The sequence below is a fragment of the Pristis pectinata genome, chromosome 7 (genome assembly GCF_009764475.1).
Source record: "Pristis pectinata isolate sPriPec2 chromosome 7, sPriPec2.1.pri, whole genome shotgun sequence".
Classification (NCBI taxonomy): Eukaryota; Metazoa; Chordata; class Chondrichthyes; order Rhinopristiformes; family Pristidae; genus Pristis; species Pristis pectinata.
Window position 1 is genome coordinate 57,319,913 of NC_067411.1, and position 144,179 is coordinate 57,464,091.

Here is a 144,179-nt window from a genome sequence, read left to right on the forward strand (position 1 = left end):
TTACCAGGCATGTAAAAATTGCCCTGTGGATTGTTGACCTCTCTCATGATGGTGAAAGTTAACTCCCCCCCCCCCCCCCCCGTGTCACCCCTCCTGCCCTTGCTGTTGCCTGTCAGCCCTGCAGCTCAGACTGTAGCTTCTCATGTCAAGAAAGTGCTTTCTGGAGTCCGGCACTGAAGGCGAAGAATGTAACGCCCTGCACTATATATCAGCAGCCTTCTAGTCATTGCACTGTATTCACTGGGATAGCATTGCTTTGGAGCACTAGAGCAGGCAAAGACGGGCACCAAGAATATACATAGATGATTGCAGTATTTTTCAATTTCGTATACATTGACCCACAAGTTTGCTGTTGATTCTTTTTATAGTATATATTGGCTCCATATTTACGTTGTAGGATAATAGACATAATGATGGAATGTAAGCCGATGAATGGGGAATTGGGGTTGTGTATATTGCTATAACAGCTGTTTGAGTGGGTTGTAGACTTCCCAGCCAGAAACAGCTCTCCAGATGCCCACTCATTTCCTCCTCCTTGTCCTGCCACTCCTCAGTTTTGTTCCAAAGCTGCATGTTGTGTAACTGTTGCAAGCACTGTGCCTCATGACAATGTGGTTGGAGAGCACATGGCAGACGACCACGCCCACTCTGTCAAGTTCTGCAAGACTTCACCAGGGCTGTGCAGACAGCAGAAGCACTCTTTCCAAATGCCAGTGGTCTGCTGCGTCACATTTTCTGTGACTGTGTGTTCATATGCAGTGGGTGTTCATCAAAGGTGGCTTATTGTGCTCAGGAATCATGAAACACATCTTCATGATTCCGGGACCGGATGAGGTGTACCCCAGGCTGCTGTGGGAGGCAAGGGAGGAGATTGTGGAGCCTCTGACAATGATCTTTGCATCATCAATGGAGACAGGAGAGGTTCCAGAATATTGGAGGGTTGCGGATGTTGTTCTCTTATTCAAGAAAGGGAGTAGAGATAGCCCAGGAAATTATAGACCAGTGAGTCTTACCTCAGTGGTTGGTAAGCTGATGGAGAAGATCCTGAGAGGCAGGATCTATGAACACCTCTCCATAATATGATTAGGAATAGTCAGCATGGCTTTGTCAAGGGCAGGTCCTGCCTTACGAGCCTGATTGAACACCTTGAGGATGTGACTAAGCACATCGATGAAGGGAGAGTAGTAGATGTAGTGTATATGGATTTCAGCAAGGTGTTTGATAAGGTACCCCATGCAAGGCTTATGGAGAAGGTGAGGAGACATGGGATCCAAAGGGACATTGCAGTGTGGATCCAGAACTGGCTGGCCCACAGAAGGAAAAGAGTGGTTGTTGAAGGGTCATATTCCGCATGGAGGTCGGTGACCAGTGGTGTACCTCGGGTCTGTACTGGGACCCTTACTCTGTGATTTTTATAAACGGCCTGGATGAGGAAGTGGAGGGGTGGGTTAGTAAGTTTGAGGATGACACAAAGGTTGAAGGTGTTGTGGATAGTATAGAGGGCTGTCAGAGGTTACAGAGGGACATAGATAGGATGCAAAGTTGGGCTGAGAAGTGGCAGATGCAGTTCAACCCAGATAAGCGTGAAGTGGTTCATTTTGGTAGGTCAAATATGATGGCAGAGTATAGTATTGATGGTAGGACTCTTGGCAGTGTGGAGGATCAGAGGGATCTTGGTGTCCGAGTCCATAGGACACTCAAAGCAGCTGCACAGGTTGACACTGTGGTTAAGAAGGCATATGGTGTATTGTCCTTCATCAAATGGGGAATTGAATTTAGGAGCCAAGAGGTATTGTTGCAGCTATATAGCACCCTGGTCAGACCCCACTTGGAGTACTGTGCTCATTTCTGGTCACCTCACTACAGGAAGGATGTGGAAGCCATAGAAGGGGTGCAGAGGAGATTTACAAGGATGCTGCCTGGACTGTGGAGCATGCCTTATGAAAGCACGTTGAGGGGACTCGGTCTTTTTCTCCTTGGAGCAACGGAGGATGAGGGGGGACCTGATAGAGGTATATAAGATGATGAGAGGCATTGATCGGGTAGATAGTCAGAAGTTTTTTCCCAGGGCTGAAATGGTGGCCACAAGAGGGCATAGGTTTAAGGTGCTGGCGAGTAGGTATAGAGGAGATGTCAGGGGTAAGTTTTTTACTCAGAGAGTGGTGAGTGCGTGGAATGGGCTGCCGGCAACAGTGGTGGAAGCGGATACGATAGGGTCTTTTAAGAGACTTTTGGATAGGTACATGGAGCTGAGAAAAATAGAGGGCTATGGGTAAGCCTAGTAATCCCTAAGGTAGGGACATGTTCGGCACAGCTGTGTGGGCCAAAGGGCCTGAATTGTGCTGCAGGTTTTCTATGTTTCTATCACTATGGAATACGATGGCACAATAGATTGCCACAGAATGAAGGTACCGTGACTGTTACCAGGACACTGGGAATTGTCCTGCATTATTTGTTTTGTGCTCAGCAGCTGCAAATCGAGAGAATGGAATCAGTTTTGGTTGCATTAATCTTGACATGTCATCCCTATAAATGATGTGGGTAAAGTCGATAGCATTCAGCTACAAAGTACTCCTAACAAAATATTTTATTCTCTGGCAAGTGACGAAGAAACTTTGTTAGCTTTGGATAGAGAGCTTCAAAGACTTCCTCTCTATATGGCAAATTGCAAGATGTTGCTATTATTTCCAGCTGCACCTGAGGGAGATCTCAACACATGTAACAGGTGGCAAAATTCAAAAATGGCTGTTTCCCATTTGCTTTTTGATAGAAGAATCCACCCAGAGCATTCAGTGTCAATTATGGGCTCATATAAGAGCACTTTACCCATTGTCATCCTTCAGCCCACTCTCCCCACCTTCTCAGTCAAGCTCCACCCCAGGAGGCACGCCCATTAATGCACCCATACCTAGGAGGAACCGGCTTGTGGAAAAGGCCTGAAGTCAGGCCAAAACCCTTTGGCATTTACCACCCCCCCCCCCCCCCCCCCCCCCCCCCCATTTTTAATCAGCAACTCTCAGCAAACCAGAACCCAACCTCCTCAATCCCATATGTAAGGAGAAGGGACTGGGTGGGAGCTTGTGACTGAACTGCTCACAGGAAGCTTCAAAGCAGGCCAGCCAAAAAACAAAATCAAAAACTTGCCAGTGCTGGAAATCTAAAATAGAAACCTGAAGTGCTGGGAGCACTCAGCAAGTCTGGTAGCATCTGTGGAAGGAGAAACAGAATTAACGTTTTAGGTTGTAGCAGGGAGCAAGACCGTCCACTTCCCTTTAGTGAGCAGTAATCTCAATGGATCCATTCTCTTCCTTCATAGATTCTCCCATTCAGCCTGCTTGATCTTCATTGACCTGCTTCACATCCCACACTTTGTGCTCATCTATACCCTTGGACTCTAGGAACAGATCAGTAAACCCTGCCCAGTACCCACTATCTTCCAGAACCTCTTAAATCATTGGGATGGGTGATAAATACCAGCCTCATCAGTGATTACCATAATAAATGTTTTTAAAGCCCCATGATTTTCTAACTTGGTCTTTCTTGTGTTGTTGACATCAGGTGCAGCAACTTGTTAGCACAGTAGGTTGTGAGTCTGTGGAATGTATTACAAGGGGTAATCCAGGAAGGAACCTCATTTAGAATGGTAGAGCAACAGGAGAAACAAACACACAGCTTTGGAAGAACTGATCATGGAGATCCCAGAGTGGCCTTAAGAAAAAAAAACATTTTGATTTGTATGCCACCTTTAACATTCACAGGTTGGCTTGGACTGCTTCCTAGCCAGTGAAATTTGTAGTGTAGTCACAGCATGAAATGTGGCAGTGAAGTTACAGCAGACGGTCCCACACAGAAAGCAATAAGATCTGACAAAACTGCTTTTAGGAAATGAAGAGCAAAAACCTGCAGATGCTGGGAATTTGAAATGAAAGCAGAAAATCCTGGAAACACTCAGCAGGTCAGGAAGCATCTGTGGAACAAAAAACAGAGTTAATGTTTCAGGTCAAAGGTCTTCCATCAGTACCAACTTTAGGTGTTGATTGAAGGATGAATATTGCCATAACTCCACTGAGAGTTCCCTGAGCATGGATTTTACATTCACTGGCAGGATAGACAGGGCCTTGCTGTGATATTTCTTTAGAAAGTAGGTGCTCTGAGAATGATGCACTCCCATCAGTATGGCACTGGGACTGATCTTGTGCTTGAGTCCCTGCACGAAGAGGTTGAACATGAACCTACTGATATAGCCAAATGTTCCAAAGGTAATGGCTTCAACAGCTGAATTTGTGGAAAATGGAGAACGCTAGTTCAATTAGAAGGAAACCTGTTTGCACACCATCTAGCTTATATGTGACTCCAACCCCACATCAAGAAGCATCAAGATGGGAGTGCATCACTCTCAGAGTACCTACTTTCTGAAGAAATATCACAGCAAGGCCCTGTCTATCCTGCCAGTGAATGTAAAATCCATGCTCAGGGAACTCTCAGTGGAGTCATGGCAATATTCATCCTTCAATCAACACCTAAAGTTGGTACCGATGAAAGATCTTTGACCTGAAACATTAACTCTGTTGTTCCACAGATGCTTCCTGACCTGCTGAGTGTTTCCAGCATTTTCTGCTTCTTTCTTTTTAGCTTCTTTCTGCAGTAGCTAGCAAGTTTATTGGATTATATTAAAGCACATTGAATACCGGCTTTGTCTCCACCTTCCTATCATATTCCATCATGCACATTCCTTTGTTGCCTCCACCTATTGCCTCCCAGCCTGTTGCTATTTCCACTCTTCCCTCCTCCATCTGCCTATCACCCCTCACCTGGATCCACCTATTCTTGTCAGCTCTTGCTCCATCCCTTCCCCTCATCTCCTTATTACTGGCTAACTCCCTTCTATCTTTCAGTCCTGATGAAGGGTCTCAACACAAAACGTCAACTGTCCATTTCCCTCTACAGATGCTGCCTGACCTGCTGAGTTCCTCCAGTGTATCCCAACATCCCAACAACAACTCTCCCCTCTCCTCCACAGTCTCCTGCAGCCCAGGATCTTTGATCTACTTGAATTCAGTTGCTATAGAGTGGATGGAGGCAAGGCCTTTATGAGCTTTAAATGTGCCTGCTCTGTTAAACATGATACACAATAGGAACTTGCAGTGGTGAGCCCTTGGTGTCATCTCAGAAAGGAAGTATTTATGGGTCATGATGTTTACAGAAATGGAAGATCATTGCAATTATTAAAAACATGTGATAACAGTAACAGCTTAAATATGTAGACACAGGAATTTTCAACCTAGTATAAAATATGCCAGCACATAAAACTATTACATGTCTTCACAGAGAGTGTGATGAACATAAAGAATGCAGCCTTCAAGGTAGTCCAGTCGGAGAATTCAATGAACTTCAAGAAGGCAATGAGAAAAGTTTCAGCAACTGAAGAATGTTGAGGTAAAAAGGAACAGGAGGCCTATAACCTTTGGGACTAGTCTGATAAGTGAAGCTGATGTGCTTATCATTGGGCCATAGAGAGGAGAGAGAATCATTATTTGATGGAGCATATATATATACTCCATCATATGACAATATGACTAATATATATGTGTGTGTGTGTGTGTGTGTATGTATATATATATATATATATATATATATATATATATATGTATGTGTGTGTGTGTACTTTAAAAAAAAATTGTAACACAATTATATAAAGAATATCTACCATGTAACTTGGTAATCTACCCAATCAGACTGTGTCAGTTTTATACCTGATGAGGGCAAATAGTTCCAATCCTGTTTTTCTCACCCAGTTCAAACATTTCTCCTTCTCTCTGCCCAGTCTAATCCTGTACACTGCAATGATTTCTGCCACCATCACAAACAGTGAAAATCTAGGAAGGGATGCAGCCATGATTTGCAAACAGATTCAAATGCCACAGGGGCGCATTAAATTGAACTGAAAGGATGAACAAGTTAAGAGCTAGTATCAAAATCAAGCAGGAGACAAAATTAGATTGACTTTTTATAAAAGTTAAGTCTACTTTTCTCTCTTTTGTATTGTCTTCCTTCCTTGAAGATGTCACATTGAACCTTTTTCTCTGAATTTATTGCTCATGCTTCCTCAAATACAAGGGCATTTATTCAGGAGAAAAAGTAGCCTGGGGAAAATTAACAAGCTCATCAATTGGAGGGAAAGGTGTGTGTTGTTCCTTTACTTACCAGTGTCCTCACAAGGGCATTTCCAAGAACAAGTCACTGGCTTGGAAGCAGCAGTGGAGACCCTGATTTCTGGCTGGCTGTAGTATCTCATTGTCTTCAGCCCTACCCCTCCCTTCCAAACTTTTGCTTTCCCAGTCACCTGGTCTTTATGGCATTAGTTATATAACTGTTAGCTCTTAGGATTCTCAGTCCAACTAGGTTAGATGCTGATGGTTGCTCCTGTTGAAGAGTCTCAGCAGCCAGAAGCACGCAACAAGAAAAGAGAAGGAGAGGTGAGTGGTCAGCACCAAAAATTCCTGAAGCATGATCGCAGCAGTCAAGCATCTACAGTGGGAGTGAGAGGCACTCGGAAATGTGGCCTTGGGTATGCACCTACAACAGTATCTTCTCAGTGACCAAAGTGGAGAAATAATGAGTGGGAACTTCAGAAATTATTCTGAAGATATAATTCTTCTATGGACCTTTTAATTCCCCTGGAAAGTGTGTCTTGCATTTTTGCTAGAAATTTTCTTGTCCCAGTTCACAAGAATCTATTATGAAAGCGAGCAGAAAAACACACTGCTGGAGGAACTCTGTGGGTCAAGCAGCATCTGTAGAAGCAAAAGGATGGTCAATGTTTCAGTTTGAGGCCCTGCATCAGGACTCAGTGTCTTATTTGCTCCAGATCCTAGTACCTGCAGTCTCTCATGTCTCTGTTATGAAAGGCAGCAAGGCATGATAGGTCACATGTGTGTTTAACTTGACTTCTTGAATGTTGCATCAAATTCATACAGTGTAATCTTCTTTGATAACTTTAGATTGGGATTTAATTTTCATTTTATAACCAGCACAAGGTTGATAAAAGTATTTTTCCATGAATGCTATTTAAAAATAGGGACTGATCCATTTAAAAATAGGAATGTACTGTTTATTCTAATCAAGCTGTGGTGACTTTGCCCACGCACATTTTTTTAAAAACTCACAAGATAAAGCAGTAACCCTCAAAAGATCTGTCCAAATAATGGTAGCAGCTGACTGCTTGCCCATTATGGCCAGTTCAAATGGAAATTGTTATCTAAAATCTATATATTTATCAGCAACTTGTTTTTTAAAAAATTCTTTCTGATAAGGTTGTAAAAATATTAAAGGAAAGACCTGGCTATTACCTTTTACTTATAAAGTGAACATAAGAAGAGCACTAATTCATGGTTCTTTGCTGCCTTCTGTATTCCTGTTTCATATTCTTCAGCTACAGGCTGAGGCAGCCATTTTTACTGAAGGCCCACCACTTTGACATGGTGCAGTGCCCATTTATTGACATAGAATTTGACCACAATCCACTGTCCTATTCATGACATCACTGGGTGAAAGCTGAAACATTACAGATTGCTGGCACGGTGCCTCTACCCAATAACTTACTGCATGATAGGCAATGATAGCAGAGCACAAAGCAGAACTGGTATGGCTACCGAGATCTATCCACTGTTATGGTTGACTCTGTGGACTCCATTGTTGAGGCAAGGGGGAAATGATTGCTGCTCTTTACTAGTTATACTGGAAGCAGCACCTTCCGTGCATTATTCAAAATGTAATTAATAATCTGTAACCAATGTATCAACCCAGACTCTCTCACCTCACTTATTTTAGAAAACCTTTTTTTTATTCCAAAATAAACTGTATTCATCATAAAAACAAACTATATACAACAATAAAACAGTGCAAACCTTTACATTCATGTACAGATCAATCATTAGTGTTACTGTTTTATATAAGAAAACACAGCACTGATGCTACTCGTGTGGGTCCTTGGGATGCTACCCCAATCCCACATTTACAATATTTAAGGGGCTTCCTCGCCTGACCCCACCCCTCCCTCTCCAGTGGCAGAAGAACTCTAAACTGTAGTCCTTCCCCACTGAGCCCCTGCGTTGGCTGCACCCAGCTTCAGTGCGTCCCTCAGCACGTACTCCTGCAGCCTGGAATGTGCCAGTCGGCAGCATTCCCCTACGGATGTCTCACAGTTCTGGGAGACCAACAAGTTTCGGGCAGACCAAAGGGTGTCTTTCACCGCGTTGATGACCTTCCAGCGGCAGTTGATGTCTGTTCCTGTGTGTGGCCTGGGAACAGCCGTTAGATCAGAGAATCCTGTGTTACACAGCTGCTGGGGTTGAAACGTGACAAGGACCCTTGCATCTTTCGCCACACCCTCCTCGCAAACCTACAGTCCACAAAAAGGTGGATGACCACCTCGTCCCCAGAGCAGCCCTCCCGGGGCCAGTGCATACTGGGAGTGATGTTTCGACCATACAGGAAGGATCTGACAGGGAGGGCCCCTCTCACTGCCAGCGAAGCGAGGTTTTGGTGCTTGTTGGTGAGTTCTGGCGATGAGGTATTCTGTCAGATGGTTTGGACAGTCTGCACCAGGAACCACCCCACAGGATCCATCAAGTCCTTCTCCTGCAGTGTCTGCAGGATGTTCCATGCTGACCACTGTCTGATGGACTTGTGGTCAAAGGTGTTGGTCTGGAGGAACTTTTCCACAAAGGACAGGTAGTGCGGCAACGTCCAGCTGACTGGGGCGTTGCGCGGCAACGGGGCCAGGCCCATCCTTCGCAACACCAGGGACAGGTAGAACCTCAGCACGTAGTGACACTTGGTGCCCACGTACTTTGGTTCCACACACAGCCTGATGCAGCCACAGACAAAGGTGGTCATCAGGATGAGGGCAACAATGGGGACACTTTTGCCCCCCTTGTCCAGAGACTTGTGCATGGCGATCCATCAGACCCGCTCCATCTTGGATCCCCAGATGAACCTGAAGACAGCATGAGTGATTCCCAAGCCAGAGGAGCAAGGAACAGGCCACACCTGCGCCAAGTACAGCAGCCCTGAGAGCACCTCACACCTGATGACCAAGTTCTACCCAGTTATTGAGAGGGAGCGCCGTTCCCACAATCCCAGTTTCTGCTTCACCTTCCCAATCCGCTCCCACCAATTTTTTGTTGCACACCCCGGCCCCTCCGAACCAGATCCCCAGCACCTTCAGGTAGTCAGGCCTGACGGTGAAGGGGACATTGGATCAGTCAGGCCAGTTGCCAAAGAGCATGGCCTCACTCTTTGTGCAGTTAACTCTGGCTCCTGATGCCAACTCAAACTGGTCGTAGATGCTGGTCAATCTGCGAACTGACCTTGGGTCCGAGCAGAAGACAGCGACATCGTCCATGTATGGGGAGAACAAAACGGGAGAGGGGGCAGCCCTGCCTGACTCCAGACTTAATAGGGAAGCTGTCTGTTTCCCACCCATTGATTTGGACTGCACTACTAATGTCTGTATAGAGCAGTTGGATTCAATTTCTGATTCCCTCCCCAAAGCCCATTTTGGAGAGCATGTCCAACATGTACGTGTGGCATATCCTGTCGAATGCCTTCTCCGGTCCAAGCTGACCAGGCAAGTGTCCACCCCTCTGTCCTGCACGAAGGCGATGGTATCCCTAAGCAGCACAAGGCTGTCAAAGATCTTCCTGCCAGGTACAGCACAGGTTTGGTCTGGGTGGATCACCTGTCCCAGAGCAGACTTGACCCTGTTGGCGATGGCCTTGGACAGGATCTTATAATCCACATTCAACAGTAAGGTGGGTCTCCAATTTCTGATGTCCCCCCTCTCACCCTTCTGCTTGTAGATGAGGGTAATGGTGCCCTTTCTCATGGATTCTGACATGCTGCCAGACAGAAGCATAGCGTTGTACACTTCCATCAGGTCCAGGCCCATCCAGTCCCACAGAGCGGAGTACAACTCTGCCGGTAAACCGTTGCTTCTGGGAGTTTTATTCGAATCAAGGGAACGGATGGAGCCAGTCAGCTTCATCAGGGTCAGTGGCTGGTCCAGACCCTCCCGCTTGCTGTCATCTAAAACCTCTGTGATAGAGGACAGGAAGTTCTGGGAGGCTGTGCTGTCTGTGGCCTTTTTGTCATACAGACTGGCATAGAAGGATCTGCAGATCCTTAATATGTCCGTCTGCGAGGATGTTACTGAGCTGTCCTCTTCCTTAAGGCTGTGGATCACAGAGCTCCCCCTGTGCACCTTTTGGAAGAAGAAATGTGAGCATGTCTCATCCTGCTCCACAGAGCGGATCCTGGATCAGAAGATAATCTTGGAGGATTCGGAGGTGTGGAGCTGGGCTTGCCAGCTCTTCGCCTCTCTGAGTTCCTCCCTCACATCCACCCCCCTCAACTGCAGAAGGAGAATTTGCTGGAGGTCTGTCTGGAGTTGGCACAGTTCCCTCTGACTCTGTCTTGCGTTCTGGACCCAACTGCGGATGAAGAACCTCTTGATGTTCTCCTTTGTCGCTTCCCACCAGTGCATAGGGGAGTCAAAGAGGGGTATCATGGTTCTCCAACCCGCATAATCCCTCTTTAGTTCCTCAATGCTACAGAACAACCGGCCAGGATGTTGCCAGCCCTCCATACCCAATTTATCTCTGCTTTTCTCCTTAGTAATGTATGCTGTAACTAACTTCCAGCAAATGCACATTTAACTCATGGTAGGCCAACAATGACAAAAAGTTGTATGCTAACAGGCCAAAGGAACCAAGGGGCTCTGTAATTAACCTTTAAAGTAGATGGTGAACTGAAAGGAAAAGCCAAAGGAACATTTTGTACAATGCAAACAGTATGTAGGCGATCTGAGGGGTTAGTTTTTCATGCAGAGGGGAAATCTGGAGAGTAGGTTTTTTCATACAGAGGGTGGTGAATATCTGGAATGAGATGCCAGAGGAGGTAGCGGTGGTAGATACAATTACAATTTTTAAAAGGCATTTGGACAGATACTTGAAAGTCATTTGGAGATGCAGGCCTAATGCAGGCAAATGGAATTAGTTTAAATAGGCATCACAGTCAGCATGGATAAGGTGGTGCAAAAGGACCTGTTTCTGTGCAGTACGTTTCTAAGATGCAGTTGGAATTTATCTATTTGTGTCCTTCCCTGTGGTGTGGCTGTCAATACACAAAGTCAAAGTGACAACCATAGTTCTGCCGTTGAAATGATAAACATCACAATAGTCATTAGACTGAAACCCATTTACCAACTTCTCAGAACAGTATTTCCCCATCAAAACAGCATTTGCAGTCTCTTGTGTCTCCCTTTGCTTTGATGTTTGACTACCAAAGAGAATGACATTTCTAAATCTATCAATTCATTGATTTATGACAAATAGTCATGATGAAGACAGCACATTCAAAAAAGGAGGTTGTATCAATTACATTTTCATGTGTGTGATTTTTGTATTTTCACATAAGGAGTATTTGGGGCAAACTCAGGACTTTCAAGAACTGCAGAGTGTTTTGATCTGCTGTACCCATTGCAATAAACTCCTGAATGATTGATAGGATGAGCTGTGTTTGAAATTATGTAAAGAAAACTATATATATGAGTGATATTTAAAATTAAGGGTAATTTGAAAGGGATCTGTAGGTATAGAGAAAGGGATAGATGGCTTCAAGTGATTGCTGGAGTGAATTGCTTTCAGAATCAGAGTTAGAGGTGCACATGTGTGAGTGAAGTTATAGTATAGTTAAAGGTTAAAGCTGTGTAAGGTTGTTAGAGTACAAAGTCCGTATTGGTGGACAATATTTTGTAATATTTTTGCAGCATATCATTTTGGTAGTTTCTTGTCATGAGTTGTTACATTTTTTTTGTCCTGCTTGTATTAAATTTTGTGGCATTTGATTGGAATTAACAAACTTTTATGAGAGTTCTGAATTGTGATTCTCTGTGAATCTTGACTAGTTTTACCCCTGTCAGACAGGTTCAAGCTGGGATGGGTGTAATAGACAGCTATCTATAAAGGTGATGAAGTCACCTTTTTCCTACTTTTTCCCATCCTTCCTTAGTGTGTGCAGGGAATTCATTTGCGATTTCACTGAAATCAACAAACAGCAGTAGGTATACTCTCCCCTGTGTCCTATAAATCAATAACCAAAAAGATGAAACTTTACTCTAGTTACCCGAGTGCTTTACACATTCAAGAAATCATTTGTGTTATTTAACTTCCTTAATCATAATACTGTACTTTTGTTTGTTACGTGCACAGTGAACACACTTTCTCCATGAAAGGGACACACATTTGCATGGTATCTTCAGTTTAAAAAAATAAGCTCCTAAGATGCATCAGTCATAGTAAAACAAAAATCAATAATGTGCCAAAAAAGATGTAAGTGGTGGTGCACTCCAAGCAAGCATTTAGTTGCATTCTCCAGATACAAGGACAACTGTAAATCTATCGGACTATTAAAAAGAATATTAAATTTAGTGACAGAAGATAATAGGTACAAGTTTTAGTTGGTTCAGACCAATGAACACATGGAAAATTGCTGGAAGCAAAACTTTCTTTATTACATGTGCAGAGTTAAGATAAGAAAAAGGTGGCTGGTTAGACGATGCACGTGATGTTGCTGTAGTATGCTTTAATGTGTTTGAGCAATTTATCATGTAAACATTTGCTCCTCTGTGGTGGATGTAAACCCTGCCCAACCCTAGATAAAGTTCTGAATACTACTTCAGTGAATCTGGAAAGATCGGCGTGTCATTATTTTTTTTACTGTGTTAAAGACAAAAGCAAGGGAGCAGATGTTCTATTGAATAGGTTCAATTTAATTTAACATACTCTGCAGGAATCTGATGGAGAGGGTTGTCCATTGATTTGCACATTTTAATCTTTCTTTGATTTTTTTTTTCTCTCTCTCATCCATCCTCTCCCTTCCATTCCTGAGTTTTGTTGGTGAGCAATTTCAGATTGGTATTGGTTTATTATTGTCACTTGTACCGAGGTACAGTGAAAAGCTTGTCTTGCATACTGATCGTACAGGTCAACTCAGATGGTGGTTAAATGGGAGTCAAACCACGTCCCTTTTGGTTTTCCATTTGTAATCCTGACCCCTAATGAGTTGAATTCCATCCTTCATTATTTATAAGCTGTCATGTAAATTATCTTCATGGTGTTTTGGGAATCAATTTTCACAATTCTTATTAGAGTTCTATAACTTCTATTTCTATATCTTCCATTTCTCTTTTGCTGTGCACTAATGTATGCTAGAACTGTGTTTATAGGTATTTCTTTATTTGTTAATTTTTGGGTGTGAGCATCACTGATAAGGCCAGCATTTATTGCCCATCCTCAAATGTCCTTGACAGTAATGGTGAATCACCTTCTGGAACCACAGCAGTCCTTCTGGTGAAAATACTTGCACAGTGCTGTTGTATAGGGAATTCTAGGATTTAGTTTGGTGACGATAAAGAACCAGTGATATATTTTCATGGCAGAGGCACGTGCAACCTAGAGAGGAAGCATAGGCAATGGTGTTTTCATGTGCCTGCTTACCTTGTCCTTTTTGTTACTGGAGGCTGCAGGTTTGAGAAGTTGCAGGATGGGTAACCCTGCTGCCATCATTCTCTGTGGTGGATGGAATGAATGTTTTAGGATGGTAAATTGGGTGCCAGTCAGTTGGGCTGCTTTATCCTGGGCTGTTATAAGGGGTGGCACTGTGCCATAGCTGGTAAAGCCACCGCCTCACTGTTCCTGTGACCCAGGTTCAATCCTAACCTTGGATGCTGGCTGTGTGGAATTTGCTTGTTCTTTCTGTGACCACATGGTTTTCCTTCAGGTGCTCCACTTTCCTCCAATATCCCAAAGACATGCTGGTTAGTAAATTGATTGGCTTTAATAAATTATCATAAATGTGTAGGTGAGTGGTAGAATGATGTGGTGTGGGGGCAGGGAATGTGGGTATAATTTTTTTATATATGGTATTAATGTAGTATTATAATAGGTGGCTGATGTCATTGTGGACGTAGTGGGCCAAAGGGCCTGTTTCTGTGCTGCTTCCCTCTATGATTTTATTCGAGTTTCTTTAGAGTTGTTGGAACTGTACCCATCCAGGCAATAGAAATGATTCTGACTTGTGCCTTTTTAGATGGTGGAAAGGCTTTGTGGTGCCAAGAGGTGAGTCTCTGCTGTAGGATACCCAGTTTCTGATTTGCTCCTGTTGCCATCATATTTGTATGGCTGGGACAGTTGAGCTTTAGGTTAATGGTGACATCCATGTTGATGGTGGGATTCTCGGCAATGGTAATATAACTGAGTGTCAAGGGTGGGTGATTACATTTTCTCTTGTCAGAGATTATCATTATACAACACCTTTTTCACACAAATGCTATTTGCCACCTATCAACCCATGCCTGAACTTTGTCTAGGTTTTATTCAAGTCAAGTCGAGTTTATTGTCACATGCACAGGTACATGTATGCACAGATGCAATTCAAGGCTTACTTGCAGCAGCATCACAGGCACATTGCATCATATAAGGAGTATTTACAAGAAAAAACATAAATTAAACATAAATTGTACACAATTTTTACAAGAAAGAACACAATTAGAACAAAAGAAGTCAATTTTAGTGCAAAGTAATCAAAGTGATCATAGTGTTGCTAAACTGTAGTAATTAAGGTTTTGCTGATTAGTTCAAGATCTGAATGGTTAAAGGGAAGTAACTGTTCTTGAACCTGGTGATGTGGGACTTCAGGCTTCTGTACCTCCTGCCCAATGGTAGCTGTGAAAGGATGGCATGGCCCGTATGGTGGAGATCTTTGATGATAGATGTTGCCTTCTTGAGGCAGTGCTTCCTGTAGATACCACCGATGGCAGGGAGCGATGTGCCCGTGATGTATTGCACAGAGTCCACTGTTCTCTGCTGCTTCTTGCGTTCCTGTGCATTTGAATTGCTGTACCAGATCATGATGCAACCAGTCAGGAGACTTCCAACAGTACATCTGTAGAGAAACAATGTTGGAATCTAGATGAAAAAAAACTATGATGCTGGAGGAACTCAGCAGGCCAGGCAGCATCTGTGGAGAAAAGCAGGCGGTCAACGTTTCAGGTCAGGACCCTGCTTCAGGACTGAATATAGGAAAAGGGGAAACCCAATATATAGGAGGGAAAAGCAGAGCAGTGATAGGTGGACAAAAGAGGGGAGGCGGGGTGGGCACAAGGTGGTGATAGGTAAATGCAGGTAAGAGATAGTGATAGGCAGGTGCAGGGGAGGAGAGCAGATCCACTGGGGGATGGGTCAAAGGTAAGGAGAGAGGGGGAAAAAAGGGGTAGAAAAAAGAGAGGGAGGCTAGGAAAGGGAAGAAGAGAAAAGGCATGGTGGGGAGGGGGAGGGTGTGGGGAAGTGGGGTGGGGATTACTTAGTGGGAGAATTCAATATTCATGCCGTTAGGCTGCAAGGTTCCAAGACGGAAAATGAGGTGCTGTTCCTCCAGTTTGCGTTTGGAATTCTCCTGGCAGTGGAGGAGGCTGAGGACTGACATATCAGTGATAGGTTGGAAGGGGAGTTGAAGTGACTGGCAACGGGGAGATGCAGGTTACAGGTGGAGCGCAGGTGTTCTGTGAAACAGTCGCCTAGTCTGTGTTTGGTCTCACCAATGTAGTGGAGGCCACACTTGGAGCACCGAATGCAGTAGATGATATTAAGGGAGGTGCAGGTGAATCTCTGTCTCACCTGAAAGGACTGTTTGGGTCCCTGGATGGAGGTGGTGTAGGGGCAGGTGTTACACCTATGGTGGGGGCAGTGGAAAGTTCCCGGGGTGGGAACAGGATGGGTGGAGAGAGGGGAGTGAACTTGGGAGTCACAGAGAGCACGGTCCCTGCGAAAGGCAGAAAGGGGTGGGGAGGGGAAGATATGCTTGGTAGTGGGGTCCTGTTGGAGATGGTGGAAGTGGAGGGGAATGATGTGTTGGATATGTAGGCTGGTGGGGTGAAATGTGAGGACAAGGGGGACCCTATCCCTATTGGGTCTGGGAGGGGTGGAGGTGAGAGCAGAGGTGCGAGAAATGGCAGAAATGCGGGTGCGAGCTCTCTCGACCACAGTCGAGGTGAAGCTCTGGTCAGAAAAGAAGATGGACATCTCGGATGTCCTGGAGTGGAAAGTCTCACCACGGGAGCAGATGTGGCAGAGGCAGGGAAACTGAGAAAAAGGGATAGCGTCCCTGCAAGAGACAGGGTGGGAGGAGCAGTAATCGAGGCAGTTCTGGGTGTCAGCGGGCCTGTAGAAAATGTTGGTGGATAAGGAACCTCCTGAGATGGAGATGGAAAGATTGAGGAAAGAGAGAGGTGTCAGAGATAGTCCAAGTGAATTGGAGAGCAGGGTGAAAATTTGTGGCGAAATTTAATAAACTGTCAAACTCTGCATGGGTATAAGAAGTGGCACTAATGCAGTAATCAATATAGTGGAGAAACAGTTGAGGAATGGGGCCAGAGTAGGCTTGGAACAGAGACTGTTCAATGTAGCCAGCGAAGAGGCAGGCATAGCTGGGGCCCATGCGAGTGCCCATAGCTGCACCCTTGGTCTGTAGAAATGAGAGGAATCGAAAGTGAAACTGTCTATCACTATCTCTTACCTGTATCTACCTTCACCACCTTGTGTCCACCCTGCCTTCCCTCTTTTGTCCACCTATCACTGCTCTGCTTTTCCCTCCTATATATTGGGCTTCTCCTTGTCCTATCTTCAGCCCTGAAGAAGGGTCCTGATCCGAAATGTTGACTGCCTGCTTTTCGCCATGGATGCTGCCTGGCCTGCTGAGTACATCTGCAGAAGTTTGTTAGTGTTCAGTGACAAGCTAAACTTCCTTAACCTCCTAAGAAAGTAAAGATGCTGGTCCACTTTCCTTTTGATTCCATCTATGTGCTGGGCCCAGGACAGGTCATCTGATGTATTAATGCCCAGGAATTTAAAGCTACTGATCCTCTCCACCGCCAATCCCCTGATGTAGACTGCCGCATGTTCACCCTCCTTCCCCTTCCTGAAGTCAACAATCAACTCTTTAGTTTTGCTGACGTTGTGGCACCACTCAATCAGGTGTCCTATCTCGCTCTGGTTAGCTGACTCATTGCCAACTGTGATTTGTCCAACAACAGCAGTGTGATTGGCAAATTTGAAGATGGCACAGGAGCTGTGCTTAGCCACACGGTTATTGTAGGCAAGTATTGGGGTGCTGAGGAGTTGTGAACAGAATTGAACTTTGTGCAATCATCACCAAACATTCCCACTTCTGATATTATGCTGGAAGGAAGATCAGTGATGAAGCAGCTGAAGATGGTTGGGCCTAGGACACTGCCCTGAGGAATTCCTGAAGTGATATCCTGGGGCTGGGATGATTGACCCCTGACAATGACTACAATCTTCCTTTGTGAAAGGTATCACTCCAACCATTGAAGTAATTTCCCTTTTGTTACCCATTGACCTCAATTTTAATTGGGTGCCGTGATGGCACACTTGATCAAATGTTGCCTTAATGTCAAGGATAGGCTCTCTCTCCTCACCTCTGGTATTCAGCTCTTTGGTCCATGTTTAGACCAGGACTGGGATGACATCTGGAACAGATTGGTCCTGACAAAACACAATTGAAACAGCTTTACAGACACTGAAAACCCATCCCCAGTTATGATGGGCAGGTTATTGGTGGGTCAGTGCCACCTGATATAAATAGTATGGGATGGAACTGTAGCTGGACTTCTGGTGCAAATGTTGATTTCACCCATACCACATTCTAATGACACTTAGCACTGTTAGTTCATAACATTACAAATGATACAGTGAAGGTGGCCGGCCTGGTTGAAAAGGTCACTTTTGAAAAGAAAATGTATGGGATTGGAAGCCTTGCAAATAAAGGCAGTGAGAACAAAAGCAGAGAAGTCAATAAGATCTCAACTGGAGTATTGCGTCCAATTATGAACCTTACAAAGAACGTTAAGGCCTTGGAGAGGGTGCAGAAGAAGTTTCTTAGTGATAGCAGAAAGGTTCTAAGGTGGTGCTGCTCATCAACATGATGATAGGAAGCAGAGAAGAGCGGAGTTAATTCAGGGCAGGAGCTATTGTGGGATGTTAAGCTTTAAAATGCTTGGGGAGAGTTCTGAGGCAGGTCAAGGAGCTGACTAAGGAATGTAGTTCACACAGGTGAAGGCTTTGTGGCAAGACTGCAAAATGAGAAATCATCAAGAAAGGAATTTAAAGGCTTGCAGGTCAGCAGAAAATATGAACTCAAAGGCAAGATTGGGCATGGCATGGAAAAGGGGTAGAGCATTCCAAATAGGAACGAATCATGATGAAGAAAATAAAATCATAATAAAATTACAACAATAAGAGTTAGAGTTTTAAGAAAAAAAATTAGCTGTGTAAATAGAGAATGGATGGGAGATTTAACCCTCCCCTCCAGCTAGGGACTGCAGCCTTGATCTACAATAGGACAGGCAATGGTTTACATGAGAAAATTGCCATTATGAATATTGGCATATTATAAATGAAGATAAAAGAGTGAACATCATGAAAACAGGGAGTAGGATCCATACACATACTTCATGTTACAAGGGAGATTTTGATATACTTTCTTTAGTCAGCAATGTACATTATGCCTTTGCTGAAGACAAAACTTTGCCATTCTTGGCATCAGGAGCACACACCAGGAAAGCACGAGCACACATTTTAAAAAATTAGAACACAGAACATAGAACAGTACAGTACGGGCCCTTCGGCCCACAATGTTGTGCTGACCTATATAAACCTTATCCCCATTCAATCTATATCCCTCTCTACTTCACCTCCCATAACCCTCTATTTTCCTTTCACCCATGTGCGTGTCTAATGGTCCCTTAAATGGCCTTATTGTATCGGCCCCCACCACCACCCCGGCAGTGCATTCCAGGCACCCACCACTCTTGTGTTTTCAAAAAAAAACCTACCTCTGACATCTCTCCTAAACTTTCCTCCATGCACCTGAAATGGATGACCTCCAGTATTGGGCAATGCCACCTTGGGGAAAAGATGCTGGCTGTCCAGTCTATGCATCTCATAATCTTATACACCTCTATCAAGTCTCCTCTCATCCTCTGTCACCCCAAAGAGAAAAGCCCTAACTCGCTCCACCTCTCCTCATAAGACATGCTCTCCAGCCCAGCCAGCATCTTTGTACATCTCCTCTGCACTCTCTCCAAAGCATCCATGTCCTTCCTATAATGTGGTGTCCAGAACTGAACACAATATTCCAAGTGTGGTCTAACCAGAGCCTTATAGAGCTACAACATTACCTCTCGGTTCTTGAACTCAATCCCCCAGCTAATGAAGGCCAGCACACCATACGCCGCCTTAACCGTCCCATCTACCTGTGCAGTAACTTTGAGGGATCCATGTACTTGGACCCCAAGATCTCTATCTACTACACCACCAACCTTCATGCCATCTGCAAAATTGCCAATCCATCCTTCCACTTCCTCATCCAAATCATTTATAAAAATCACAAAGAGCAGGGGTCCAAGAATAGATCCCTGTGGAACACCACTAGTCACCGACCCTCCAGGTCGAATACTCCCCTTCTACAACCACCTTCTGCCTTCTGTGGGCAAGCCAATTTTGAATCCACACAGCCAATTTTCCATGGATCCCATACCTCATGACTTTCTGAATGAGCCTGCCACGGGGAACCTTGTCAAATGTAAATTCAATAACATCTCCCCAGTTCTCTGCTCCAAAACCCCACATGCCCAGCTAAGCCATTTGAGCTCTCATTCTCTTGGAGAAATTCTGACAGGGACTGTACCATAAACAGTTTCTGAAAAGCACCTTGAAGCAACCATTCACCCTGAAAGTCAGTTGACATTGCACATATTTGTTGCTGTTTTCATTGTAACTCCTGTTGCTCAAGTTACTGTTTAAAAAAATTTCTTGGGATGTGGGATATGGGTGGTGCTGACGAGTATGCTTATCCATAGCTAAGAAAGAAAACTTGAATTTATGTAGGGATTTTCTCATCCTCAAATTGTTTAACACCCCCGGATGTATCTTGTCACTGAATGAAATGCAACCATCAATTTGTACACGACAAGTTCAGCAAAGGTAGTGTGATAACAATTGAATTATAAGATTTGTTCATGCCACTTGAAGGAGAAGTATTGCCTAGGAGACTAAGTAAACAGCCCTGCTCTCTCTACAAGTAGTCTTGTGCAATCTTTTACATTCAACTAGTGGAAGTAAGAGACATGTCTTTGCTTTAAAGATTTCAAAAAAAGATGACAGCCAAGAAGTTGATTAGAAAGACAAATGTTTTTGTTCAAGGATTGCTGCTGGGAAATTCAGTTGCACCTGAGGCTCAAGATGTAGAGGTCTACTGACAGGCACTGGATTCTGATAATGTGGAGCACAGAAAGGAAGTCAGGTATTTACCTGTCCTAAGGAGGAACAACTTGAGTTGGGTTTCTGGTAGCAGTGTGGAACTTGCTCAGACCGGTCACTTTAAGATGTACTGAAGCAGGTATCACAGGTCCTTTGGAAGCCTACTTCCATGCAAGTATTACTGAAGTTAATTGAAGTGGCATCCAGGGGTGCACCACTGCACCTGTGTGGAGTCCTCCATACATTACAGCATCATTCGCACAGAGGACAAGGAACGAAAACTCTGGACATTTTACAACTCAAAGTCCACGTTTTTAATTAAAATTATGTTTTTTTAAAATTGAATTTGGGTAGTGTTAAGTGATCCATTTTCTAGTCCAGATCTCCAACTCTGAAGCTCCCTTTCAGTACTGCACTGAAACATCAACTTACATTTTGCACGAGAGTTGGATTTGAACCCAAGACCCTTTTACTCAGAGATAGGTACCACAGAGTTTGGTTGATATAGATGTTTAATTGTCTTGAGGAGCTAATGATGGCATTTCTACTTTGAGCACTGCAATCCTTATGACTGGTATGCCAATTATGCTTTTGTTGGGAATTCCAAAAGACTTGAGGACAACTTGAAGGTGATAGCGTTCAAGATCAAAATCAATGTTTTTAAGGACACCACAAAGGCAGCTCTATTCAGACAGCACCTTGCAGGCAACCTGTTCACTCCCAAATTATGGGAGCTGCAGAGTGTCCACAATATAAAGGCTGCCCTGAAGTCCACCATGTTTGGCACCTGTGAAGAGACTCTCATCTCCTCTACCAAGAAGAACAAGGACTTGTTTGGTGAGAATGACAAGGACATTGAGGAAATAATCAACCGCATAAATAAAATGTTCCTGGAGTGAAAGCTTCACCTTTATTCAAGGGATGAGAAATGGTTTTACAGACATCTGAAAGCAGAGGCCCAGCAGAAAACAGATGATAGATGGAAAGAGTGCAGGAGGCTCAGTAACTCACTAACACCCATGATATGCATTGGTTCTTTGGTGGTATAAGAGCCATCCATAGTACAAATACTCATGGCCCATCCGGCTGAGAACCAAGAATTGGGTGAAATCATCAGGGACAGAGGTGTGACTACCCACTGTAAGGAATGCTTCTGAAATCTCCTCAACCATGACTCTGTCCTTGATGCAAGGATAATGGACTCCATTCTATAACAAACTACTTGGGCCAGCTTTGTTGCCAACCTCCTGGCTGACAAGAAGTCAAGAAGGCCATAATCTCAATTCAAAAATAACCAGGCATCAGGAGTAGGTGGTATCACCACTGAAGTCCTGAACCTTGGCAGTGAAGATCCTTACACTCAACATGCGCAAGTCCAAGGTCCTCTACCAACCTACCCCCACTGAACAACTTCACCCTCCAATAATAAAGGTCCATGGCAAGACCCTGGAAAACATGGACACCACTTTGCAGGAACTGCTGGCCCACAACTGTTCAAAGTGGAGAAGGAGCTTGCAGAATGGTACGGAGAACCTCGAGTGCATCTCATTTACTATCCACCTGCCTGCCCCATCAGCCACCACCTACTCAATCTATGGGAGAGTTTGCAGTTCCCACATTGGCCTCTTTTTTTTAATATATATACACGTCTAAAAATGCAGGCAGGATCATGGTTCAATCTTTTTAAAATAACTGTTCTGATTGTCAGCCTACAACATGTGCTTAACCCCCCGCAATAAATCTGAATCCCAAGACCTTATGACTGTGAAGGCGGTGTCCAGTGAACCTTAGATGCCAGCTGAACACATGTTGGCAAAGTTACTGAATTCAATACTAATTTGCCACCTTTGCTAGAAGAGTTGGCTGAATGAAGACAAATGCCAATCTACTTTTACCAGGCATAAGTTTGGTATGGGTTCTAAAGCTACTAGTTAAAAAACCTGTTAAATAAAATTAGAAAATTCACATTTTGGACCAAGTTCCTTTGCAGGAAATTGAATTTGAAGGTTTCATTGATTGGAATCACTCCCATCAATATTGGAATTGATGTGATTTATTTGTTTAGAGTGAAGAATAAACTTACCAAAATAAGTGCTATATAAATGTGTGATTCAAAATACTACACTGCACATCATATAAGTCAGTGATAATAAGTCTGATTCTGACTTTACACTCACTGTTATGTATAGAACTTTTTCAAGAAATTTGCAGATGGGAACCTCCACTAACAATGATCTGATACATGACTCCATAATTGTACATTGTGATGTCATTTAAATGATAAAAGTTGGGCAAGAAGCTGGGAGAACTCAATGATCTTTAAAAAGAGTCATGGGCTCTTTTAGCTTCAGCTGAACCTCTAAAAGGGGCTTCAATTTAACAAAAACAAGTGTGGATTCTATCCCAAGGAGTTACATTGCCACTTGTTGGATTGGATAGGTCTGAAAATCCCATTAACTTGCAAATGGCTTCTACACTATATTGAGGTGCACAAAATCACTAAGGCTTAACTGAAAATTGTGAAGAAAGTTGAGTATGATTATCATTGTGGACACATATGGTTACACAGGTGAGAAGCAACATTTTCACACTAAAACATTTTTCACCTTCTCATAAGCTGCTGCTCCATGTAACTTTACTGTGCGTCAAACTAGAATTACAGATACAAGGTAGAAGTCCAAGAAAAAACCTAATTTTCAAAATTATTCTAAACTGAAGAACATCAGCCATAAATCTGTGATCTATGGTTTAATTTATGCAAAGCAATTGGTTTTTGTCCAATTAACTGAATTCACGCCGAAGCATAACCATGCTGTGTTCAAAATTATAGTTGGTAACAATAAATTAACATGTTTATGACTATCTTTTAACTATGTATTAGTCAACTCATTATAACATTCCATTAAAAAAGATAGGAATGCTTTACAGATATTTTGGAAGCAGTCATTTCCAACATTGTATGTATGTGATCATACAAGGAAAAATGTATTTGGCTGAAAATTGTTATTACATGGGATATCTTGCCTCTGACCCAGAAAAGCTGTGAGCTCCATGACTTAAGTAGCTAATCCTGGTTAATGTTTCAGCCCCATATTGAGGGAGTTCTCCACAATATGATGTCATCCTTCAAACAAGTCATTTAATTGAGGCCCATTCTGCCTGGTTGAGTGGACAAAATGGATCCCATAGGGCTTATTTCAGTTCTTTCATGGGGCTTGGGCATCAAAGTTGAGGCTGATATTTATTGCCCATCCTTAATTAATCATGAGGAGGTGCTGATGAACCACCTTCTTGAACTGCTGCCACCAAGGTGTTGAAGATGCTCCTACACTGCTGTTTTGCAGCAAGTTCCAGGATTTTGACCTAGTGATAAGAACAGTGCTATACGTCCAAGTCAGTGTGGTGCATGACTCAGAGAACTTGAAGGTGGTGATGCTCCCATGTGCCTGTTGCTCTTGTAGATGGTAGAAGTCACTAGTTTGTTGAAGAAGCCTTAATGAGTTAACACAGTTCATTTAGTTAATAGTATGCTCTTCATCAAGGATGTGGTGGAAGGTGTGAAAAATTAGGGTGCTAGCTGGGATGCCAATCAAATGTTCTGCTTTGTCCTGGATAATGTTAAGCCTCTTGAAGAGGGGCAGAGGGTTCTCCCACTGATGCAGCCAACATTTATAGAGTCATGAAGTCATAGAGTTATACAGCACGGAAGCAGGCCTAACTCATCCATGCTGACCAAGGTGCCTACCTGAGCAAGTCCCATTTGGCCCATATCCCTCTATCACTTGCCATCATTATCCAACTAGGTTATCTGGTCACCTGTGTCATTTGCTATTTGTAGGATTTTGCTGTGTGAAACTCAGCTGCTACGTCTGCCCATGTGACAATTGTGACTCCATGTGGAAAGTAATCCATTGGCTGTGAACAGCTTTCTGATGACTGGGGAACATGACAAGTTCTGGTATTCCTTTTAGTAGTTTGCTCTCCTGGCCTTAATACTTACATTTCTTCTGCTAGACCACCACCCAGTTACCTCCTTTAAACCAGATATCCATCCCCCTCTTTACCTGGGCCCTTTTACTAAGCTTAGAACAGCACATTTGTTTTTAAAGCACTTATAATGCTATAATTTACTTAGATAGCAACTGCTCTAAGAAGTGCTTGTTCCCACTAAAGAGCTCAGTGAGTAGTGGTTAAGGTGCTGGGAGGTGATGGATGAATGAGTTAATAAGGTATTGTGGCATCTCACGGTTCCTGGCGACCTCTTTGATTTTTGTTCACTTTCTCCTAGTCCTATTTATTGCCACTTTTGTGGTTTATAGAAAGTTTTCTACTTTCGCTGTGATTATTATCAGCTTTATCTCTCAACTTTAATCTGCTCTTTTGTCTATCAGGCACCAATAGCAGCCATAAACGTGACTTCCACTTGTGGTCCAAGCCCAAACCCTCTTCCCAATCTCTGATGCATTGTCTTTGATGCATTATCCCTTACCTTTTGACGCCTCCAACCTTGTCTGGTGCCAACTGACATCCAATGCTTGTTTAATATTTTCACCATCACTATTTCTAAAGTACTTAGGGCTTTGCTTGGAATATCACTGACATGTCCAGCAATTAATGGTCATCCCTTCTTGAACTGTTGCAGACCTGGTGGCAAAGGTGTTCTAACTGGATTGGAAGTTCCAGGATTAAAATTAAGCAAGATGAAGGAATGAGATATTTGTGTCAGGATTTTTAAAAATACTTTTATATTTCCTTTTGACAAACCAGGAAGCTTTTGAATTTGTGGTGGCTCTCAAAGGATTCCCATCAATCTCATTCCCTCACTTATTTCCCTGTAACCTATTCTCTCCCACATACCCACCAACTCCCCACGAATTCTCCTACTAACCACCTACACTCGGGGTAATCTACAGTGGCAAGTTAACCAACCATTCAGTGCACCTTGGGATGTGGGAGGAAACCAGAGTATCTGGAGGAAAGCCCACTGGTCACAGAGAATATTACAAACTCCATACAGGCAGACTAGAGGTCAGGATTGAACCTGGGCTGCTGGAACTGTCTGCTGGGCCAATGAGCCCCAGATTGTGTGTGAACTGGAGAGAAACCTGCAGGTGATGATCTACCTATGTGCTAAACGTCAAAGAGAACTGGTTAGAATCTATTTCCAAGGGATGACCATTGTCTTGCACTTAAGTGGTATAAATGTTATTTGCTACTTAACAACCTATGTTTGAATGTTATCCAGATATTGTTGCGGGGGGATGGACTGTTTCATTACTTGAGGAATTGCTAATTAATTTGAATACTGTGCCATCATCAGTAAATAAGTCCACTCCAGTCTTAGGATGATCACTTGGTGAAGCAGCTGAAGATGGTTGGGTTTACAGCACAATCTTGAGTTCCTAGCGTGATAGAACATAGAACAATTACAGCACAATTCAGGCCCTTTGGCCCACAAAGCTGTGCCGAACATGTCCCTATGCTAGAAATTACTGGGCTTACCCATAACCCTCTATTTTACTCAGCTCCATATACCGATCTAACAGTCTCTTGAAAGACCCTATCATATCAGCCTCCACCACCATTTCCGGCAGCCCATTCCACGCACTCACCACTCTCTGAGTAAAAAACTTGCCCCTGACATCTCTTCTATATCTATTCCCCAGCACCTTAAACCTATATCCTCTTGTGGCCACCAATTCAACCCTGGGGAAAAGCCTCTGGCTATCTACCCTATCAATACCTCTCATCATTTTATACACCTCTATCAGGTTCCCCCCTCATCCTCCGTCTCTCCAAGGAGAAAAGGCCGAGTTCCCTCAACCTGCTTTCATAAGGCATGCTCCGCATCCCAGGCAGCATCCTTTTAAATCTCCTCTGCACCCAATGATATGGATGTCCTGGGGCTAAAAAGATCGGCCTCCAACAACTGCAATTAACCTCTCTTGCAACCATACGTGATGTGTGCTTGGGAGTTTGGTTGAGGTAACTGGAAAAAACACATATGGGAGTAGGCTATTTGGCTCACGATCTTTTAACTTCACCAAAGGAATTTACAAAATATTTGCAACAGTCTCATTCTTTACAAAAAAAAATCCATGAACTTCAAATCCACTATAAATCTTCTATAAATTCCACAGCAAACGACTATACCTTTTCCCACTCTGCTTATAAGAATGCCAGATGGAGACATAAGAGACTGCAGATGATGGAAATCTGGAGCAACACACAAAAAGATGGAGGAACTCACTCACTGTCAGGCAGCATCTATGAAGGGAAATAGACAGTCAACCTTTCGGGTCAAGAACCTTCATCAGAACTGGAAAGAATGAGGGAGATAGCTGGTATAAAAAGGTGGGGGGAAAGGGTGGAGCAAGAGTTGGCAGGTGATCGGTGGATCCATGTGAGGGGAGTGATAGGCAGGTGAGGGAGGGGGAGAGTGGGAATGATATAGGAAGCTGGGAGCTGATAGGTGGAAGTGACTGGGCTGAAGAAGATGGAATTATATAGGAGAGGACAGTGGATCATGGAATAAAGGGAAGGTGGTGGGGAGGAGAACCAGTGGGACGAATGTGTGGGTGATGTGCAGATGGTGGGGGTGGGGAAAGAGAGAGTGATAGGGGCCATAGAGTTAAGGGGAAAAAAAAGAAGGGACAGAGGGGAGTTGTTACCAGAAGTTAGAAAAATCGACATTCATGCCGTCAGGTTGGAGACTGTTTGGCAGCTGTACTAAACAGGATCCCCTGGTGACCAGCCATTTGAATTCCACTTCCCATTCCCACAACGACATGTCTGTCCATGGTCTCCTCTACTGCCAAGTTGAAGCTAGATGCAGATTAGGGAACAGCACCTCATATTCCACCTTTTTCCCTCCCCTCTTTCTTTCCAGTCCTGATGAAGGGTCTTGAACCGAAACGTTGACTGTCCATTTTCCTCTATAGATGCTGCCAGACCCGCTGAGTTCCTCCAGCTTTTTGTGTGTTGTTATAAGAATGTTATTTTTTTCTCAATTTCCCTTCCTCCACCACATTTGTTCTCAAGATGATGTTTTCTGCTCTAAAGCTTCGGAAATGTCCTCCTCCTTCCAACAGCATGACTTCCCTCCTGCCATAGTTAATGGAGCCCTTGCATGTCTTTTCCTCCATTTCCTGCATGTCTGCTCTGACCCTCCCTCTCCCCAGCAGAACAGCAATAGAGTTGTCTTAGTCCTCACCTTTTGCCCCACCAGCCTCCACATCCAACACATCATCCTCTGCCATTTCTGCCACCTCCAACGTGAGCCCACCAGTAGTCTTATCTTTTGCTCATCCCCCACTTCTGCTTTCTGCAGGGATTGCTCTCTTCGGGACTCCATGATTTGCTCATCCCTCCCCATCCTCATTGCCCCATACCATGGCACTTTCCTCTGCAATAGAAGGTGTAACACCTGTCCCTTCACCTCCCCTATCACTACCTTCCAGGTGAGGCAAAGATTCACCCGAACCTCTTTCAACTTGGTCTATTACATTCGGTGCTTGCAATGTGGCTTCTGCTATATTGGTACCAAATGTAGACTAGGCAACCATTTTGTAGAGCACTTGTGCACTGCACACAACAGCCGTCTCAAGCTTCCAGTTACATGTCATTTTAACTCTCCTTCTCACTTCCACACTGACCTGTCTGTCCTTGGCTTTCTCCATTGCTATGCAGAGACCAAGCACAAATTGGAAGAACAACATCTAGTATTCCGTTTGGGAAGCTTACAAACTAATGGTATGAATATTGAATTTTCCAATTTCAGGTAACCCACACTTGCGATGTTCTCCTCCCACACACACTCACCTGTCCACCTAATTTTCTTCTCCCTTTGTTCATCCTTCCCATCTACCCTCCCTCCTCCTGGTTACATCTGCCCATCATCTGCTCCCTATCTGTTTCCACCAATCACCTACAAGCCTCTATCCCACCCCTCTGTGTACTGCTAAAAATTGGCAATCTTTCCTGTTTCCTCTCCAGTCCTGATGGAGGGTCTCGATCCAAAATGCTGACTTACACCTTTTGCCTCCACAGATGCCGCTTGATCCACTGAGTTCTTCCAGCGTTCTGCTTTTCTTTGAGAAATTTCATGGAATTTAGCAACCTTCTGCTCCCTTACCCAAACATTTGTCTTCCATATCTGACACCAGGCATACCCTTAGCCTGACCAGCTGGTTTGGGTTGGTTTGCCCCTTGACTTTAATGGAGTGGTGGATCAGACCAGAGCAAACCAAGTGTCCAACCCGAACCTTCCCAGCACATTTGGTTAAAATCAGGGCTGGAATGCTCATGAGTACAAACACAAATACGTCCTGGTGAAAGGGTCGGGATCAGGAACAATGCCAATTTCCTCTCCTGCCAACTCAGGAGCTAAAAAGCCATTTGCTTGCCTGAGTTAAGTTGACCATAGAAGTTATCAAGGATCAGTCTTTCCTCATCTTCATGACTCAGATTCACATCAAATAGTACACTTAATTACACAGTTTAGCACTGCATTCTCATTACTTTGTCCCTCTCCAAATGCCCTGTTTAGCAATTAGAGGATCATCCTAACTTTTTAAAAATGTTATTTGGTAGAAGAAGTTAACATTTGTCCTCTGGATATAGTTTGATAGGCCCATGGCTTTGTGATACTGCCCAGGTAAATGCAGTGAGGATCGTATAGGATTCCCATAATTAGTTTGTGGGGTGCTCAATGACAAAAAGCACAAATCATTTCTTGGTCAGGTGCTGCTACATCTTGCCTTAAAGCTTAGTGCACGCTTAAAAACTGATGAGGAGCTAATTTTCATATGCCAATCAAAGTGAGGTTGATTTTAAATTAGCTCTGTGAGAAAGACAGTGTGATGTATCAGGAAGCTTTTGACTTCTTCACTGCACCCTCAAAGAAAGTTTAAGAGACTTCTGCCCATGACTTTGCCATCCTTCTCTCTCAACTGCAAAATCAACAGAACCCACTTTCCCACCCTCAGTTGAGTATCAGCAGGCAATCAATGGCATTCCCAATTTTCCAGAGACTGACAGCTACATACCAGTCTATTCCGATCTAGAAGAAGCTTGTCAGTTCAGTTTGATGCACTTTTCATCAAACGTCTATACATTGGTAATTCATAAAGTCAAAACTAACAGCATAGATTAATTTTGAGCTGTTAATGTATGTAAAGTCACAGATGAATGTAAGGGAAAGGGCAGCAACAGTAGGAGTGGAGAGAATAGGAGAGGTTGACTGAAATCTTGGTTGAAAAGGTGGGTTTAAAGAGGATCTCACAAGAGGGGAAATGGAGGAGAATTCAGAGGAGCGATTCCAGAGAATGGGAACTAACCAGCTGAAAGCTGCTCATTACATGAGGTGTTGGTTAATAATCAAAAGCTCGGTATAATTGCTTTGAGGCTCCTGGAACACCAGAGATCAGGGCTTAGAAATTCTACTATGAAGCGCAATGTTTGTGTGCCTTGCAACAGAGTTTATATAGAAAAAAATCTGTTAAAGAATAGCCAGGATTAACAGTATGTATCCTGGGTCCCCTGTGCATCTGACTCATAGACATATCTGGGCATGAATGGTGCTGCTCAACAGTTCATTCCTGGATACTGCTTCAACAATTGTCATTCACAGGTTACTCATGCAGAAACAGGCCTTCATAGCATGTGGCCAGCTTTGATATTTGTTAAAGGGAAATGCAGTTAAGAGAAGCCCAGCTGTTAAAATTGCCATGGTCTTCAGCCACCAGGCAGGTAACCATCACAGCAGAATTCCTTCCTATTAGAAAATTCCTCCTGCTTAAAATCTGCCCCTTTTTATTTGCTGCAACTGTTAATGGCAGGGTTGGAGAGATGGTATGAAAAAGGGATTATCTCCCTAAAATGGTTGCATTATCCCACAAAATACATTACACTGTTGAGCAATAGAATAATACTGTATTAATACCAAAAGGCATTTATATGTTAGCCTTTTAGATGCTTTGCAAGAACTTAAGCAATCAAAGTTGCTGGTCAGTGTGATGTGGTGGTACCTGAAGTTGTTATGCTGTGCATGGATCGATCCTATGCATCGGTTGTGCAAAATACTGTTGGTCTGGCAGCTTGGGAATGGTGCTGGGGCATCCAAGACATGGTCAATGGACGAAATGTACCCTGTTGTGTTTAATATCGATTTTCATTTGTAGCCCTTTCAGCTTCCCAGGTCTACCAGATTACAAAATATGGTTTTAGGCAAATGTGGAAGAAACATTTTTACATCAGTTGACATCAGCCTGCACCAGTTCTCCAGCCCTGAGTGAGTCAGAAAGCTACTAAGTTTCCAAACATTAGTCACAGTGGATATGGGGAAGAGGAGATCATTGCAGGGATCAAAACAGAGAACAACACAGGATGCAGAGAAAGTAACAACAGCAGAGCTACACAGATAATGAGTGGCAATGAAACAAATAAACACAACCAACAGGTGAACACCATAAGTTGAAGAAGGGGAGGGGGGTCTTGGATTCTCTTTATGGAGAATCACACTTTTATGTATGCAATTCTGAGATGAGATTCTGAGACCTCAAAAGTGAATGGAAAAAGATGAAAATCCTGCTGAAGGACAAATAACAAGGTTCTATTTCAGAGGCCACACTAGCCTTCTAAAATGTTTCAAACAAAATGACAGCTCAAAATGCTTTGTCAACAACAACATTTGCATTTTAAAACATTCTATCATTTGTTTTTTTTCCAAAGTAGAGATGATGGCTTAGACTCGTGCAGTAGAATTGTATGAATGAGAAAACAAAGGATGGAAGACAAAAGAAAATGTCTACTGATGCTGAAAAATGAAATAAAATAGAAAATGCTGGTAATATTTGATGGGTCATTCAGTATATCAGGAGAGAGAAACAGAGTCAATGTTGCTGACCTAGGAAAAGTTAGAAATCAAAGATGTTGTAAGGTGCTGAGAAGGGGGAAGAATGGTCTCCAGTCTACAATAGGCTGGAGACCAAGAGAGACTGAATGACACAAAAAGTGATGTTCGTGCTGCCTGGGAGAAACTGGTGAGTGCTTGTTAATTGTAGCTGATCTTTCTGGAAGAGATGTAAATAAAAAGAGATGACTGAGAATAGAGGAAAGAGAGAAAATACAATGCTGGAACCGTGAGATAGAAAATTCTCTTTTATTTCACATCTCTGACAACAATAGAGTGCTGTTGTGCCAGAGTTAAGCAGGATTGTCCAGCACACAACACACTTTATTGCTAAGTTACAACAAGTGGTACTTACCTCGGAAACACGCCTGAGCCCGTTTAACTGCAGCGCCCCGTTCCAATCGGTCCACAGCATCAGTCACGACCTAACCTGTGGTGAGCCCAAATCCAAGAGACCTCACCACCGGTGTGCTCACTCTTTTATACCCTGGTCACTTTTCTCTGCCCCTACCTGGATCGATCCTTTGTCCAGGTTGACCCATCATGTGACCATTGCCTCGGGCACTGCAGGCTCATATCTGCAGAGACAATACCTTGGTTACCTAGCACCCAGGTCACCCTTCCCCCACGCAAACACACATTTGGTCCCTGCGATTGTTCCTTGTGCTCTTTGGCCAATATTTCAGGATTCTTACTGCAAATGCTGAAAATATTCAGTTCAGGTTGCACCTAAGGAGAGAGAAAAATTGAATTAACGTTACAGGCTGATGACGTTTCATCAGAACGAGCTTGCTCTGATACAAACTGGAAAGGCTAATTCTCCAAAGTCGCTGAATTCAATGTTAAATCCTGAGGGCTGTAAAATACCAAGTGCGAAGGTGAGATACTGTTCCTCAAGCTTATGTTGGCCTTCATTGGAATAGCTTGAGAGGACAAAGACAGAGAGGACAGAATAGGATGAAGAATGAATGTGACCAGGCAACTGAAGCTCAGTTCATCCTTGGGGACTGAGTGGAAGTGCTTTGCAAAGCGGTCACCCAATCTGTGTTTGGTCTCTCCACTGTATAGGAGACCACATTTGTGAGTATAGATTGCAATACACCAAATTGGAAAAAAAAACTGCAAATGAATTCTGCCACACCTGAAGAAATATTTGGATTTCTGGATGGTGAGAAGGGAGGAGGTAAAGGGGCAGCTAATGAATTTCCTGAGATTGCATGATGAGAGGAATGAGCGTTGGTAGAATCGGAAGAATGAAAAATGGAATCACAAACCAAAAACGAATGTAGATTGGGTGACCACCTTCGAGAACACTGCAATTCAGTCCACAAGGGTGACTGAGTTTCCAGTTGCCTATCACTTTAATTTTCCATCCACTCCCACTCTCTGTCTTTGGTCTCTTACACCATTCCAACAGAGTTCAACATAAATTTGAGGGACAGTATCTCATCTTCAACTTGGCACTTTACAGAATTTGTCAATTTCAGATCACCAATCTTTCCAGTTTGTGTCAGAACTAGTCATCAATATGCAATGTTAACTATTTTTTTCTCTCTCCATGGATGCTGCCTGGTCTGTTGGGTGCTTCCAGCATTCTGATTTATTTGAGAGAACAAAGTTGCTTTCTGCCCCATCAAAACCACTGAGAGATCTGGCATCTCTCACTGGAAACCTGGTAGCTGGTTCACCCTCAACTCCACTCTTAAAGCCAGGGACCTGGAGCCTCTGACCTACTATCAAATGTCTTGGCACTGTCAGTCCCACCCCCTAGGCCAGTTGCCTGGATCCTGGCTCACCTTTAGCCCCATTTCTAAAGCCAGAACCCTGGAGTCAAACTTGCTATCAACCACAAAACTCAGGGCCCAAAGCACAGTTCGCTATAATCCCTTTCCAAGGGCAAGTCACTTGGTGCTCAATCTGAGTCCCAAGGCCAGAAGCCTGGATTATTATCAGACCCATACACACTTTAAAAGAATTGTATGGTGATGAATTGGGGATTGTTGGTTCCACTTTACATTGCATCAGACTACAGCATTTTGCAAATGTCCTTGAGTCTCTTCTTCACATTTTAGCAAAATTTCCTGCTTGTATAACACGGAGTTCTGTCTGTTGTGGCATCTAGTAGTTAGGGAACTTGTTGCAGGGAAAGATGTGAACAGAGGATTAGAGAGTACCCTCTTGTACTGGGGATAAGTAAAACATTTTGAGAATATAACTATATTCAGGGACTGGCAGAGAGGGCACTTTAGAAGAAATAACGAAAGAATTGTCAACAATGAGGTAAGTTACTAATATACAATCTCCCCTCCCCTACTCGCCACCAGCTCACCCTTTATTTATACAACATTCCTACTTCAACAACATCAATTACTAGCCACCTCAGGAAGACTGAAATTTCTTAGCAGGTCTAAGAAAAGTAAGGTGGTTGGAACAATGAAATAAATTGGCAAAAAAGCCTCAACAATGTGTTTGTCGTAATTCAAAACAAAGATGATGCCTTGAATTAAATTGATAAGCTACTACAGGCAATGACGCTTAATTTATTTCATTCATTTCTGAAATACTTTTCAAAATAGCACAGACTTGAAAACATGCAATCTACTAAATTACCAAATTGTTGTCATAGGACGATGATGTACTTGTTTAGCTTTGAAGTTGTTGGTTAGGAGTACCATGATATTTGAACCCATCGTGTTAGTCATGGCCACAAAGAGACTGACCAGTGCAAGACTGAACAAACAAAAACACCAGCTTTCCATGATTGTACCTCAGTAATCATCATAATTAGAGGCTGTATTTTTTTTAAAGTTTGAACTATTTTGGAAAGGACTGCATAATTAAATAAAGAAACTGTGGAGTTTATGTAGCTTCTCATTTCAAACTTAAATCAGCTGCTTAGTAAAGCACATTTTTAAAAAATAAACATCAGGCAGCAGCTTATAACTTCAGCCTATGAGTATACAAACCAGCGTGGTCACATATGTATTTTAGAAATAGTGAGTAGAATTGAGTCAAGACAGCATTCTTCTCAAGAGAGCCACCGCTTCCTTTTTCTCACAAATCTAACAGTATCACAAACTGTACAGATGATGGGACTTCCAAAAAAAACTTTGCAGTAAATTCTCAGTGCATTGTCTGTCTTTGGAAATGCACATCACATTGACATTAGGATATGTGCATAAAACAAAATTATGAGCAGAGTGTGTCAAATTCTTTACAGTACAAAAACTTGCATTTACCACCTGTTTGGTTTTATGCTAGGAAGTGACTTAGAGTGGTTTGTGCAAGGGTAGACAGAAGTGCAGCATTTGTGTCAAGATATTTCTCATTTATATACAATGTCTTTATATTTGTGAGATATCGTAAATCACTTTATAGGTAATGCAGTATATTTGAAATATATTGTAGGTATACACAGCAACCAATTTGTGCACACAGATCCCACAAACAGAAATGATATAAATGACCTGTTAATTAATTTTGGTAAAGTTGGTTGAGGAATAAATATTGGTAGTAACACCTAGAAGAATCTTCAAATAGTGCTATGAGGCCAAGTACCTTCAAAAAAAATGAACACCCTTTACGTACTGAAGTATCAGCCTACATTACATGCTCAAGTCTATTGGCTTTTAATTCACAATCTCACAAAATGACAATTAAATGAAAATGTCAATGTCACCATATCCTGCAGCTCCTTTACCTAAGTTTCTGCTTAACAAATGGAGCAAACTTGACAGTTAATTGGGCCTTAATATACACAGCTTCCTTGACAGACAGGTGTGAGGCAGTGTAGGCAGCAAATACAGAAATGGAATGAAAAGATAAATTTGTTTTTTTTAAAAGTGCAAAGATTTTGGAGTTAGGGATCAAAACTGGGCTCAGTGTGCCATTTTATGTCCCTGAAAGATGCAAAATATACCTGACACCAGAAGTTAGTGCACACACATGTAATATCTATCAGAGAACTGCAGTGATAGCAGATAATGACATCACTTAGCAAGGACTCTGATTTCATATCAGCACTGTTTTTTGACATTCCATATTCTGGTCAATGCTTTCTGACTTAAAGCACTATTTACCAAATACTGAAAGGCCTGGATAAAGTGGACATGGAGAGTCTAGGATCCGAGGGCACAGCATCAGAATAAAGGGACATCCCTTTAGATGAGGAGGAATTTCCTCAGCCAGAAGGTGGTGAATCTGTGCAACTCGTTGCCACAGAGTGCTGTAGAGGCCAAGTCATTAGGTGCATTTAAGGTGGAGATTGATAGGTCCTTGATTGGTAAGGTGGTTAAGGGTTATGGGGAGAAGGCAGGAGAATGGGGCTGAAAGAAAAACAGCCATGATTGAATGGCAGAGCAGTCTTAATGAGCTGAATGGCCTAATTCTTCTCCTATATCTTATGGCCTTATGGTACAACTGATTTCCTGTTTCTCTACCTCCACCTCCATGTACCCATAATGGTGTTATTTAAATGCATTATCAACCATCTGTAGGTTAGTTGCTGACTTATTTTGTATGTCTGTTGCAGTAATTGTCTATAGGAAGTGGAGTGCCAAATCAAAATATTCCTTGCTAACTTCAAGGTTTCTATACAAACCATTAGCTCCTAGACAAGAGTTCATGAGTCAACATTCCCCTCCTTTCTAAGCAGCTGGTGGCTCGTGGGAGACATAAGCTATGAGCTCAATGAGTAACTTAAGTACAAGCTGCCTGGAATGCAGAGCATGCCTTATGAAAGCAGGTTGAGGGAACTCAGCCTTTTTTCCTTGGAGAGACGGAGGATGAGGGGGGACCTGATTGAGGTGTATAAGATGATGAGAGGTATTGATAGGGTAGATAGTCAAAGGCTTTTCCCCAGGGCTGAATTGGTGGCCACAAGAGGACATAGGTTTAAGGTGCTGGGGAGTAGATATAGAGGAGATGTCAGAGGTAAGTTTTTTACTCAGAGAGTGGTGAGTGCGTGGAATGGGCTGCCGGAAGCGGTGGTGGAGGCTGATACGATAGGGTCTTTCAAGAGACTGTTAGATAGGTACATGGAGCTGAGTAAAATAGAGGGCTATGGGTAAGCCTAGTAATTTCTAGGGTAGGGACATGTTCGGCACAGCTTTGTGGGCCGAAGGGCCTGAATTGTGTTGTAATTGTTCTATGTTCTCTATGTTCTAATTGTACAAGGTGCATACAACGAGAGCAACATTGCCACAAACAAGAATAGTTTGAGGTGTAGTACCCGTACTGATGTACTGAAGAAAGATTGTTTCCTAGACCACTATGTTGGAGCCTGCTGTATTTGGTTGTGTGGTTTCCTATATTTGTGGTAGTATGCTACATGCTTCATAGCCTTGCCATCACTGATCAGGAAAGGAGCCTAGGAGGAGAGAAACAAGAAGGAAAAGGAGAACAGAGGATGCTGAAAAGAATGTGAGGCTACAACTAAGTTTGTTTTGCATATAAAACTAATCACCCATTGTTCATTTGGTGTGTCTATATCCCGTGGGCCTTTGCTTCCCAAGTGCTGATCTATGCTGGCCTCAACTCCTCTACTGTGCCAGTTCCCCATTACTCTAGTTGAATGCTTTGTTAGGTGTGGGTATGGTACTAATTGTGTGCAGGTCAGATGAAGCACGCATGTTAGGTCAGACCCCTAACTAACAAGAGATTGTTGGCAAACGAGTGATTGTGAAGATAAAGTAAACTGAGGGGTTGTTAGTGGCGGTACAGTTGGTACATTCACTGATCTTAATTATTTGTGTGAGATCACTGAACTGTATGCACGTTCTTGGGGCTAAAGTGGCATTGCAAACAAAAAGTGCAAATGTATCCTATAAGAGGGTGAACTTTTTTTCCCGATATGGTCATCTTGAGCTAGGAAGTGGGGATAAACAATTATTTCCAGGAATTTTCTGTATACTTTTAGATGTTAAAGGTATTCAGTTGAGAGTTTTGTTATTTCTGTGATCTAAGTTATGAATGTAAAGATTTGCTCTATTAGTAATAATTTGTTCATTTTTCTTGGCTCTACTAATTGCACTGATAGGGTGAGATGTGGTATTGAGTGCCACTAGAAAATAAAGACTGAGGATATGAGTGAACATTGCAAAGTCATACTGTAAACAATTCTGAATCTTTTAATAAAGGTATTGTCATAGAGTTATACAGCATGGAAACAGGTCCTTCAGCCCATCAAATCCATGCATTCCATCAAACACCCAATTACACCAATCCCCCATTAATCCCACTTTATTCTCCCCACACTCCCATCAACTCCCCTTAAATTCTACCATCCACCTACACACCAAGAGCAATTTACAGTGGCTAATTAACCAACCAACCTGCATTTCTTTGGGATGCAGGAAAAAAACAGAGCTCCCAGAGAAAACCCATGCAGTTACAGGGAAGACATGCAAACTCCACACAGAGAGCGCCAAAAGTCAGGACTGAACCCGGGTCACTGGAGCTGTGAGTCAGCAAAATCTCTTTAAATGATTGAAAATCATAAATCCAAATATGGACAGAATATGAAATATAATAATCCCCATGTTGTTGAGATCATAAAACTGCCATCTGTGAATGCAAACACAGTTGAATAATGCATAATAATAAGAGAGAGGTTTTGTGTAGGATTGAAATTGTGTGTGGCTGTGGAATGCATTAGCAGAGTTGGTGAATGAATAAGCAATGACCAGATCAATGTGTAAGATCTGATAAAAATATAGGATTTAAGGAAATTTGGGATATGAGAACACAGCGGACACATGATTGGACTATGCATGTGCAAGACAAGTACTAACATGGGATGGTTAGTATTTATCTGGCATGAGCTAACATTTTTATAATTCCTATGTAATTTTTGGCAGTCAGAGAGAAATTTCACTGAATATCTTACAGAAACTGCAAACCATATTAATTTGCTTTTTCATGAGATTAAATTAGGTAGAGTCCCTAAGTAGACACATTGATTATAAAATGTGAAAGGGACATAATTCAGTGGCTTTTTCTGAGCCCAAGTGCTTTGTTTGTGATGAAGTCTACACCTGAGAGATTGTCTTGGTGCAAAACTTCAGCAGAGAGTGCATTACAAAACAGAAGTGGGAAGAATAGATAATAATTTCAGATCCTTCATGAAGTATCTTGAACTAGTCCACTCTCTTGAAAGTTGCCGACCGATCTGCATTTGTACTTTTTGCTGTTGTTGGTTATACTGTACATACCGAAGGGCAGTGCTATTGCCAGACTTCCTAACTGTGTCTGTAGGTGACATTCTAAATCAGAGAATACTGCATTTGCCTTATAAAAGTCCACCCCCATCCCTGGTAAATTGGTTTATTATTGTCACATTTACTGAGGTGCAGTGAAATAGTTTGTTTTGCATACCATCCGTACGGATCATTTCATCACATCGGTTGCAGTGCTGGTGTTAATAGATCGCCTGTTACTGTTTAATTTGTGACAGAGATAATGCTAATGTTTGTGGTACAAATTGTAGCCACATTTACGGTGCGGCTGGTGCTGGTATTTATGGCGCAGGTGGCGTCAGTATTCGTGCATTGAAGTGGTACGAGGGAAAACAATAGTAGAATGCAGAATAAAGTGTTACCGTTACAGAGAAAGTGCAGTGCAGGCAGACAATAAGGTGCAATGTGGTAGATTGTGAGGTCAGTCTGAGATTTTCCCAAGTCCATCCACTGATCTGTGCTATCCAGGTAAGCTAGATGAATTTATCATTGCTGGACTAATGGTGGTTTGAGCTGGAGTTGATGCTGCTTAAACGTATGGTGGTTATGGCATGCTTCTGAATGGTTGCTATATTCATGCAGTCGGTCTTAATCCGTGTGGGTGCTGCTGTTTCTGGTATATTTGGAAATGTGTTTATGTTTATAGATGGAGTGGCTGGTAGCTTTTATGGTAATGGTGCTGATGTTTATAGCACTACAGTTGGCTGATGACGGTGTTAATGGATTGCCTGGTGATGACCCTGGGTTGGGGTGATGCCAGTGTTAATGGTTTGACTGGTACTGAAGTTTCTGGAAAGGCCGAGACTTGTGCTGGTGACAAGGGTCCATGCATTGCCGGTTTTCGTGGTGTTAATAGGTCGCCAGTTACTGTTTAATTTGTGACAGAGATAATGTTATAATGTTTATGGTACAAATTGTAGCCACATTTACGGTGCGGCTGGTGGTGGTATTTATGGCGCAGGTGGTGTCAGTATTCGTGGCACGGCACGAATGTTTGGTTCAATACGGCACACATTGCGTGCAGGGGCGGTATCTGGTTTCCCCCTCTCGCAGTAATAAGCAGTGTACTTCGGTGTCTCCCTTGTTTCCACCCACAAGGGACCCTGCGGCCGCTCCGCCTCCTCTCTCCCGCTGGTATAAAGACAGTCAGAGCCGCTCCCTCAGCTCGTACTTGGGTTAACATGGCGGTTTAGATCATTCTGAAGTCTGAATTGGGGGGAAAAGCCCAGCAACAGTCCCGGGACGAGAGTCAGTTTCACAACGGGCCAGGGGACAGGCACGTTTCTGACGGAGAAACCATCTCACGATTGGGCCAGCTTCTGACTTCTAGTGGCCATAGCGGCGCATCCTGGTAAGTGAGCGCGGGCCCAGCGTGTCGTCAGCGTGAAGTTTGTTTAATGAAATTTATTTTTTCTCTCTCTCCCTGTTGCTCTGATTAAATTCGCTCAGATTTAAGTTCTCTTTAAAACGACACCCGGTTACCGGGCCCCACTGTCTCTTTTTTGTTCTTACAGCCCCGCGGCTCAATCGATTCAGCACCCCTTCAGCTCTTTTCTGATTCATTTGTCGCAAAAGTAAAGCTCGGACCCCGTGTCTGGAGGCAGAGGACAAGGGTCGGGTGTCCGAACGCTCCGTTTCCCCCCCACCGAACGTCTCCTTTTAAGGCATGAGGAGAGCGGGACCCCGTATGGCGGGATTCACCCCGCTGTAGCAGCCACATGGGCTGGATAGGAAGCGTTCGCCTCCATGTGAGCGTGAAGCTCCAACCCGGTAGTGACAACTCGGGAGCGCGCGGCACGGCCGTGGAACCCGGCGGGGTGAATGGGGGCGCGCGGCACGGCCGTGGAACGCTCCCGGGAGCCTCGCGGCGCGGTTGGGGCCTCGCGGCGTGGTTGACGAGCCCTCTTGTGCAGCCAGGCGCCAAGAGTACCTGGTATGCCGCTCGGTCCCCTTACCAGACCCGGGGAGCGGGGAATCTTCTGTGGTCAACCCAGTCTCCAGCAGATCGATTATTGAGGAGAGCTATTGAATCGGGGCGCCCTCGAGTTTGAGAGTACCCACCCCCGTGAGTTCGTTCTTGTTCTGGCCATGCTACTCGGTGAATGAGGCGGTCCGGCTAGTGTAGTGCCAGCAGTCGTGGGGGGAGCAGGAGGTCCAAGTAAAATTGGAATTCAATCAAGGGGCTGAAAGGCGAGCACAATGACACCAACCTTCTCCAACTGGTTTTCTCTTTCAATCCTGTGCTTTTCCAGAATGTCGCCATTCATATCCGTAACTGTTTCTAGAAATATGGTTCTCTGGATTAGAACACAGAGGCAGACTGTTAAGCCACGCAGTTGTATGTAGGGGATGTGAGGCACCTGCTATGAATACACGGTGCCGTTGGATACAGCAGAGATGGGTTCAATAAGAACTCAATCCAAACTTGTGTGACTTGTGATTCAGTGAACTGAATATCATGTGACCACTCAGATGTTTTCCATGCTGATGTGTGGTTCAGTAGCCTGAGTTTATATTTTCAACCCCCGGTCTCCCTAGACATTAGATCAGTTGTCAGACTCTAATGCTGAGATGGTGCACTTCTCCTACAAACAGCAGCTTCTACCATTTTAGCCTAGTTTACACTGATGGAAAGAGAACAGAGTATGGGGTTGATGACCTTATGACAGAATATTCTAATGATGTCTTTGCGCTTGAACATTTCTCCATAAATGCTGCTTGACCTGCTAAAATCTTCTAGCTTTATCTCTTCTTTTATTTAAAATACCCAGCACCTGCAGTGCTATGATTTGTATTCATTTGCATTCATTTATCCTTTAAAGTTAGCCATAACTAATTAGAAAGTTTGGTTTGAGATTCTCCATTTATAGTTTTCAAACCAGATGTCAAATTTGTTGATGTTATGATGACTGTCTTCAGGGTACTCTTATCAGATTAACGTTCTGCTTTATCACTCATCACAAAATCTTTTGTCAGTTCTGAGATAGATTCTTCTTTTAAGGTTTTCAAGCTTATTGCCTTACTTACATTCTGCTTCTGTTGTGTGACTATTTATCTATTATGGCTTAATATGTAGCACTTTTAGCTAAACCTAATGGTAACACAGTAGCTAATTAATGCTGCTCTCTCCTAGCTCCAGGGAGCAGAGTTCAATCCTGATTTCAGATACTCTACAGTTCAGTCCTGATGTAGGGTTTCAACCCGAAACATTGACAATTCCTTTCACCCCACCTATGCTGCTCGACCCGCTGAGTTCATCCACCAGATTTTGTTGCTGCAGTTTCTGCTCTTGTTATTGTGCAGATGTGCCCCCAGTGTTCTGGTGCCCTCCCACATTACAGGTTAAATGGCTATTGTAATTGCACTTTACTGTAGGCAAAAGAATCAGAGTTGATGTGCATATGTGAGAGAATAAACTAGAAGGGCTACAGGGAAATGAGAGGGTGAATGGGATAGTTCTCTGGAGAGTTGGCATGCACCTAATGGGCTGAATAACCTCTTATGTTGTCATAAGTTGGAAGGTTCTGCATTTGTACCACTCTGGAAACTATAAATACAAAAATCTAGACTGATACTAACAACAGTGTGGGTGTGTTGCAGTATCAGAGATTGTGTACACCATTTCAAAAAGAATGGAGTTAATCCCCAATGTCCTCGCCAATACATACCCCTTGCACAATGTCACCAATACAGTTGTAATATTGATCATTATACCTGTTGTTTGACAGTTTGCTGTGCATAAATTTGAAGAATTTAAGATTAGGAGTAGGGCATCTAGCCATTTGAACCTGCTCTTCCATTCATTAAGGTTGTGGCTGATCATCTACCATAGTGTTATTTTCCAACTTTATGCCTTGATTCCTTTAATGTCCAAAAATTTATCAGTCTGTTTTGAATGAACAATGACTGAGTCCACGCAACACTCTGGTGAAGGGATTTCCTAAGATTCATCACCCTCTGAGTGAAGAAATCCCATCCTAAATGGCATTCTCTGTATCCTGAGTGTGATTATTCATCTTAAACTGTTTCATGATGGGAAATATAATTTCTGAATCTAATCTTTAAACAATTTTGTATATTTCTTTGCAATCTCTTGTTCTTCTAAAGTCTTGAGAATACAGGGTCCACTCTACTTGATTTCTCTTCATTCAGCAAAGCCACCTGTCCCTGGAGCCAGTCAAGTGACCTTCGCCGCAATACTCTCTCTTCCTTCTTGGATATGGAGTCCAAAACTGTACAAAATACACTTGGTGTGGTCTCACCAAGGCTATTTACAATTGCACCAGATTTCCTTCCTTGTATATTCAAATCCTCTCATAATAAAGGGTAATATACCCATTTGTCCTCCCTAAAAATTAGATCAATTTTCAGACTTTAATGTTGAGATTATGTACTTCCACAAACAGTAGCTTTTACATTAGCATTTCAGCAACTTGTGTATGAAATCACCTGGATCCTTCTGAACATCAGCACTACCTAGTCTCTCGCCATTTAACAAATTCTCAATGTATCTCCTTGTGCACATCACATTTTTCCCACATTATACTGCATCTGTCATGTTCACACTCGCTCATTTAGCTTGTCTGTAGCCTCTTTACATTGTTTTCCATGCTACCCCCAGTTTATTATTGTAAGCAAATTTAGAAATATGATACTTGGTCCCTTCAGACAAATTACTGCAGATAATGAGTCGCTAGAGCCCAAGCATCGATGCCTGCAATGCCCCAACTAATCACAGCTTGGTAATCTGATAAAGTTTGCATATTTCCATTCTTTGCTTTCTGTTCAATAACCAATTCTCAATTCATGTCAATATATTATCTCCAGCTCCATGCAGATCTCATTGAAAGTCTTTTCAAAATCCAAATACGCCACATCCACGGATTCTCCCCTTATCTATTCTACAAGTCACATCCTCAAAGTCCAACTGATTAGTTAAACATGATTTTTCTGTTTTTTCTAATTATCATCCATATTTCCTATCTGACTATATTTCTTGCTATTAAGTGCATTGGGATGTCTTGAGGTTCTTTTCATGAGAAATGGAAACATGCGTAGGGCATTTGGACCCTTGTGCTGTACTGTCATTCAATAAAATAATGGCTGATCTTTTACCTCAGTGCCACCTTCCTGAACTAATCCCATATCCCTTGCTTCGCTTTGTCGAATAATCAATCAATTTCTATCTTGAATAGACTCAGTGTCTGAGCCTCTTCCAGCCCTCTTGACTGGAGAATTCCAAAGATTCACCACCTTCTAGGTGAAGAAATTTCTTTTCATCTCAATCCTGAACAGCTGAAACTTTATTTTGAGACTGTTGACCCTTAGTTCCAGGGACACCACTTGGGGAATTGTCCACCCTATCACTTTTGTTGTCTACCACAATATCTCCATGTTTATCAAACCTGGTTTGAGTATGAAAAATGCTATGATGCTGGAGGAACTCAGCAGGCCAGGCAGCATCTGTGGAGAAAAGCAGGCGGTCAACATTTCAGGTCAGGACCCTTCTTCAATACTGAAAATAGGAAAAAGGGAAGCCCAATATATAGGAGGGAAAAGCAGAGCAGTGATAGGTGAACAAAAGAGGGGGGGCAGGGTGGGCACAAGGTGATGATAGATAGATGCAGGTAAGAGATAGTGATAGGCAGGTGTGGGGGTGGAGGGGAGAGCAGATCCACTGAGGGATGGGTCAAAGATAAGGAGGGGGAAAAAGGGTAGAAAAAGAGAGGGGCTAGGAAAGGGAAGAAAAGAAGAGGCATGGTTGAGGGTGGGTGTGGGGATTACTTAAAAGTGGGAGAATTCAATGTTCATGCCATTAGGCTGCAAGGTTCCAAGAAGGAAAATGAGGTGCTGTTCCTCCAGTTTGCATTTGGAATTCTGGCAGTGGAGGAGGCCAAGGACTGACATATCTGTGATGGAGGGGGAGTTGAAGTGACTGGCAATGGGGAGATGCAGATGCAGAATTTTTCCTCCTTTGACTCATTCCCTGGTGGACCTACTCTCCCCTCTTCCCCTGCACCTGCCTATCACTGTCTCTTACCTGCATCTACCTATCACCACCTTGTGCCCAACCTGCCTCCACTCTTTTGTCCACCTATCACTGCTCTGCTTTTCCCTCCTATATATTGGGCTTCCCCTTTTCCTATCTTCCCTCCTGAAGGAGGGTCCTGACCCAAAATGTTGACCGCCTGCTTTTCTCCATGGATGCTGTCTGGCCTGCTGAGTTCCTCCAGCATCATAGTGTTTTTCATCTATATTCCAGCATCTGCAGTCCTTTGTTTCTCTTGTTTGATACTACTTGAGATCGTGAACAATGCTGAAAATCTCTATTAATGCACCTTGTACATGCTTCACTAATATCTGTACTTATTTGCTTCACTATAGCTCTATCAGAAAGTTCATAACCAACAAGTTACTGCATCTTTTGCTGTACTAGTAAATCCATTTGATTTTTGCTGTCTGATCAACCTTACCAAGTATGCATCTTCCTAATTGTCTTTTATGAATAGTGTGCTATTTCTCTTTTCCCAACTCATTGTAGTTTCTAAAAGTCCCATGCCATGGAATATTAACTGTTCAGTGACACCCAGTTTGTAGACAACTCTTGTATTAGTTATTGCAGTATAGCCTTCAGGTTGAATTTGTGATACCAATTTGCATATTTTATTTCTTGTGCTTTACTTATCCAACAGATACTTGAGATTATTTGTTTATTAATATTTACTCTTACTTTCATTTAATATATTGAAAGTGGCTATTCTCCCCAAAAAGTTTAGTAAAAACTATAGGTTAAAGTTTAGGTGAGCAGCTTCATAAATTTTTGGTACTGTGTTGCCACTACACCCTTCGCTTGTGCGTATTTGTGGATGGAAGGACTGTGACCAAGAAAAATTATCCAGGTTTGGATTGCTAGTGTTTTTATGAGTGGTTCACATATTCACTTTCTGAAAGGAGTGTGTAAACTACTTGCAAATCTCGGTGGGGGGCAGTGGTAGAAAGTTTCTTAACTTGACAACTTATGTTGCTTTTTTGGCTGTTGGATCTACAGATGCCTATCTATTGTAGCTCAAATGCTCCCTGGTCTGCCCCATCCTACCTTTTTTTTATTGAGGGAGGGAGTGGGTGGGTCTAATCATGATGCTTCATTTATGATGTGGGACAAATTTTATGGAGACATTGATCTTCTTCTGTTAATTTTGTTTCTGTACAAACTCCTCTGACCCTGCAATCATCTAAATTGCATTCTTCCACACATGCTCCTTTTGCACTTCCTCCTACAGGCTCCTGTTGAAAATCATTCCTTTGTCCATCTAGAAACTTTCAATACTTTTTAATGTCAGATTTTTTTTTCAAAAATGGATCAGCAAGTTGCCATGGGTCACTTTAACCATGTAGTCCCAAATGCATGCACAGTACCCAACCACAACTTGCACATGATTTACCACAACTAGCGCCACAAAAGACGCACTTAAGGCCATCTAGAACCAAGCTGTGGAGTTCCCTTCCCATATTCTCTACAAAAATGTAATGAAGACTAAGCTAGAAGGTCAGGTGATCAAGCTTGGTTAGGGAGAGAGTTCAAAAATGGTAGAGAATTAAGACTATTGAACGGTTTCCTAGTACGATAAGGTGGACTCTTGACCTCCCAATCTACCTTGATATGGCCTTGCACCTTATTGTCTACCTGCACTGCACTTTCTCTGAAACTGTAACACTTTATTCTGCATTCTGTTATTGTTTGACCTTGTACTAGCTCAATGCACCATTATAATGAATTGATCTGTGTGGACGGTATTTAAGACAAGTTTTTCACTGTACCTTGGTACATGTGACAATGATAAACCAATTTAGTAGTTTGATACAACTGCGTTATTTACTGGAGCTATTTAAGAGTTCAGTGAAGAATCAGCCATGTTGGTGTAGTTGTGTTTGGGACAGACTGTAGGTATGGCAAGATCCCTTCCCCAAATGTACCGCCTTTTTTTTTGGCTGGCGGTTCTATAGAAAACTTCCAGCTACTTTCACTGTGCGGTTGAGGTCATTCCTGACATCACCACCTGCACCTTGCAACGTGAAGTCAGGAACTTGCTGGAAGTCTGGTGCTAACGCAGAGTCCAAGGCATGAGTATGTATGCTGAACCTAATCCCTTTAACTATATGTCAGCTATGGCTGGGGTATGCAGTGTAATCTAACTAATTTGAACAAAGTCACTGATCTAGTTGAAAACCATTACTGATAAAACATTTTTTTAAATATGTTTTGTATTTCTAGCACTGAAAGTGTTCTTTGGTGTTAGTTTTTTAAATTTTAACAATTTAAATCCATTTGAGTGGCTTTTGTTTTATAGATTGTCAGAGTCATTTAAAATTGTTCAAAGGCCTGTCAATAGCCCACGAAACTGACCTGGAGTGGCCTTCAGGATCTGCGGTTTAAGGCTGAGCTGCTGCTTGCAGGCCACTCCACTTTGTGGGATGGCTGCAGCAGCCAGACTGCAAGCACTATGGAGCTGCAGTAAAACAGGGGTGGTAAGTGATGGGCTGGTCTGAGGATGATCTGGTCCATTAATAATTAACCAGCTGGGTCATTACTTTGATGTCAGCTTTTGCAGACTAATTAAATTGGAGGTCTTTATTCTCTGGTTTATCAGTTCAGGCTTCTGGTTAAGAGTTGAGTAACCAACAGCCCAAACACAGCTACATGCAGAAGTCAATTAAAAGTTAGGCACCTCTTCTTCAATAAATAATAATTGATATCATGTAGACAAAATAGACTGCAGATGGTGGTATTTAGAGCAATAAGCAATCTGCTGGAGGAACTTGGTGGGTCGTACAGCATCTGTGGAGGGAAACAATTGTTGATGTTTGATATTAGGTCAGTTCTTAATGAGGGAGGTGCTGGCAGTGGGAGAGAGTTGGATACCTCAATTAAACCATGATTCAGCTGGATGGTAGAAAAAGCTTGATGGGTTTTATGGGCCACTCCTGTTTCTGCCTTTGAAAGGAAATTCAATATGAAAAAGTATAATATGTGTGAATAAGTTTTATTTTCTTGGGATAGGATTAAATGGGCTGAGAGTATTTCTGGTTACTTTGGAGTTGTAGAAGTTATTTTTCACTTTTAGTCTATATGTCTCAGTAAAATGCTTGACTAAGACCTGGAACAGGGGAAACTAGTCTGTTTAATTTGGTGACTGTATCTTGACTTTTCTTGCTTTTCTATATGTTCAAAATGAACTTGTGACTACTAAACCTATCTGCTGTAAAGACTAACTGTCTTACTTGGTAATACCACAGATTGGTAATGTAGTTTATGCCCTTAATCCTGATGTATCCACCTGCTTTTAGAAATATATTCAGAAAGGTGAAATTGTTCACTTGCTGTCATTTGGGGAAGTTGCGGGTGGGGGGGAGAATCGAGGAGGTGGGGAATCTGTGTAGCTGGATGCAGGAAGAGGAAGTGTTACATGTAGTAACTTGAGCCATTGCTTTTTAACCCCTGCTGCTTTCATAGGCTCACCTTGGGATATTCTGCAAATGGCTATTTGCTGAATACAATTACATGATTTTCCAAGAAATGGGCAGTTCCTAATAAGAGAACATTGACAGAGTGATATAACAGTATCTTTAATTTGAATGGCCTAGGAATAGAAATTAGAAGAACTTAGTCCAATCTATTTTCCATTCATAACATCAACTCTGCCACCCTACATTGCTGCTTTCCAGTGCGCAATGATTTTTTTTCATTCATTTTTCAGGGTATTGATGTTGCTGGAAAGGCTGTTCCTAATTGCCCCGATACATTTCCAAGACAGTATGCAAGCAATTTTTTTATTGTACCTGTACCTCACTGTACTTGTGCACATGACAATAAACTTGACTTGAACTTGAAGGGACAGATGGTGATGTTCCTTGGCATCTGCTGCCCTAGCCCTTGGTTATAAAAGATGTAGGCATGGGAGCTGCTGTCAGAGTTGCTTAAGTGAGTGACTGCTGTGCTGGTAATGAAGGAAATGAATGTTTAGGGTGAAGTATGGGTTGACATTTAAGTACTTAGGCCTAGATAGTGTTGAGCTTCTTGAGAGATTTGAAGCTGCAGTAATCCAAGAAAGTGAGAGTATTCCAGTGTGCTTGTGCCTCGTAGTTACGTATTGGGGTGTCGGGTGAGTCACTCATCATAGGATACCCGATCTTTGATCTGTTCTTGTAGCCATGGTATTAGTGGGTGGGTAAAATGAGTTTCTGGTTGATGGCAACCAGGATGTTGATGATGGGGAATCGTGATCGTAATGCTATTGAAAAAGGATAGGTAGTTGGTCTCTCTCTTGTTTAGAGATCACCATTGCGGCATGAATATTGCTTGCCACTTATCAATGAATGCTGAATGTTATCTAAATCATGCTGAATGCAGTCATGGGTTGCTTCATTTGCTGAGGAGTTGGGAATGGAGTTGAACATTGTGCAATCATTGACGAACACTCCCACCTCACCTTATGATGATAGGGAAGACATTAATGAAGCAGCTGAAGGTGGTTGGGCGAGGACACTATCCTGAGGAACTGGTGTCCTGGAACTGGGATGATTGTTCATCAATAACCATAGAACAATACAGGCCATTCGGCCCACCATGTTGTGCCGACCTTCAAACCACACCTAAGACTATCTAACCCCTTCCTCCCACATATCCCTCTATCTTAAATTCCTCCATATGCTTATCTAACAATCTCTTGAACTTGACCAACGTATCAGCCTCCACCACCACCATCCCAGGCAGCGCATTCCACCTTTCTTTGTGTGAGGTATGATTCCTTGATGCCTGTTGACTTCAGTTTTAACAGGACTTCTTGATGCCATAGTAGGTCAAATGCTGTCGTGATGTTAAAGGTAATCACTCTCTCCTCACCTCCTGTTTGGTTGATGTTACCTGCATTTTGTGTCATATCCCTGTCTTTTCAATTTCTGTTTTTTATTATTTTCTTCAAGCTTGCCCTTCTCCTGTCTCACCACCCAAAGGATAACAGCCATTCACTATTCCGCTGCAACAGGCAGTACAGGAGGTGACAGACCAAGTGGTTAGAGTGGGATGAGGAATTAAAGTGGCGGGCAATGGGAAGCTCAAGGTTGCCCCTGCGGAATGAATGCAAGTGTTCTGCAAAGCAATTGCCCAATCTGCATTTGGGACCACATTGTGAACACTGAATGCAGTACACCAGATTGGAAGAAGTGCAAGGGAATTGCTGCTTCACTTGGGAAAGACTGTTTGGGTCCCTAGATGGTGAGGAGGGAAGAGGTGAAAGGACAAGTGTTGCATCACGTGTGGTTGCAAGGGAAGGTGTCGTAAGAAGGGGGGTGATTAGTGGGAATGGAAGACTAGACCAAGGAGATATGAAGGGAACCATCCCTGCAAAATACCACAAGGGGAGGAGAAGGGAAAAAGTGATTATTGGTGGAATCTCTTTGGTGTTGGAAACTGCAGAGGATGATCTGTTAAATGTGTAGGCTGGTGAGGTGGAAGGTGAGGACCAGGAGCTCTTTCATTGCCCTGTCCCAGAGGAGAGGGGTTGAGAGCAGAATTGCGGAAAATGGATGAGATGTAGTAAAGGACTTTGTCAACAATGGTGGAGGGGAAGCCACGGTTCAGAAAGAATGCATTTCAGAGGCACCTGTGTGGAAAATCTCATCGTCGGAGCAAATGTGATAGAGATGCAGGAACTGGGAGAATGGAATAAAGATAAAATAAAGAATAAATGCAGGAGTCAGGGTGGGACGAACAGTAGTTGCGATAGCTGGGAGTTTACTTTAAGCTGGCTCTCTTTGGATTGTAACTGTCTTCACAGTCTCCTGGAACCAAGTTGTGCATTTATGTCAACATATTGCTGCTCCAAGTGAGGTAATATTCTTAAACTGGAGGAGGTGACCCGAACAGGTGCTTATCGGATGAACGTTTGAGCAGCAGAATTCATCCAGTATATTTCTTGAGCACCATCTGGGTAGAGGATTACGTGGGTTAATTTGTTGAAGTTGTGGATTTGCTCTGATGCCTGGCGATGAGTGACTTGACATGGGAAAAAGTGGATTTCATTATTTTGTCGATGCTAATGTTTCATTGTGGTTTGCAAAGTGACGCTTTATTACTGATTTTCAAAATTGTACTTCTGGCTCCTGGTTCTCACGGCTACTCCTGTTTCTCACAACTGGCTAAACTACAAGTTTTGAATGTAGGTCAATTCTAGGATTATCAGTTGTCCCTTGAAGTGGCACATTTTGAAAATGCAACTTGTTTTCCTGACATGTCTGAGAATTGTTCTGGCCCAAATCAGTATTTCCTGTGATTGAATTCATCTTTGGAATTCTAATCCAGTGTATTGCATCTGCTACAGAAACCAAGAATGCATTGTTCTTGTCAAAGCTAAGGTGTCAGTTGCATATAGAGTCACTTTGTGGTGATGTGATACTTTTGCTTAGTGACATTGGATTTAACAACCTGAGGTTTTCAAATCCCATTACAGCTGGTTGTGAAATTGAATTCAATCAATCTGGTATTTTGGCATCACACAAATGACCAAAATTTTTAATATGTAACTGGTTCGCTAATATTATTCGAGATCAGAACCTACTATTCCCTGAAGGGTCTAGTCTGTTTGGTTGGCAAGGACTCGGGCCGACAGGCCTCTTTCTGTGCTATATCTCTATGACTCTGATACAAGTACAACACAGACTCTCAGAGGCACAGCATGGAAACTTTAATTCAATAATGTGCAGCAAACTCTGTCCTCCAAAGAGTACTAGCAAGCCACTTGATATATAAATGAGGAAATGTCGCATGGAATGATTGGCAATAAATCAAGCTTTTGATCAGGATGGCTCTGACCCTGCAAATCCTTTATGACAACATTTGGGGAATGGTGTCCAAGTGGAAGGAGCATTACCTAAAATTAGTCAAGCAATTGCTTAATTGAACTTGGTCATAACCTGGTTGTGTCCCCTAAGATAAATTAATCAAAATTGGGATTCTACTGGATGAATGATACTTCGGAAGTACAACTGATTCTCACTTTGGGTTAAACCTCCAAGTCTGTGCTAACCATCTTTTGAAACCAATAATGTGTCTCAAGTGCTATTGCTGATTGAAATGGCTGGATCCTGAAGGACGTAACTGCTAGACTGGATCAAGAAAACAAACTGCTGGAGGAAGTGAGTGAGTCAAGCAGCATCTGTGGAGGCAAAGGCATAGCTGATGTTTCAAGTTGAGACCCTGCATCAGGACTGAGTGTAGAGGGAAGATAGCCAATATATACAAGTGAAAGTGAGGGGTGAGTCAGAGGCTGGTAGGTCTTGGGTGGAACCAGATTAGGGGAGGGCATATGGTAGGCAGATGGAGCCAGGTGGGGGAGGAGGGACTGTTGAGACAGAGGCTGGAAGATAATAGGTGGAAACAGATGAGAGAGATGATGGCAGATGAAATTGGGTAGGGAAGGGGAAAGGAAAGGTGAACAAAGGGAGAAGAAACCCAGGTGGATAGCTGTGTGGGTGATGGGCAGATGGAACCACGTGGGAGAGGGTGATGTCTAGGTAACGGGGGTGGGGGGGGGGGGGCGCGGGCGGGCAGGGGATGGAAAAGGTGAATGAAGGAAGAGACCCTGGGTGAACTGATGGGGGTGGGAAAGAAACACAAGGAGTGGGTTACCTGAAACAGGAAAATTCAATGTTCATACTATTGAGTTGTAGGCCACCCAACTGGCAAATGAGGTGCTGTTCTTCTAGTTTGCACTTGGCTTCACTTTGGCAGTGGAGAAGGCTGAGGACGAACAGGATGGTATGGGAAAGAGAACAGCAGTGAAAATGACATGCAACGAGAAGCTCAAGATGGACGGAGCATGGTGCTCTGCAAAATGGTCGTCGAATCTACCCTTGGTCTTGCCGATGCTGAGGAGGCCACGTTTGAGCCCTGAATGCAATAGACCAGGATGGAGGAAGTGCATGTGCATTTTTTTTTCCAGACTAATCCCACTTTCCTACTCTGCTCCATTGTGGGAGCATCATAACTTCTATAATTTGTGATTAATAAAAGCCCTCTAGCACTATCACTTTGGGACAAAAAGGGTGGACCTTGTCTGACACGAGAGACTGCAGCTGCCGGAAATCTCGAACACAAACAATGCTGGAGGAACTCAGCGGGTCAGGTGCTGCTTGACCCGCTGAGTTCCTCCAGCATTGTTTGTGTGTTGGACCTTGTCTGAATTGTCCATTTGTACAAGTGTGCATTAAAGTACCTTTTTTAATCCTCTCAACTTTCCTTGGAAACAGTGTGGAATGGTGGAAAGGTTCTGAGACTGATTAACAGTTTAAGTCTCTGACAAGAATGCTCCTTCCACAACTGGAAACATCCCTGTGGTGATAAGTCCTAAGTGCAGAAGTGTTTCATGATGCATGTGAAAAGGGAGCTGGGCACGATGATGGTGTTTGGATGAGTGTGATTGGTGATGCACGTGTCAGATCAGGAGATCTGAATTCCTTACACTGGACTTGGTAAGCCCTGCACCTTTTGGTTCTGGGGGGAAAGGAATGCTGTCACTGAGCTAAAAGCTCACTCAATGATATTGAACTTGAGGTAGTGTCTAAATACATTTCGTTCTGTTTTTTATAAGAATTAATCTACTACAGTAAAACATGAATCATTTATTTTTGAATGACTCCAACTATGTTAATATGTATTGTGGACGCACAAGTTAGAGCTAGACCTGTATTTTCCATTATTGCTCTAATTGACCTATAATGCACTGAGAAGAGTTGTGTAAATGCCACAACTCTTTTTCCAGAAAATTTTGGAATATGTACAAAAACACTTGTGCCTATTTATAAGTAATGATCAGTAGCTTCTGAAAGGCTTTTTTATATTTGAACCAATGACAGTGCTATTTTGATTTCTATGCCAAAGGCAGGGAATGAGCTAAAAAGGCAGAAGTATTTGAAGATTGTGATGTTATTTTTCCCTAGCCTTTCCCATTACGCAGTAACACATTCTCTTTTGAATACTTTGGTTTACTTGGCAATGCATGACCAGACTGAGGAAAGGTTTGAAAATGTTAGTAGAGAAATGCAATGTAGGTAAAGGCTTAATCAGGTGGGCTATAATTGATGTGTTTGGGATTGAACACATTAATCACTACTTGCACTGACAGTGCGTTGATTTTCTAAGTCACTTCATAGAATGTTTGTTTTACCTAAATGGCATGGATCTTGGTCCCTTTTATTCATTTTCTTTTGTGTTTGTTCAGGATGGAGGATGACTTGATTGCACGACATTTCTGTGGATTGTGAGATGAGGCAATGAGAGCTGTATACTCTACTACAGATGGTGCAGGAGGTGCCTGCCCAGACTGGTGAATGGGTAATCTGTGAGGTGCCCTGCTTTAACTATTTGCATTGGGTTTCTGTGAAATCAAGGTTGTCAGGTCATATTTAATGCTCCTGAGCAGTCATGGGTCCCGTATTCTCAGGGTTCAGTGCAGATGATATAATTTTTTTCAAGGAGGCTTTAAGAACATAATATTTTCCTTTGTCCACCTAGTAATCTCTCCATGTGACAGAGCTCTGAATAGATACTGTATACGGGGAAGTTTACCTTCCCTAAAGGGTGCTGAGGAATTAGTTGCATTTTCACAACTTTTTTTGATTCCCATCCATAACTTTCAATATTCGTATCCACTAATTTCTGTGCTGAGAATTTTAGGGAGATAAGTGGTCTTGGTTTAATGGGTTGTACAAGAGAAAGCACTTCCTGACAGTGGAGTATTGCACTGAAGTGTCAGCTTGGATCCTGTATTCAAATCTCTGCAGTCGGGTTTAGAACCTAAAACTGTGCCTTCAATGATTGAATCGTCTTCTACACTGATATTTACTGTTGTGTTTATAGCACACCTTTAACACAATAAGATATCCCTAGATGTCAGACCAGAAACTAACACCATGCCTAGGGAAGTATAGAAATCACAAGTGCCCCATGATTGGTTTTCCAATTTTAAAAACCTTTATAGTGGTGTTTGTGACCAGGGACCAAAGTTTTTTGACTCTGACAAAAATGGTACTTGGTTAATTTAATGTTGAGGAGCAGCATCTGAATAAGAATTAAGAGGGCGAAGAATAGATCCGTGGTTGATCCAGCAGTATTGGTCTTGAAACTGGGCCACATTCTCATTTGCTCTTTGTGCCTTGCACTCTTTTGATCTATGCGCTTTCATTTTCTGTGTTGTGATCTCTGTTCAGTTGTATGGAGCTCCACCTAGTGGCTTGACTATTTATTTCTTAATGTATGCCTGGAAAGGCCTATCAGTAATTGGCCAAGAAAATATAGTTGGTGGGCCACCTTCTTGAACCATTGCGGTTCTTGTGGTAAAGTACTTCAGCAATCGAGATTTCCACTGCATGTCCCTGGGTGGAAAAACTGCAAATACCATCTGGGTTGTGGCTGAAGTGTCTGGCATTCATATTTGGAACTTGGCTTTTTATTCTGTTCTTCTAGAAATTAATTGAATTAGTGAGCAGGTGAAGATGTTAACATTTGGTTAGTATTGAGGCTCACGTGCAGTTGGATATACTGGGGGATAAACCAGCATTCCACCAGGTGAGGGTCCTGCTTCGGGCAGTTTGATGTCAAGCCCAATCTTGCTCTTGTTGAACATTAACTCTACCAAGCAGGAGATTTCCTTCGGCATGGTGTAGATTTTTGGTCTGACGTCTTGGGATATTTTATTATGTTAAAGTGTCCTTTAAATGCAATTTGTTTTATTGAGGAAACTATACAGTGACTGTTTTGTGTAGGTATTGTGTATTCTGTAGCAATTCACACTGCTATATCTTTGTGTTCGCCAACTGATTCAGTATTTGCCCTCAGGAAATGATTATATTGATATGCAATTGGAATTTTTTTTTAAAAGTTGAGATGAAACAAATTTTCAACAGTATACAAAACATTTCATGCATGCATAAAGCCTCAAAGGTGTTCTGGGAAACTTGACAGTGACAGGATTGCCCCTTATTTACTTGAGTGATGTGTTTGGTTAACAAATTGTGCAGCTAACTTGGAATTCTTTAAATTACTGTTCCAATCTCATGGCCTTAAAACCAAAGAAGGGATGATGCTTTTTTTTAAATCGTCACAGTTTATTTGAATTAAGCAACTGTGAATTAAAATAGACTCAAATGGACTTGTGTTAGAACAGTCTGTTGGGATAGTCATATACCTTTTTAAACAGCCCTCTACTGCTTCTGAGCAGTACTGATTGAACTTACCAGGAATTGCTCTTGCATCCCATGGTTATTTTTAAACCTTTCTTGAAATACTCTTAGTAAGTGAGAACCGTGACCAGTTTTAGAATTGGAGGCACAGATGAGAGAGTTGAAGATTTCTGTAGTTAATTTGACCTCATAATTCAGTTCTCTGCTCCTGAAAATTTGGATCTGATTTTCTCTTCAATTATTCTGGAATTTTGGCAGGAAATCCAGAGAGTAGGATGAAGCAGCAAAGAAGAATGTTTTACAAATGTCAGATGAATGATGCAAGTATTGGGTAGAAAGTTCAGGGGGTGGGGGGGGGGGGGGGAAGTACCAATACTAATCCAAAAATTAATCCAGAAACTTGACAATGATTATGTAATAATTGGATGGATCTATACACGAAGCTTGGCAAAGGCTTTACATGAGTACGTACTTTACCAAGGAAAATGTAATGCCAGGATTAGTAAGAGGAAGTATATCAGATACTGGAAAAACTTAACATTTGCTAAAGAGTACAAACTAGAAAAGTTACAGCGTGGATAAATCGTCAGTTCCAAATGCAATGTATCCTATGTTGCTGAAGGAGGCGAAGGTCAAATTCTGTACCTATTAGCCAACTGCCACTGGATACACTGAGGGTGCCAAAGGACTAGAGAATGGCAAATGTTACTTTTTTTATATTTTAAAAAAGGATCAAATGATAGATCCAGGAACTACAGCTGTTAGCTTCTGTGATGTGAGGCTGCTGGAAATGATATTAAGTGAGGCAGTTAATTGTAATTTGGACAAGTATGGATTAATAAAGGAGAGGTGATATGGGTTTATTAAGGCAAATCATACTTAAATAACTTGGAGTTTTTGAGGTGAAAAATGGGCTTAATGAGGGCATTGTGGCTATTTGCAAAGTATTTGATAAGTTGCACATAATCATTTTTGCTGATAAAGCTATGGAATAAAAGGGATAGTAGCACAATAGATTGGTTTCAGCAAGCAACTGATGAATGGTGGCTTTTGCAACCTGGAGGCAGGGATCAGTTCTCAGATCACTGTTTTCCTTGTTGTATATTATTGATTTCAAAATTTGCAAATGATACAAAACTTAGTGAGGCAGATAGTGATATATTCAAGAGGACAATAAACAGAAGGTGGAATGGGGGGGGGGGGGTGCGGGGGGAAGATACCTGTGAGATTTTTAGGAAGGACAAGTTAAGGCAATGTAATATAAAGAGTACAAATCTGAAGGATGTCCTGGAACAGAGAGACCTGGATGTAAATGTATACAGATCTTTGAGGATGCCAGGTTGAAAAATGACTTTTTTTGTTGTTTCTAAATGTTGGTATACCTTTTTAGGACAAAGCCCTTGGAATCTTGGGCTTTGTAAATGGAGTACTAAAATTCACTACCCACAACAGTAGTGGAAGCAGATTCAGTCGTCATTTATGAAAAGGAGTTGGGTAGAGAAGTGAGGAAGAAAAGCAATCAGGCCTATGGGGAAGGAGTTAAGCAATGGGACTGACCAAATTGCTCTTGCAGAGAGTTGGTGCAAACTCAAGCGGATCAGTTGCCTTCTGTGCTGTAACAGTTCTGAGTCTTCTGAGTCATTGGAAGAAATAAAACAACAAACCTCCTAGTTCTGCATATAGTATTGGTTTCATTTGTGTTGCTTTTCCTAAATTCTGGAGCAGATTAGAAGGTAGCAAATGTAGCACTGCTATTTTGGGAAGGAGAGCAAAAAGAAATAGTTAGCTGACATTTTGTCATCAAAGTGTTGCAATGGATCATTAAGGACATAGTTTTAGGGCAAGAAAATTGTAAAGCGATTTTTAAATTAAGTCAGACTGGTTTTATGAAGAGGAAAATTGTGGGTAAATGCTAAGAATTTAACTGGCAGGGTGGAGAGCAAGTGAATCAGTTCTAAAATCTTGAGAAACCTCTCCCAATTCTAGACACTCCAGCTGGAGGAAACCAGTCTCAACATTTACTGTCAATGCCCCTCAGAATCTTGTAGGTCTTTTAGATTACCTCTTTCTTCCAAATTCCTAGTCCTATATCTTCGAAAAACATTTGATACTATGCTTCATAGAAGTCTTTTGCAGAAAATAAAGAATTGTGCTATTTTCATAACATTTTACCACTGATTACAGGACCTGGAATGAGAGAGTTTGTCCCTTGAGGAAAAATTGTGAGATTGACCTATAGTCACCAGAATTTGGAAGAAAGAGGTAATCTAACAGACGTACAAGATTCTCGGGGGCATTGACAGAGTAAAAGTTGAGACTTCTAGACACTCCAGCTGGAGGAAAGATTGGGAGCTGTTTCTCAGGGCTAGCTATTTAAGGCTTTTGGAATTGATCTCAGAAGGCCATTAGATGCTTAGACTTTGAATACATTCAAGTCTAAGATCAGTAAAATTTTGGACTGGTGAACAGGGCAGAAAGACAAGCTTGAGGCATGCAATCATCTGTGATGTTATTGAAGGCTGAGAAAGTTGGAGGGGCAGAGGGCCAACTTCTGGTGTTCTTTGTGTTGTGCTTCTGGAAGGAACACTAAATATTGTCTATTTGTAAATTGCAAATTTAAAATGGAACAATAAGAATTTCCAAATGGGATGCTCTATTTATAGAGCACTGTTTAAATGTAGAACATTTTTCAGTTTGCAGATGTGTACATCAATTTTAATAAAGGGATGGAGCTGAAGTTTTTGTTTTGAGACTAAAGATCAAAAGACAAAGAAGTAGAAAACTGGATATGTTCTGGATGGGGATTCCAGTAGTACTTGCCTCTTCCACAAGGTGGTGCTCTTGGAGTAAATGGCAATGTTGGCTTGAATGGGTTTAAATACACCCACTCCTCCACCCTCCCCTTTCCTCTCAATCTTCTCATGAATACACTTACTGATGTACAAGATATTTATTTATTTATTAGTCACATGTACATCGAAACATACAGTGAAATGCATCTTTTTGCTTTACTAAGAATGTGCTGGGGGCAGCCCGCAAGTGTTGCCACTCTTCTGGCGCCAACGTAGCATGCCCACAGCTCCTAACCTGTACGTCTTTTTGGAATGTTGGAGGAAACCCATGCAGACACACGGGGAGAATGTACAAACTTATTACAGACAGTGATGGGAATAGAACTCGGGTCACTGGTGCTGTAATAGTGTTACACTGACCCCTACACTACCATGAGTTGCAGTAGTCAATTAAGATAGAAATCTCATCTTCAGCTTCAGTCTTGAATTCTGCAGTGGTGCACTTCCTTGGGTAGTTAGCATTTTCCCAACTAGTTTATTGGTGCTTTTTATTCCCACATCTTGTGTCAACAGCAGTGGTTTGCCTTGATCATTTAGTGCCTTTTTTGTTGGTGGGGTTGTAACACGTGATGGGAAAACCATTTGTGGTGCTACAATATACTTTTGATGTGTGAAAAATCTATTGAATTGGGAGCATTCAGTTGAGCTCTTGGTCTTGCTCTTTCATTCAGTTAGATCTTGGCTGCATTTTTGCAACACCTTTCCGGCTTAATTTCCATATTCTTTCATTTCCTTAGTGTCCCAGCCGCTACTTTGAATATACTCAATGGCCAAATCCCTTGTCGGTCTTTGAAGAGCAAAGGGGTGAATTCAGTTATTGTGTTGGCCAACATTTATTTCTATGACAACACTGCTAAAATGGATTGTGGATATTTATCTTGTTACTCTATGGAATCTTGGTGTGTGCAAATTGGCTCATTAGGTTTCCTTTTATTGCAACTGTGACTAAACTACAAAAATAAAAGGTTGGGACACCTTAAGGATGTGAAAATCGCTCTAATATATACCTTGTTTAATAAGTTAAATTTTGAATTTCTCCTCTATTTATAACAAGTGGATAAGACACATTTTCATCTGTAATCCAGGGTTCTTCTGTGGAAGTGCCTTGGCGTATCTATGCCAGTGTGAAGTTATGAAATCTCATGAATAACAAACTTAATACCTGCTCACTAATGGTGAGCTAATCATTGCCTGAGCAGCTTGAATTGTAACTCCTTGGAAACCAAGGCTGATCGTTGTCAGTGCTGTTGATGAGATGATTAATTTCTTATAAATAAATGTTAGATCAACATTCATACAGATTGTACACTGAGGAAAAATAAGTTACTTATCCTTCAGTGCAGGAATACATAACTAAGTTTCTGACATCTGTACTAAGTAATAAAACCATGTTATTGGCAATAATTCAAATGGTGATGTTTGGTAAATGCTTACTAGAGATCTTTGACTTGCCAAATTAACAACCTTCTCTAGCCTTTGATCATGGGTGCTCACTGCATTAGAATTTTCTCCACAGACTGACTTTTCAAACCCTGTCAAAGCTAAGTTAGGCTGTGGCTCTCTGGTTCTGTGCCAGTGCCGAGGGTGGGAATAGTTGCTCTAGATAGGTAGCAAAGGATTGCATCCTAAAAGGAATGCTGGAAACTGTCAGCAGGTTGGGCAACATCTGTGGAAAGAGAAATGGAGTTTCAGGTTGAAGACCCATGATCACAACTGGGAGAGGAAAACTAAGCTAATTATAGGTTGCAGAGAAGGTTCAAGGGGTTGGTTGCAACAGTGGATATGACAAAGAGAATATTTCCTGATAGGTCGAGGCCAGGGTTTTTGTGGTGATAAGGTTTGGATGAAACCATCTGCCTGATGGGTTAATCAGGGCAGTTGGAGGGAGAAAACACAGAAAGGAACACCATAAAGGTTGTGAAGTGCAAGTGAGAGCAGTAGGAACTGCCCAGTAGACAAGGCAGTGCCCCCAGAGAGGGGGGAATAAACAAGAATATTACAAATAGATAACCTAAAGCAAAACTAGCCACCTCTGCTACAGCCTGCAAAAGCAAGTTGCTCATATTTGTTGAATTCGTTATTGAGTTTGGTAGGCTGCAATGTGCCCAAACAGAAGACCTTGAGCTTAACTTGGGCCTTGTTAAGTGTAGGAGGCCACAGACAGATGGGAGTAGGATGTACAATTAAAGTGATGGGCAGCTAGACGCCAAGGGTCACCCCTACAGTCTGAATGCAGGTATTCCGCAATATGGTCACCCAGTCCATGTTTTGTTTCTGTAATGGAGAGGTGTCCACATTGTGAGCACCGAATGCATAATACTAGATTGGAAGAAGAACAAGTGAATTCTGGCTTCACCTGAAAGGACAATTTGGGTCCCTGGATAGTGAGAAGGGAAGAAACAGAAGTATGGATGTTGCATCTTGACTTTCTCTCCTAGTTCTGCTGTATGGTTATTCATCTGTAATATTTACCCTACTGACACCTTCTGATCTGCCGAACTTTTCCCACATTCTCCTTTTTGGTTTTGAGTCTCAGTAACAGGTGTGACCTGCACTTTGCAGCTTTTGTGTGTCCCCAAGGTTTGTTTTCTCTTTCTAACTACACTCGCTAATCAATCAGCTAGATGGCTCCATATATAGTGGAATCATTTTGCAAACCCTGGGCTTGCCTCATCAGAGATGGGTCGAGGGGACTATCTGTCTCCCCCTTTGCAATTTAAAATTAACTTGTTTTCTCAAATTTCCCATTGCTAATGAAGAGTCATTGACTCTGTTTTTCCACAAATGCTGTTTGACTGCTGAGCGTTTCTAGTATTTTCTGTTTTAATTTTTTCAGATTTCCAGCTTCTGCAGTTTTTTTGATATTATAAAGACATAACCTTCCTCTGCAGCATTCCATCTGTTTCACACTGGATTGTCAGTCTGGATAATGTGCTCAAATCCCTGTAATGGGATTTGAACGTCCGATCTTTTCATTCATTAAGAATGAGTGCTGCAACTGCAGAGCTCCTTTTAATTTTCACGAGATTTCTCAAAGGAGGAGAGGATAAAACCAGAGTGCTGGCAAGTAACTTGTTCAAAGAGGAGGGTTGTAAGGAAGAAAATGGGAGTTTCAGGAGAGAATGATACGATGTGATTTTTGTTTGAGTGACTGGGAAGGTGTGATAGAGGAGGGGTGCAGATGGAGTGTGAGGTTGGACAATGGGTAGGCTTGTGAAGGAGGTAGCTGGTACATATCTGCTCTGCTGCTTTCAGATTATTTTTGCTAAAGGTGAATGCGAGGTTTAAGCATGGCAGTTGGGGGGGAGAGAATGAGCTTTGCATGATCACGTAGATAGGAGAAGCATGGTCCAAAGTTTCCTAGGGTTCCACCCCAGATCCCACTCCTGTCCCAGGTCACAGGAAGTGGGTCTCTTCCATTGAACAGGCCAGCAGCAACTACCCCACCCCCTCAGTAGAAGCTGTGCCATCATGTGAGACTACATTGATATTCCTTCAGCTCAAGTGGAACAAATGGGCACCTCCACGAATGTAATTTAGTCCTCGCTGCTATTATTCCCAAGATTTGGGGCTCTTTTCACATTCTGAATGAGGTTCATAATTCCCAGGAAGCCTCAGAACACTTCTTTTGGCATTTATTGCCCACCCTTAATCCTCCTCCAAGGTGGAGGTGAGCATTGTAGTTCCATATCATTATGGTGTGTGACTTGGAGGGGAACATTGTGCTTACTGTGCTTGTTCATGGTGGTAAAGGTTGTGGATTGTTGCAGCTGGTCCAGTTAAATTTCTGGTTAATGGTGTGTCACCCGGACGTTAATGGTGGGGTATTTGGGGATGGTAATGTTGTTGATTATTAAGGGTAGGTTAGACGCATCCTCTCTGGAGAGGACCATTGCCCCGCAATTTTGTGATGCAAATGTTACTTGCGGTGTATCAGCCGCTTTTATTTAGATGGAATGAAGGGAATGTCCCCAACTAAAGCCACTCGGATTGAGTCATTTATTTGTAAGGTGGTTAACTTTGCCTACTGGAGGTTGGGTAATATCTTGGTAGGTGAAACCTGCTCCACTCCCAAATTGGTGGCCTCCCTGTGTATGTAGTATATGGGGCAAGAAGTAGAAATTGTGTCCTGTGAATTGTGGAAGCATCATATTAGTAGTTGGTACTAACCTTAATTCAAAATCATGCTAGTGGGGGTGATCAAAGGTGGTACTCATTAAACCTGTTGGCTTGTGGGATGTGCCTTAATCTCACAATAGTGTTCTGAACTGTGTTTGACATCTTTGCTAATGGATGGTGAGACTGTCTTGTGACATAGATTTACAGGTTTTACCTGTATAAATATTAAATGTATAATAATTGTTCTAATGTATAGAGTGGCACAGATATAATGGTTACTTTATCTTCTGAAATTCTGGAAAGATTTTAATTTCTTCCTGTTTTGGAGTGCATTTTCTCATGTTGCAAAAAGATTTATTTGTTTGTGTAGAATGGTTGCCATGTTTTTGTGTTCTTGTCTCATTCTTTTAAGGATTTTTTTTAAAAATGGAGAATTCCTATGTAACAGATCCCTTTGTTATCCTGCCCCACTCCCAGACCTGCATTGTTGGTGTGGAAAGTCTGAATTTTGGGATAGGACAGAAACTATTTTGATTACTTCTCGCATAGACTCGGACTCAGAATTCTTGTTGCATGTTTTGCCAGATTCTGAGCTTACCTTTGGAGATCTTTGCTACCTCTTTTTTTGGAGTGAAATTTGGATGTCTGTATAAACCCAATTTATACCTTGGAATGGTGTTTGACTAGGAGAACGAGCAAAGCTGGGAGTAGGTTGAGGAAGTGAATATTGCTTTAGTAAGGATGTTCTCCTGAGAGAATGCCACCTGTGTCAGCCACAACTGTAATCTCAGTACTGTGTAAGGATTAAGTGGATATCAATATAACTGCAGCCGCAAACTTTTTGCACCTGACTCTTTCCAACTAAAACTGGAAATATTTGCAGCATGTCACAGTTGCTGTTTGTTTTTGTTAAGACTGATAACTATGATGTTCTCTCTGGCTATGATTAAAGTAACCACTCCTTCAGGTGTAGTTCTCCACTGGAGTGTGGAAGATTTGATCCTGGCTCATTCCAGAAAACCTTGGTGATCCAAGACTGAAGAGTGATCCTGAAGACTGTGTTAATGTTATAAGTTGGCATGTTTATAGAAGACACAAAAAAATTCACAGTAAATCTCCTCCCCAAATCTCCTGAGGATTTCAGGCTTCCTTCTCAGTGAAAGGTTAACTGCATGCTCATTTCTTTGCAGATATGCTTGCACACACCAGAACTAAAAGTGATTCCACTCGTTGAACATCTGATGTATGCCTTTATGACATTGATTCCTCCAGGTCACTGCCTAGTAACCTGACATTTGTGATGTCTTTGTGCAGCAGCAGTCTGGTGTAACAGTTGTGTTAGAGCTGTTGCCAGCATGGCTGATCACACCGTGCTCAGCGAGCATAGAATGAATGCCATGCTGCCACCCTGCAAATGCAGGGCATCTCGCATCAGATTAGAGTAAGGAAATCTTGCTGTGATACACAGGACTTTGAGACCTGGAGTACTGTGACTGGTTTTATTCTTATTTGAGAAGGATATACTTGTCTTAGAGGTGGTGCAGTGAAAAATTCACAAAACAATCCTACCCATTCCAGGAATTAATCTAGATGAAATGTTTGGGCAGAAAAGGTCTGTATTCTGAAACTTACAAGAATGAGAACTGACTTTATAGAGACATGTAAAATTCTGATGGGGGATCAGCTAGATGTTGCGAAGATGTTTCCTCGGGTGGGTAGTTCTGGAACCAGGGAGGCATAGTCTCAGAATTAGAGATAAGACTGGGAGGAGGAACAAATTCTAAGGATGTGAATCTTTGGTTTCTCTACTCCACAGAACTGTCAATGCCAGCTCATTATATATTCAAGTCTGAAATGGATTTTTGCAGTACAGGGGAATTGAGATTTCTAGGGGATCAATCAAGAAAATATTGTGGCTATTGACCAGCCATGATGTTGAGAGAATGTATAGCAGTCTGCTAAACATACTTCCTTTGATCTCCATCTCTTGCACCATGGTTTCAGATGGAGTAATTTAAAGTTGTGTCATTCAGTCTTTTTTGGAACTCTCTTCAATGTTACCGAAATCTCATTCTATTCTAAAATGACTGCCAGCACATACTCTAACCTCCATTCATCTCCCTTTTGAAGGGTGGTGTTGTTACCTGCTGCATTCATGGACTGAGCAAGCTGCCTATATTCTCTGACAGGCAAGGTGTTATACCACTTTGTGATAGCCATTTCATTGATACTTCAGACTTGGCAGGATTCAGGAGTTCCACATTGTGGGAGAGAACATAAATTATGTTGTAACTAGCTGCATTTTTATATGCCAGTGGGTGCTACAGAAAGATCTGTGTTTAATTTTGTGGTCACATTTGCATAGAATGCTGCATTAAGCTTACTAAATTTTACTAAAATTCAAATATTTGAACCCTTTTGGATTACTGGTCCATTTTGTGCTAAGACTTCCACGAGCCATAGCAGAGCAGCACCTAGTGAACCTAAAAACGAGGTGCTATTTTAGTGAAGCTACAGTAGAGGATTATGAGCCCCATCAATGGAGCACTGTCAGTTGATGGATAGAATGCTTCCATCGTCTGTCATGTGCAATTGTGAATGGTGGAAACTGAACAACTAGTGCAAGAAGAACATTCTTCTCCTCATCCTTGTCTAACTGATGGCCGGGTGCCACATCAAAGTTTTTTTTTGAAACAGGAGATTGAAATGTTTGTGCCCATTTTTGGGCAGAGCATCTATCTCTTCCTGGAGTCTCTACTTCTCAATTGGATCAAGGCCACAGAAGTGTGGAGCCATGTAGTCCTGGTGAAACCCAAACTGAGCAGTGATGAATGGGTTATTAATGAATAAGTGCTGCGTAATGGCATTGTTGAGAACAGCTTCAAAAGCCAAAGGGTTTTGGTAACTGGCCAGAATGGATTTGTCCTAAAGCTAAACACCACAGGCAATTAAAATCATGCTGGAATCCTCAGCAAGTCAGTCAGCAGTTATGAAGGTTATTGACCTGAAGCATTCACTCTGTTTCTCTCTTCTCAGATGGTGCACAACCTACTGAGTATTCCAAGCATTTTGTTTTGTGTTAGTTTTCAGTTGCAGAGAATGTGGGGGTGGGATGGGTAGAATGAAGGTAATATCTCTGATAGGGTGAGACAAATGGATTAATTGGGCAGTTAGAAGCACATTATACTGCTTTGTTGTGTTATGTATTGCTAAGAGCAAAGCTATGCAATGTGCCCAGCAGGTCAGCCTAGGCTAATGGAGGGAGGAAAAACCAAGCCAAAACAACAGATGGATGAATGGTAGAAATGGTTAGTTCTGATACAGACAGAAAGAAGAAGAAGGTTGCCTAGTTGGAGAATTCAATATTGAGTATGGAAGGCTGCAATGTGCTTGGATAGCAGATGAGGTGTTCCTCAAGCTGGTATTTGGCCTCATTGTAATAGTGCAGGAGAGCCCAGACACATTGACCTATCTTCCTAGATGGGAGAAACCTGCATTTAAGAATTTCAATTAATCATTCTGTGTGTCTTCCATGTGCTTTTGCATGTCCTACCACTTTGGCAGCTGTGTAACTGATGAGAAGCTTTTGAGGATGAATTTGGATTGCATCTTCTCTATATGAGCAATATCAGTCTGGGCCTGTGTAAACAGCAACAGCAGGACCAGGATGATAATCCTGAGGCCACACGATGATGTTCCATCGAGCCACTGATGCTCCTCTAGGGGTGATGTCACTGTAATCTTAGTAAAATATTGGACAGGCCACTTGACATTTGAATACACACTCAAAATAGCCATGGTCTGAGGTTGTATGAAAGCTGTCTGTTTTTCAACTGTTAAGCAACTTCTACCCATATGGGTTAGAAACTGAGACATTCGTCCAGCATCGGGTCTACCAATAACGAGTGGAAGTTTCATCACTTCCATGTGATTGATGGGCCATCTGGTGCTGAACTGTGTGATCCTGCCCTCAGAAGCTGGCACTTGGGCTGCTCATTACCATTTTCCCTTTACTCTAGCTGCAGGCTACTAGTGGCCTGTAATACACCATGTCGAAACTCCTTCATTTTCATAACCCTTTCATAGTGGAAAAGCTGGCTGGGCAGGTGTTCATGTACATATTTGTAAGTGTAGGTGGGTGAACAATGGAAATGTATCTAATGGTGCAGATACTGAGATTTGACACTTCATCCAGGTTTTCAGGCCCCCCCCATCTGCCAAGCTGTTGACCTTCTTACATTGTTTTTTGGTGTGGAAAGCTTCCAAGTGTTCCAAGCTATGCAATTTATTCATACATACCTTCTAGTTTCCTGCATCTTCAAGGATTGCACTGCAGTATCTGACACCTAGGGTGTAGTTTATCCTGTTTTATACATGTAACAACATGGAAAATAATGCCTTTGCTTACCTCCTTGCTCTTTCCTGGCCACCACCTGCTGCAGACTTGTTGTGCACTCCCTTTAAATGGTGCTAGGTGTTTGAGATAACAGCCCTGTGCCCTGGTGAAGCACATGGCTAGTGCCATTTATCTCAGTTAGTCCTGGTTGCATCAAGGACAGCTGTGCTTCCTGCCTGAGTATCAGTGGGCTCAGAATAATGACAATGCTATACTTCAAATTTTTTGGGGAGGCAGGCTATAAAATGTAGTGCTCTCTTCCTCTTCCCCTCTACCTTACCTACTTTATTTTTGTTCTTAAGATTTTTAAGATGTCTTTGTTGGTCACATGTACATCAAAACAGTGAAATACATCTTTTGTGTAGAGTGTTCTGGGGGCAGCCCGCAAATGTTGCCACGCTTCCAGCGCCAACATAGCATGCCCACAACTTCCTAACCCATACGTCTTTGGAATGTGGGAGGAAACCGGAGCACCCGGAGGAAACCCACGCAGACACGGGGAGAACGTACAAGCTCCTCACAGGCAGTGGCTGGAATTGAACCCCAGTCGCTGGCGCTGTAATAATGTTACGCTAAACGCTACGCTACCGTGATTTAGTGGAGATGTAGCTGGGTTGTTGTAGAATCTGTCAACCATGTGACGGAACCTACATGCTGATAGCAGCTGGCAAGATCGTCTGATTTGTTTCCTTTAGGTTGTACATGTAAAAGCCTAAGGCTTATTTTTAACGATACCACTTTTAATGTGAGTAATTGGACATTTGGGATGCTGTAAGGAAATGTTTCCCTCTCTGGGTTTGCATTTAATCATATTTAAGTCTTCATATCCAACGGCTTCATATTCAGGTTCAAGTGAGCCATCTCTTGTTGTATGTAGTTTGGACTTGTGCCCATCATTCCGGCTCAGTGAATGGCATCTACATGCACGACACATGCTTGCTTGGGGGAATGCCAAGGACCTCCTACAGCTCTCCTCCTCCTCCTGTTTTTCTGTCATGTGCCGTGGCACTGGGTGACAGTCCCAGTGTTTGGATTATAAAAGTGCAGAGCTTTGCTCTCTGCTTCCCCTGGCAGCCACACTGTGAGGTTTAAGAATCTTTTCAGAACAGCTGAGGAGGAAGAGGGTTGGGAGACAGCTGGCATATTTTAAACCCTGGGCTAATATATCGCTGCCTCTGTTCAACTTGTTGAGCTTGACCCTACAGATTGCATTGGTCTTTACAGTGAGGAGGTAAGCAGCTACCCCAGACTTTCTGCTAAGTGGATAACTTATACTGGTTTAACAGATTTCTAGTATATATTTTGTTCATAATTTTTTAAAAAAAAGGCAATATATGTTGCTTGAGCTGATTTTTTTTTTTGTTTTTATGAAAGCATTGTAAGTGTAGATCTTTCAGCTCAGATCAGTTTTTTCTTGTTAACTATTGGTCTGACTGCAAATTTTGATGTTAAATGGAGGCAAAAGAATGGTTAACTTATTGGCCTGAATTTCACCATCAGTGTTTTCTGCTGGCCTCTCAAAGTTGCCCACAAATACTTGGTGGTCTCTGTGGCATCTTTGTTCTGTTTCCCTCACCACCCCCTCCTCTGCATCCTGCCCTCCTCCTCCTCCTCCCCCCACCTTCAACCCCACCAGTACGCACTGAAGCGACTTTCAGTATGCACCACCACTGCGGGCTGTGTGTCATCCGGGTGCAGGCAGACCAACAGTTTAGATTTAACTATTGTCAGAGAGAAGCACGTGAATATAAAGCATGCAATGTAATTAAACATTTAACCAAAAGTGAAATTGCGGGATTTGCTTGCAATGAAAGGAGAAGCTGAAATGCCAGAGTTCACTTTTTTAAAATGTACACATTTGTACACTACAATTTGAGTGTTTTGTCGGGCTTTGAGAGAAGTTTAGCAGTAATTATGACCACTACGTTGTTTGAAAAGTCATTTTCAGCTGATTCAGTAAAGTGCAAGCTGTTCAGTAGATTTTACAAGAAAAGTTTCAAATGTAGTTAATTCATCATTTGGAAGGGCAGAGTATCACTGACAATTTTCAGATTTACACATTCTGTGTGAATCTCTGGGCATGAAGTTTTTGGCAGTTTTGTTCAATATTGCCTATGAAATTTATTTGCAGTCACATACTGTATTCTGGGGCAATATTATTTAATTATTCACCCTTTTTGAGCTGTACTTCACAGATGGATTTATTGTAGGATGTAAGTTTTTCTTGCCTCGGGGTTTAAATTTAAAAGTGCAAAATTGCAGCACTTTTTGAATAGTGAAGAACAACTTGGGAATTTGTATTTCTTCCCATACTCTGGTTGTGGGGACTGTGGAGGATCCTGTTAACATGTGGAGGGACATGCCTAGTGGTTTGGGAGGGATGGAGATGATCAGTTCAAGTGCAATGACTTAATAACCGATTGGGATCAACTATATGTGGCCCTTCCTTTTGAACTTTGAAAATAAACTTCCAGGTGTGAACTGTGGTTTACAATCTGTCCGCACCTTTAACAATGTTTTGCCCGTGAGTCACTTCCGTCGCATCTTAAATGCTTGGATGTGCTCATTTTTGAATGATTGTTTGCTAGGCACATGGGATAAAATCCACAAAATCCATTGCATTTTTCCGTGTTTCTAGTGTGTTTATCTCCAAAGTTTAAGATTTTGGATAAAGCTAAGAATAAAATTTTATCTTTTGCCTCTCTTAATGTAATATTGGTTCCAAACATGATTTGAAAATTCTTGGGGCCCCTGGGCACAGCGGGCAGTCTGGTCTCTCCTGCACAACTTCTTTGTAATTAGTCAGGACAAATCCTTTAGAAATACGTCTGGATAATGGTTTTGCAATTTGTTTATTGAGATGAGTCTTAACAAAACATGCTGCACCCAAATAAAAACTTGTTCAGCAGCTGTATGTTACCTATGTGTTGTGGAAGCTGGGCACGTGTACATGCATTAATATACCCCTTGGCATAGGTATACTTTTTGACCTGTGTAAAACAATAGTAGTGGAATTTGAATGGTTTGGACATCTGTAGATGTAAAAGGTTAGTTTATCAATAATGAGTAAAAGAACTGTTTAATACCTAGAATCTGTGCGTGCGCGTGCTAGATTTTTCAAGTTCATTTACATCTGGCATAACCTATTCAGTCTGAGTGCTTTTATTTTTAATTAAAAGAATATTGATTGCAGTTTTTATTTGAATCGTGTCTTTGACACTGCCTCACAATCCATCCACTGAACCATGGCTGAAAGGTAGCACTCACGGGCTTGTGGGTTTGAGTCCCACTCCAGCACCCTGAGCATGTAGGCTGGCACTTCAGTGCAGTCGTAATCCAGCACTTCATCGGCAGAGGTGCCATGTTTCAGATGAATTGTTAAGATTGGCGCCCACCTTCTGCTGTATTGAGTGAAAGTAAAAGGTCACATGGCACTACATTTTCCTGGCTAACTGTTATCTTTTCTCAGTAAAGTGTTTAAAACAAAAATCATCATCTCAAATGTTATCCGATTATTGTTTGTGGGAACGTGCTATGCCATATCTTTATCTCGGAATGTAACAAATACCAGCAGGAGTAGACAATCTGGCTCTTCACATCTGCCCCACCATTAAATATGATCATGGCTGATTTTATGTTGACCTCAGCTCCTCATTTGTGCCAGTTCCCCTTAATCCTCAATTTCTCAATTCTTCAAATATTCAACTATCTCCACTTTAAATGTATCTAATGATCTGGCCTCCACCACCCTCAGTGGCAGAGAATTCCAGAGATTCACTTCCTTCAGAGAAGAAATTTCTACACAACTCAGTTTTTAAAGACCAGTCCCTTATTTTGTTGCTATACCCTCCTTATTCATGACTCCCTCACTAGTGAGTACATCTCAACATGCACCTTGTCAAGCACCCTTGGGATCTTGTTTGAATTGTTCACCCTTCATTCTTCTGTCTAGTCTGTCTTGTCATAGGACAAGCTTCTTATTCCAGGAATTAGCCTGCTAAGTCTCCTGTGGACTACGTCCAATGCTTTTTGAGGTAAAGGGGCATTCCAGAACATTCCAGGTGTAACCTCACTAACGTCCTGTACAACTGTAATAAAACTTTTCTATTCTTAAACACCAATCCCTCTGCAATATAGACCAAAAATGCTGCTTACCTACCTGTTGGACCTGCTTGCTAACTTGCGATTTTTTTTTTATGATCTAGAATGCCTGGATTCCTTCTGAGCTGCACTAATTCCTTTCCATTTAGATAATATTCCTCCTTTTCCTCTTACTGAAATGCATGATCTTGCACTTCCCCACATTTAAACTCCATTTTCCAAGTTTTTGCCCAATTATTCAATCTACTTGTATCCTTTTGCAGAATATCAACATCTTCATTATAGCATACCCTTCCACCTAGTTTTGTATAATTAACAAACTTGGAAATCTTGCATTTCATTCTCTCCTTTAGATCATTAATGTAAATAGTGAACAATTTAGGGCCTAGAACTGATCTCTGAGGTACTCCACTAGCTACATTCCTCCAGCAGCAGGCCTGGACCCCATGAACCTCCCAATGCAACCAATGACTGAGATTTCAGTCCTAAATGACCTGCCCCTTTTACCCTTTGTTCTGGACTTCTTAATCAAGGGAAATATTCTTCTCCTCCCACCCCATCACTCATCCATCTAACCTGTCGAGGCTCTAAAAAGTTATGCTTTGATGAGGTCCTTGAAAATCTCGTGAATAGTGGCCTGGCCTGCTCAATCTCATACAAAACCGGCCATCCAAGGAAACAGTCTGGTGAATCATGATTGCATCCCCTCTGTGGCAAGTATATCCATTCCAAGATAAGGAGACCAAAATTGCAGACCATTCTTCAAGTGTGGTCTCACCAAGGCCTTTGAAACAGTTGTAATCCATCCTTACTCTTGTGTTCAAACCCTCTTACAATAAAGGCCAACGTACCTTCCTAATTGCCTCCTGCATCTTCTTGCTGCTTTCAGTGATGTGCACAAGGAAACCCAGGTTCCCTTGAACATCAACAATTCTCAATCTCTCATCATTTTAAAGAAAAACATACTCAACATTTCTGTAGCTTCTATGGCAGTGGATAACCACGCATCATTCCACAATGTATCCACCTGCCATGTTGCCCATTCGGCTAGTTTGCTTATATCCCCTTGAAGCTATTCACATTCCCACTTAGTTTCATGTCATCAGCAAACTTAGAAGTATTACATTTGGTCTCTTTGGCTAAATTATCACAAGCACTGACCATGCAGTACCCCACTAGTCCCAGCTTGACAAGAAACTGTTTATTCCTAATCATTGCCTTTTTTTGTTAACCATCTCTGAATTAATTTGGTTCAGAGCTGATTTAATGGGGACAGTAATATTGCCCCCAGTTGGTAAACTGGTAAACAAATTGGTTTATTATTGTCACATGTACTGAGGTGCAATGAAAAATCTGTTATTCATGCCATCCATACATATTTCATTACAACAGTGCATTGAGGTAGTACAAGGGAAAGCAATAACATTGCAGAATAATGTGTTAGTTACAGACAAAGTACAGTATAGGCAGACAAAGGTGCAAGGCCAGCATAGAGTCGTAGAATTTGGATATAAGAGTAGAACTATTATAATAGAAGTAATGAATAGATCTGCAGAGAGCAGCTTGCAATGAGTCACCACACTCTGGCGCCATTGATCTCTTATTAAAGTTATAGAAAACAAACTGCTTACCACCGTTTTGAATGAGGGTTGCTGCTTTAGATGCAGAAGCCATGGTTGACGGAAAGCTGAGATATCAGATGAGAAGTGTATTTAACTCTCGGCTCGGATCGTTACTGTAGGCCACTTGACTCGACACCACCAGCTAGCCATCAGCACGATCTGTCCATTATCTGTAGCATCTAACAATCATGGACTGAAGTGTATTGTTCCTCTAATTCTTGCAGCTAGGTCATCCTTTCAAAATAAAATAGTTATCGTACTACAGTAACAGTTAACAAGTATAATTTTTTCGGTATATCCACATTCTCTAATCTTAGATTCCACGTGAGAGATTGTCAAACTTATTGAAAACCGCCTGAAGATCCAAATACCTCATGGCTTTCCCCATCATCTACTCTACTAGATACACCCTTAAAGAACTCTGTTAGTCAAACATAATTTCCCTTTTGTAAATCCATGTATACTTTGCTCAGTCTTTTTTTTAGTGTCTTCATATTGCATGCTTTATAGATATCTGGTTGGTACTTCCCTGTTTACTCTTTCTCTCCTTTCTTAAATAGTGGGATCCCATTTGCTACCTTCTAATCTGTAGGACCATTTCAGTATCAATACAATTTTACATTATAATTAGGGCATCCACTATTTCAATAGCTACCTCTTGAAAAATTCTGACTGGTGTTTAGCAGTAGTTAATTGATGATAAAGTGCTTTGGGCTATCCAAATTCAAGTTTCAATATAAATGCAAGTTTGTTCTGATTCTTTAGTCCTCACGATTTTCAGTATGTGTCAAAAGCTCTGATTGTTTCCAGAGGCTGTGCTTTTCTCTCGCTAGATGACACACATAAATTGATTGGCTAATGTAATATCTAGCAGTATTCTGCCCTTTCACAGTTGTTGCATTGTTGCCTAAAGGTCTTCAGTGCATCTCATTTACAGTAAGTTTGTTCTTTTTAGCTTCCCTTTGTGATAGATGCTCCTGTTTCTGCTGTTGATTTTCTTCTTTCCTCTCACATTATCTGTTGGAATGCTGGCTATAGGTATCACTTAGGAAGTTTGATGCACCAGTCGCTAGTGAACGATCATGGCACATGATTTGGGGTTCTTCTTAATTTAATAATTTGTGAGTTGTTTTTCCTGAGATGTGTCTCTCAAAAACTTCAGCCGATTTAAATCCTGCTTACGGCATGTATTGGTTTGCAAATTTTACTTAACAAATTCCAGAGCCAAATGTTGGATCCTTTATGGTAAAATCATTTGCTGTTGTTAGTGTACAGGCTGGTCAGTCTGCTTTATACTTGCTGTTTCTTGTATACTTCTGTTATTTCTTTTGGTGCCTTGTGTTTTTCTTGACTCACTTATTTGTTAGCTGAGTTCCTGCAAAGGGCATTTGAGGAAATGGCTATAAGCTCTGTTACAGTGCATTGTATTGTCCTGACCATGTCTGTTAGACAAAACATGGAATTAAATAACACTTTTGATATAGTAAAATGCCCTATGAATTATCCAAATTAGACATAGAGCTGGATAAGAAGATATTACAATAGGCGTTTAAAGGTTAGGTCAAAGAGACTTTCAGAAACAAATTGGAGGTTTAAGGAAGGAATTCCAGAGCTTTGATTTGGTGCAGATATAGAATGAGACCAAAATAGGAGCAGCAGAAGGATGTTGAAGTTGTGGAAGGCTAGAAGAGTTTGGAGATGGGGAGGATAAGGTCCCAAAAGTACTTGAAAACCAGGATGTGAATTTCAAAATTTGTTTCTAGACTGGTGTAGAGTGTGGGTCATTGAGCATAGGCACAATGAATAGGATGCAGTCTGCAGAATTCTGGATGAGCTGAAGTTTTGTTGTATATGAGATGCAACGTGGCACAGCACTGGTGAAGCATGCAAAGGTTTCAGATTTTTTATTTATTAGATGGTAAATTCTATTATACTTCATAGCATCCCTCTCTGCCATTCTCAGCCTACTTACAACGTTGTTTAAACCCTTTTTTTTGTTCTCTTCAGATTGTTATCAAAGTTTTAAAACAAAATACTTGCAGTTACTGTTTTCCCCCATTTCTTTGGATCTTTCTCTTTCCCACCCATTCCCTTTTTTGTACTTTCCTTCTTTTGTTCTAGCTTCTTATTAATGAAGTTTGTTCATTTCTGCTGTGCATTCAACAACCAGCGTGGCAGCTAAGGCCTGCCGTGGTGATCTGTTTCCATGGTAACACCTCCTTTTGGATTTGGGGACAATTACTTTTAATGATATTTTGCACATTGAGAGGCTCTAGTCTGAGTGTTTCCTCGTGATTCCTTTTGACTTTTTTCTCCATCCTGTTGCATGGCAGAGATCTGCTCAGCATGGATGTGAGATCAAGTACCCATTGTCCTGTCAAATTCAAAAAATACTTATGTGAAATGAATGTGTTACAAAGCCTGAAGGATTAACAGCAATGACTTTGTGTTGCACAAAAAATACAGATTTTAATAACCAGAACAAATCCACATCCAAACCCAATAAAGGCAATTGTATGGTTTATGTTTGGCTGTCTCCCAGCAGTGTCTGGTTGTTCCTTTATAGACACAAACCCATGATAAATATAGCTGCAGACACAAGAGACGGCAGATGCCAGAATCTGCAGCAACAAACAATCTGCTGGAGGAATTAAGCTGGTTGAGCAGCATCTGGTAGGGGGGAAACAGAATTGTTGACGTTTTGGGTCAAAACCCTGCATCATGACTTTATCAATATTTAGGATTTGTGACCCTAAATTTTGATCCTCAATCAGAGGCTACGATGTGAAAATCAGCAAAGATGGGTGTTTAATTTCTTCTTGCTTTCTAAACATGCTGGACATTTTTTATTAAGACTTGCTTAGTAAAGTATCTTAAGTTTGTGATTGATTAGGAATTATTGTTTGAATTGTTTATTCTTGAAAAATAGAATTTTCTTTTCTGAATATGTAGAACAGGCAGGCCCCAGGTTAAAACAGAATTCTGTTCCTGAGAACTGTTCATAACCTGAACTCTTCATAAGTCAGAAATGAACAAAAGTAGCGTTTGGGAGAGGATCACAGAAATTGCTCTGGGAGACCAAGCAGGCACTGGAAAAGCGGCGGCCAGCCAGCCTCACTGACTCAGAGTGAGAGTGTCTGCTCAGCACTCCCAGCTCTGCTTGGCTTGACCCAATCCCTGATTGTTGCGGCTCAGGGTGGGGAAAGAGAAGACAAGTGGAACTGCCCCATTCCCACCTGGCAGAAGATGCCTGGAGCCCCATAGAAGCTGGCAAATCCATCCCACCGGTCTCCCAAATGCTCATTCGTATCTACAGGCTGTCCTTGAGTCGGGCGTTTATAACCTGGGGAGGTCCTATAAATTCAATTAAACTATTTAAATAAAAACAGCAGGTGAGAATCTTAATGATAAAACATTAGGTAATGCAAGCCGTTGAACAAAAGACTGAATTGCAGATGTTTGTTGCCCATTGTAGCTCATTTGTTTTGTTTTAAAGCCCACATTCTTGCCTTTGTCTGCTAACGAGTTTCTGGAACGTTCTTTTTACTATGTTTTTGAATGCTGCTTCAGTTTGAGCCACATTCATTGATTGGATTTCACATGTAGTTTGCAGAAATTCTGAATTGGGCCAATGGCTTTTCTCAACCTATCAATTAGACAGAAGTCAGCTGTACTATAATTGATTTTTAAAGCTGAGTCTCTTGAACTACTTTACCATCTCAATTTACCATTTTATTCTACTGAAGTTGAGTTTGTGCAGGGGTTTTATTTCAATGCCGTTTGTGGGATTTTACTAAATGCTGCTGCATTTCTCTACATCGAAGCAGTGGCTGCATTTCAAAAAACAGATCATTAGCTGGGAAGTGCTTTGAACTGTTGTGCAAGGTATTATGGATGAGAAAGATTTGTTCTTTTCAATTGGCTGTAAACAGTAGTCAAAGCATATGGATTTGCCAAGTGCGCCCCTGCTGAGATTAAGGGTTGGTTCTTGCCAACTTCTGTATTGCTGGTATTTAGCCACAGAAACAGGACTTCCATCTACGTGCCATGAAACATGGAAACCTAGGACTTGCTGGCAGATTTGGAAGGTCAAATAACCATTAAAATTGGTGATAATAAATTTCAGCAGCTCCTGGCTTTGGCCTTTTTGGGGATGAGACCAGCAGCCATCCGATACAGCGGGCCTGCAGGTCAACTGACCTTGGTAACTGTGGGTGATGAATTGAGGAGAGAGTCATGTCATGTTGGCTGGCACTCCGCTTAAATTTATGTTAAATTAAGTAAACATGTTACTTGGTGGTAAATGTTGCTATTTTCATACTTTTGCCGTGGTCTTGAGCAACTGAATTCTTGGGCCACGTTCTTATGTACTTGAGTGAATCCAAAGGTTTAAACCATGGCCATCTTGCTAGGGTGGGAGGTGGAGTTGGGGTAGGAAAGGTAGCAGGACTTGATGTACAACCAAAATGGGACTCTGCCTATCTTTACCATCCCAAAGTGAATGTTCACAAGGTTCCAGGAAAGGATGTGAATTTTTCTTTATCTCTTCATTCCAGCTGTATGAATATTTTGTTGATCTTTTCCTTCTATTTTTCTTTGCAGGAGTTGACCATCCCTGTCTGCCAAGCTGGACACTTAACTATGGAATGCATTCACCTGCTGATAACTCCAACCATAAGAAACTGTGTTATCACTGCCCGGAGAAGTATTAGTTAGCAGTACAACATCTCCAAACACTAGCAAGCACTTTTACGGAAGAAAACTACAGTTTACAGAGCTTAGCTTGGGTTGTGTGTGTGCGTGTTTGTGTGTGAGTCTGTCTGTGATTCTTCCAATTCACTTCTGTGCACATACTTGAAACCTAAAAATCCAAAATGGTGCTGGAGAATTACTTGTGGATGGTGATAGTGGGCTTCATAATAGCCTTTATTCTTGCTTTCTCTGTGGGTGCAAATGATGTGGCCAATTCCTTTGGTACTGCTGTTGGCTCTGGTGTCGTGACACTGCGCCAGGCTTGCATCCTGGCTTCCATTTTTGAAACAACTGGGTCTGTACTGCTTGGAGCAAAGGTTGGAGAAACTATCCGGAAGGGAATCATCGATGTTAACCTGTACAACGGAAGTGAGCAAGTGCTCATGGCTGGTGAAGTCAGTGCAATGGTTGGTAAGTGGTTGGCTTTTTCTTTGTTTTTGAGCTTGTAATGAAACTTTGTGGAAATGGTCGACCAAAGAGAGAATTCCCTCCCTGTTTAAGCATTAGGAATGGAGAGCAATCTGAACTGGTACTGGAGAATCTAATGACTTCACTATTTTAAGAATCACTGTTGTCAGTTTGTGTGTCCATGTATTTGGTTTAATAATGAGTTGTATGTAATGGGACTGCATAAAGGTTCTCCTTGCTCTGCATAATTTAATGGAATACAAAAGGCAATTCAATTTGCTGAAATCTCTAATTGTTACCAATTGCACTGTCATGAACTCAACCCAATGACTGACAACTCTTCTTCACAATAGCATTGGAGAGAGATAGGAACAGACAGACTAGAAAGGTATTTACTTGGAGTAAAGGGAATTATGAGGCTCTCAGGCAGGAAATTGGAAGCTTTAAATTGGGAATAGATGTTCTCAGGGAAAAGTACGGAAGAAATCTGGCAAATATTCAGGGGATATTTGTGTGGAGTTCTGCATAGGCATGTTTCAATGAGACGGGAGTTGCGAGAGGATACAGGAACCGTGGTGTACAAAGGCTATAATAAATCTAGTCAAAAGGAAAAGAAAAGCTTACAAAAGGTTCAGAGAGCTCAGGTAATGTTAGAGATCTGGAAGAGTACAAGGCTAAAAGGAAGGAGCTTAAGGAAATTAGGAGAGCCAGAAGGCAACATGAGAAGGCTTTGGGCAGGATTAAGGAAAACCCCAAGGCATTCTACAAGTATGTGAAGAGCAAGAGGAAGATGTGAAAGAATAGGGCCTATCAAGTGCAGCAGTGGGAAGGTGTGTATGGATCCGGAAGAAATAGCGGAGGTACTTAGTGAATACTGATGTAAAGTATTTATTATGGAAAAAGATCTGGGTGATTGTAGTGAGGACTTGCAGCAGGCTGAAAAGCTTGAGCATGTAGATATTAGGAAAGAGGAGGTGCTGAAACTTCTGGAGAGCATCAAGTTGGATAAGTCGCCGGGACTGGATGAGATGTACCCCAGGCTGCTGTGGGAGGCGAGGGAGGAGATTGCAGAGCCTCTGATGATGACCTTTGCATCATTGATGGAGACGGGAGAGGTTCCAGAAGATTGGAGGGTTGCGGATGTTGTTCCCTTAAGAAAGGGAGTAGAGATTGCCCAGGAAATTATAGACCAGTGAGAGGCAGGATTTATGAACATTTGGAGAGGTATAATATGATTAGGAAAAGCCAGCATGGCTTTGTCGAGGGCAGGTCCTGCCTTACGAGCCTGATTTGAATTTTTTTGAGGATGTGACTAAACACATCAATGAAGGGAGAGCTATAGATGTATATGGATTTCAGCAAGGCATTTGATAAGGTACCCCATGCAAGGCTTATTGAGAAAGTAAGGAGGCATGGGATCCAAGGGGACATTGCAATGTGGATCCAGAACTGGCTGGCCCACAGAGGGCAAAGAGTGGTTGTTGAAGGGCCGTATTCTGCATGGAGGTTGGTGACCAGTGGTGTACCTCTGGGATCTGTTTTGGGACCCTTGCTCTTTGTGATTTTTATAAACTACCTGGATGAGGAAGTGGAGGGATGGGTTAGTAAGTTAGTGGATGACACAAAAGTTGGAGGTGTTGTGGACAGTGTAGAGGGCCGTCAGAGGTTACAGAGGGAGATAGATAGGATGCAAAGTTGGGCTGAGAAGTGGCAGATGCAGTTCAACCTAGATGAGTGTGAAGTGGTTCATTTTGGTAGGTCAAATATGATGGCAGAATATAGTATTAATGGTAGGACTCTTGGCAGTGTGGAGGATCAGAGGGATCTTGGGGTCCAAGTCCATAGAACGCTCAAAGCAGCTGCACAGGTTGACTCTGTGGTTAAGAAGGCATATGGCGTGGAATTGAGTTTAGGAGCCAAGAGGTATTGTTGCAGCTATATAGGACCCTGGTCAGACCCCACTTGGAGTACTGTGCTCAGTTCTGGTCGCCTCACAACAGGAAGGATGTGGAAGCCATAGAAAGGGTGCAGAGGAGATTTACAAGGATGCTGTCTGGAATGCGGAGCATGCCTTATGAAAGCAGGTTGAGGGAACTCGGCCTTTTCTCCTTGGAGCGAGGGGGGACCTGATGGAAGTATGTAAGATGATGAGAGGCATTGATCGGGTAGATAGTCAGAGGCTTTTCCCTAGGGCTGAAATGGTGGCCACAAGAGGACATAGGTTTAAGGTGCTGCGGAGTAGGTATAGAGAAGATGTCAGGGGTAAGTTTTTTTTACTCAGAGTGGTGAGTGCGTGGAATGGGCTGCCAGCGACGGTAGTGGAAGCGGATACGATAGTGTCTTTTAAGAGACTTTTGGATAGGTACATGGAACTTAGAAAAATAGAAGGCTATGGGTAAGCCTAGTCATTTCTAAGATAGGGACATGTTCGGCACAGGTTTGTGGGCCGAAGGGCCTGAATTGTGCTGTAGGTTTTCTGTGTTTCTACAATGAAACAAATAGTTGCAGGTAAAGCTGTCACAAAGGTAAGATGCCAGAAGTGTTTCCTGGATTATGAAGACCTTGCCGTTTACACTTATTCTCTGTCCCCATGTTAAATACATGGCATGTAAAGTACATGGGGACAGAGAATAAATGTAAATTCAATTCCTGATGCCTTGAAACTTTTTTTGATTTGGTAGCATACTTGATTTTTTTTTGGCAATAAACCATTTGCTTCAGCTCTTTTAAAAAGATATTTACCTGTTTCTTTCAGAAGAGATGATTAACTGTTATTAAAGCTTTCTTATCATGGATATTTGTTACTACTTTGAAACAGCATTTGAGGAGTAGATTGTCATCCTTCTGTTCCGATGCAGAGTGCCATGTGTACTGCACCAAGATGGAATTCATTTTAACAGACTTTCAAAGTCATGGAAAGGTGCCATTCAGTCCCACCCATTCTTAGACCCACACAAACCTTCTACTCCAGATGTCCTTTCTCTGTAACCTACTCATTTCTTTCTCCTTTCTTCATCACATACTAACACCCTAAAGACCCCTATTTACTTCAGCTACTCGAATTGGCAATGTGTTACTTATTTTCCTGTAAAGAAATTTCTCATATTTTTTCACTTGATCTGTTTGTGAAATACCTTTTTAAAGTAATGGCCTCTCAATCTGGACTTGACCACAAGTGGGAACTGTTTCCCTGCATCCATACTATTCATCCCCTTTGTAATTTTAATGCATTCTATTATATGTCTTAATTTTCTTTTTCTCCAGGAGAAAGATTCTGCCCGCTTCATGTTTACTGAGACTTGTCTCAATTCTGGTAACATTTCAAATCTTGTCTGCAAAACATTCTGCTCTAAAGGTGGCCAAACCAGGAGCCTATTTCTTGCCTCTTGACCAATAAAGCCATTTTGTGTTAATGGCCCTGTGTTTGAATTACAGGAAAATTGCCAAAGGGAAAAAGCTACATCAGCATTGTAAAATGCCCAGCTTTTCACATGTTACAATGATCAACTCCGAAATGTGATGGCATGTGTAACATTTGTCTGGGCAGATACGGTGACAAGGCACTTGAGGCCAAATGTCCTTCCATACTGTAACCATGCTGATCATGTGAATGGTGCATTATGGCTAAAGGATAAACACAAGGGAGCAGGAGTAGGCCACCAGCCCCTTAAGCCTGCTGCTCCATTCAATATGATCATGGCTGATGTGCTACAGGCTTCAACTCCTCTTCTGTGTCAGTTCCACATGACCCTCAATTCCTTGACATTTTAAAAATGCTAACTCCTCCTCAAAATGCCTCACCAACACTCCAGAGTAGAGAATTCCAGAGATTCACCACCCTCTTGAAACTATGTCCCTTTGCTTGAGACTCCCAGTCATGGAAACATCTCAGTATTTACCCTGTCATGCCCCCTTATGATTTTGCATGTTTCAATAACGTCAGCCCTCATTCTTCTAAACCAAAGAACATAGAACTAACTTTTTAATTGTTCATGATAGGACCACCCTCTCATCCCAAGAATTAGCCTGGTGAATCATTTCTGCACTGCAAAACCTCTAGCATAGCGGTTAACGCAACGCTATTACAGCGCCAGTGACCCAGGTTCAATTCCGGCTGCTGTCTGAAAGGAGTTTGTACGTTCTCCTTGTGTGTCTGCGTGAGTTTCCTTCCACGTTCCAAAGACGTACAGATTAGGAAGTTGTGGGCATGCTATGTTGGCACCAGAAGCGTGGCGACACTTGCTGGCTGCCCCCAGAACACTCTACGCAAAAAGCTGCATTTCACTGTGTGTTTCGATGTACATGTCACTAATAAGGAAATCTTATAAAGATTATTTCAAGAGCATCTCGCCTACACCTCTGCCAATGAGAAAGACCAAGGGAATACCTGTTTTCTTTAAATCTGATTCCTTTACCACATGGCCGTATAACAACATGATGTCCTTTCACTCAAAATTCTGGAACTCACCACCTAATACCATAACACTTAACTTCAGTAGGACTGTGCAGACTTTTTCACAATTAAGGAAGGGTAGTAAATGTAACCTTGCCATAATGTGAATGTCTTGTGAATAACTTTTTTTAAAAAGTACATTTTTTTTGTATATTCATTTTGATAATGATGTGGGTGAGGTGGGAAGCAAGATCATGATCATGGAGAGAAGAAAAGAGGATCCTGCTGTAAATTCTTACTTGCTTTCTTCTCCCAGAAGTGGACAAAAGTGAGGCTTTTTTTTTCTCTCTCCAGTAATTAACACTGAGCATTAAGTATGAAATGGAAAATAAAAATCACCAGAGAAATATGTTGGCACCATCACCACACTGATACCCACATGGAAGGATCAGTATGCACCAAACACAGCAGTAACAATGGCAATTTCTCACATCTTAAATTGGGAAAATTGCTTTCTTAGAAGATTAGACAATGCTTTCATTCAAAAACAAACTTGTTTCTAGGCACAGTTACTAAAATGTAAACACTTCCCTTTCTAAAAAAAATTATGTAACAGTGACTAAATAAACATTTTTTAAAAAAGCATACAGTTCAAAAAAAGTTCTTGTACTTGATTGCAAACTCTTGAAAAGCATGGAGATTACAAACCGCAGTGAAATGAACTTCACCTGATTACAGACGTCAGGGCAGCAGGTTCTTGAGGGATTCCATGAGCAGGGGAAGAGCACACAGCAGATTCTGGATGTGATAGTTAAAGAATGAACCATTGCAACTTTGCTGAATGTTGACTCAGGTCACTGTGACCAACACTGGTTATCTAAAACTCGCAAGTCACACATAATTCTGACCTGGAAACAAATTGCCGTTATTGTTGCTGTGACTTAATAGCAACCCCGTAGCACTATAGAAGCATCTATATCAGAAGGACAGCAATATTGAATTATTGTGGATCACAAAAACTCTCACCATTTCACATTGCCAACAATAAACCAGTTACATGTATATTTAAAAAAAATACACTTAAATCGGGATGGGTACCTTGTTGTTTTAAAAAAAACTGAACAGGGAGATAGAAGATTTACTTCCAGTTATTAAAACTTTATTTCTAACTGATTATCTTAGACTACAGGAAACAGTGCCAGGACTTTATTTTGTAAGCTCTTGGGTTCATTCTTCTGATCAAACTGGACTCTTATTTTGGAACAGAAATTGATGATGTAGATTTGATTAAAACTGTAGTACTTCCTTGCTTGTACACTGCATCAATACCTGTTTTTGATGGTTGTGTTTTGACTGGATTCAAAGATCAACTATTCTTTCAATGGTGAGAAAAGTAAGGAGTTGTATTAAAGCTCCCAATTCTTGTTTGAACACCACCAGTGGACAACCCACAGCCCTTGTGTTGGAGGTGGGGGGGAGACGTGAAAATTGGGAAGGGACAGAGACCACTGGGATTGGCTCTTGCTTTGCTCTTCTCTTCCCGCCCACCTTTTCTCTTTTTTTTCCCCCGCCACCCCCCCACTTTTGTTTTTAAAATCCTGGCAGGTTAGGTTCCAGAAGCAGCAGGTCTGTGGAACTTTTAACAAGCTGGTTTCTGTTTGTCTGGAGGATTTTAGTGCCCGGATTCCATTTTGTTCCAGCACTTTTGTTGCAGTGTGAGCACTCATCTTGCCTCGGTTTAAGCAAGAAATGCCTGCTCCCAACAACTCAAAATTTCATGCTGAAAGAAGGCTGAACCAATTGACTAGACTGCATTCTTGTTTTTAACCCTCCTCCTCATTCCCATCTGGACCTCGCCCCGTACGAGTGGCATGTGATATCTGAGCAGAGTTTTGAATGAGTAAGACAGTGTTTGAGGTAGTAGATGAGTTAATTTATGGAAACCCAATTCCAAAGACTGGGTTTAGATCAGTGGTTGCAGTGTAAGTGCATGCTCTCTTTGCAAAATAGAGTGCCACAAGGAGCAAAGCACTCTATAGTTAATAATTCATTTTTGAAGTGCAATCACTGTTGTTGAAAGTGCACAATTTCAAATCGCTTGCAGTTGTGTGACTTCATCTGGTGATGTTGGTTTATTCTGGCTTGTTCTCATTAGCCAAAATAATGAGTGCAGAAGTAAGGTAAGATTTAACAGCAAACATTAAGTCCTCACATTTTATTTTCTATTTCTTGCTTTTGATTAGGTTCTGCAATCTGGCAACTCATTGCTTCATTTTTGAAGCTTCCAATATCAGGCACACATTGCATTGTTGGAGCCACCATTGGTTTCTCACTCGTTTCACTTGGTGCTCAGAGTGTCCGATGGATCCAGCTCGTCAAGATTGGTAATTGAGCTTTTATGAGAGATTTATTGTACACATAAGCAACAATTGGTAACATTCAAGAAACCTTCTATTTCATTACATCAGTTTTCTTCTCTAACGTGGTTCTCTACAAACATATGGTGTAACCATTTTCGTTTCTCTTCAGCAAACCAATCTCTTCAGAATAGTCTGTACAATTAGAGTTTTGTGCACTTCAGTAATGTTGAATACAATATAATGGCATATAAATACTCAGCAATAGGTCATTTGGGTCTACAGCAGCATTTATGTTGCAAGGGAAACCTCTCCTCACTTGCTTCAATTTGCTTTTATTGGTATGTCCCTCTTTTGCTTGCCCTTGTGTACTATCTGACTTCCTTTTAAATTCATCAGTGTGTACCAATTGTACATGAAGTATTATGTTCCACATTCTCAGCATCCCGTGGAAAGGAATTTCTCCTGAATTTGAGTGACTGGCTTATGATTATGAATCTGTTTTGAGCCTCTTCTTCATCCCCCACAAGTGGGAACTTTTAGAATACCCAGTTTTAAAACCAGTTTTAAATACTTCCTGAACACCTCACATTTTGTAGTTGTTAAACTTTGACATCAATTTTAGAAGGATAGGTGGGGGTAAGGGGGTAAGGCAGATCTGTTGATACAGGATGAGATCAGTAGTGAGAAATGATCATAGGTCTGGATATTGAGGTAGAATCATTTTAAGTGGAAGTAAGAAGTAACAAGGGAAAGATGTGACCAGTGGGAGTAATCGACAGGAACTCAACAATGGCTACACTGTAGGACAGAGCACAAATCAAAAATAGAGGCTTGCAAGACACATACAGCAGTAAATATGAGTGACTTGGAGATAGCCTGGAGGCCAAATTCATAGAAGGTGTTGGATACAGTTTCTTAGAATAACATGTCATGGAACCAACCAGGAAACTGTCTACTTTAGATCTGGTCAATGGTAATGAAACAGGATTAGTTAATGATCTCATAGTAAATAAACCTCTGGGACTGAATGATCATAACACACAAGCTAATTCATAAACTTAAACTACAAAGGTTTGAAGGAAAAAAGCGGATTGGGAAAATAGATTTAAAAGGAAGTCAGTGGATAAGGTCTGCTATTGCTTAAGGAAATGTTTCATAATGGAACGGATCTTTTGCTGAGATCTGAGACATAAAGACACTATGAAAATGGCCCATTCCAGCCTAATGAAGGAAGATTTAAACAAATTAAAAGGTAAGGTGAAGGTTAATGGTGATCCAGAAGAACAGGAAAACTTTAAACTCAGCAAAGGATAGCTTGAGAAAGAAGTTTATAAAATAGATCAGGATATAAGTGTAGGTTAGCAAAAAAGGTATAAGCTGCCACTATATTTTTTAAAAAAAAGGAAGAGTGTAAGTAAAGTTAATGTTTATCCCTTAAAGGATGAGTGAGGAATTAATAAAGAAGAAGAAACTGGCAGAGAGTTTGAACAAGTGTTTCGTATCTGTTGTCACGGTAGGATACATTAAAAGCATCCTAAGTAATAATTGAAATTAGTCCCTTTCATTAGGCAAAGCAATGGGGTTCATAGCTGACAAGTCCTGTGGACAACACCCTGCTTTCCAGAGTCTTGAAGAAGTGGCCATTGAGATGGTGGATGCATTGGCTGTCTTCTAAAATTCCCTAGATTCCACAAAGCTCCCAGCAGATTAGGTAAAGTAGGAAGCTCCAAGAGCAGTTAGTATGACCTCTTTGATAGGGTGATAGGAGGCATAAGGTGGTGGTAATGAAAGGGTGCTTTTTTGATTGGAAGTCTGTGACCAGTGGTGTAGCATGGGGATCAATGCTGGGACCTTTGTTTGTAATGTAACCAACTTGGATGTGAATGTAGGAGGAATGATTGGTAAGTTTACAAATGACACCAAGAATTGGTGGTGGTGTGGATAGTGAGGAAGATTGTCTAAAACTACAGCAGGATAAAAATTGTAAGTAGATTGAAAAGATGGAATTTAATTCTGACCTGCAGGGCGATGCATTTTAGTAAATCAAATAGGAATAGGCTGTGGCTTTACTCCTAATTGACTTACCAAAATGCATTTTGGTAAGTCAAGTAGGAATATGAACAAAGAGACTTTGGGGTTCAAGTCAATGGTTCCCTGAAAGTGGCAACACTGGTAAAAGGGGTGGTGAAGAAGGCATATGGCATGCTTGCCTTCATAAGTTGGGACATAGAATATAAATGTTGGGACGCTACAACTTTACAAACATTGTTTAAACTGCAATTGGAGTACTGTGTGAAGTTCTGTTCGCTTAAGAATGATGTAGTTGTGCTGGAGGGAGCGCATAGGAGATTCAACAGGAAGTTGTTTGATTGGAGGTTGTAAGTTATAGGGAGAGATTAGATAGACAGCACTTGTTTTTCCAAGAGCAGAGGAGGCTGCGAGGTGATCTGAAAGAGGTATATAAAATTACAAGGTACATAGATATGTTCTCGTTTTTGATACTCAGACTACAAGGGTAGCTAGTCAGAATCTAAGTTTAAGGTGAGGAGAGGAGTTCTGAAGGGGATTTGAGGGGAAAGTTTTTACCCAGCAAGTGGTTGATATCTGGAACTTGCTGCCAGAGGAGGTGGTGGAATCTAATACAATCACTATGTTTGAGAGACATTTGGACAGGTACTTGAATAGGCAAGGCACAGACGGATACAGACCTAATGAGGGTAAATAGGATTATTGTAGATCCAGCAAAAAGGATGGGATGGATACAGTGAACCAAAGGGCCGTTTCTGTGCTGTATAGCTGCGTGACTCGATGACTAAGATGCTGGAATCCATTATTAAGCATGTAGTGGCAGGACACTTAAAAATTTATGATACAGTCAAACAAAGTCAACATTGTTTTATGAAAGGAAAATCCTATCTGACGTACTTATTAATGTTCTTTTGAGGAGTTAATGAGCAAACTAGTGTATTTGGTTTTCCTGAAGGCATTCAATAAGCTGCCTCATTATGCACAAGGCTCATGGCATTGGGGATAATATTTTTAGCATGGATAGAAGATTTGCTAACCAACAGAAAGTACTCAAGACAAAGGGGTCATTTTTCAGGTTGGCCAGCTGTAACTGGTGGGATACCCCAGGGATCAGTGCTGTGGCCTTAACTATTTAACAATCTATGATGACAGATGAAGGGTCACACATGTCAAATCCAAATTTAACCCAAAATCTGCATTTTCCATTAAAGCTTTTTTCTGGGTGAAATGCAACTTCATTTCTGATCTTGGTTTGTCATTGCAGTTGCCTCCTGGTTCATTTCCCCACTTCTATCTGGGATCATGTCTGGAGTGCTCTTTATCCTGATTCGATTCTTCATCTTGAAAAAGGTATTTTCTTAAAAGGTATTAAATTGTGAATTTTTACCCCCCTCCCCAATTTTTTTACATACTAATTTACATCATCATTTCTGTAGGAAGATCCTGTGCCGAATGGCCTACGTGCACTCCCGCTGTTTTATGCTGCTACTGTAGGGATAAATACCTTCTCAATCTTGTACACGGGAGCACCATGTAAGTACCTTTTTGTAAATTGGTTGCAGCTCAATATGGTATGAAAATTATCTTAAGCAATAGAAAATTATCTGCCTTATTTTGCACCCAGCCATGGGAAAGGAAAATAGAACATAGTGTAAAATGGACTAGCCCTTTACTTTTTGCCAATAACAAAAGCCAATTTCACCCCATTAACATTTTACCATTTTTAGCTCAGTGATGGTAATGGTAAGTTTCTTAAAAACAAAACAGTCAGAGGTGACCTCGCAAGCTATAACCAGCAGATGGTTTTATCCTTTATCATTGCTGATGTGTTTGTCATAATTGGCTATTAATAATAGGACCCAAAGTTGAGGCTTGCTTCATTCTGGCTGTGATCTGTTTTAATACCAGGATAGCTTTGTAGCTAAGCAACACATCTCAACAGAGAAACATTGTACAAATTAATGGCCTTGTGTCTATCAAAAGTAATGGGTATTGACTAAAAGAAATGCTACTGATTCTTAAATTATGACGGAGGAATGATGCAAATTCAAGCTGATTTTGGGGAAAAAAGTGGACATTATGCATGTTAGTATGACAAACAAATTCTGTGCTTTAATTGATGTGAAGTTTTGTTAGCAGGAAATGTAGGTTAGAAAATTTCTCATTGGGAGAAGCATAGAAGAATTTCTCAGTCATCACGTTTTCTAAACTAATTTGGTCCATACAGTAACTGCAGTTTGGGTCAGGAGAATTTTTGAGCACTCACTACTTGAGCTACATTAGGAGAGTTCTTGTGTCCATCTGATTTGTTGTAGACAAACTGATAAGCCACAGGTGGAAGAGGAGCCCAACATTTGTGTGGAGTAGGATGTGGCTGAAACCTTGATTCTGGGGATGGGACCTGGGGGCTAGTGGAGATACTGGGAGCACTGCTGACAGACTGCTGCTTGGGGCAGAAGAATTATGTAGAGGAGGTCCACATAATGAGCTCCACCCTGTTGATCAACCTCCTCAGTCTTCTTTGTTTATGCCAGGTGGCTTTTTGAAACCCAACATTTTACAGTGGTTTAGTTACTAGGCAGCAGATGCCAACAGCATTCCCCCTCCCGTCCCAAGAAGAATTTCAGTAGCAAAAGAGAAATTAGGTTGGATCTTTTTATTCTCTAAAATGTTGTTGCACTTAGAAATGGCTGTTATTCAATGAAAAGAAACTATTTTGCTTTTAAACAATACCAAAATTTCTTAAATATCTCTGCCACAAAAGGCTTGTAGTGCAGGTGTAATTAAAGTATTTCTGAAATTGATGTTTTTTTTTGTTTATGTAAGGCTTTCACTGTATGTGAATCAAAAACTAGTAAACTGAGTTGTGCTGTAGATCACTCCTGATTTTAAGATATCGGAGTCTGGTTTATTATAACTGTCTAGTATGTTAACATTAAATCACTGAATGCAGAGACTTCTTACATTGATAATTGGAAACTAAGCAGAACAATGAGATTGAATTTCTTTCCTCTAGTGCTGGGATTGCACATACTCCCCATCTGGGCAATGGTGCTAATCACCCTTGGTGGAGCGCTGCTGTCTGCACTCGTGGTGTGGCTGTTGGTATGCCCCTGGATGAAGAGGAAAATAGAAAGTAAGCCCCTGACACTAGGGTCATGAGCTATTTTTTTTGAGGAGGGGAACTGAGCCTTGGTTGAGTTAGAACTACCTCATCTGTCTTGCAGGTAAACTAAAGGAGAAAGTGCTGTCCAGAATATCCAATGAAAGCCTTGATAAAAGCCAAGACGAGGAAACGCCAGTATTTAAAGAGCTGCCTGGTGCAAAGGCAGCAGATGAGTCTATGCTGCCTCTCACTAGTGGAGTCACTGAGGCTTGTGGTGGTGCCTCAGATAGCCATGTCATCACTGCATCAACAGGAGTTTCAAATGGTGAGTCAGGAGACAGCTGCAGCTTGCTGCTGACCTAGTGCATGCTAACAAACTAGTGATATCAACTGGACAATCTCCCCTTTAAGACTACATAATTACATTAATACACTGCAGGCTGGAATGTGTGTAGCCTCTCCTTTCCTTGGCTTTGTTGCTACCTTGATATTGATGATAAGTTGGACAGCTGTTATTGACAGCAGTTGCATTTATACTCCCCTGGATAATTTGAAGCAATATCCTAAATTGCATTTCTTTTTGGTCTAGTAGAATCTCAAATTGATTGTTGATCTACATCTTTTTAATTTGCCTCAGCTCTACACTGAATTTTTTGTCTTTTTATCCCCAAATTGATGGGTTTTCATGAACCTACACCAGAGATCCCTCATTGAACTCTTCCTCTTCCTCCTCCTGTTTTCACTTTCTTCTAGCACTGTAGTTGGCAAAGGTGAAAAATCTGGATATGTTTTCGGGATGTGTGTATGGATGGTGACGTAGTTCTGTATAGAATTAGAAGCAACAATGTCCATGTAGATTGGTCATCCCAGTCTCTTCCAACTTGTGAAGCAATGAATAAGGGATTGTTCTGTAATGCCAAATTTGTGTGGGTCCATTATTTATTATTTAAACAATCCCACAATCAACAAATCAGATAAAAGCTCTGCAATTCTGTCACTTCTGTTTGTGAATGGTGGTAGGCAATTAAACAGCTAATTGGAGAACACCCCTATTTTCAACAATAAGGGGGCCCAGCATGTGAGTGCTAAAGACCAAATTGAAGCACCTGAACCAGATTCAGCCACAGGTACCATCACAGTACTGTCAAGCAGCACCCCCCAATGCCCAGACTGGGTTTCACCAAAACCACTCAGCTCCAAACCTTATCACCTCATTGGCCAAAGCCTGCCAAATTCCACAGCATAAAGGTAGCTTCCCTGGTAACAGCTGAACTCAATGGACATCAAGGAGAAAACACTCCTGTGGTGGGATATCAATTATCCCAGTCCCAGGACCTCACCTCTAAAGTTCCTCGAGGTAGTTTCCAAAGCCCAATCATCTTCAGTTGCTTCATCAAAGACCTGCCATCCATCATGAGAAGGGAATGTTTGCTTATTGCACAATGTTCAGTTCCATTCACAACTGTTCAGCAAATGAAGCAGCCCACTTCTGCTTGCAGAAGGACCTACGTAACATTCAAGCATAGATTGATAGTTGGCAAGCAACATTCGTGCCATAAGTGTTAGACATTGATTATTTCCATCAAGAATCTAAACGTTTACCCTTCGCATTCAATTGTAGTACCATTGCAGAGTCCCTCGCCATCAATATCCTGGGAAGGCCAATACTAGACCTGTCACAAAGTAAGAATAGATCAGAAACTGGGCACCATGAAACAAATGACTTGCCTTCTAACATCCCAAATCCACATCAAAGCACGTCAGGAGTGTGATGGACTATCCTTTACTCACCTCGATAAGTTCGACTCCAGCGATGCTCAACCATCCAGGGGAAATCATTTGCTTTTACTTGGTACCCCCTTTATGACTGTAAACATTAAATTACCTTTCACCAGCACAGAGTGGCTAGATAGTACTTGCAGCACATAATGCAATGATGTTACCTAATTGGACAGCTGGATTCAAGAAGGTGGCTCAACGTCACCTTCTCGAGGACTGTTACAAATCCTGGCCATGCTGGCAATGTCCAGGAATTGCAGAAATTCCAGATCCCAGAAATTGCAACAATAAAGAAAATGACTTCATTACACAGCACTCACAGAAGCTGTTTGCACCTTCACCCTACCCTCCTCCCACTTGGCTCCATCTGCTTTTTTCCCCTTTTTGTCTTCTTCCAACCATCCCACCTGCCTCTGTCTCCCAAATCTACCTCTTCCCCCTCCTTCCTCCCCATTTGGCTCCTTCTGCCCATCATCCTTCTTCACCTCTCCTTGGTCCACTTATCACCTACTGGCTGCTGTCTCACCCCTCCACCTTTTATGCTATGTTCCTTTTCACCTTCCCTTCTGATGCAGGGCAGGGTTTTGACCTGAAACTTCAACAATTTAACACCCCCCACCCCCCCAACTCATCCTGGAAGCTGCTTGACTCTAAGTTCCTCCAGTAGTTTGCTTTTTACTCCAGATTCCAGCATCTACAGAGTCTTGTCACCATAAGCCATAATACCTTCTCTTACTGCCTCTAGCTTCTATACAAAAAGAAACCTGTGTCCACATTTAAAATTTGTCATGTAGAACATAGAACAGTACAGCACAGGAGCAAACCCATAGGCCCATCATGTCTGAGCCAACCAAGAATACCAATCTAATCTCTTCTGCCAGCACAAAGTTCATGTGCTTGTCCAAATGCTTCTTAAACATTGCTATCTTTTACTACTTCCCCTGGCAGAGTGTTACTGTGTTCCAGGCACCTACCATTCTCTGTGTCCAAAAAAAATTGCCTCATAAAACTTTCCTGCTCGCACCTTAAACCTATACATGCTGGTATTTGAAATTTCAATCTTGGAAGAAAGACTCTGACTATCTACCATATCAATGCCTCTTTTAATTTTATCTATTTTAATCAGGTCAAAGTCGAAGTCAAAGTGGAGTTTATTGTTATACGCACAAGTGTAAGTATGCACAAGTGCAATGAAAAACAGCCACATAGGATCACAGGCACGTAGCATCATATAAGCAGCATTCACATGAAAAATATAAATTATACACAATTTTTACAAGAAAGAACACAATTAGAACAAAAAAAACAAAGTCCATTTTAGTGTAAAGTGATCAAAGTGGTCACCCCCTGGCCTCCTACACTCCAGTGAAAACAATCCAAGTTTGTCCCACCTTCTTGCAGCTAATACTGTCCAATCCAGAATATAAGAAATGCTTTTAGATTGCAGGTTGCCGCCAGCATCTTGTACAAATTTGAAGTAATCTATAGTGGATCTTGTAAACTGATTACCTTAAACTGACTTTGGTATATTGAGCACATGCTAATCTATTGAACATTCAGTTAATCTATTGAACATTCTTTTCATTCAAATAATCATGTCCCAGTCCCACTGTGCAGAGGTTTATCCTACCCTGGGTACCTGATTCCTGCATTAAAGCTATCCACGTATGTGATTTAAAGTTGTGGCACGTTAAAACTGTAGGGGTGAGACAACCTGTTTTATCCAAAAGCAAAATACTGCAGAGGTTGACAATCAGAAATATAAATGGAGAATCCTGTAAGTACTCAACCAGTCAGGCAGCATCTGTGGAGAAAGAAACTGTTAAGGCCGATGACCTTAACTGTTGGAAACACTGGTGTGGAAGGTGATGTTGTGAGAAAAGGAAGTCGATGACTTGAAGCAGTAACACTTTTTACTCTTTCTAGATGCTACCTGACCTGCTTTCATATGTTTTATTTTTATAACCACTATTCACCAGCTTTCTCCTGGCCAAAGCAGTTGTGGAGGAAACCACTGTGTGGGGAGGTGGAACTGGCCAGACTGTCAATGACTAACTTTATTTCTCTTCTGGCATAAACAAGGTGATTTCATGAGTTTGCAGGGTTGGCCCAAATTCTGTCCAACACGTATAAAAAGGATGTAACAGCTCTTCTTTAGTTCACAACTTGATCCCAGTTATAGCGTTAGAATTCACTCTTCCCCTTGCTTTCAGTCACGCATGCTATAAACAATCAAGTGTGGAATTAATCCTTCTGACCAGTATTGAAAAACCTGCTTTGATAACTATCTTGGAGATGGGAATTTGGGGCAGTGTTATGTCTTGTATTAGTTGAACCTGTGTGCCAAGAATGAATGTTAAATTCCCTCTCTCGCTTGCACTGCATACTCAACTTTAATCCCAATTCTCATGTGCTATAACCTCTTAATATTACTGTTTTTAAAATTATCTAATTTTCTTTATTTAGTAAAGGTTGGTAACAAGCATTCCACATTTGATTCACCTTTTGTGTAAAGAAATATTCTTCTACCACTTCTCCCTTTTATCTTTTTTCACTGTTTAGCAGTTGATATTTCCCATTCTGATAAATTTCCTCAAAACTTTGTGACTTCTGTCCTTTGCTGGCAATGTCTGTTCACAGTGAGATGTGGTTGCTTTTGGCTTCTTGATCTTTATCATTCATGTAGCTACCTTGTGTCAGTGAGGAAAAGTGTATCAGTTTTTTGTTGTGACAAAACTAGCATTTATCAGCTCTAATTGGGGGTTCTGATATGGCATCACTTTCTGTTCAGTAGGGCAAAGATAGAATCTCTGCCACCTTAAGATGACCTGGCAGTGAGTCAAGTCAGGTTATGGTGGAGTGAAGTCTGTTGGGTTGTAATGGGTTCCTTGTAGTGAACACACAAGTTGGACGTTCCCTTGAGTTCCTCATCCACAAACAAGCATCCATAGGTTGGTACACTAAGAGAGGCATACCTTGATGGTGGAAGTGGATCCTGTCTTGGATTCCCAAACAATTAATTAAAAATTTAAACAACTTTTGTAGACCATCCAGGACCTGTGTAAAGGAGGCCCAGGAAACATTGGAGTTATTAATCAAGAGGAGTCCTGAAGGACTGCATCGGCTGCAGCATTATGCAGTCTCCTGAGCCAATTGAGTGTCAGACACAATTACTCCCTGAGCTGGCTGACTGGTGGGGTTAGTGCAGATGCTCCCCATACCACAGCTGTATGTTCTTTGCCACCATGCGTTTCAGTTTATAGAGTCAGCAAACTGTCCTGAATTAATAAAGTGCCCTGCAATTCTGTCCACTGCTGATTTGGTCATGCATTCATCAAACTCAACAGATTGGGTCCTCCCTGGTCTTTTCCGTTCTTGGGGTTTAGAGATTGCTGGCAAGGCTGTTATCTACCTCAAGGTGCCCTAGGTAAGGGCTGATAGACTGTCTTCTGTCAGCGTGGTAATGGTTTGCCTTCTTGCACATGCAGTTAAGCAGCAGCTGGCACCATGCCTTTATCTGTCGGGAAAACACCAGTGGTATAGCTAATTTTTGTAAATTTCTTTTGGTTCCCAGGAACTTGTGCCAGACCGGAAACTAAGTGTTGTCTATTAACCTAAAATCTACCTATTTATTTTTACAGGTAGAGCTGCATCCCTTACAAATGGCAGCATAAAATCTCCTTTTTCCAATGGTACATTTAATTTCGAAGGGCACACAAGAAGTGACGGTCACGTATACCACACAGTCCACAAAGACTCTGGACTATACAAAGATCTTCTGCACCGAATGCATTTAGACAAGATCACTGATGATCGGACACAACCAGAGAACTCCTACAGGCTTCTCCGCCGCAATAACAGCTACACCTGCTACACAGCCACTATTTGTGGCATGCCTGTCCAGCCAGCCTTCAAGTCCTCAGATTTTGTAGGGGTGGAAGACAGTGAGAAGCTTGTAGATGATGTGGCCTCCTACTCTAAGAAGCGGCTCCGTTATGACAGCTATTCCAGCTACTGCAATGCAGTAGCTGAAGCAGAGATTGAGGCAGAGGAAGGAGGGGTGGAATTGAAGCTGGCCAGTGAGCTGAGTGACCCCCTGCCCCCGGCAGTGAATGCTGTGGATGAAGATGGAGAGGAGAAGGAGAAGCCCCAAGTTCATCTGCTCTTTCATTTCCTCCAAATCCTTACCGCTTGCTTTGGATCATTTGCACACGGTGGTAATGATGTTAGGTAAGTTCACCCTCAAAACAATGACTTGTTTCTACTGGCTCTGTTCCTCAACATTTGTTAGTTTGTGTCTTATGTGCTGGCCTCAGTGGGGGTTGAGATGCAGAGTTGGTGGGATTGTAACATTGATTGCTTTTCAAATAATTGCTTTTGTTTGAAGTTTCCTTAAAACCTTAACGGCTCTGACTATGGGATAGTTTGTACTATTGATGTAGCTTCCCCTGACTTGGCCTTAAAAAGGGTTGGTCTTTTATCAACTTAAACTGTAAGGAGAAATTGGATTATCGCAGTGTTATTAAGCAAGATGCCCCATTTTAAAGCAGAGAAACTAACAGAAAACTTATTTTTTTAAACAAAAATCTGTAATAATAATGTTTGATTTAATCAATGTACTCACTGCATACCTGCCATGGTTGTGGCAGACATTATGCATACCTTTTGGACATTGAATGCTCCCAGGCATTAGTTTCTGAGGTTGAAAGTTTGGCACAAATAAAACTCTCTCTATTGATCTTGATGTGTTTTCATACACAAAGAATTCAAAGTTTAACTTTTCAAGGTGTCTCTGACAGAAGTCCACAAGAGCAAACCATATAAATTTATCCAACCTCAAACTTTTGGCTCGGGGAATAACTATGAAGATTACAATAAACTGAATAGATTTTATAGGAACCACCAGTTTAATTTTTTTTTGGCTGTGCTCCCTCTAATTCATTAAGCAACCTTTGGCATTCCACGTGGCTTGGTGGCTGATTTTTAGACAAAAGTTTGCTAAAGATTGAAGCATCAACTGCAGCCAGTTGTGAATACCTTAGCATCTGTTGTACATGATGATAGCTGACACTTTCTCTCATGATTTGGCTAAAATGCTTGTTACCTAAGAGCTCATCTTGGGAAATATTCTTGTTCATATTCCAAATGATAGTAGATAATTCCATGCAGCAGTTTATGTGAACATTCTAATCTTAATTTCTTATTTTTAAACTACCCCTTTTTCCCTGTCTTCCCTTCTCCCACATGTACACTTGTGTTTTGGAGTGTTAGGAAATTTCTACACAGCAATGTACCACAAACAGTAGTGAAATGGCTAACAAATATTCTGATACTGGATGAAAAGTAAAGGACGATTAGGAGAATTCTTCTGGACCAAAACCATGGGGGTCCCTGCATCCACCTGAGAGGAAGGGCTGGGCCTAAGTTTGATGAGAAAAGTAGCACCTCTAGCAGTGAGCAGTCCTATGTTACTGCACTGAATGGCCAGCTTTACTGAATGTAGAAGACGGTTACTTGTCATATTACAGCTACATCTATAACACAACCTGGTAATTTCTGTTGCTCATCAAAGCTATGTACAAAACTATCAGTTTTGAGACTGACACATAAAGGGACTGAAGTAATCATCCACGAATCATTTATTCCCAACTCCTGTCCTGAAGATAGATTCTTTGTGTGTGAACCCAGATTACGAGCTGCTGAAGAGATTATTTCAAATTAAGGGGGAAGGATGTTCCACTTGGTTCTTGTTCAAAAACAATGGGATGGGACCTACTAGCCTTGTTTCAGTTGTTGCTCTCTTTTGGGGTCGAGTTGAGTGTGACCCCACTTTACCTAGGTTGATATTCTAGTGAAGACCTGAGGGATTGCTGCACTTTCTGATAAGCCTTCTTTCGATGAGGCTTAAATGGAGTCTCATTTGCCCCGTGTTGGATTAAAAGATCCTACAGCAGTGTCTCAAAGAAGGGCATAGAGTCCTGTCCGTTATTAGCCTTCTACTAGTATTCCTATAACCAGTTATAAGTTTATTTATCTCATTGCTGTTTCTGAGAATCTGTGTGAAAATGACCAAACTCTAAATGTCCTTAAAGTGCTATGAAATGTCGTGAGTGTGCAAAGATGCTGAATAAGTGCAAGTTCCGTTGTTCCTCTCTGTATCAGGGAGGTACTAATCTAGATTTGTTGGTCGTGGCATTTAAAATGCCTTGTCGTGTAACAGAGGACTAGCTCCAGGTAAGTTGTGTAAGGAAACACCAGGGGGAAGAGTATAAAAAGTAACTTAAGACAAACTGGTAGAGTAGTTGCTAATTATAGACTTACTGGTCATTTTCACCTTCCTGTTCACGGAAGAGTTCTTCTTCAAGGTCATTGATGCCTAGCTGACTATTTAAAAATAGTTCAAAGATGTGTGTTGCTGGCAGAGTTTGATACTGACTTTTATTGGTCACTTCCTGGATAAGTGATTTTTTTTTCTATTTTATGAGTAGGAATGTGTAAAAAGAATATGAAAGTTTGGTTTCATGCTTGTCTGCTCTTGTTAAGCAACCTTGTATATTATTTTCCAATTACTAGCCTGGCAGGTCTGTGAATAGTGATCTTGTGTTTCACACATGACCAACTGTTTTAGGTGTGAAATTACTTGGAATCCTCTGCCCAGGAACAAGCAATTCATAAGAAATAGGAGCAGATGTAGGCTGTTTGTCTCTTGTGCCAGTTCTGCCATTCATTAAGATTATGATTTACCCTTGATCCTTTACCTCAACACCACTTTTCTGCAGTAAACCCATATCTCTCTACATCCTTAATATCTAAAACAAAATCTCTCACTTTCTCTGTAACATATATTCGATCCATCAGTCATCATAATCCTCCTAAGCCTCTGCCCATCCTGTCACTGTGTAGCTTGAATTCCTTCACTTGTATCCATCCTCTACCCTTTTTAATATAGTTTGCTTCAAGCACTCCAAGGCATTAAGTTCTCATTATCCTGTAACCAAAGGATTCCTCCTATAATTTTTTTGCTGGTCTGCTAGTGATTGTCTTGTATTTGTCCTCTGGGCTCGGTTACAACTGCTCTCTCCACGTTCACCTTGCTGAACGTTTTCATTATGCCTGGAGAAAGGGACCCCCAAAATGTTTGATGTCTTTTGATAATTGTACATGTTTTGATTAGGTCCTGGAAAGTCTTCACTTTCAGTACTCAAATATTCTCATGTAATATGGATACCCAAGCTGCACATAGTAATTCTTGCAGCTTAATCCACACAGCAGAATAGTCTTGACCCATTTGGCATCCTTCATTTCTAACTTTCTGACTTGAGGAGCTTTTTGCTTCAAAATTTTTTTACATACACAGAAGAATGATTGGAGGGAAAAACCAATGTACAGAGAGGATAGCGTTACTTCTGAGTGTTGAGGAGTGTCTATCAGCCTGCAGCATAAGATGATATATGTTTAGTCATGTGTACTTCGAGAAACATAGTGAAACACATCTTTTGCGTAGAGTGTTCTGGGGGCAGCCCTCAAGTGTCGCCACGCTTCCGGTGCCAACATAGCATGCCCACAACTCCTAACCTGTAGGTCTTTGGAATGTGGGAGGAAACCCACACAGACAGTGGGTGAAATTGAACCCTGGTCACTGGCACTGTAATAGCATTACGCTAACCACCACACTACTGTATACTGGGGATAGGTATGAAACTAATATTCAGCATCTGTTGATATTTGTTCTGCCTCTTCACTAGAACACAGGATGGAGATGAACACATTTCAAATCACTTATTGATCTGAACTCTTAAGTGCTTTTAACAGTTTCCTGTTATTTCACTGGTGCATTTTAAGGTCCTGTCTTGGTGGTAACAATATTGCCACTGCATCAGAAGGTTGTGAATTTTAAGTCACACTCCAGAAACTTGAGCATGTTATCCAGGCTGATACTCAAGTTCAATACTAAGGGAATGCAGTACTGTCAGATATGCCATCAACCTCTGTATTGAGGGATTCCAGAAGGCAAGTTTGTACCTTGCATGCTTGCAGCTCTGTTTATGCAATCTGGAGTTAGCAGCACTTCTATCAGCCTCTTTAAGCATGCCAAACGTCATCATGGTCATAAGGGGAAAAGATCTACTGCTACATTTCTAGGAAAGGCAGCGTGTGAGACATACTCTGGCAGGTTAAATTTAAAGTTGCCTATGCTCCATTTGTAAAACATGTCAAATTGTAGTGTGTTTTCTGTGGCCAATATGTTATTACAAAGTATATGTAACATAAGATACCTATTTGTCAGCTCTGCTTGCTGTTTTTCTCTCTCTACCTCTCTTTAGTGAGCTTTATGAAAACAAAATGATGGACAATCCATTTTCCTATTGTTTGGAGAATTTTACCATTAGCATAATTAATTTATGTACTTCCCACATTACAACTGTGAAAACAATACCAATATTATTTAATTGTCTGCAAAACCATTTTGGATGTCCCAAAGTTGTTGTGATTGTTCCTTCATTGTATAGCTATCATAGTTTCCCACTGCACTTGGCGGCACTTCAGCAGCTGCACCAGAAGCACAATCGTTGGGCCTGCAGCTACATATGTGATTGCTTGTATTGTGACACTACCGCACCTCACCTGTTCCCCTGGGGAGCCATTTGATGTTCTGTGGTCCCCTCAGCTACAAAGCATCAAGGGTGGGAAGAGAACTGCACTGCAGCTCTTTTAAATAGTTTGTTCTTCATCCCAAGTGGCCTAAATAGCTGCTGAATTTTATTTACTCATTCTCCGGTAGTAGGAGTTGCTGGCATTTGGTATGAAGTTGTGGTTGTGTTGTTGGATCGGTACTCCTGAGAACAGGAATGCTAGTTGGTGCATTTTCAGTGGCTTTTTGAAGTAAAAGGACCTGAAAATTGCTGATACCAGTAAAGTGGCTATGTAACCGGGATTGCAATTTAATTAGGAAAAAACCTGGTTCACTAGTGGACAGAAACCTGCCATTTTGCCCCACCTGGCCTAATTCTAGCCCTACCCCAATGTGGTTGACATTTATCTGCCCTCTGAAGTGGCCTGGCACCAATAACCAGAGATTAACAGTAAACAGCAGAGTTGCCTGTGATGCCTACTTCCTAAGAATGAATAAATGGCATTCCAGGCCAGATATGCTGTTTGCTCTCACTTGTTTAACCGTTGCTATTATTCCAGTTGTTAGATGGTTCAGAAACTTTTATTAAAAAAAAGCTTTGGATTATCCAATGTTGTTATAGCAAATAACAAAGATACAAGAGAGACTGCAGCTGCTGGTAATCTGGTGCAACGCACACAAAATGCTGGAGGAACTCAGTGGGTCAGGCAGCATCTATGGAGGGAAATAAACAGTCAACATTTCGGGCCATCATCAGAAGGGTCTCGGCCTGAAACTTCAACTGTTCATTTCCCTCCACAGATGCAGCCTGACCCACTGAGTTCCTCCAGCATTTTGTATGTGTTGCTATAGCAAATAACAAGCTGCATATAGTTGAGATATGAAGTTTGATTATCAGACGGTTCCTCCCCTGGTAAACCCCTAGGTTGTAGTGCTGATTCATTAAACCCTCAGGCAAAGATTTCCAAATTTTAATCACCTTGATTGAATAGATTCTTGAAGTGTTAAACCTTCAAGTCTTTGACCAAAATGGATACTCGTTACCCGGGTTTACAAAATTTCCTCTTCAACCTGTCAGCTCTAGAAATGTACAGGAAGGGTAGGGGACCAATATTGCAGTCGGTTCATAACCACCAACTGTACCCTGCAGCCACAGTGTGCAAGCTGCTGCCTACAGGCTCCCTCACGTCATGTGCAGCCCCCTCACTCACAGGGCTGGTGTACAAGTTCCTGTGGGTTAAGTTGGGAGGGGAACTGCCTGGTTGCTGCTATTGCTGGTTCTGGCAGAGCCACATCCTGCTGTTTTTGTAGCTGAGGAATCAGGTTAGGAAAATCAACTATTTTTGTATATTTAAGAAAACATAGTGGGATTGGATCTTAAATGTGGAAGGAAGGAATTGTGCCCAGAATGTGGTTGCACAGAGTTTGCTGATCAGTGGTGTCAATCTCTTTTTAAGGGCTTTGAGCATGAAGGCAGCTGCTGTAAGCATTCTGTTAATGGTCCACAAGTCCAGTTGGTTACTGTGAAACTGGAATGTTTGTTAACTGTTGTATATCATAACGCCTGATGCAGTTGCAGCTCAATTTAAAAATAGCAGTGACTTGAATGAACTAGTTTTGCAGTGCAGCTTAAAAATATCAGCCTCGTCCATCCAGAGGCCCTGTGCTGACTGTCCAGCCTCATCGATGAATAAGTCTGAAATCCTGCTGGAAATGTTGATGTAACACTTAATCTCCTGAGGCTCTCCATTTTAATGCACAGAAGTAACTGCAAATGATGCATTGTAAAGGCTGAACTAGACCATGTTTTAATTCGGAGATTTGTTTTGCTATATTTACTTACGTTTATGGTTGTGTGAACGCAGAAACAACTATTACCTTTACTTGCATTTAAAGATGCCATGCAGTATTTAATAACCCTCTGGAGGCTCTTTGCTGAATGCTGTTTGATAGCAAAATGAAGTTCAAGAAAGGACTTGTGGAAAGCAAAATATTGTAATGCTGGAAGACAATTAAAAACACACAATGCGGGGAATACACAGGTCAGGCATCAAATGAAGATTCTGCTTATATAATGTACTTCATGTATTGGAGAACAAGTCCATTATTGATGTATAGTGTAGTGCTCATGTTGATGGATTAAGTATTCTGGAGAACAAAACAAACTCTGATTCTTAAAACAGAATTTCAACAGTTGCTTCATTTCCATGTTTTCATGTTGAAGGTAGACATGAGTTGGTGAGACTGCACTTGGAGTATTTTGTACAGTTTTGGTCGCCCTGTTACAGGACATCATTAAATTGAAAAGAGTGCAGAGAAGGTTTTGAGGATGCTGCCAGAACTTGTCCTGAGTTGTAGGGAGAGGTTGGGCAGGTGGGGACTTTATTCCTTGGAACATAAGAGATTGAGAAGTGACCTTTATAGAGGTGTATAAAATCATGAGGGGTATAGATAGGGTGAATGCACAGTCTTTTTCCCAGGGAAGGAGGACTAAAATCTAGGCATAGGTTTAAGGTGAGAGTTGAAAGATTTAAAAGGGACCTGAGGGGCAACTTCTTCACGCAGAGCGTGGTGCATATGTGAAATGAGCTGCCAGAGAAAGTCGTTCAGGCAGGTACAATAACATTCAAAAGACATTTGGATAAGTACGTGGATAGGAGGGGTTTAAAGGGATATGGGCCAAATATGGGCAAATGGGACTAGCTCAGTGGGCACCATGGTCAGCATGGATGAGTTGAGCCAAAGGGCCTGCTTCCGTGCTGTATTACTCTGTGACTCTATCAGCTGCCTTGTGTAAAACCTCCAACAGTGCAGGAAAGGCATTCACCTATCTTGCCTGGTCTACCTTGTATGAGTCTCTGGTCCCACAACTTGCTTGGTTTTTAACTGCTATCAAAAGTCAACAGTCAAACCACTGACTTTAGGGTAGGGCAATAAATCCAGGCCTTTGTAACATACCCTAAGTATGGAAAAAAGGGATCTGAGTTTTAAAAAAAACACAAACTGCTCGACCTGAGTTCCTTTGGCAGTTTATGTGGGGAGAGGAATTGCCAACGTTTCAGATAGACACTGAATCATGAGTCCTCTTGCAGGGTCTCAACCCAAAACAGTTCCTCTTTTTTTTTCCCCCCACCCCCCACGGATGCTGCTCGGATCCTCCAGCAATTTGTTTTTCGCTCCAGATTCCAGCATCTGCAGTTTCTTGTGTCTCCAATGGATCTAAGTTTGCTGCCAAAAGTAACTGCAGTTGTACTTGAAATTATTTATCCATAAGTGGTACACCATCTTCAGAAAATGTCCAAATGTATGGTTAAGTGTAATTATCCAAGAACAACCTCCAAGTTGTGGTGTTCCATTAGCTTCACAAGATTAAAAAAAAATAGGAAATGCTATGGGATCTGTGGTAAAAGAAAATTAATGTTTTTGTCATTAGACATAGGAATGTTTGTGATTAATGGAGCTTTAAGATGCAGAAAAAGGAGGGAGGGGTTTCAAGAGGGAAATAAAAGGCCTGTGGAAGGGAGGAGAGAATAATTAAAGTGAAAAGATGGTAATGGGGCAAGTAAAGAATCAAAAGATGAATAGAGGTGTAAATTGTTTCAGACAAACAAAATTGTACCTTGCCATTGTCGTGAATTGCTTTGTTTACGTGGTAGATGCAGATTAAATCCTGCACAGGTAAATGGGGCTAGTAATGGGTTATTAACTAAAACTGTTGATGGATTCTGTTTTAATTTCAAAAATTCTGTTTTCTTTGGTGATTTTGGATAATGATTTTGTTTTTCCTTTAATGCCCCTACAAGTAAAAATAAAAGGTTAACTTATTAATTTTTCTTATTAACTTGTTAATTTTTCAGCCTTGTGTATCTGTTTTTAACCAATGAGATTTTCTGTTGGTTGCTCCATGCACTTCACTGTGGATGTCCTCTGTCCCTAACAGTTTACACTAATAGCACCTTTTATAGCAGAAGGGACAGCCTAACTAGAGGGTATTGTTATCTGCTGCCTTTTGCAGCAAATTCTGATAAGAGTAATGTTCTCTGTCCTAAAACACTTCATTATCTTTTCCCAAATGCAGCATGTTCTTAAATATTTCAGAAATTCCTATCAAATGACTGATCAGACAATTTTTGTTGTGGAGTTGGTTGAGGCACAATTGGCCAAGAAACTAAAAGATGTCTACTGCTGTTCTTTGAATAGAAATCTTTATATTTTACTCTAGTAGGCCAATATCTCATCCAGAGTGCTGTATGACAACACAGCATTCACAATTGGTCACCATTGTTCTAATTTCTGGCCTAGTTCTTCCTTTGCCTTGTATAATGCTGGAGTTGTGAGAATTTCTTGGGAAACTTGGTCTTTTCCAGCACTGCAGGCAGGGCAAGAACAATGGCCAGACTCTGCCAAGTGTGCCTCAGCAAAAAGATGGTGATTTGTTAAGTTGTCTACCAAAAAACTATGGAGTTTTTGAAATGATACTGTTTTAATGTTTAGAATATTTTCTTCCATTTCTGTGGATTTATTCTGTTTCACACTCCTGTTGAGCTTTCTCTGTTTCCTTTTTTAAGCAATGCAATTGGTCCTCTGGTTGCTCTGTGGCTGATCTACCAAGAAGGAGCTGTGCTGCAGAATGCCTCCACACCAGTCTGGTTGCTGCTATATGGTGGCATGGGCATCTGTGCTGGTCTCTGGGTCTGGGGTAGACGAGTCATTCAGACCCTGGGCAAAGATCTCACTCCCATCACCCCATCTAGGTGAGTATGGCATCTAGATCACTAGCACATTGTGTCATATTTAATGCTGCACATTTAATAGTGCACTAAGATGGCAATATGAAGGGACCTGACTGCAGAGTACGTTGTTTTCCTTTCCAAGGACCCACAGCTGAATTGAATAAAATTGTATTTTTTCTTCTCCTCCTCCCTTTCTAATCCTCCATCCCACTCTGTGCATCAAGTTGGCCACTTGAGTAACAAAAACGGTGGTCAGTATAGAATTTTTGGCCAAATTTATCTGTTGCTTACACTTGGAATATGTTAGTATACCATGATTATAGGTCCTGTCCACATTTCCCAGTATTTCCAGAACTCCTCCCAGTGTGTAGTTGTGATGATTCAAACTCTAGGTGTGGTCTGGGTTGGTAAATCTAATACCTATTAAGATATAAAGGCATCTTGAGCATTTTCTACCTCCTTACTCTGCACTGGGATGTCCTCAGCAGCCCAAAGCCATGACCTCCACCCCCAACCTACCACACCCCCTTTTCCTGAAATAGCAAGCCACCACAAGGAATACCTCATGGCTTGCAGAAGTTCTAGAAGTTGGCTGACCACCACCTTATTGGTATCTGGGGAACAGAAGTTTTCCTGAATAATAAAGGTAACAATTGTGAACGTATCATTTCATTAAAATATTCTCCATTGTGCTACATTTTATCCAGATGTTTTCTTCCCTTATGCTCCTGAGCCTTTGCAGAACACAGTGTGGAGTTTCTCTTTACTTTCAGTCCTGAATATGACCATATTTGAATACTGCAATATTCCTTCCCTGCTCCCATTTTTATGCAACCTTGCTTGCGAACCAGAGCTCACCATGAGTTGGATGACTGGCTATTCTGGCTGAGTGCAATATATCCAAACAGATCAACTAAGTCTTCACAGGCATGTAGAGACAGTGTTTGTGTTGGCTTGTTGATGGCTATACAGTCGGTTGTTCAGCAATGGCTCATGTTTCAGTCGTCATCACCTATACCCACTTCAGAGGTAGAAAAGGATTTATTCTTCCCACTACAACCAAGGATCTTTGAGGGGTTCTTAAATTTTCCCAGGCATGCATTATTCCCAGTAAATGAGGTGCTGTCTAAACACTTGTCATTTCTTTGCCTTCAGCTTGCCAAATTTAAATGTTATCTTGTACATGTTAATGATTGATCTCCCTTACTTGATTTAAAAAAATACGTTATGGAGCCATCAGAAAGTTAGGGGATGTTGGTTGCACCAGACAGGCATTACACCAATATCAGTTGTCCACAATGACTCTATGAATTGTGTGCTGAGCATGGGGACAGTAGTTTGGGGAGAATCTAAACAGGTCTTTTTATATACCGTCAGTCACATTCAGAGACATGTCTTATTATGTGTCACGTTTAGTGCTATGTTTATCCATTCATGCTGCTAGCCCACAGTTATATGGAACTTGCTCCACTTGCCTGAGCTAACCTTATGCATGCAGTGCACGTAGTCAACCGTTTCCAGTAATTTTACTGGTAATAAACACATCAGCACAAACATGAATGCATAACGCCTTGAATATTGATGTAATTACCTCATTTTTAAATATTTTTTAAAACCACACATGCTGCTGGATATTTCAAAATAGTTGCCCTGGATGTTTGTCTAAAGCTATGGTAAGACTTGCATGCTGCCTGAGGCTTCGTAGTAATAATCTTGAGACTCGCTGGTACAACGAATGACCGTGAAGTATTGTTTTGTGCTTCCTGCAGCGGGTTCACTATTGAGTTGGCTTCGGCGTTCACAGTTGTGGTTGCTTCCAATGTTGGACTTCCTATCAGTACCACACACTGCAAGGTATGCGTATGCCCTGTGACTGCATCTCAAGCAGTTCACTCTGTACTACCCTCTGAGGCTTGCTCGCATCAGTTCCTGGTGGCATGACTCATCCTAAAGCGGGGAGATGGAGGTGCAAACCAAATACTATTCTATATTCTGTTTGGTTCAAGGCCTGGTTACAAAGAACATTCTTTGTTGTAAAACAGGATGTGGCAAACCCAAAGGGAATAGACTACCATTCAACAGTTATCACCCTGACAAAACTGAACAAAGTAAATCCTATTTGATCATTTACTGGCTTTTAAAGAAAGAACTTGCATCAATATAGTGCATTTCACAACTTTAGGATGTCCCAAAGTTCCTTACAGCAGGGAAGAAATTTAAAAGTGTAGGTGGTAGCGTAATTATTGTGTGGAGTAAGGCGGAACAAACTGCAGGCTGAACGTGCCCAAGCAACTATTTTCATAGTTGTTATTTCTCTAATTTAAAAAAAATTCTAATAACACATCATATTCTAATCAGAACAGACTGATTTCCTAAAAACCTGCAAAATTCTAGTGAGTAAGAAGTACAAAAGCAGTGAGATCCTTTGCTGCAAATGAGTTGCCCAAAAAATGTTTTTTGTCACCCTGAGTGGCCTTGTTCTAGATTATCAGATGGCAGCAATGTTGTTGTAGCCCAATGAGCTTTTCATGCCTTTATGGACTGATTAGCAGCACCCTCCTTGGAGCAGGGTTAGTGTCTACTGGAACCTCTCATCACTCGCACTCTGTTCCACTTTGCATGTTTCTGATGGGATGTCTTTCATGTGCTTTTCTTACTTCAAACTTATTTTCTGTTTCTTCACAGTGGATTTTGCATTGAAGTAATGAGTGCGCTAACTGTACTTGTAGCCTCAAATGTGGGCATTCCAATAAGTTCCACTCATTGCAAGGTATTCTTGTGTCATGTTAATGCAATGACCATGTCGCTACCACTTAGCAAACCAAATGATTGAACTAAAACCATTCTAACGATAGCATTCTGCTGCCTCATGTCTAACTTGCAAGGGGCTTCACTTTAAACTAGAACTTAATTGGAGAAAGATATCTTGAGCTTTGCTTGTTTTAAGTGTGCATTTTTATGTATTACTGGATGTGGACCTGCAGAAGTGGAGTTAGAGGATGAGAGGATAGGACAAGTCACACAGATGTTATTTAAGTAAATCCTCCAAGATATGAGCTTGCCTCATAATTATGTCCTCATGCCAATTTTGCTGCCATATCTCTACTGGCCATATCTCTACATTGTGGCATTAGCAAACTATTGTAAATGATAGCAACTGTGGACTGTTGGGTCACGAGTATTTATAGATGCTTCAGATATGGTTGAGGATGATTTCTTGACACTATGCTGGTGCCAGAATGGATGGTTCCACCTATCGGAGAGTAGGCAGTTATATATGTCATACAAGTTTCCAATACGTTCAGTCTGTGGGCAGTGCTGCCTCAAAGATAGGTTCTGAAGGTTTGAGACAAAGGGATTGTGAAGGTGAAACATCCTTGCATGAAAGATGTTTGAAGGTTTAACTTTGAGTACAGGAGATAATTTAAACACTCCAACCACCTGCGGAATTGTTCATCAGGGTCGGCAACTTAGGAGGAGAGAAGTGTGGGCATAGGTCATGACAACTTGAACCTTTTGGAGGGTGGGAAGGAGGTATAGAGTGGTGACACCCTGGACCTGGTGGGTGAGGCTAGAGCAGCAAGGTCAATTCAAGATTATATCTCGCCTGGTCTTGGAAGCTTGGATTGCCTCGCCTGCAGAGTCTGAATTTTTAACTTGTGATTAGTCTGTATAGATGTGTCCTTTTTAAATTATTTCTCAGTGGGAGGGAGAAACACTTCAGAGGGTAAGAGTGGTTCTGTTCTGTTTGAAACAAACTGATTCAGTTCATTCATTCTGCTTGAAGTCTTCCTAACTTACTCTCTAACTGTTTGTCAACTTTGTTTTTCTGTCTAATGCATCACTAAATAAATCTCTTAGTTTATTAACTAACTTGGTTTTAATCTTGTTTATAAGAGTAGACCGATAACTTCAAACCTGAAATACTGATCCTGCACTCCCAGGACTGGAGCCTCACTGAAAGGGACGCTGAGCCATGATAGAGGACTTTGTGGTGTTTTCGACTTATCACTCAGACTCTTGACCAGTAAAGCTTCTGCATTGGGGTGCAGGATCAGAGAACTGTCTTTAAAAGCTACGTACTTGGGTAACTTTTTTTGTTTTAAAACACATGGTTTTAATATCACTAGTTCAGTGCTTGAGTTTGCTGAAATCAGATTGGGTGCAGTCTCTGCTTAACTATAATGGAGTGGAATGGTATCAACCATCCTGCTTTTGGCTGTTGATTTCTATTTTGATGTGACCTCATCCATTGAATATCGGTCTACCCTTGCCTCAGTTTTCACTTGTATCCTTTCCACATTCTTCTCCACTCATATTGATTTTTGTCTTGGCTTTTGTTTGCCCAGGTTGGATCTGTGGTGGCTGTGGGATGGATCCGATCGCGCAAAGCTGTGGACTGGCATTTATTTCGTAATATCTTCCTGGCCTGGTTTGTGACTGTCCCAGTCTCTGGTCTCTTCAGTGCTGCTTTTATGGCACTCTTTGTATATGGAATATTGCCATATGTTTAAATTTGTATTTTAAGAATATTTTTAACCAGCAGTGTGAGGTTTCCCTCCTTCAATATAGCAGTCCCACCCACTACCAAAAGCTGGTTTATTCCTTTTTTCTTTCTGTTCGCTGTTTCAAGAGGAATTAAGCAGCTATAAATTAATTTTGTATTTCCATCTTATCTGTTTTCTCACAGACTGTAAATTACACTACATATGCTCATTTTGATAATTTGGTAGCTTGTAATGGCAAAGCCTGTTTCGTGGTGTTTGTGGAATGAATGGTATTGCTTGGAAGATTTTGTCTCCACTGATGCTGTAAAGATGCTGTATATATTATTCATCACTGGAAAACTTTTCTTAGTTTGGACCTAAGAAAGAATTTTTAAAAAAGATACTCTACTGTGCTTTAGTAAAATTATCCTACTCATCTGGAATAAGGTACAAAACCCCATATCAATAATTTGCCTTTTTTTTTGCAAGGCACAATTCTCCATGCATACCCTGCATACTACAAACATCATAATCAGAATGAGGAGAGGTTCATTGTGTTAGGTTTCATGGAAACTTGATTTCATCTTATAAGATTGACAGTTGTATTATATTGTAATTTCCAATGTAAATACTATCTATATATAAAAAAAGAGATTTGGGGTTGCTTGTGTGTGTGTTTTTTTTTAATTAGTACACATTTCACTCACTCATTTAAGACTGCAGAACTCTATTGAATGTACCAAAGATTCAAAAATAAAGATTTGTTAGTATTTCCACTTTAGTTTATTGAAATGCCTAATTGTAATTTTGGGTTCCATCTTGAATTCTTTTGAAATTCAGTGACATTTGGTTTCACTTCTACTGGAAGAAGATGTTAGTTTCCTTTAAAACGAAATGAAAAGTATTTTTCTGTTTCAAATGTGCCATCAAATCAATTTAGGCTAATTGTCTATTATGTTCTTTGTGGTTCCCATACCATTGTTAAATATTCAGAGTGCTGCATACACTACATTAGTCCATTATTTCTAATAGTGGAGCAGGGATTCTTTTGGCTGGGAGATTAGTGGAACAATCAAGAAAGTGGATTGACTGGTTTCCAGGGAGTTTGCACCAAAGTTGAATTAAACTCTCAAGAACCCCATCAGAATTTAGTTGGGTCATCAAGCTCCAGGTTGTGGTTACCTTTGATTTAATAGTTCCCTCCAGATAATTCATTTTTGAACCAACTTTACATGACATTCAAAGGATCCTTAGTGCTTGTATTGTTCTGTATTTTTGAGAGGTGTGGAGGGAAATGGCTGCCAATGACTTTCACCGTGTAATTCACAGATCAAACTAGTTTCTTGCTCTCTGAGGTTGAGTACTGGGAAAGTACTGCATATTCTGAGGTGGCAGCTTATAGTTGAGATGTTAAACTTTGTTTTCCCTTTTGAGTGGAATGTAAAAGATGCCATGGCACTATTCAATAAAGAAGCAGGGAAATCTACCCAGGATCTTAGCTGATACTTATTCTACAATGAACATCACTAAAACAGATTATTTGGTCATTGCTGATAGTGAATTTTCTCAACAGTGATTAGAATTCTTGATTGTGAAGCACTTTGTTAAAGCACTATGGTAAAAGATACAATACAGATGCCAGCTACAATACAATTACACTGTCCAGTGTATAAAAATCCGATTTGCAAGTTCATTTCCCTCACTGAACATTGAAGTTTTTTCCATTGTGGTCCAAGTTGGTGGCTTCCAGGAATATATCTACTGTAAATGTATTATTTTTGATACTTGTATCTTTTGGTAACAGCTGACTACTTCCCCTAAAAGAAAACCATTCATTTGTGGTAAAAAGATGGGAAATATTTTAGAAATAAAATCTTCATGCTAAAATGTTTTGTTTTGACTGATTATTTACCACAAAGCAGCAATAGCCTGAATACTGTGAAGTAGTAGAAGAACACCAGTCAGTTTTTCTTTGTGTTATCACTTAATAACAGAAGTTGTATTTGTTCTAACACCCACTTGTATCCATACCACTAATTTTATTTATATATATATATAATATATACACATATAATATATACACATTTTATATATATATATATATATATATATATATATATATATATATGAGAGAGAGCAGGGTCCATGTATCCTTTTTAAGGATTTCACAGAGGGCATGCAACCAAAATCCTCTTTCCAAATGATGGTATTATGCAAAAAAAAAACTTGTGCTGTGCAATGATCAGTTCTAATATGAACACAAAAGTATCCAGATAGTATAGAAATAAAAATAATTCATGGTTTTAATATCTCCTAAAATATATATTGCAAAATCAATAAACAGTGGCTGATTGATATAGTGTTTCTGCGTGCAATGTGATCTACAACGAGCTTTAAATACAGCCAAAGAAACTTGGCCATGGTAATGAGAGACATTTACATAACATTTTATTCAGCTACTCATGAATATACCAATAAAGAAAGCATGATAGATATAATAGTTTGAACAGTTAATGCACACATTTTCCAGCCTTCTGGACCTAATTAGTGCTTTGTCCAATAAGTATGTGGAAGCACATGTTATATTTCATAAATGGAATGGTCTTCATTTTCTGGAAGGGGATAAGGTTTTGGTCCTTTTGATAGCTCAGTGAGTGAAGCTACCTTGTAAACTTGCACTTCCTATATACCTCCTATTTGAGCTTTGACCTGCTTCAGCTGAATACAACAATTGATTTTGGATTTTTGATGTTTAGGCCAGAATTTGTATCCAATGTGTAGCTTTAGCGAGGAACAGTGGGAGGTTTGGAACCAATCTCCCAACCTGCAGTTCAGATAGGGGCTAAAAAAGTAGAACAAGGCCAGGAGGTTTCATGGTTGTGGACAAATGCACTGAGCTGCTTAAGAAAAAGGTTTGCTACATTAGCACAACTGAAGAATCAAATCGCTCAAAGTCCGATCAACTCAGTGATTATTTTGAACTCCTATAACTTATCTTGTCATACAAAGAGGCATTGAATTGGAACCTGTTGAAGACTAGAGAAGTTCTGAACTAATGTCAGTTCAAGTTCACAGGTTCTAAAGCATTGCCTTCCCAATCACCCACATTGTCTATGAGTCAAACTAACACTCATGAACAGTTGAGTGCACCAGTGTGCATTCCTCCCAGATGAATTTGTCCTATTGTTATCCAGTTCTGGATAAATCAAATTTTACCAGTTTGTAAGGTAGTTTTGCTCATTGTTTTGCCACAATTCTTTCCAGTTACACTATCATACAGTGTGTCTTCTACTCAACTGTTTGACTGTCGGAAGGAAAAGTAATAAATTAATGGCTGTAGTTTGTCAGGAGATGCGTCTCAGGGTTGGACATTACCCAGTGTTTCTGTCTGCCTTGCTATTTTAGATAGACTCCTATTGATGAGCAGGCTGTCTGGACCTCCAAGCAACATGACAAATTATAGGAGCAGGAGTCATTCCCTCAGGTGGCTTCCACTATTGGCTGTTCTTTATGTTAGCTACATCTATTTCCTTGGTTCCTATAACCCTAACTACCCCTGCCTTGCAAAAAAAATCAAAATTTCTGAAACTTTCCATTTACCAACTCAAATATCTTGAGATATTTCACATTTCCACCACTTTTTTGCCTGAAGAAATACTTCCTGTCATTCCCTGAGTGCCTGTATGCAGAGCATGAAAGTACTTTGAATAGACAGCATCCCAGTGCTCTTGTATCTTATATTTCCTAACTGCAGAATTATGGAGTTTTAACTACACTGGTTCAAGAAGTGCAAAGAACTGTGCACTTGGGAAATGCATGAACATTGCTAATTGTGTGTTCTAATTGATACTTCACTAAACTAGCCTGAAATGCTGTTAATACATAGAACAATACTGCAAAGCAAAGCAAGATGTTGGGGCAAAGCTTTACCAAGGTTCCTGATATCAACAAATCCTCTTCTCACCTTCTAGCGCTCACCCTGGCTGATCTAAATCTGGTTTTCATTGGGTAGTAATCTTCAAGGCCAAGAAACTGATGAGTCATTTAATCTGGATAACCTAATTATGCAAAAATTAACATGATTTGAATTGTTAATCAATTTTCTGCTGCTGTGAAGACTTTTTTTAGTTTAGCCAAATGATACTATCATTTTAGGACACAGGTTTCGCTGGCAAGACTGATGTGTATTGCTCATCCTAGTTGCTCTGATTTGACATGACTATTTGCTTGCTAGCTATCTTTAGAACACAGTTAAGAGTCAACAGCATTGAAATGGGACCGGAGTCACAAAGCGATCAGACTAAGTTAGGATAACAGATTTCCTACTCTAGTAGTTTTTCAGGGGTTTTTTTCGGAATAGTCTAAGTTTCCTGGTCATTTTTTCTATCCACTCTTAACTCCTGAAATTTGAATAGAAGTTAAATTCTCTGGGCATTGAGGTGGAATTTGAATTCTCTGTATTATTAGCCCAGGTCCTGGATTACATATCAGTTGGGTAGAGAAGGCAACAGGATACTGTGCTCTTGGATTTCAGGACCAAGCATTTGAAACAAAATACATATTCCCTGATTCTGGATTAGAAGGGCTCAGCAGAGAATACTTCACCTGCAATGAACTTGTCAAAGCCATTGTCTTGGAAGTGTACGGGAGTTACAAAATAATGTCATTCCTGAGCTTTGTTATGCTCAGGCCACATATGAAAAATAAAATCAGTTTTTAAATTCCTGAAAGCAAGCTGAACTCAACTAGAGCAAAGTCTTTTGAATTTTGCTTTGAGAGAATAGATAGATATTTTAGAAATTTTTATTAGTCACATGTACATTGAAACACACAGTGAAATACATTATTGCGTAGCGTTTTCTGGGGGCAGCCCGCAAGTGTCCATAGAACCATACAGCACAAAACAGGCCCTTCGGCCCACCACCTTCGCCACGCTTCTGGCACCAACATAGCATACCCACAACTTCCTAACCCATACGTCTTTGGAATGTGGGAGGAAACCGGAGCACCCGGTAGAAACCCGCACAGACACAGGGAGAACGTACAAACTCCTTACAGACAGTGGCTGGAATTGAACCTGGGTCTCTGGCGCTGTAAAGCATTATGCTAACCACTACACTACTGTGCCTAGAATAGAGGTCCTTTATTATTTACTTCAGATTAGGGGTTTCATACATCCTTTCTGTACTTCTGCAAACAGAAGTCTACATTGTTTGTGGATCTAGATCCAATGAGAGAAAAAATAAGTAATTAGATTAGCTTAATTGTTTTACTGAAATCAACCTGTCCAAAGACACAGCTGGTCACTAGAAGTGACAGCTAATGTTGAATAGTGTCCGTGTACGGTAGCTGTTGTCTCACAGTCGTCTGTGTGGAATTTGCATGTTCTCCTTGTGATAGGGTGGGTTTCCCCTGGGTGCTCCATTTTCCTCCTGCATCTCAAAGACATGCTGTCTGTTAAGTTTTGTGGCCACTGGAAAATGCCCCAATATATAGATGAGTAGAAGAATCGGGGGGGGGGGGGGGGTGGGAGTTGATGGGAATGTGATTTTACAGGGAAAACTAGTGAGGGAATAGGATTACCCTGTGATTAGATATAGATTTAATGGGCTAAATGGCCTTTTATGTTATTAGGAAATATGGCATTCAGTTCAAAACTCATCATGAAACAAGGAAGTAAAATTAGCATTTGACAATGGAACAAACTGGGCAAATGTAATGCTCCAATCCATCGTGGATACTGGCCGACAATTCTCTGTCATCGAAAACCAACCAAATGTGAATTTATTGCAGAAAAGGATACATTATGGAAAACTATGCCCAAAGACGATTGTCTCACTCCCCAGCTCCTACATGGGCTAATGACCCAGAATGTTGTTTCACTTAAAACATACAGTACTTGTCCTAAGGATTCCTTCAACATCATATGGTAAAGTATATTAATGTATGTTGATATTCCAATATGAGTCACATGTATTTTTCAATACTCACTGATGATCATGAATCATGCCAACCATCCATGGAAATAAGTATGATAATTATAGCAGACACATGCATGAACCATTTTCTGATATCTATTGGCTGGACCAAGATTTCCCACTGTCATTGAAAAATGATTCCGCATCCTCCACTGCACTCTCCCATTTTTCCATTTATTAATTGCTCTTAGGATCTGGGTGTCTCTGTCTAAGTACTGTGACATACTGGATGATTGGTAAATTTTAGCTGCAAGGTTGCCTGGGGGTGTGAATGGATATACAGTTCAACACTTGAGTTCTTTTGGCCAAATGTGATATGCTTGCTTTCCTTCTTGGGCAATCCCTCAGGATCAAGGAAGACTTGCTTCTACTCCAGTTCTGTGGTGTCTTAGATGGTTATTGAGTCCATTGTGGCATTCCCCGGACCATGCCAAAGTACTTATAGGGACAGATGGGCAGATAGTGCAGAGATGGTCCATTCCTTCTGCCACTTTTGTTGGGCTTCCATATGCTTCAAAGAAAAGTCCCAACATTCTCACTACCATCCAGGATTCTTCTCCATGTTGATCAGATATTCTCTTCCCATGACATAGTTTGGAAGAAATTGGTTGTTTCAGGTATCTGGTATTTTTGGGTATCATGGAAACAATGTGAACTACTATCAGAATTGGCTGAGTATAATTGGTACAGAGGTTGGCCTGGAAAAGAATCCTGATGTTGGTTCCATTTTCCTGCAGCGGATCTGGAGGATTTTACAGAGATACCATTGGTGACACCGTTGCACTGTTTTGAGTTGCCTACTGTAGGTAGTCCATATCTTTGAACCCTACTTGTGGAAAGATCACTGTTGTCTGATAGATCATGAACTTTGTTCTATGTAGAGTTTTACAACCCTGTTGTCTCTCTGAAACTCAGTTAATGATTGCCTCATCCTTGCTGCCTTTTTATTAATCTCATCAATGCACCATCTAAGGCTGTGATATTCTTCCCAAGATAGTGTTCAGATTTAAATAGAACACTCCACCAAAGGCCAAATCAAGATTTTACAAAGAATTTGCATAACTCACTTGCTATTGTACTCTGTTCCTTTATTACTGTCATAAAGAGTGGGCTGAATTAAGCAATGAATTAATACCATTAACACCATTACAAGGTCACAGGGAGTGAGAAGAGGTATCTGAATCTGTACAGGAAACCAGTTGAGAAATTGTGCCACACCAGTTTTGTCTGATGCAATTAGTTTGACCCCACCAATCTGTTTCCAAATCTCTAAACAATCAGCCTTGCAAGTAGTTACACAAGTTTCTTCTAGCGAATCTGCTCCACCAACCTTTCTAGATCACAGCAACTTGCTGCATCTACCAAAGTATTTAAAATGATAACAGAAAATCCCCAAAATACTCAAGTGATGAGTCTGCACCTCTGGAGAGATAAACAGATTTAATGTTTCAGATTGATGACCTTTCATCAGAACCAGGAAAGTCAGAGATAAACCAGTGTCAAAGTGCAGAGAAAGTGGGTGATGTGGTGAGGGAAGAATGCAAAGGAAGTCTCTGATAGGCAGAAGATGAGAGATAAAATAACAAATTAATGATGGTTGGAGGTGAAAGAATGTATAAAGGGAAAGCTGAATCTATCTGAAAGCAGCCAAAGAATAAACTGTGAATATAGGAATCCTGAAGGAAATTTGCTGGAAAAGCAACTCTTCAAGCTTACACAGAGGCATGCTGGGAACATACAGGATCCTGAGGACGGAGTGACCAGAGCTTGTACCTGCATCCTCCACTTCCCCTGGGCATCGCATTCCAAGCACCTACCACTCTGTGTAAAAAAAAACTTCCCTCATAAAACTCCTTTAAACTTCCCCCCTCAGCTTAAAGCTATACCCTCTAGTATTTGATATGTCCAGTCTGAGAAAAAGACTCTGATTATCTACCCTGTCTGTGCCTCTCATGATTTTATATACTTCTATCAGATCGCCCCTCAGCCTCTGATGCTCCAGAGAAAACAATCCAAGTTTGTCCAACCTCTCCTTATAGCTAATACTCTCTAATCCAGGCTACTTCCTGGTGAGCTTCTTCTGCACCCTCTCCAAAGCCACTGCATCCTTCCTGTACTGCAGTGACCGGAACTACGCACAATACTCCAAAAGTGGCTTAACCAAAGTTTTATACAATTGCAACATGACTTCCCAACTTTTATAATCAACACCCCGACTATTGAAGGCAATTATGCCATATGCCTTCTTTACCATGCTATCTAACTGTGTGGCCACTTTCAGGGAGCTATTGACTTGCACCCCAAGATCCCTCTTTACATCAATGCTCCTAAGGGTCCTGCCATTTACTGTATACTTTCCACTTGCATTTGACCTCCCAAAGTGCAACACTCCACACTTGTCCAGATTAAACTCCATCTGCCATTTCTCTGCCCACATTTCCAACTGGTCTATATCCTGCTGAAACCTTTGACGACCTTCCTCATTATCCACAACTCCACCAATTATTGTGTCATCCGCAAACTTACTAATCAGTCTAGCTACCCTTTCATCCAAATTATACATATCATAGACAACACTGCAAAGATCCCAGCACTGATCTTTGCAGAACACCTCCAGTCATAATAATACTCCTCCACCACTAACCTCTGTCTTCTATGGCCACGTCAATTTTAAGAAGAAGCATACAAGGCAACCATGGCTGACAAGGGAAGTCAGGGACAGCACAACAGCAAACGAGAAGGCGTACGATATGGCGAAGAGTAGTGGGAAGCCAGAGGATTGGGAAGCCTTTAAAAACCAACAGAAGACAACTAAATAAACAATAATGGAGAAGATGAAATACAAGGGTAAAATAGCCAATAATCTAAAAGAAGATTGCAGAAGTTTTTTAGATACAAAAAGGATAAGGGAGAGGCAAGAGTGGACATTGGACTGCTGGAAAATGATGCTAGAGAAGTAGTAATGAGGAACAGAGAAATGGTGGAGGAACTGAATTGGTACTTTGTGTCAGGCTTAACAGTGGAAGAGACCAGTGACATGCCGAAAATTCAGGAGAGTCAGGGGGCAGAAGTGAGTGTAGTGGCCATTACTAAGGAGAAGGTGCTGGGGAAGCTGAAAGGCCTGAAGGTGGATAAATCATCTGGACCAGATGGACTACACCCCAGAGCTCTGAAAGAGGCAGCTGTAGAGATTGTGAGGCATTAGTAGTGATCTTTCGAAAATCACTGGAGTCAAGGAAAGTTCCAGAATACTGGAAAATCACAGATGTGACACCCTTGTTTAAGAAGGGAGCAAGATAAAAGATAGAAAAGTATAGGCTGGTTAACCTGACCTCAGCAGTTGGTAAGATTTTAGTGTCCATTATTAGTGATGAAGTTTCAGAAGTACATGACAAAATGGGGCAAAGTCAGCACAGTTTCATTAAGGGAGATCTTGCCTGACAAATCTGTTAGAATTCTTTGAGGAGATAACAATCAGGTTCAACAAAGGAGAGTCAGTGGATGTAGTTTATTTGGATTTTCAGAAGGCCTTTGACAAGGTGCTGCACATGAGGCTGCTAAACAAGGTCAGAGTCCGTGCTGTTAGAGGGAATGTACTGGCATAGATTGGCTGACTGGCGGAAGGCAGAGAGTGGGGAATAAAGGGGTCCTTTTCAGGATGGTTGCCGCTGACCAGTGGAGTTCCTCAGTGGTCAGTTTTGGGACCACAACTTTTCACTTTATAGGTTAGTGATCTGGATGAAGGACCTGATGGCTTTGTGGCCAAGTTTGGAGATGATACAAAGATAGCTGGAGGGACAGGTAGTGTCTCAGAGGCAGAGAGTCTGCAGACGGACTTGGACAGGTTGGGAGAGTGGGCAAAGATGTGGTAGATAGAATACAGAGTAGGGAAGTGTGGGGTTATGTACTTTGGTAGAAAGAAAAAAAAGGTGTAGACTACTTTCTAAATGGGGAGACAATTCAGAAATCAGAGGTGCAAAAGGTCTTGGGAGTCCTAGTTCAGGGTTCCCTAAAGGTTAACTTGCAGGGTTCCCTAAAGGTTAAGGCAAATGCAATGTTAGCATTCATTTCAAGAAGACTGGTATATAAAAGTAAGGATGTACTGCTGAGGTTTTATAAGTTGTTGGTCAGACCACATTTGGAGTATTGTGAGCAATCTTGGGTCCCGTATCTAAGGAAAGATGTGCTGACCCTGGAGAGGTTCCAGAGGAGGTTCACAAGAATAATCCTGGAATGAAAGGCTTGACGTTTGAGGAGTGTTTGATGGCTCTGGGCCTGTCCATAAGGATGAGGGGGAATCTCATTGAAACCTACTGAATACTAAAAGGCCTGGATAGAGTGGACGTGGACAGGATATTTCCATTAGTAGGAGAGTCTAGGATCTGAGGGCACAGCCTCAGAACAAGGGGACGTCCATTTAGAACTGAGTTGAAGAGGAATTTCTTCAGCAAGAGGGTGGTGAAACCGTGGAATTCTTTACCAGAGAAGGCTAAGGAGGCCAAGTCATTCTGTGTGTTTAAGGCAGAGATTGATAGGTTCTTGATTGTTAAGGGCATTAAGGCTTACAGGAGAAAGCGGGAGAATGGAGCTGAAAAACAAATCAGCCATGATTAAATGGCAGCACTGACTCAATGGGCCGAATGGCCTGATTCTGCTCCTATATTTTATGGTTTTATAGTCTTATGGAATCCAGTCTACCAAATCTCCATGGATCCTATGTGCCTAAATATTTCAGCATATTAAGAGACTATTTGGCCTATCATGCTATCCTAATTCTTTGCTGGGGCAATCTAATCTGCTCTTTCCCCATGATATTGTATTTTTTTCTTTCAGGTTCTTTGAAAAATCTCTTGAATTTTACTACTGAACCTGCATCTGCCACCCTTTTGGGAAATGCCTTCCATTTGACAACAATTCATTTTCCTCATGTCACTCCAGTTCTCTTTCTAATTGTAATAAACCTTTGCCTTAATTACCAACCCATTTACCATTGGAACTGGTGAAATCATTCATGATTTTGAAAAAAAACTTATGAAATCCTCTGGGGAAACAAAGGACTGCAGATACTGGAATCTAGATGAAAAACACAATGATGCTGGAGGGATCCAGCAGGCTAGGCAGCATCAGTGGAGAAAAGCAGGCAGTCAACGTTTTGGGTCAGGACCCTTCTTCAGGACTCCTTTCTTCAGTTTCTCTGGTCTAAGGGGAACAATTGCAGCTTTTCTAGTTTCAACACATAACTGAACTCGCTGTTTTTGATGCCATTCCAGCAATCCTCCTTTCCATGCATTACAAGGAAAGAACTTTGTCATCCTTCTTAAAATATGGTGCCAGAGTTGGACTCTGGCTGTTACCTGGCTAGCGTCTGTTCATAAAGCATTGAATTGCATATATTTTTATCAGGCTTCTAAACTTGGCTGGTCATTTCCAGATATTTGTGTTTATGCAGCCAAATAGAAGTATACATAGTAATTTAAATTTAACTGCCATTGGGGATGCTCGTTAAACACATACATACAATGCAAATATGAAGACATTCACACATCTTTAATGTGCTTAATGGTTAAACTGCTATGGTCCCACTCTACTTATCCCCTTCCCTAAACTTTGGTCTCTGCCTTGTTTTAAAACTGGGCCATTTAATGTATAGTGCCTCTCTGTTTTCAGTAATTTCAGGGAACTCACAGAAGTAAAACCAAGAGAAGTAAAAACAGGAGGAGCAGTCAGTATAACTTGTAAATAAGCACATTCTTGGAGTCTGGAATTTAAAGTACAGAATCTTGAATATGAAAATGTGACATATCTTGTATTGCTTCACACCTCTCTGCATTAAATCTCAGATATAAAATATATGGAAAGTGTCAAGAACTCATTTAATACATTGTGTTGCATTAACTTAAAGAATTTGTACTTGACTTTTTTTTATCCATCAGCACAAGAAGAACAAAAGAGGAGGCATACTTTTTACCCAATTTCTTATTCATATTTATGGGTAATTTGAGTTAAGGAGATTGGAACTGACAGAATTATGAAGCAAGCCTTCCAAATAAAATGGGAGAAGGGTAAGGAGAACTGCCACCAGAAGTTTGTTTATCTACATATCAAACTCAGCCAACGGAACAAAATAGGATTTGAATCTCTTCAGTATTCCATTCGTGACTGCGTTGCACCAGTGTTATGACTGGTGCACTATTAATGCCATGGTGAGGACGTGGTCTTTGAAACCTTTATCAAATGCGGTAACAGCTGGCAAGTCATGAGGTATGTCCAGCATGTTCTCAATGTGGGGGCAAAAAGTCTCTTGAGTCCGACCTCTGGGAGACTCACATGCCATTTATTTCTGTGGAATACCTATGTCATACTTTCATATTCAAACTTCTGCACTTTGCACTTTACACTCCAAGAACATGCTTATTTGCAAGTTATACTGACTACTCCTCCTGTTTTTATTTCTCTTGGGCTTCACCTTGTATGTACTTTCGTGAGCTCCCTGAAGTTACTGAAAATAGACTCTTTGTTAATCGATTGAAGGCCCCAAACTTGCTTCATTCAGATTCATCATCTGACTATAGGTCGATTGTGAAAGGGGTTTAGCTTTGGGCACCCTTCTTATAAAATTGTCTCAGTTGGTAGTACTTGCGAGATTTAGTTATCCAAGTTAACACTCCAGTCCATTACTAAAGCTCTGCTATACTGTTGATGCCATTTTTTGAATTAGATGATCAAGGGCATAAGAGATCCTATGATGCCATTCAAGAAGATCACGTGCAATTTCCCGGATGCCGAGCCCAAAGTAACGTCAATATCAATTGTGGTTTATGAGATCTTGCTGAGAGCTACTTGGCTGCCGTGTTTCCTACATTACAACAGTACATTTGTAAAGTATTTCATTGGATGCAATGTGCTCTGGAGCACCACAAGGTTGTAAAATGAACAATAAAATTGGAAATCCTTGCCTTTCTTTTAGGGTATTGCTATGCCCAATGGATTAGGATTATATTGATCTCATATTGCTGCAGTTCAGGCTTACAAATTGTAGACTTCTGCATCTCCATGATCAGCCCATTTCTACTTATTCCCAGACATTTTATCCTTGCCACAGACATTGTATCCCCTCCACACTTGAGAATAAGATTGACACAAATTATTCCTTGCTCACCCCAGCCAAACATATCATAGATTATCTGGGACAACACACACAAAGTGCTGGAGGAATTCAGCAGGTCGGGCAGGATCTATGGAGGGAAATAAACAGTCGGCGTTTCGGGTCGAGACCCTTCATCAGGACTGGAAAGGAAGAGGGCAGAAGGTTGGGGGAGGGGGAGGAGCACAGGCTGGCAGGTGATAGGTGAGTCCAGGTGAGAGGGGGAATGTAGGTGGTTGGGGGAGGGGGGGATGTAAGAAGCCGAGTGGTGATAGGTAGAAGAGGCAAAGGGCTGAAGAAGAAGGAATCCAGTAGGAGAGGGCAGTGGACCATGGAATAAAGAGAAGGAGGTGGGGAATGGATGGGAAGGTCATGAGGGCAGGGGAGGGGAAAGAGAAGGGGTGAGGGGGCCACAGGAATGAGGGAAAACAAAGGGAAGGGGAAGAAAGAAGGGTGGGGGGGGGAAGAGGGGAGAGATGACAGAAATCGATGTTGAGGCCGTCAGTTTGGAGGCTCCCAAGGCAAAATATGAGGTGTTGTTCCTCCAGCCTGCATCTGGCCTCAACATGAACATGTCAGTATAGGAGTGGGATGTGGAATTGAAGTCGCTGGTCACCAGGAGATCCTTGCTTTTGTGGCGGACGGGGCAAAGGTGCTCAACAAAGCGGTCGCCCAATCTGTGTCAGGTCTCACTGATGTAGAGGAGGCTGCACCAGGAGCACCCGATGCAATCCAGAGCACCTTCGATTTCACACCCTCACTGCCTCACTTGGAAGGATTGTTTAGGGCTCTGAATGGTGATGAAGAAGGAGGTGTAGGGGCAGGTGTAGCACTTAGTGCGGGTGCAGGGATAAGTGCCGGGAGGGTCATCAGTGGTGAGGGGTGAGTGGACAAGGGAGTCGCGGAGAGAGCAATTCCTGCGGAAAACGGGGGTGGGGGGGGGGAAGAGGGGAAGATGTGCCTGGTGGTGGAATCCCTTTGGAGGTGGCGGAAGTTGTGGAGTATGATATGTTGGATGCAGAGGCTCATAGGGTGGTGGGTCTGGACAAGGGGAACCCTGTCCCTGTTATGTTGGGGGGAATGGGGTGAGGGCAGACGTGCGGGAAATGGAGGAGATGTGGGTAAGGGCAGCATTGATGGTGGTGGAAGGGAAACCCCATTCTCAGATGTCCTGGAGTGGAAAGGCTCATCGTGGGAACAGATGCGGCGGAGGTGGGGGAACTGGGAGAAGGGGATGGCTTCCTTGCAAGTGACTGGGTGGGAAGAGGTGTAGTCAGGGTAACTGTGGGAGTCAGAGGGTTTGTAAAAAATGTCTGTGGTTAATCTGTCTCTGGAGATGGAGACAGAGAGATCCAGAAAGGGGACAGAGGTGTTGGACCAAGTAAATTTCAGGCCAGGGTGGAAGTTGGAGGCAAATTTGGTTAAATTGATGAGCTCAGCATGGGGGCAGGAAGCAGCCCCAATGCAGTCGTCAATGTAGCGGAGAAAGAGTTGGGGAGTGTTACCAGTGTAGGCTTGGAACATGCACTGTTCCACACAACCAACGAAAAGGCAGGCATAGCTGGGGCCCATGCGAGTGCCCATGGTTACGCCTTTAGTCTGGAGAAAGTGGGAGGAGCCGAAAGAGAAGTTTTTGAGGGTGAGTACCAGTTCTGCCAGACGGAGGAGGGTGGCAGTGGAGGGGAACTGGTTGGGTCTGTTCTCGAGAAAGAAGCGGACAGCCTCAAGGCCTTCCTGATAGGGGATGGAATGTACAAGGACTCAACATCCATAGTGAAAATGAGGTGGTCAGGGCCAGGAAACTGAAAGTTGTTGAAGTGGGAGAGCATGCAAAGAGTCACGGATGTAGGTGGGAAGGGACTGGACCAAGGAGGACAAAATAGAGTCCAGATACGAGAACACGAGTTGGGTGGGCAGAAGCAATAGACCTACTGGGGCAGTTAGGTTTGTGGATCTTGGATAGAAGGTAGAAACGGACAGAGCGGGGTAGGGGAACTCTGAGGTTGGAGGCTTCAGAAGGGAGATCTCCAGAGGTGATGAGATCAGTGATAATGTGGGAGACAATGGCCTGATGCTCCTTGGTGGGGTCCAGGTTGAGGGATAAAAAAGAGGAGGTATCCGAGAGTTGACGTCTGGCCTCGGCAAGGTAAAGGTTATCTGGAAATTGACAGAAAATTGTCAGAAAAGTCATGGATCAAGGTTGCTACCACTTGTAAGTTGAAAGGATGTTTTTCCATTGTCATATTTATAAATTCTGTATCTATAATTCTTAAAACTACCTATAAACATCTGAATATAATTCATCAAACCTAGTACTGAAGAATGAAGTAAATGCTTAAACTTCCAGTAAAGAAGGTCAGTTATGATGTCTGTTCAAGCTGTTGTGCCTGCCTTTCAACCTTTGTACTTTCAAAGCTCATTCCTCTCTATCTTCTTCTGCAGGCTCTTCTACTGAAGTTAGTGTTCAGCTATCCTGATGGCAGTCTACATCCCACCACAGACGGACATGAAGCCTGCACTCAATGAGCTATACTCCGTGGTTAACAACCTTGAGAAAGGATACCCTGAGGCCCTCTTCATCATTGCAGGGGACTTCAGTCAGGCCAACCTCAAGAGTGTGTTACCAAAATACTATCAGCACATCTCCTGCTCCACCAGGGGCGCCAACACCCTTGACCACTGCTATACAACCATCAAAGATGCCTTTCAAGCCACCCCTCGTCCTCACTTTGGGAAATCAGACCACCAGGCTGTGCTCCTCCTCCGTGCATACAAACAGAAACTGAAACGGGAGGATCCGGTACGGAGAGTTGCGCAGTGCTGGTCTGAGGAAACAGATGAGCTCCTACATGACTGCTTTGAGACAGTGGACTGGTCCATGTTCAAAGACCCAGCTGTCGGCCTTGATGAGTATGTCACCACTGTCACGGACTTTATCAGCAAGTGTGTGGAGGACTGTGAACCAAAGAACACAATACGGGTGTTCCCAAACAGGAAACCATGGTTGAACCAAGAGATCCACTCCCTACTGAAGTCGAGGACTGCTGCACACAAATCTGGTGATACTGATCTGTACAAGAAATCAAGGTATGTCCTTCAGAAAGCTATCAGGGACGCTAAGAGGCAATGCCGACTCAAAATAGAGTCCCTGACTAGCTGTCAGATATGGCAGGGCTTACATGCCATAACAGCCTACAAGACGAAGTCGGGCTGCATAGCTAACAACAGCGCATCCCTTCTGGATGAACTTAACGCATTCTATGCACATTTTGAACAGAAGGGAAGTAGATTGTCATCATCCATCCTGACAGCCACCACGCAGCTGAACCTGTGATCACAGTGGAGGACGTAAGATCAGTCTTCTGGAGAGAGAACACGAGGAAAGCACCTGGCCCAGATGGTGTCCCTGGCCGTGTGCTCAGATCTTGTGCTGATCAGCTGGCAGAAGTATTTGCGGACATACTTAACCTCTCCCTGTTTCAAGCTCAGGTTCCCACCTGTTTTAAGAAGACCACCATCATCCTGGTACCGAAGAAAAACAAGGTAACCTGCCTCAATGACTACCGACCAGTGGCTCTGACATCCACCACCATGAAGTGCTTTGAGAGGTTGGTCATGGCACCCATCACCTCTAGCCTACCAGACAACCTGGACCCATTGCAATTCGCCTATTGCCGAAACAGGTCTACAACGGATGCCATCTCCCTGGCCCTACACTCAGCTCTGGAGAATCTGGACAGTAAAGATACCTACGTTAGACTATTGTTTATTGACTACAGCTCTGCCTTCAATACAATAATCCCAAGCAAGCTTGTCACCAAACTCCGAGACCTAGGACTCAACACCTCCCTCTGTATCTGGATCCTTGACTTTCTAACAAACAGAGCACAATCAGTGAGGATAGGCAGCAATACCTCCGGCACGATTATTCTCAACACTGGTGCCCCACAAGGCTGCGTCCTCAGCCCTCTACTCTACTCCCTATACACTTATGACTGAGTGGCCAGATTCTGCTCGAACTCCATCTACAAGTTTGCAGATGATACCACCGTTGTAGGCCGTATCTCAAACAGCGATGAGTCGGAGTACAGGAAGGAGATAGAGAGCTTAGTGGAATGGTGTCATGACAACAACCTTGCCCTCAATGTCAACAAAACAAAAGAGCTGGTCATTGACTTCAGGAAAGGGGGCCGTGTACATGCACCTGTCTACATCAATGGTGCTGAGGTCGAGAGGGTTGAGAGCTTCAAGTTCCTAGGAGTGAACATCACCAACAGCCAGTCCTGGTCAAATCACGTAGAAACCACAGCCAAGAAAGCTCACCAGTGCCTCTACTTCCTCAGGAGGCTAAAGAAATTCAGTTTGTCTCCTTTGTCTCTCACCAACTTTTACAGATGCACCATAGAAAGCATCCTGCCTGGATGTATCATGGCTTGGTACGGCAACTGCTCTGCCCAGGACCGCAAGAAACTGCAGAGAATTGTGGACACCGCCCAGCGCAGCACGGACGCCAGCCTCCCCTTCTTGGACTCTGTCTTTACCTTTCACTTAATCAAAGACCCCACCCACCCGGGACATTCTCTCTTCTCTCCTCTTCCATTGGGTAGAAGATACAGGTGCCTGAGGTCACATACCACCAGACTTAAGGACAGCTTCTACCCCACTGTGATAAGACTATTGAACGGTTCCTTTATACAATGAGATGGACAATGGTCTCACGATCTACCTTGTTTTGACCTTGCACCTTATTGAATTGCACTTTCTCTGTAGCTGTGACACTTCGTACTGTTACTGTTTTTACCTGTACTACATCAATACACTCTGTACTGACTCAATGTAACTGCACTGTGTAATGAATTGACCTGTACGATCGGTTTGTAAGACAAGCTTTTCACTGTACCTCGGTACAAGTGACAATAATAAACCAATACCAATACCAATACCAATAGTGTCTGCATTGTGGCACAACCTTCTCTGAGACTAGATGGCCCCCTTCTGCAGAAGGACGGGACCTGGGTTCATGGTTGCCCTAGGATATGGCCCTTCAATGTGACTAACACAGCAAGGATATTGGAAGTTGAAGAAAGTGTGGTCAAATGGAAGAATAAAACTTAGGCTGAAATAGTTACATTAATTGGTCAAGTTACACAAACCAGATCAGTATTCCCTTGAAACAAGGTATGACTTAATTGAGTTGTTTAAGTTGATTGAAGGATTTAATAGGTAGGTAGTAAGAAATGTTTCCTCTGGAAAAAGAGTTTAGAATAAACACAGATAACCTTAAAATTAGGGCCAGGCCATTTAGGGGTGATGTCAGAAAGCACACATATTTTTGAAGCTTTTGAAGCTTTCTCCCCCAAAAAGCTGTTGAGTCTCAATCAATTAAATATTTCAAATCAAAGGCTGATAGAATATTACTAATTTGAGATAGTAAGGATTAAGGAACTATGGCAGATAAATAAAGTGAAAATAAAGATTAATAGGTTGAATGACCTCCTGCTGCTACAACCAAGTTGTGAGGGCAAGAGCTCTGTTGAGGATGTGAGCAAAATGATGTCTTCCCTGCTGGCACAGTCAACCAAAGCAAGCAGGGAAGAGATGGATCATTAGTGGAAAGACAGAAGTAGGATCCTCAATGAACTTTGCACATAGTACAAGAGCTGCAAAGGGGAGTCTTCCTGGGCAACTCAGGTTAAATCCATCCTCCATTGCAGTTGGTTTTATGTCGTCTCTCACTAGTTTACTGGTATTAGTATTGGTATTGGTTTATTATTGTCACTTGTACCAAGGTACAGTGAAAAACTTGTCTTGCATAGTGTTTGTACAGACCAATTCATTACACAGTGTAGATACATTGAGTTAGTATAGAGCGCACTGAGTTAGTACACGGTAAAAACAATAACAGAATACAGAGTAAAGTGTCACAACTACAGGAAAATACATTGTAGGTAGACAATAAGGTGCAAATTCAAACAAGGTAGACTGTGAGGTTAAGAGTCCATCTCATTGTATAAGGGAACCTTTCAATAGTCTTTTCACCATGGGATAGAAGCTGTCCTTGAGCCTGGTGGTATGTGCCCTCAGGCTCCTGTATCTTCTGCCTGATGGGAGAGGGGAGAAGAGAGAATGACCCGGGTGGGTGGTGTCTTTGATTATGCTGACTGCTTCACCAAGGCAGCAAGAGGTATAGACAGAATCCTTAGAGGGATACTGGGATACCTATCTACCATCTAATGAAGGCTTTCCTTTCTGTTGTTTACTTGTCTGATCAGCATCTCCATCTGCATCTGAGAACCTTGTAAATCATGTTACCTGCAACTGTCCACAGTTGATTTCTTCCTTGACCAATAAAAAAAATCATCTGTTCTTCCAGCTGCTGCAAGTCCCTTAAGAATCACCAAAGGTTCCTGATTCCTTACCTTTAATTTTTGTCTGTCTGGTGGATTGCAGAGTTGATATCTATCTATAGTAGATATCTACAAACTACATCTCCTCTCAACCCTTCTGCCAGGAGATCAAATTTCCTCCCACCTCCAGAAATTTCTATTATTGGTAGATGTGCTTGTCTCTGAACTCCATTTCTTTCCCTTTATTACGATGTTATCAACCAACACAGAAGAAGTGTCGTGCAACTGCTTATTGAGGAGGTTAATTTGAAGAATTTCAGCTAATAAATGATTGAGATTCTTAACTGACTACCAACTGTTAGTTACAACCTCTTGTATCAGAGTATAGACCATTCAACGTTCATCTCTGAGGACTAAATATATACATTCAACATCAAAGGAGAATATATATTTCAAAAATAGCCATGTTAATTCCACTATTACATATTTTGACTGCACATACTATAGATTACTGAGACAGTTGGAACTTTTCCATTGGGAAGTGAGGGGAAGAAGTAACTTAAGTTTCCAGACATTCCCTGATCTTAAGAGACAGATATTGAAGCAACCAGCATTATGGCCCTGATATGTACAAACCATAAAGCCTCCGACATTGTATGAAAAACTTAAGGTTGTTCTACTGTTCATTTATGGATACCTCTCATTGCTGACATAAATAATACACAGAGTTCAGAACTGTATTTGTTTACAGGTAACGGGACCAATTTTCCAGGACCAGAAAAGTCAATTTAATCTTTAACTTTCCTCTGCTTCAGCCATGAGTCCAACGCAGCAGCTGCCATTGACTGAAGAGTCCTTTTTAGGACCCTCTGTGTTTGCCCTCCACTTGCTGGGGTCGGGTGTAGGGGCTAGAAAAGGGCTCTAACCTAAGGCTGCCCCACCTTCTCCTCAATCACATCCCCCAAGATCATTCTCGCTGCAGTTAAAACAAAAAGTAAGCAATGATTTTTGCAACACAATCCATTCTAACTCTGAGCAACAACAGTCAGAAAATAGAGTTGATATCAACAACTGGAAATTTGCAAGATGTAACTTTGACATCACTGCCCTAAGCAAGGCAAGGCCAACAGAAGCAGCTGGGTTGGGAGACGAGCGGGATGGAAGTCCATTTAGGTGAGAAGCATTCAAGTCATCGACCTCCATCAAGAGCTTACTCATCAACTTGCTTACAGAATTCATTTATTGGCATTAATGAATGTCTCACAGGGGCATGTGGGAGAGACAAGGTGATGGTTCAGGGATGCCAACTGTGCCACAGACCTCTCAATAATCAAGTAAGTGTATAATGTACTTTGTAAATGAAGTCCCTTACAAATGGAGTCAAACGTAATCGCCTAAGTACGTCCATGATGTCTCAAGCTCCTCCTCCAGCTCAGCAACAGCCAGGATGCTACTCTTGCCAGTGTATTTGCTCCAGTGTTTAATGCTGACAAGGATGTCAAGGAACTGTTCTGCTCTGATTATGAACAACGTCCTCACTAAAACCCCTAATGAGAACAAGGTCATTCTCCTCAGTGACTTCAATGCCGGATTCAGGTGTGACTCAAAACTCTGGAATGATTTTATTGGGAAGGAAGGAATGGGAAAGACAAATACTAACAGCATCCTACTCCTGAAGAGTTGTGAAAGGCAAACTTGGTTAGTGCAAATTCCACCTTCAGACAGAGTGACAAAACCACTTGGAAACATTATTGATCCAGCATTTTGACTCCTACAATGACAGAGTCTGTGATTAAAAAGACATCCGCATCACAAGGACCAGGCAAGGAATTGACACCTGGTGGACATGCATTCAGACCCTGACATGAACTGACAGGGCACTAAACAGAGACCCCAGAATAAATAGTTAGACATTGGTTGGTGGGCATCAAGGACAAGCATGCTTCAAAGTTTTGCCCTCAAATTTGCAGAGAGGGTAATGAAAGGAGAAGGGAGCCAGGCCTTGGGGAGTTCTACAAAAATGGGACCCTCTGCAATTTGCAAACAGATCTGTAGGTCTAGGATCAGGTTTCCAAATCACTCAGTATCTATTAGTGGTGAATGGATGGCTAGTCAATAAAAATATAAATCACAGTAGAGTCATGGAGTCATACAACACAGAAACAAGCCCCATGACCTAACTGCTCCATGCTGACCAAGATTCCCATCTAAGCTAGTCCCATTTGTCCGCGTTTGGCCCATATCCCATTTCCACCTATTTCGGTGTTATCTGCAAACTTACTAACCATGCCTTGTACATTCTCATCCAAATCGTTGATGTAGATGACAAACAAAAATGGGCCCGGCACCGACCCCTGGGGCACACCACTAGTCAATGGCCTCCAGTCTGAAAAACAACATTCCACCATCAATCTCTGCTTCCTACCATCAAGTCAATTGTGTACCCAATGAGCCAGCTCTCCCTGGATCACATGTGATCTAACTTTCCATAGCAGCTTACCATGCGGAGCGTTATCAAAGGCCTTACTGGTCCATATAGACTATGTCTACCACCCTGCCCTCAAGTTGAAAATAACTAGCCCTAGTGTATTCTTCATACCACACCCCCTTCTGTCTCGTTCAGTAGAAATGTCAGTAGAAATTTATTTGCTGCTACCTGCAGTTAACTGTTTGTTGTTTTGATGCCCTTTTTGGTTAAGTGACTTCCATCTTGCATTGATGTTTATATTTCCTGTCATTCAGACTTTATTTGATTCCAAGGCAAGAATGGGATTAGAGGAGCTGATTTTTGAGTGGACGTTAGACTAAATCCTGTTTTGGCAGTTCAAGGTAAACAAACCTTTGGCACCATTTGAAGTAGAACAGATTAAAAATGGGGAAAGGAATTCCAAAAACCTGCTACAGATAGTGGAGAGCAGGGGATTCCAAGTCAAGGGGGTCTAACCTTTCTTTGTAAATCATAGATTAGCACTTCTGTTAGTACTGGCACCTAAAGGGAAGGTAAAACAATTGCCAGCTTGGATCTCTTCATCTTCCTGACAGGCCTCAGTACATATTAACCTTACAAGAAGCTGAAAAGGCACAATGGGAAAAGCTTTATGAGTTGCAAGGTCATCCAAGGTACCCAGCTTTCACACACAAGCCTGAATTAACATTGTGTTGACATGTGTATATTTGAAGGAGCCCATGATTCTGGCATAGGACAGAAAGTCTGCATACAAGAGGCTGCTGAATAAAATGCATTCAGGGATCCAGGGAAATTGAAGAGCAAGAAGGAAACAAAATGACTTTAACTGCCCACCCATTTGATTTCTGCAGTGCATGGATGGTTTAAATTAATAAAAGTTCACATCAAGACGGAGTGAGATTAATATGACAGGGACTCTTGTGGAGAATAGGGGAAGATGCAGAAATCACCCTGCCTCATTTAAGGAAGAATGGACACACAGAAGGGAGATGTATCTGGTCGGAGGTTTAAAATGGGATGAATAATCTCTTCGTCAGAAGGAAAAACATTATCAAACATACTGAGTCTCTCAGCATGAGACACAATTTGACATAAGGGCCAATGTAGAGTTTAAAAAAATACTCTAAAGTAGAATTTCATGGAATAATGAAAATTTTCTGCAGACATTTTAATGAAAGACACAGAAGTTAGTTGTGATGACGCTGAAAAATGCAGACCTAGGTGTTAGCAGTGCAAACAATCCTAGAAAGAGTCCTCATTGTTTGCAAATCCATTATTATAAAATATAACCTTTCTCTTCTCCAAGTTAAATACTGTAACGGGTTCACAGAGTAACTGTCAGAATCCCTTACATTGACCTCAAGTACGCTGTGGAACACTTTGGCCATAGCCCCAGGGTATTTTTGTGGTAGAGTGGATTACCCATCTGACAGCAAATTGTTCCACTTTCATTCCATTCTATACATCAAATAATCCATTCCATCTACCTGATTATAGACATAGATGACAATGAGACAATTATGAATTGGAGGATTAATTTCCCTCTCCTGAACAGGGGGCATTTCTGCTTATGTCTGGACACAGAAGTCAGCCTGCTCCACCTCACCACCACCTTTCCTGACCTCTCTTCTATTTTTAAATTGTTATACTGTCTGTCCAACATTATGGGTTGGATGAGCAGAAATGACCTCCACCTTAACAGGGGGCAGAGCAAAGCTAATATCTTCAGTCTCATCACGAACTTTATTTCTTAGCCACCAAAACTATTCCACTCTCTGAAAATTGTAAACCACATTGTTTGCATTCCCCTACGGACATCAGGAGTAAGTGCTGAGGGACGCACTGAAACTGGGTGCAGCCAGCGCTAGGGCTCGGTGGGGAAGGACGAATGTTTAGGGTTCTTCTGCCACAGGAGAGGGGGAGGGGTCAGGCAAGGAAGCCCCTCAAATATTGTAAATATGGGATTGGGGTATCACCCCAGGGAGACACACGTGTGACATCAGTGCTGTGTTTTTTTTATATATAAAAAGGTAACACTAAGAATGGAACTGTACACGAATGTAAAGGTTTGAAGTGTTTTATTATTGTATATAGTTTCTTTTATTATGAATAAAGTTTATTTTGTTAAAAAAAACACATTGTTTGCATGCCTGGTGGCATTTTTAACCCAGAGTTGAGTTAGACCAGATATCCCTGTCATCTCTGAAACCGTTATTTCTATCACTGTACCTTGCCTATTTCTGGCCCTGCCTCAGCTCATCCACTATGGAACTCCTTTCCATGCCTTTGTTCCCACTAGACCTAACTCTTCTAAAGTACACCTGCCTGGTCCTTCTCAGTTGACTCCCTGTGAATTTGAGGTCATCCAAAATTCTGCTGTCCACATTCTAACTCAAGGCAACTCCCATTCACCCTTCTCCTCTGTGCTTTCTGACTCCCAGTTAAGCAACGCCAGGATTATAAAATTCTCATCCTTGTTTTGAAATCCCTCCATGGTTTCACTCTTCAGTATCTCTACAATCCCTTCCAGCCATATAACCCTCCAGAATATGCACAGTCCTATAATGCTGACTTCTTCCTGCATCATGCCTGAGCTCTAGATTCTGGAATTCCCTCCATTAACCTCTCTGCCTTTCTACCTCTCTTTCTCCACTGAAGAAGCTCTTTAAAATCTATTCATTTGACCAAGCTCTTTGTTATCTGCCCTAATATCTCCTTATGTGGCTCAGTAGCAAGTTTTTGATTCACAATCTTCAATGAAATTCCGTGGAATGATCCTGCAAACATTGCAGGCACCAAATAAATGAAAGTTGCTTCTGCTGTAATGCATAAATTAACGTCATTGTTTTGCACTGAATCTGAGTCTGGCAAGGAGTAAACAGTGAGGTCCAATGTTATTGTGTGAAGGAACAAATAGGTCATTGTTGTTGCAACAAAGTCTGTGCTTTCAATGTGGGTGAGATTCACTGTGATCACCAGTCTCCAACGTGCCATTTCAGGCAACAAACAGTATGTGTGTTTCTAACTGAATCAATGGAGTTAAGATTTTGGGAAAATAGCAAGAACTGAAGATAGTATTGCTTTTAAAAACATCTGAGACTGTTTCACCCATTGCCAAAGGTACATAGTTTTCATGTCCACATCTCATGTAAGAGCTTGTGTTTGAATTGGAAACTGTTTTGACATCTCCTTTGTTGCATGGTAAGTATGAGTAATTTTATGTGTACCCGGCATCTGTCAAAATAAACCAGCTCCAACTGATGTCACTGACCACTGAAACCAACCACACCTGAAAGTCATCGCACAGCCTCTCGACCCCTGTGCAGAGTGACAACTACAGTGGAGCTGGCACCTGGCTGGGACCAAGCCAACAGCGTCAATGGTACTGACCTTGAAGTCCTGAGAGAATGTCGACAGCTGCGAGGAGGATTTGTGCATTCTTCTGAGACGCTCCCTAATAAATCCTAGATAAATTAGCAAGAGAGGAGATGGCAAGCAAGATCAGTGCCGGGGGCATGAGACACCTCCAACCTGATACCAGTGCAGAAAGAATATTCTGGTCAAGGTCAGTGGAGACAACTGTTGACACCATCTCTCAACACAACCACTTACACTCACACACTTACCACCATTCCAATGTAATCATATCATATCTCATAATTTATAGTGTGTATGTGTGTGTGTGTGTGTGTGTGTGTGTGTGTGTGTGTGTGTGTGTGTGTGTGTGTGTGTCAGACAGTTACAGTTACTGTATGTGTACACTGTAGGTGTGTGTGAGTTATGAGATATGCAGTCACCATTACTCTTCTCCCTCTAGTCAACTGCAGCTACAGGTAGGTGTGGCCCCTGCCAAACTCAGCAGCTCACTCACCTAGAGGAAAGGTACTCACAATCATGATATGCTCACCTCCAATCGGCTGTGTCAGACTCCATCCCACCTCATCCCACAATATCTTCTGGCAGTGAACACCAAATGTTTAGGAAGCATTCCACCAACATGTCCTGTCCATTCATGCCTACATTTAGGCCTTTCCATTCAAAATTTATAGGACATCTTGCTTTTGCAAGCACTCCCACTCCTTGCCCCAGCCCCTGCTTCAGATGAGTTGCAACACGAGAAGGGGAGAAAGGTTCACGCATTCACCACGTTTGTCACTCATAAGCACCCGCACAGATACTGGCATATGGAATGCAGAAGAAAATTCAGAGAAACAATTTGATTCTGGCGAGATATGTAGAACAAGTACATATCTAACTGGAGGTCCATGACCAGTGGTGTTCTGCAGGGATCCGTACTGGGACCTCTGCTGTTTGTGATATGTATAAATGACCTGGATGAAGATGTAGATGGGTGAGTTAGTAAGTCTGCTAATGACAAAAAGATTGGTGGAGTTGTAGATAGTGTAGAAGGTTGCCAAAGGGTACAGTGGGATACAGATCAGTTGCAGATATGGACGGAGAAATGGCAGATGGAGTTTAATCTGGGAAAATTTGGGGTGTTGCACTTTGGGGTAAAGGAATAGTACACAGTAAATGGCAGGACACTTAACAGCATTGATGCACAGAGGGATCTTTGGATTCAAGTCCATAGTTCCCTGAAAGTGGCATGCTTGACTTTATTAGTTGAGGCACTGAGTTCAAGAGTCAGGAAGTTATGTTTCAGCTTTATAAAGCTCTAGTTAGGCCACACCTGGAGTATTGCATTCAATTCTGGTTGCCCCATTATAGGAATGATGTGGAGTCTATGGAGAGGGTTCAGATGAGTTTTATCAGGATGCCTGGATTAGAGGGCATGTTCTATGAGGACAAACTAAGGTTGTTTCCTCTGGAATGGCAGAGGCTGAGGGGAGACCAGATAGATGTTTACAAAATTATGAGAGGGATAGATAGAGTAGATAGATGGTATCTTTTTCCCAGGGTCGAAATTTCTATTACTAGAGGGCATGCATTTAAGATGAGAGGGGGAATGTTCAAAGGAAAAGTGTGGGGCAAGTTTTTTACACAGAAAGTTGTGGGTGCCTGAAATGCACTGCTAGGGGTGGTGGTGGAGGCAGATATGTTTAAAAGGCTCTTAGATAGGCACATGAATGTGCAAAGAGTGGAGGGATATGGACCACGTGCAGATAGAAGGGATTAGGTGCCATTAGCTTAATTAGTTCAGCACAAAATTGTGGTCAAAGGGCCTGTTCCTGTGCTGTACTGATCTATGTTCTGTGTTCTATGTTAACAAGGAGCCCACAGCCAAGCTGGATTGAAAGGCAGCTTGCACACCTAATCCCTGGAAAAAAAAACACTCATCAATTCTACTCCAGAGGACAGAGCTGAGGAATTGGATGGGGCAGCTGTGTATGAAGGCATATGGATATCCTTGGTGCATTGTCTAGTTTGCCTGAATGCTTGCTGGAAATGTCAAGGAGAGTGAGAAAGTTGGGGTTCAAGTCTTCAGAAACAAGCTCAAATATCTAAGTTGGCACTCCACTGCAGGATTAATGGAGTGATCCACCACTGAGGGTACATGGTTCAGATGTTAGGATGAGAATCCTGTTTAGATCCAGAGCAGCAAGGAGAAGGCAACAGCCTAGAATTGGCCTTGCACTTGACACCCATAAAACGAAGGTCCTCTACTGACCTGCTACTTCTGCATATGACAATAAACTTGACTTGACTTGACCATTGATTCAGCTTGTCAACATAACTTTTAATTGTCTGAGGAGAAATGTTTGAAGATTAAGACCTGAAATCCTCCATACTATCTACCTGGCAGCAGTGATCCTTGCTCTCCTGCATGTTTCTGAGACATGGATTACCTCCAGTAGATGCCAACCATGCAGCCTCCACAAACTCCTACAAACTTACATCCGTATCCTCTCCCAGGCCAAAGTACCCAGCATTGAGGCCCTAAGTGCACTCCAATAGCCAGGCCATGAGGTTCACAAACCCACTAAATTCTTAAAACCCTCCAACATGTCTGGGGATTGACAGACAAAATGATTCAAGGATGTTCTTACAGCCTCCTACTGTAATATCCCCATCAACTTGTGGAAGTCCCTAGTCCATAACCACTCAAAATGGAGAAGGAACACTTGGGATGGTATTGAGAACCTTTAGTTCATTTGTTGGGAGCAGACAGAAGCAAACAGTGAAAGGTATGCACTTTCTTCCAAACAACCCACCCACCTATCCCATTAAACACTTCGTGCTCCTTGCAGCAATGTCTGTTGATCCCAGATCATCAGCTACCTCCAAATCTACAAAACTTAAGCAAAAGCAGGTCATTGTCCACTTTGAGGGACTGTTTAAGGAGAAGATTAGTAAGGCTTATTTCTTAGACTCTTGATATATTTTCATATTTTTTCAAATTTCTCAATTTCTTCATATTGAGTTAGCACAATTTCACCCTTGCCCTCAATTTCAACAACTTTATCTATACTGAAGAACATCTCCATGAGAACTGAAGGGCTCATAAGTTTCATCATAAATGCCAACGTTCCCAATATAGTTGGACTGGGTCCGAGCTGAGATCTTGCACCTTATCACCCACCTTAACAGGTAAAAGGCCATTTATTTTCAAATATATACTTTTATTCATAAAATTTGCAAATGTATAATACAATAAGTTCCTATGCTTCCATTCCAGAACAAGCCGTATCAATCCATTTACTTACAATATTTACATTACATCAGCATGACATCAATTTCCAATTACATACATTCCTTGAGCAAACAAGGGATCTTTCCAAGGGTTTCAGCCCATTTAAAAACGTGCAGTGGTGATGGGGCCTTAAACTGAGGCTTTTCTCCATTGAGCATTTCTGCCGCTGTTGTACCAAGTTTCAGTTTGTCCTTTGGCACGTAATGCTGCATTTTGGAACGTTCCAGTCTGCAAAAATCAGTTGTGGTCACTTCCTTGCATTGGGTCACCGGTAGTTTCAGGCAGACCAGAGGTTATCTTTCACCAAGATGACGATCTTCCAGCTGCAGTCTCCTTTTGCATCCCTGTGAACAGGCTGTTGAACACAGTGAACTGTGATACACAAGTATTCAGGATGGACCTCAACAAACACCGCTGCATTCCTTTCCAGACCTTCTTGACAACTATGGTGATGGTCCCATCCTCACCACAGTTGCCTCAAGGGCCATGGGTGGTAACAAGTTGTGAGTAGAGGATCTGACAGGGGCTCCCCTCTCACCACACCAGGAAAGGTCTTAGTCCTTGTTTGCCAAACAACTGTGTGTTTGGGAATCATTTACCAGGATCCTTCATTTCCTTCTCTCACAGGGCCTTGAGGACATAACATGCAAACCGTCTGCTTGACTTATGGTCAAAAGTGTTATTTTGCACAAATTCTTTCACCAAGGACCGACTGTATGACATGGTCCACCTGACTGGAATGTTACAAGACTTATGGTGGACAATCAGTGCACACTACCCTTTATGTTACCTGTGTTCCTGTCTGAACACAAATCCCATCGCCTCAGGTTTGCACATTAAAATTGTTGTTCCTAATTGTGAGTTTTCAGACTTACCCTACCACCATGAATGCCTCACTCTATTCAAAGACAATGTCACATTGGGAGACTTCTTTTATATCCCATCCATGTCACTCACCAATGTGGTGCATGTGCCCCCGTGGACTCCTAGTCTACAGGGAAGTAACGTGCGGAGTGTGCAGATTAAAACACAGCAAACACAGAGAGCTCCAGAAGATTTGTCTGGTTTATTCAAATTTCTTCTCAGTCTGCGTTCATGCACAAAATGATACACATGGTCAAAGACGTCATTCCTTGACGTGCCACTTATTAACATACACTACAATATGTATTTTAAACCTTGACTGACCAAACTCTCATTCTGGCCATTGCCTGGCTCTTGTCCAGGGCTAAGCAATCAATACTTTTAAAACCTGTGTTCAGGCTGGATGGAGGATCAGTCACAGATATAAATAGTTATGAGTTTCCACTTGGTGTGTCATCTTTCAGACAGAGCAAAGTGACTGCTTCTGACATTTAAGGGTCCCCAAGGTCCCACCCCACCCTGGACACATCAACTTCAATCACTTGTTTCCCCAGTCACCTTTTTTGCCTAAAGGTTTATCACTTACTGTTGACCAACCGAGTTTCTTAAAAGCATGGAACAGCTGTATTCATTCCAGGAATAATAATTTAAGGTTTTAAAGGGAATAAATGATTAAGAGAGAATGCTTTTGAAATAGATTAAATTTTAAATGAGTCATATAGTGAATTTTGAGAACTATTTTGGAATAGAAAGAAAGATTTGCATTTATATAGCACCTCTCACAATTTTCATATTGAACAACTTTTTCCAAGTCAGAACTGTATTCATGGGCAATTCCACAGGCCCTCATGCCTGTCTCTTTGTGTGATACAGAGAACAGTCCTCACTTCAACTCTGCTCAGGCTCCCTCCCTCTTCTCTTTCTCTGGTTCATTGCTAACAGTCGGGGAGCTGCTTCCTGCTCTTGTACAGAATTGGTAAATTTGCTGCCAATTTCCTCCCTGCCCGCACTTTCACATGGCCCATCTTCTTTTCCCCTTTTTGATTTCCCTATCTCCACCACACTTTAGTTATCAATATCCATGATGTTCGCAGACTCTGACAACTATTTTGTCTATAGCACTCACAGTCTCCTTCATGTGAGGACTCCATTCCATTCTCTCAGTTTGTCCGGCTGTCGCATTTGTTCTGACAGTGACACTTTCAAAACAAGTGCTGCTGAGCTGACTTCCTTTTCCCCTAAGCATGCCTGCCCTTCTACTGTCTTTAACAGGGTTCTCAGTTCTGTCTGTTTTATTTCCTGAACTTCCACTCTCACCGCCTGTCCTCATTTTCCAGTCCACCATCCTCCACATTTAGTGGATTATCTTCTGTGACTTCCACTTCCTTTACAAGATGCTACCATCGCACACATCTTCCCTCAACTGCAAATACCACATCTGCCTTTTTACCTTTCCCCTTTCCATTATCCAGGATTTCATACACTCCTTTAAGGAGAACCAGCTTCCATACTTCTTCCAATTTAATGTAACTGCATTCAGTGTTTGCAATATCATCTCCTTTGCATCGGAGAAACCAAATGCAGAAACCCTCAGTTCAGCTTGCAGATGTAACCCTGCACTTCCAGTTGTCTTCACCTTTGGTTCTCCATCCAATTCTCCCTCTGATCTCCTTTGTCTTTAGCCTCCTGCACTGTTCAACAAAACCCAAAGTTAATTCGAGGAACAATATCTTGTGCCTCTGCATGCCGCAGACCTTGGGACTCAATACTGAATTTCAGATAATCAGCTTTTGCACTTTGTGTCAGCCTCTCATCAGCCTGTAACATTAACTCAACTTTTCTCTCTCCACAGATACTGCCTGAAAAGTATGGATAAAGTAAGAGGGAAGGAGAGTGCAGGAGAAGTTACTGAAGCCTCCAGAATAAAGAATAAGACTGAAGATTTGGAAAGGGATAAGAAATTAACTTCAGGCAACATGGAGACAAATTTGAGAAGAAGGGTGCTGAATACAGGACAGTGGGTGTTATATTTGAATGCACGCAGTATATGAAATAAGGTAGATGACCTTACAGTGCAGATAGAAATTGGCAGGTATGACATTGTGGGCATCACAGAGTCGTGGTTAAAAGAAAATCGCAGCTGGGAGCTAAACATCCAAGGAAACACAACCTATCAAAAAGACAGGCAGGTGGGCAGAGGGGGTGGGGTGGCTCTGTTGGTAAAAAATGAAATCAAATCCTTAGCAAGAAGTGACATAGAATCAGAAGATGTAGAATCCTTGTGGGTAGAGTTAAGAAATTGCAAGGGTTAAAAGACCCCGTTGGGAATTACATACAGGCCTCCGAATAGTAGCCAGGATGTGGGGTACAAATTACAACAGGAGATAGAATAGGCATGTAAAAAGGGCAATGTTACAGTGGTCATGGGGATTTCAATATGCAGGTAGATTGGGAAAATCAGGTTGGTACTGAATCCCAAGAGAAGGAATTTGTAGAATGCCTACGAGATGGCTTTTTAGAGTAGGCTGTGGTCGAGCCCACTAGGGAAAAAGCAAGAGAAACAAAGGACTGCAGATGCTGGAACCTAGATGAAAAACACTATGATGCTGGAAGCAGGCCAGGCAGCATCCGTGGAGAAAAGCAGGCGGTCAATGTTTCGGGTCAGGACCCTTCTTCAAGACTGAAGATAGGAAAAGGGAAAACCCAATATATAGGAGGGAAAAGCAGAGCAGTGATTGGTGGACAAAAGAGGGGAGGCGGTGTGGGCACATGGTGGTGGTAGGTAGATGCAGGTAAGAGACAGTGATAGGCAGGAGTGGGGGAGGAGGGGAGAGCAGATCCACCGAGGGATGGGTCAAAGGTAAGGAGCGAAAGGAAAACAAAAGGGGTAGAAAAAATAGAGATAGGCTAGGAAAGGGAAGAAAAGGAGAAGCATGGTTGGTGGGGTGGGGGGGGGGGAATGGGAGAGGGTGTGGGGAAGGGGGTGGGGATTGACTAAAGTGGGAGAATTCAATGTTCATGCAGGTTGACTGCAAGTTGCCAAGACAGAAAATGAGGTGCTGTTCCTCCAGTTACGCTTGGAATTCTCCTGGCAGGGGAGGAGGCCGAGGACTGACATATCAGTGATAGTGTGGGAGGGGGAGTTGAAGCGACTGGCAACGGTAAGATGCAAGTCGCGGTTATGGACAGAGGGCAGATGTTCTGCGAAACAGTCGCCTAGTCTGTGTTTGGTCTCACCAATGCAGTGGAGGCCACACTTGGAGCACTGAATGCAGTAGATGATATTAAGGGAGGTGCAGGTGAATCTCTGTCTCACCTGAAAGGACTGTTTGGGTCCCTGGATGGAGGTGGTGTAGGGGCAGGTGTTGCATCTATGGCGGGGGCAGTGGAAAGCACCAGGGGTGGGAACCGGATGGGTGGGGGGGGGGGGAGTAACTAGGGAATTGCGGAGAGAGCAGTCCCTGCGAAAGGCAGAAAGAAGTGGGGAGGGGAAGCTATGCTTGGTAGTGGGGTCACGTTGGAGATGGCAGAAGTGGTGGAGAATGATGTGTTGGAACCACAATCTGCATCTCCCCATTGCCAGTCACTTCAACTCCCCCTCCACGCTATCACAGATATGTCAGTCCTCGGCCTCCTCCACTGCCAGGAGAATTCCAAGCGCAAACTGGAGGAACAGCACCTCATTTTCCATCTTGGAACCTTGCAGCCTAACGGCATGAACATTGAATTCTCCCACTTTACGTAATCCCCACACCCCTGCCCCTCACCCCCCAACCATACTTCTTTTCTTCCCTTGCCTAGCCTATCTCTCTTTTTTCTATCCTTTTCTTCCTTTTCTCTCCTTACCTTTGACCCATCCACTGGTGGATCTGCTCTCCCTCCTCTCCCATGCCTGTCTATCACTATCTCTTACCTGCATCTACCTATCACCACCTTGTGCCCACCCCGTTTCCCCCCTTTTGTCCACTTATCACTGCTCTGCTTTTCCCTCCTATATATTGGGCTTCCCCTTTTCCTATCTTCAGTCCTGAAGAAGGGTCCTGACCCAAAACATTGAGTGCCTGCTTTTCTCCACGGATGCTGCCTGGCCTGCTGAGTTCCTCCAGGAAAAAGGCAATTCTGGTTTTGGTGTTGTGCAATGAACCAGACTTGATTAGGGAGCTTAAGGTAAAGGAACCCTTAGGAGGCAGTGATCATAATATGATAGAATTCACCCTGCAGTTTGAGAGGGAGAAGCTAAAATCAGATGTAACTACAGAAGCATGAGAGAGGAGCTGGCCGAAGTTGATTAGAAGGGGACCCTAGCAAGGATGATGATGGAACAGCAATGGCAGGAGTTTCTGGGATTAATTCGGAAGACACAGGGTCATTTCATCCCAAAGGAGAAGCATTCTAAAGGGAGGATGATACAGTCATGGCTGACAAGGGAACTTAAAGACAGCATAAAAGCAAAAGAGAGGGCATACAATATTGCAAAAGTTAGTGGGAAGCTTGAGGATTGGGAAGCTTTTAAAAACCAATAGAAGGCAACTAAAAGAACAATAAGGGGAGAAAAGACGAAATATGAAGCTAGCCAATAATATAAAAGACGATAACAAAAGTTTTTTCAGATATATAAAGAGCAAAAGAGAAGCAAGAGTGGACATTGGACTGCTGGAAAATGACGCTGGTGAGGTAGCAATAGGTAATAAAGAAATGATGGGTGAACTGAATAAGTATTCTGCATCAGTCTTCACTGTGGAAGACACCAATGATTCAAGAGAGTCAAGGGGAAGAAGTGAGTGTAGTCTCCTTTACTAAGGAGAAAGTGCTTGGGAAGCTGAAAGGTCTGAAGGTAGATAAGTCACCTGGACTGGATGGACTACACCCCAGGGCTCTGAAAGAGGTAGCTGAAGAGATTGTACAGGCATTAGTAGTGTTCTTTCAAGAATCACTAATTCAGGAATGGTTCCAGAGGATTGGAAAATCACCAAGTTACTCAACTCTTTAAGAAGGGAGGGAGGCAAAAGACAAGAAATTATAGGCCAGTTAGCTTGACTTCAGTGGTTGGTAAGATTTTAGAGTCCATTATTAAAGATGAGGTACTTGGAAGCTCATGATAAAATAGGCCGAAGTCAACATGTTTTCCTTCAGGGAAGATCTTGCCTGACAAATCTATTGGAATTCTTTGAGGAAGTA

The 144,179-nt window shown here is 42.0% G+C and overlaps 1 protein-coding gene and 1 long non-coding RNA gene across 6 annotated transcripts; one reads left to right on the top strand and one right to left on the bottom strand.

The window, feature by feature from the left end:
- Positions 1-14,594: 14,594 nt before the first annotated feature.
- On the bottom strand, positions 14,595-40,878 carry LOC127572651 (uncharacterized). Of its 2 annotated transcripts, none has more exons than XR_007956647.1 (3): positions 40,757-40,878; positions 17,558-17,624; positions 14,595-15,006 (listed from the first exon to the last, which is right to left on the bottom strand). It is a non-coding gene; the product is annotated as an uncharacterized LOC127572651 (long non-coding RNA). The 2 variants fall into 2 exon arrangements; XR_007956648.1 differs by lacking the exon at positions 40,757-40,878 and adding an exon at positions 40,477-40,598.
- Positions 39,523-110,211, top strand: slc20a2 (solute carrier family 20 member 2). Of its 4 annotated transcripts, XR_007956646.1 has the most exons (12): positions 39,620-39,897; positions 77,474-78,034; positions 84,668-84,808; positions 88,077-88,162; positions 88,249-88,345; positions 89,829-89,948; positions 90,040-90,243; positions 95,339-95,927; positions 104,898-105,083; positions 106,832-106,916; positions 107,748-107,832; positions 109,412-109,558. XR_007956646.1 is itself a non-coding variant. In XM_052020137.1 (11 exons), the coding sequence occupies exons 2-11, from the start codon at positions 77,746-77,748 to the stop codon at positions 109,574-109,576; spliced, it is 1,962 nt and encodes a 653-aa protein (XP_051876097.1). In that variant the 5' UTR covers positions 39,523-39,897; positions 77,474-77,745; the 3' UTR covers positions 109,577-110,211. The 4 variants fall into 4 exon arrangements, 3 of the variants coding, with proteins under 3 accessions (XP_051876097.1, XP_051876098.1, XP_051876096.1); XM_052020137.1 differs by lacking the exon at positions 107,748-107,832 and having other exon boundaries at positions 39,523-39,897; positions 109,412-110,211; XM_052020138.1 differs by lacking the exon at positions 106,832-106,916 and having other exon boundaries at positions 39,619-39,897; positions 109,412-110,211.
- The last annotated feature ends 33,968 nt before the right edge of the window (positions 110,212-144,179 follow it).

Bases quoted from the DNA above. Each gene is read 5' to 3' on its own strand.
- slc20a2 (XM_052020137.1), top strand. From the start codon at position 77,746: ATGGTGCTGGAGAATTACTTGTGGATGGTGATAGTGGGCTTCATAATA. The intron at 89,949-90,039 runs GTAAGCCCCTGA...TCTGTCTTGCAG, and splicing joins GATGAAGAGGAAAATAGAAA to GTAAACTAAAGGAGAAAGTG. The intron at 95,928-104,897 runs GTAAGTTCACCC...TCCTTTTTTAAG, and splicing joins CACGGTGGTAATGATGTTAG to CAATGCAATTGGTCCTCTGG.